General features: G+C 44.4%; 1 protein-coding gene and 1 non-coding gene across 2 annotated transcripts; one reads left to right on the forward strand and one right to left on the reverse strand.

Moving 5' to 3' along the window:
- The first annotated feature begins 1,223 nt into the window (after positions 1–1,223).
- Positions 1,224–1,326, forward strand: LOC142853178 (U6 spliceosomal RNA). Its single transcript, XR_012911107.1, has one exon. It is a non-coding gene; the product is annotated as a U6 spliceosomal RNA (small nuclear RNA).
- Positions 1,327–38,227: 36,901 nt separating this feature from the next.
- Positions 38,228–94,323, reverse strand: LOC142851897 (chondroitin sulfate proteoglycan 4-like). The gene is made up of 10 exons (XM_075976048.1): positions 94,202–94,323; positions 84,500–84,663; positions 80,233–83,796; positions 78,100–78,570; positions 73,568–73,744; positions 64,888–65,086; positions 60,794–60,925; positions 54,323–54,492; positions 42,692–42,875; positions 38,228–41,137 (listed from the first exon to the last, which is right to left on the reverse strand). Exons 1-10 carry the CDS (start codon positions 94,278–94,280, stop codon positions 39,096–39,098), a joined length of 7,182 nt encoding a protein of 2,393 aa, XP_075832163.1. The 5' UTR covers positions 94,281–94,323; the 3' UTR covers positions 38,228–39,095.
- Positions 94,324–144,179: the final 49,856 nt, after the last annotated feature.

The raw sequence follows: 144,179 nt of genomic DNA on the forward strand, positions 1-144,179 counted from the left end.
TGGTCCCCTGTGGAAGTAACAACAGCCTGAACAGCAAACACCATTCTTCATTAAAGCACCAACCCTGAGTGATGAAAATCAAGAGAAAGCCATGCGGGCAAGGTAGAAGCTCCTGAGACAGAGAAGCCAACACCTGAGGAGAAGTAAGGCAAAGGCATTGTGAACGGGTGGGGAGATGGCTCAGTTGGTAAAGGGTCTACTGTGAACCTATTTGTTCCCCAAAATCTATGTAAAAATGCAGAGTTTGTGAATTCATAATTCCATGTTTGCAGTCCCAAGGAAACAGTGATGGGGAATCCCTGGGACTCGATGACCAACTAGCCTCGTCTACTAGGCGAGCTCCATGCCAATGATAGACCATATCTTCCAAAAACAAGGTGGAGGACTGGAGAGATGGATCATTGGGGTAAAGGTGCTTGCTCCACAAGCATGATGTCCCGAGCACAATCTCCAGCATCCATGAAAAATGTTGGAGCTGGGGGAAATGAAGATGGGAACTTAAATGGTCAGTCAACCTAGATTAACAGACAGTGAGCCCTGGCCAGGGTCAGGGCAAGTCTCTGTCACAAGGGAATACCAGGTGGGGAGTAAGGGAACTGAGCATCCAGTGTCTTTTTCTGGCTTCCACGTGTGCACATACATGCTTGGGTCCACACACACCTAATTGATACATCTAAAAACACCACCCTAATAGATACATTTAAAAACACCACCCTAGTAGATACATTTAAAAACACCACCCTAGTAGATACATTTAAAAACACTACCCTAATAGATACATTTAAAAACACCATCCTAATAGATACATTTAAAAGCAAAACAAGGGAGATATCACCTCGTGACAAGCAAAATTGGCGTTTAGCCTCTGCAGTCATGTGCTCCCACACAAGGATGGACCCACAGGAAGACACACACACAATGTCATGTAGTAGGTGAAAGATGAGCCCTGGAAATACGTGATGCAGTCGTCTCCGGTGGATTCTAGAATGCACTGGGGAAAAAAAAACAAACACGGTGTGATGGCTATTCTTGGTTGTCAGCGTGGCTGTATCTATAATCCAGAAGTCAAAGGATGAGATGATTTGAAGGAGGCTAAGGATCAAGCCAGGGGAGTGGAGAGAGAAAAAGGGTGAACATATAAGGGGTTAAGCTTGAAAGGGACTTAGTAGGCTAAGATTTCAGAGGTGGGACAGCTCTGAGGAACGTTAAGGGTGTGGACGGGTGCTCGCTTCGGCAGACATATACTAAAATTGGAACGATACAGAGAGATTAGCATGGCCCCTGCGCAAGGATGACACGCAAATTCGTGAAGCGTTCCATATTTTTACGACTAAAAAAAAATGACCGGAGTTAACAACCACTGGTCATTAATATCACTTAATGTCAATGGACTCAACTCACCTATAAAAAGGCACAGGCTAAGAGATTGGATAAGAAAACAGGATCCAACATTCTGCTGTTTACAAGAAACACACCTCAACCACAAAGACAGGCACATACTCAGAGTAAAGGGTTTGGAAAAGGCCTATCAAGCAAATGGACCTAAGAAACAAGCAGGTGTGGCCATACTAATCTCTAACAAAGTTGACTTCAAACTTAAATCAATCAGAAGAGATGGAGAGGGGCATTTTATATTCATAACAGGAACAGTTCATCAGGAGGAAGTCTCAATCCTGAACATCTATGCCCCTAATATAAAAGCACCCACGTACATAAGAGAAACATTGCTAAAATTCAAGGCAGCCATCAAACCGCACACACTAATAGTAGGAGACTTCAACACTCCTCTCTCACCAATGGACAGGTCAATCAGACAGAAACCTAACAGAGAAATAAGAGAATTAATGGAGGTAATGAATCAAATGGACTTAACAGACATCTATAGAACATTCCACCCAAATAGGAAAGAGTATACCTTCTTCTCTACAGCTCATGGAACCTTCTCGAAAATCGACCACATAGTCGGTAACAAAGCAAACATCCACAGTTACAAAAAAATATTTGTAACCACCTGTGTCTTATCAGATCACCATGGATTAAAGTTAGAATTCAACAACAATGCTACCCCCGGAAAGCCTACAAAGTCATGGAAACTGAACAGCCAACTACTGAACCATACCTGGATTAAGGAAGAAATAAAGAAAGAAATTAAAGTCTTCCTGGAATTCAATGAAAATAAAGAAACCACATACTCAAACTTATGGGACACTATGAAAGCAGTCCTAAGAGGAAAGTTCATAGCACTAAGTGCCCACTTAAAGAAAACAGAGAAAGCTCACATTGGAGACTTAACAGCCCACCTGAAAGCTCTAGAAAAAAAAGAAGCAGACTCACCTAGGAGGAGTAGGAGACTGGAAATAATCAAACTGAGGGCTGAAATCAATAAAATAGAAACACAGAGAACAATCCAAAGAATCAATGAAACAAAAAGCTGGTTCCTGGAGAAAATCAACAAGATTGACAAACCCCTATCCAAACTAATCAAACGGCAGAGAGAGAATTTGCAAATTAATAAGATCAGAAATGAAAAGGGGGACATAACCACAGACACAGAGGAAATTCAGAGAATCATTAGATCTTACTACAAAAGCCTATATGCCACAAAACTGGAAAATGTAAAGGAAATGGATACTTTCTTAGATAAATATCATTTACCAAAGTTAAATCAGGACCAGGTGAACAATCTAAATAGACCTGTTAGTCGCGAAGAATTAGAAGAGGTTATCAAAAACCTCCCTACCAAAAAAAGCCCAGGACCAGATGGTTTCAATGCGGAATTCTACCAGAACTTCCAAGAAGACTTAATACCTATACTCCTTAATGTATTTCACAATATAGAAACAGAAGAGGCACTGCCAAATTCCTTTTATGAAGCTACAGTTACTCTGATACCAAAACCACACAAAGACTCAACCAAGAAAGAGAATTATAGACCAATCTCACTCATGAACATCGATGCAAAAATCCTCAACAAAATACTGGCAAACCGAATCCAAGAACACATTAGAAAAATTATCCATTATGATCAAGTAGGCTTCATCCCAGGGATACAGGGCTGGTTCAACATACGAAAATCTATCAATGTAATCCATCATATAAATAAACTGAAAGAAAAAGACCATATGATCATCTCATTAGATGCTGAAAAAGCATTTGACAAAATTCAACATCCCTTTATGATAAAAGTATTGGAGAGATTAGGGATACAAGGGTCATACCTAAATATAATAAAAGCTATATACAGCAAGCCGACAGCTAACATCAAATTAAATGGAGAGAAACTCAAAGCCATCCCATTAAACTCAGGAACACGACAAGGCTGTCCACTCTCGCCATACCTCTTCAATATAGTGCTTGAAGTTCTAGCAATAGCAATAAGACAACATAAGGGAATCAAGGGGATTCGAATTGGAAAGGAAGAAGTTAAACTTTCGTTATTTGCAGATGATATGATAGTGTACATAAGCGACCCCAAAAAATCCACCAAAGAACTTTTACAGCTGATAAACAGCTTTAGTAATGTGGCAGGATACAAGATCAACTCCAAAAAAACAGTCGCCCTCTTATACACAAAGGATATGGAAGCAGAGAGGGAAATCAGAGAAGCTTCTCCATTCACGATAGCCACAAACAGCATAAAATATCTTGGGGTAACTCTAACCAAGGAAGTGAAAGATCTATTTGACAAGAACTTTAAGGCATTGAAGAAAGAAATTGAAGAGGATACCAAAAAATGGATGGACCTCCCTTGCTCTTGGATTGGGAGGATCAACATAGTAAAAATGGCAATTCTACCAAAGGCAATTTATAGATTCAATGCAATCCCCATCAAGGTCCCATCAAAATTCTTCACAGATCTTGAGAGGACAATAATCAACTTTATATGGAAAAACAAAAAACCCAGGATAGCCAAAACAATCCTATACAATAAAGGATTGTCTGGAGGCATTACCATCCCTGACTTCAAACTCTATTACAGAGCTAAAGTGATGAAAACAGTGTGGTACTGGCATAAAAATAGAGAAGTCGACCAATGGAATCGTATAGAAGACCCGAATTTTAACCCACAAACCTATGAACACCTCATTTTTGATAAAGGAGGCAAAAGTATACAATGGAAGAAAGAAAACATCTTCAACAAATGGTGCTGGCATAACTGGACGTCAACCTGTAGAAGAATGAAAATAGACCCATATCTGTCACCATGCACAAAACTCAAGTCCAAATGGATTAAAGACCTCACTATCAGTCAGAACACATTGAACCTGATAGAAGAGAAAGTGGGAAGTACCCTACATCAGATGGGCACAGGAGATTGCTTCCTATGTGTAACCCCAACAGCTCAGACATTAAGGGCAACATTGAATAAATGGGACCTACTAAAACTGAGAAGCTTCTATAAAGCAAAGGACACTGTCACCAAGACAAAAAGGCAACCTACTGACTGGGAGAAGATCTTCACCAACCCCACAACAGACAAAGGTCTGATCTCCAAAATACATAGAGAACTCAGGAAACTAGACTTTAAAATGCTAATTAACCCAATTAAAAAATGGGGCACTGATCTGAACAGAGAATTCTCAGCAGAGGAAGTTCAAATGGCCAAAAGACACTTAAGGTCATGCTCAACCTCCTTAGCGATCAGGGAAATGCAAATCAAAACAACTTTGAGATATCATCTTACACCTGTCAGAATGGCTAAAATAAAAACCTCCAATGATAGCCTTTGCTGGAGAGGCTGTGGAGGACGGGGTACCCTCATCCATTGCTGGTGGGAATGCAATCTTGTGCAACCACTTTGGAAATCAGTGTATTGGTTTCTCAGGAAATTTGGGATCAACCTACCCCTGGACCCAGCAATACCACTCCTGGGAATATACCCAAGAGATGCCCTATCATATGACAAGAGCATTTGTTCAACTATGTTCATAGCAGTATTATTTGTAATAGCCAGAACCTGGAAACAACCTAGATGCCCTTCAATGGAAGAATGGATGAAGAAAGTGTGGAATATCTACACATTAGAGTACTATGCTGCGGTAAAAAACAATGACTTCTCGAATTTTGCATGCAAATGGATGGAAATAGAAAACACTATCCTGAGTGAGGTAACCCAGACCCAAAAAGATGAAAATGGGATGTACTCACTCATAATTGGTTTCTAGCCATAAATAAGGGACACAGAGCCTACAATTGGTGATCCTAAAGAAGCTAAGTAAGAAGGTGAACCAAAGGAAAAACATATAGTTATCCTCTTGGCTATGGGAAGTAGACAAAGTTGCCGGGGAGAAAATTGAGATCTTGGGGGTGGGGTGGGATGGGGGTAAGGGGAGATGGTGAGAGAAAAGAAAGAAGGGGAGGAAGGGGGGAACTTGGAGAAAAAGGAGGATTGGGATAAAGGAAGGTTGGATAGGGGAGCACGGAAGCACAATTCTTAGTTAAGGGAGCCACCTTAGGGTTGGCAAGAGATTTGAACCTAGAATGGCTCCCAGGTGCCCAAGCCGAGGTCCCCAGTTAATTCCTTGGGCAGCTGGGGATAGGGAACCTGAAATGACCCTATCCTATAGCAATACTGACGAATATCTTGCATATCATCATAGAACCTTCATCTGGTGATGGATGGAGATAGAGACAGAGACCCACACTGGAGCACTGGACTGAGCTCCCAAGGTCCCAATGAGGAGCAGAAGGAGGGAGAACAAGAGCAAAGAAGTCGGGACCACGAGGGGTGCACCCACCCACTGAGACAGTGGAGCTGATGTATTGGGAGCTCACCAAGGCCAGCTGGACTGTGACTGAAAAAGCATGGGATAAAACTGGACTCTCTGAACATTGCGAACAATGAGAGCTGATGAGACGCCAAGGACAATGGCAAGGGGTTTTGATCCTACGTAATGTGCTGGCTTTGTGGGAGCCTAGCCAGTTTGGATGTTCACCTTCCTAGATATGGACGGAGGGGGGAGGACCTAGGACTTACCACAGGGCAGGGAACCCTGACAGCTCTTTGGACTGGAGAGGGAGGGGGAAAGGAGTGGGGGGAGGGGGAGAAGGGTGGGAAGAGGGGGAGAAGGGTGGGAGGAGAGGGAGGGAAATGGGAGGCTGGGAGGAGGTGGAAACTTGTTTTTTTTTTCTCATTTTCTCAATAAAAAAAGATTTAAAAAAAAAAAAACAAGGGTGTGGACGGGGTCAAGGGTTAAGTAGAAGGCCCACTATATTAGAGAAAGTTCGGGAACTTGAAGGTGGCTTGATGGATGGGTTCCCCATGTGATAAAAGCACCCTTTGGTGCTGAAAGGGCAATGGTCTGCGTGCTGGAGATGGAGACAGATGAAGAAGACATTCCTGGGGCTTTAATAGGTGACAGCAACTCAAGGGACATTTCGGAAAACAACGAGGTCTTACAAAGGAGAGTTAGTTATTCCAGTTTGAGAATGTCCCATGGAACATTCGAGGGAGAAAAGGCAATCTCCTTTCATTTAAATCACTGCAGAAAGCAGACAGTCCAGCTCTGGGGGAAGTTTAAGGAGCATGTAATAAATGAATTAGTGCCCCAGGTGTGAGGTGAGCGTAGGGAATCCACAAGCAATAGTGAAGTCCTGAGTCAGCTACAGGAGCTCGTTTCTGCCCCAGATACAGGAACCCTTGTGCCTACTGCACTTGGCCCCCAGCTCCATCCACACCCTGACTCTTATCTCCCCTCAGAACTGCTACGCTTTTGAAATCTTAGCAGTTGTTATAAGATGTTTAGAACTAGTCTTTTTCTTTTCTTTTCTTTACTCTTATTTTATCAAGTTTGTAATCTGCAAACCTAGCTCCAATCACAGCAGCAGAGTTGAAGCACTTTAGCAGTGTCCAGGCCTCCTCCACCAGTTTTCACTTCCTGGAGTAAAACAATGGAATGTGAAATGCTCACACAACCCCGCCTTTCAGCACGTGAAACTGGTTTGATCTACTGAGATCTAAGACCTCTTGGTAGAAATAAGAAGAATTCCTGCATGTTGGGAATATTAAACCCAGTCCAGGTACTGCAAGATTTTATTTTATGTAGTGGCCAAGGGCAAGTCAACACATGTCTGGATTGACAGATAGTGAGTAGACTAATTCTCGGGGCTCTGTGATGGGCTTCCACACAGAATTTCTTGGAAATTATCTTACTACAGTCTGAACTCTCATTTTTAACAAAAGATTGACTTTCTCTGGACCAATTTCACTGATGTTTCACTTGTTCCAAGAATGTAATTTTTATGACTACCAGGTATAACCAAAATATCAGGCAAGGTGGCACAGGTCTATTGTCCCAGCATTTAGAAGGCTGAGGCAGGAGGATTATAAAATTAGCCTAAGCTATATAGGGGGATGCGTATCAAAGAAAACAGAACAAAACAAAACTAGCCCAAGGAAGACTAAACCCAAACATTGGGATTGTGTAAAGATGTAGCATAAGGAGGTTGAACTATCCGATGGCAGAAGTCACTTCCAAATCTAGTTATTGATAAATAAAGAGCCCATTGAGAAGACTGGCTGCATGGGTTCTTTTGTGTGATGCATGTTTCCTGGGGACATTGCCTTGCTCTATCATAAAGATGCAAATAATGGGAAAATAAGAGTAATTCATTGGAGGATGTTCTTTTTTTTAAATGTTTATTTATTTATTTATTATGTATACAATATTCTGTCTGTGTGTATGCCACCAGACCCCATTACAGATGGTTGTGAGCCACCATGTGGTTGCTGGGAATTGAACTCAGTACCTCTGGAAGAGCAGGCAATGCTCTTAACCTCTGAGCCATCTCTCCAGCCCATGGAGGATGTTCTTATCTGCTCCTGGGAGTCTCTTGGGGCTTTGGATCTTGCTCCCTGCTTGGACCACTCTCCATCCTCTCCTCCATGTGTTCACTAAACAATTCTACTTCAGAAGCCTCCTTCCAAGTAAAGCAAAGGGCACATGCAACTGACCTGCAGCGATTCGAACGGTCACACTGCTCGCTCTTTGTGAGCAGGGTGGTTTATCCCACTAGAACATCACACTCGGTGTCACATCCGTTTCCATTACAGCATTAACGTATTTCTTAAAGGATGCAGTTTTCCAGCAGGACAGCCCACACTGGCTGCAGAATGAGACCGTGCCACGTGCAGTTCCTTCTGCTTTCAATTATGTTTTCCAGGAGACAAATAGACAGGCTTCTGACTCCAGAAATACGTCTCTGTATTAGCCAAAAATACATTCGCTCTTGGATTCATAAAATGCAAGCCATGTGAAATATGCGGGAACAGGAACGCTCATGAAAAATATTGACCAGAAAGAAGAAAAGAAAAGAACTCTTTAAAAACCTTTGATTGGGAAGCAGCGAGGATGGTTCAGCTTTCAGTGTAGCAGGAAAACAGAATGGGAGATGGGAAAGCTTTGCCCTTGAGGGAAACATGTATCTGGGACCACCCTCCTAGCAACCCAGAAAGGCCCTGAGCAGCCACAGGGCAGCTCTCCCCTCCCCCTGACTGGGGTGATTCATGAAGCAGAGGTAAGAGCTATCACAACTCAAAGCCTTATCTTTGAGATGTCTATGCTGAGCAGCCAATTTTGGTTTTTCTTTCTCCAGTTTACAATAGGTCAATGCTCTTACAAAACTACAATAAGAATGGACTACTAAAAAAGGAATGCAAATATAATAATAATAATAATCTCTATTTTTTAAAGTGCATTTGATTTAACACACACAAAGTTACCTTTACAAATCGTAGTCAGAGGCCATTTTGACAGGGTGCCCATCATGACAGGAGCCAAAGGAGCGGCACAGGTGCCTTTGTTTCCCCCTCCAACACAGGCTGACTTCCCTAAGCTGCCTATACTACATGGTCTGGGTCTCACCATGTTCCAGAAACAAGAAGAAGAGACTCCTGTAGAAGAAACAGGTAGGAGACCTCAGTTTACTAGCCTGGAAAAACAATGGTTTTCCTGGGAGTTGCTGAGAAAGTAATATGGGCTGATGAGGGGCTCTGCGTTCATTTCTCTGCTTAGACTGAGATTCCCACAACCCCGCTGAGCCTAGAGAGGTACCTAGAAGTAGAAAAGACTACATTGAGTAAATACTGCTAACTTTCACTTTTGTGAGACTCTGGGGAAGCAAATGTTCCAGAGCTTGGTTAGGCAGAACCTTGGGCTCATATGGCAGGTTTAGCACCCCAATACTACAGATGATATGGCAGTGCCCCAATACTACAGATGATATGGCAGTGCCCCAATACTACAGATGATATGGCAGTGCCCCAATACTAAGCTGCCATGGCTGAGAAAGGCAGAGTTTTTGAGTTGCATATTTATAAGCCAATGGTCATTTATTAGGTCTGTATTGCTTTCAGTACAACTGATTTGATCTACAGTTAAAAGAAAAAAGACATAAATAAAAATTAAAAACATTGTCCTTCACCTAAAATACGTTAACAACGAGGTTGGTTTGGTTCTCTATCGCTGAGTCTTACAGTGCAGTCCGGCCGACCCAGAACTATGGAGAGTCATGACTCAGCATCTCAAGTGCTGGGATAAAGGGCACGTGCCACCACATCCTGACAGCAACTTAATTTGGCTGACACTGGGATACAAGCAAATGCTCAGACTGTTTGGGATTCTGAGAAGTTTGATAGATAACAAGGAACATAATGATCTGTTTCACCCGTAAAATATCCAAGGCAGAGTATGATGGAATATGACGTGCTCGTGAAAATGGTCATCCCGTCACCCAATAATAATATTTTAGACATTACTACTTACAGAGAAGTGACAACCTGGTTTCCATGTGACAAAGCAGTGGCCCCTGACTGGAGACGTGTTTGCTGGCCATGACTAGGCAGGTAGGGGAAGTGACAGTGGCATTTAGTGGGCAAAGTCTGATTAATGTCACACAGTGCCTCGCAGCAAAGAATTTTACAACCTGTAATATCAACAGTGCACAGGCTGATGAATCTACATAAAAGTGATAATCAGTGTATTAAGCCCTATATTAAGGGTCATGCATGAGGGAGCAGGAAGAGAGAGGCGTAAGGGGCCAAACAAAGGGTCAGGGCTAGTTCTTAGGGAAGTTCTAGAAACCTGAGGTTCCCATATCAAACAGTCTTGGTGGTAGATGAAGGAGCAGGACTATTTTTATCCTTGTGCAGTCTTTGATGACGCTGTCCTTGTTTCAGTCCTCTGCCTACAGACAAAGCAGGTTCTGGCACCGGCTTGATCTGCCTTCTGCTCCAGACTCACGCTACTAGAGAAGAAAAGGCCAAGGAGATGGAGGGGCTAATGGGAGCTCCGACAGTCAAGGGACAGTGGTGTCATCCCCAGCGGGACAGCCACTACCAGACAAATCATTTCTGTTAGCCCATCTCTCTTAGCATAATTGAATACCACAGAGCAGATAATTTATGAAAAACAAAGTTCATTTAGCTCATGGCTCTAGAAGTTGGGAGGTTCAAGGTTAAGTGGTTGCAAATATGAGGGCTGCTTGTTCTATCATAACAAGGGTTGGACATGAAAAGACAGAACAAGGAAGCCAGAGAGGCTGCTTCAATAAGGGAGCCACTTGGCTCTCGCCTGTGAATACATTGATCTACTAATCCATGGGTGGTCTAATTCATTAACAAGGGCCTGGCCCACATGTTGTCATCACCCCCCCCCCGACACACACACACAAAGGCTCTGCTTTCGAGTTCCGTAACATAACTGGGGATTAAGCTCCCAATACATGAAATTTGAAGGACGCATCAAAACCATACCATTCTGCCTCTGGCCCTCTTCAAATTATGTCTTTTTAGTATTCAAAATACATTCATTTCTTCCGAAAACCTTAAGTTTTAACTCATTCCAGTATCAATTCAGAAGTCTAGAGTCTCATTGGAACCAGATATGAGTAATACGCTCATATATACTCAAATACATTCCAATTTACCATAGCCTATGGAATCTACTTCTAAAACATACAGGACAGACATTCCCATTCCAGGAGAGAAATGGAAGAAAAAAAAAAGAGGCCCTAAGTAAGTCTAAAACCCAACATGAAAGCCCACAGTTAAGTGTCAGGATGTCACAGAATCTTGCACTCCATATCCCAGCCCCGGGACACACTGGTGTAGTGTTTGGGTTCCCAGTATCTGGACAGCAGCAGTCATACGGCTTACCTGGGCTCGGTATGTATTTCAATTCTGCCAGGTTTGAGTGTTCTTTCCTCAGCTCTCCCACACACTGATAGCTACAGTTCTTGGGGTTGGCCATCAGTCTTCCTGTGGCTCCACTAGGCATTACCCTGGTGGGGGCTCGGGCCTAAGACAAGTCTCTTCTTGGAACTTGTCCAAGACATTCTTTGAATTCTCCATGGCTCTTCCATCTATGTGCTTACAGAATTAAAACCACATGGGATGGTGGTTTGAGTCACACTTGAGTCCCTGAAGTCACATCTGGGAGACGACGCCCAACACTGAAATGAGGGAATACAATCCTTTGGTAGCTTTATCAGGAAGCCCTTGGAGGGTACCCAAAGCCTGTCCTCACAACAAAATCTGATCTTTGAAACCTTATAATGGGAAGGGCAACCTCAGAGAAGACATTGAGGTCCTGTCCGTTGGTTTAACCTTAGCAAACAGGCCTTTGCATGCCTTTCCTAAAAGTGTGCATTCAGATGGCCGGATTGAGACTTCTTCCAAATGTTTCCACTCTGTTCATCTTTTAATCATAAACTCGACCCTTTTTAGTCATTGCTTTGCTCCCTCATCTTTCTGGAAGCAATCAAAAGTAGCCGTGCAACAGCTTGGATGCTTTGCTTCTAAATTCCTTCTGTACGATGTAAGTCCTACATTCCAGGAAGTCCTACACCATGGACACTGTGCTGCCAAGTTCACTGCAGCAGATTCGTAACAAGAGCGGCCTTTTCCTTAGTTTCAAGCCCTTGCTTCTCATTTCTACATTAGACCCTTTCAGAATGACCTGCACTGACCCTGTTTCTATTGTCATTCTGGTGACAACTGTCAGAATCCGGACCAGACTTCTTTAGAACAAATCCACCTGGAATAGTCTCCTTTTTCCATAAAGAAATAACAAAGCCTAGGGAATCTCTCAACTCAGGTACCCGAATCCCAAGAGAACAGTCAGCAACATTCTCAGTTTTCTAAAAAAGTTCCTTGTAGCACAGATAATAAAAACCCAGAGATAGAAATCAGGGTTCAACTCCCCCAAAAATCAGAAAAGCAAGGCAGCCAAGCCACTAGACAAGTCTTACCTCAACCAAGGTTGGGCAACTGCAAACTAAGCAGGCTAAACCTCTCCCCCATCTCATATGATATTCCCTCTAGTGCTGGAATTAAGGGCATGATCCCCCAGTCCTGGGATTAAAGGTATAGGCCACCACCACCTGGATTTGTTTCTGCATTGGTCTTGTGCACTCATAGAAATCCATCTGCCTCTGTCTCCTAAATTCTGGGATTAAAGGTGTGTGTCACTATTACCTGATATCTAGTGGCTTTAGCTTTTTCTCTGGCCTTCAGGCGAGATTTATTTATTAAAATACAAATAATATACCACTATAGTTCCTAGCTCTCAGGTTGCCAGACTCCTTGGACACCAGAAGGCTACCAGCGCAGCTCATCCTTCAGGTAGGACATTCCTACCTGAGAATTCGTTCTTTTCTCCCTGCCTCTTGGGAGTGGGGCCAATCTGACTCATGAAACTGCTCACCTTTTTCTCTAAGATAACTGAGAAGGGACCTGCAATCTGCCCTGGTAGCCTGAGCTCTCATTAGAGCCCCTATCACGTTCTTGATCTGGGGCATTAGGCCTGAAGAGCCCTCACCGTGTTGATGTCTGTATTTATGCATGCCCATGGTATGAATAACTCTCCTAATAAACTTCTTACCCAAAGGGACAATTCTGTCAATGACACCCTTAAGCCCCAGACTCAAGACGTGTCAACAGTCACATAAGAAATGTCTATGGAATTTCAGACATCCCTCCATCTTCCTGTCTTCTAGCCTTAAAGCGCCCCTCACAGCAAGTAGGCTTTCTCTAGATCTTTAGATTCTTTTTATTTATTTTAGTTTCCTTTAGATTCTTCCATCCTCTGACCATTACTCAGTTCCCAAACCATTCCACATTTCCAGGTATTTTCTGTCTAGGGTACTTTTCAGTGGCTGTAACTGGACACCACAGACTGGTAAATTTATAGACAATAACGTTTTATTCAGCATGTGGGTCTGGGACCTTGATGACGCAAGGTCAAAGAGCCTTTATCCTAATGAGAGTTTTCTGCAGAGTCTCAAGGCAGCACAGAGAATAACACGGTGTAGTAGAGTAAACAAAGCCACTTTCATAATAATCCGCTGATTCATCAGTTCTTTAACACCCCATTCGTCAGAGCATAAGACCTGAAGACCTTCTCACTTCCCAAAGTACGCCCTTTCAGCATGACTTCCTCCTCATGACTCCAACACTGCGTTCCCCCTGCACATCTTTGCCCCAAGTTCTTGTTCTTGTAAGGACCCATACTGGATTAAAGCCCGCCTAACACTCTTACTTTAACCTACTCATTCTGCAAAGGTTCTCTCACCAAACGCAGTCACGTTTGCCATATGAAGACTTAGCCATGAATATCGGCAAAACAATTTAGTTGATAACGTGGACAATTCTCCAAATTCTTTGCATCATTAAATGTCAGTGTCCAGTAGTTCTGTCTCGGATGCTTAATCATCCTTCAGCAGCCATTTTTGAAATATGTTGTGTGTGAAGATTAAGCAACGTGAGCACCAGCCATGAGAATTTACCACCTATAGTTGAACCCAAGAACACTTCAAAGAGTCCCATCCTTTACTTACAGTCAGGAGTAAAGAGAGAGGCCTGTGGGTGATACACATAGACACACGGAGGGGCCAATGGTTCCTCGTGAACACTAATCACGTCGCACAGAAGAGCCTTCTTCCAGCCAGTCTCCTAGGCCTTCTGCACACCACTTGGGGGATGATCAGGAGAGAGATGAAGTCTCATTTGCAGATGTGGGAAACACAGGGGAGGACGATCATCTGAGGACACTGGTACTCAGCTTTCCCTGGCTCAGTAGCCAGCCCTGGGCCTTTGCCCTCGGGACTATTTGACCTGGTCGGTTCCAGTTCTTCAGGGATCAGCATCAAAAAAGCAAAATACTTGGCGAAGAAGTGGGAAGAGATGATGTAATATTTTGACTCAGTAAGTTGTCCCTTGTTGAAAAGGTTGTTCGCAGCTGATTTGGTTGAAGAAACTCTAATTTAAGTTGAAAAGAGTCAGATGTTTACAGTGGCCTTCTTCTGTACCGAGAACCCTTCTAAGGAGTTTGCATAGAATTACCCTCGCAAAAGTCAGTGGGGTAAAAACCACTATTACTCCTGGTTTATGAGTGAGGGATCAGCAGTCAAAGGGGGGCTGGCTTACCAGAAGAGAATTTGTTCCTGAGGGTACTTCTGAGAATCTTAACTAATGATAGTTGTAATGATAAGGTTTGGGGGTTTTGTTTGTTTGTTTTGGTGGATAAGTGCATACAATGTCCTTTTAAAACCCCAGAAGGGAAGTTCCATGGCTTAAGAGTGGCCCTTCTCACTGAATAAGAGTTCACTAAGATACAGTTTAGGACTGGGGAAGTGGTTTTGTTGTTTTTTTGTTTTTTTAAAAAACAACAAACCTCTGGCTAGCACGGAATTTGTTATATAAACCAAGCTGGCCTGGAACTCATAAGATCCACCTGCCTCTGCTTCTAGAGTGCTGGGGTCAAAGACTGGGATTCAAGCTGACAACAGCATGATTTCTTGCCGTTCTATTTACCCTGAAATATCAAATTGTCATCTAGTAAAAATACTTGTGGCATGATTAACTGAATTTTAAGTGTAAGCTATTCCTTGGTAGATCTGAATACATACTGACAGAAATGATAGCACAGCAATTGCCATAATGCCTAAATAGTAACAAATAGAACAGTTTCGAATGCAGGATAAGTCGTCAATAAGTGATATTTAAGGCTTAATAACTGGTTTTATTAGGTAACTGTAATAAACTTAAAAAGAATATATTATCTTTTGTTCTTCATTCTTTTTTAAAGTTTCTCTTCTTATGGTAAATTTAAAGTTAAAATTTATGTATTTCCAAATATCTGAAATTCTTTATTTTATAAAGTTCATTTACATTTTAAAATTTTTATCTGTATTGATTTTTTTACCTGGGGAAGGGGGTGGGAAGAGAGAGAGAGAGAGAATGTATATAGTACCCGAGGAGACCAGAAGAGGCATTAGCTCTTTTGAAACTGGAGTAATATGAGCCACCATGTGGCTGGGATTCTCTACAGCTCCAGAAGGTCTTAATTTACCAGTCAGCAAGAGTGTGTTGAATAACCTCATCAGTAGTGTTGCACACTTTAATCCCAGCACTCAGGAGACAAAGGCCATCTATCTCTGTGAATCTGAGGCCAGCCTGGTCTACAAAACAAGTTTCAGGACAGCCAGAAACTCTGTCTCAAAAAACTGAAAAAAAAAAATGACTTGTGTTTAAAAAAAAGAAAATCCAGTGAGTCCAATTGGAGACAAAGAGCGTGTTGAGTAAGGCACCATATAGGAGGTGGGTAGAGACAGAACAGCCTTTGTCTTCACGTTTGTATGGAAGACTTAAAAGGTCTGTTAGTCAAAAGCAAGCAAGTTGTTTCAAAACTATGGTGAAATGACAATGTAGCCGAGAATGAGCACTTTTCGCTCAGTCAGAACAGATTCACTTGGTAGAACACTGTGTCATCCTTAAGAGAGGGGGTACCCAAGTCTCCCTGTGGCAGGAGCCATTTCCGCCTGTGGTGATGGTCCCAAGAGATAAACACTAATACTTCTGAATATTAATTCTAATACTAATACTAATATGAGTACTAATACTTCTGAAGTACACTGTCCCCTGTCCTGTGGCATATGCTAACTGAAACAAGCCAGGCCAGTACTGTATGACCCTACCTATATGGGCCGCCTACAAGAACCAAATCCATAGAAACAACAAGTAGGTAGCTGTTGCCAACAGTCAGGGAGAGGGGCCAGGGAGTTACTGTTTAATGGTGTAGGACCTGAAGCGCAATTAATAAAAACTCAGAGAGAGAAATTGGGGTTCCAGTCTGAAGGTCCAAAAAGCAAAGCAGCTAACCACTGGCTCTTACCTCTACCTCAGTCCAAAATGGTGCTGTGTCTGAGAGCTTTGTCCTCCCATGTTATAATCCTCTCTAGGGCTGGGATTAAAGGCATGCACTGCCCGGCTTCCATGTGTGGCTACTGGGATTAAAGGTGTGTGTTACCACTGCCTGGTCTGTAAGGCTGACCAGTGGGGCTGTTTTACTCTCTCATCTTCAGGCAAGCTTTATTTATTAAAATACAAATGAAATGCCACTACGAGGACCTGTGTTTTACAGAGTTCTGGAGATGGACAGCGACGACTGGGGCACAACAGTGCTATGTACTCAATGCCGCTGCATCGTAAAGTGGGCCGCGGTCCTGCTGAATGAGCCATTGCTTGATTCCAAACGGGCTTAGATGAGCAGTTTAACTAAAAGAGGTGAAGACCCAACGCGTTTGCCTTCCCTGGTGAGCTCACTAATTGATACAGGCAGGGAGTGTTCCGGTTCTGTTGCCTTCACACACCCAGAGCTGGGGAGAGGGTAGGGAACTTCACCTCTTCCTCTTCCTCTTTGTCCAGTGTTTCTCAGGTTCAACATTCCAGCGTTCGTGTTCTAGATACTTGCCCACAGATGAGCCTTGATGCACGTATTGAACTCAGACCCCCAGGCTTAGCGGCAAGCACTTTTACCCACTGGTCCTGTGGATAATGAGTAATTATCTACCTGTATCATCTGGAATGGGGTCAGGGAGAAGTGCACCAGGAAACAAGCCTTAGAAGCATTCTTTCACCCAACCTCCACAGCTAAGCTTTTCTTGAAGACCATCACCTCTTATCCAAAAAGGGTTCTGAAGACCATAGCCTCCTACTAACAGATCTGAAACTCAGCCCCTGCAGAAGACTTTCTTCTTAATACTTTCAAAATTTGGTTTTCTAATTCTTACTAGATTGTGATCCGTTCCTAACATAGGTCTAGAGAGGCATGGTGGCACTCAACTTAAATGCCAGCACTCAGGAGGCAGAAACAGGGAAACCTCTATGAGTTTGGGTTTGCATAGTGTCTTAGTTAGGGTTTCTATGCTGTGATGAGACACCATGGCCAAAAGGCACGTTGTGGAGGAAAGGATTTATTTGGCTTACATTTCAGCCTTGCTGTTCATCACTGAAGGAAATCAGGACAGGAACTCAAACAGGGCAGGATCCCAGAGGCAGGAGCTGATGCAGGGGCCATGAAGGGTGTTGTGGGAAGGTCATTGGTTAATTAATAAAGAAACTGCTTGGCCTCATAGGTTAGAACATAGGTGGGTGGAGTAAAAAGAACAGAATGCTGGGAGGAAGAGGAAGTGAGCTCAGAAATCATGCAGCTCCTCTCAGAGCCAGATGCGATGAAGCAAGCTGCCAGGTCAGACATGCTGAATCTTTCCCGGTAAACGCACCTAGTGGTGCTACACCGATTATTAGAAATGGGATAAATTAATATGTGAGAATTAGCCTAGAAGAGGCTAGATATAATGGGCCAGGCAGTGTTTAAAAGAATATAGTTTGTGTGTTGTTATTTTGGGGCATAAGTTAGCTGGCGGCCAGGAGCCAGGCAGCAGGAACGCAGTCCGCAGCTCCCTCAACAGAAGGGGAGCTGTTTACTGGTTTGCTATCCCTGACTTGTTCAGCCTGCTTTCTTATAGAACCTAGGACCACCATCTCAGGGATGGTACCTCCCACCATGGACTGGGCCCTCCCCCAATGGTCACTAATTGAGAAAATGCCTTATAGCCTGGTCTTATCCAGGCATTTCCTCAACAGAGTCTCTTTCCTCTGATGGACTCTAATTTATGTCAAGTTGACATACAAAACCAGCCATTACACATAGTAAGAGCCAGGCTATCCAGGGCTACATAGTGAGGCCCTGTCTCAAACAAACAAGCAAGCAAACAACAAAGGCAACAAATAAACAAGTACCTATGTAAATAAATTTGAGAAATGGGTATATATTACCTCAACAATAATGAACTGTGTGATGTAGCAAGAGGAACTAATACTAAATTCAGGATTTTTTCAATTTACTGCCAATAATGATTCTGGTTTCAATTACACACATGGACACAAATGCATTAATTTGAAAATATATTCAAATTTATATCTCATGCATGTGCATACACATAGAATCTCTCTTCTAATAAACCCATCCTAGGACAGTTCCAGTAGACTGGAGAATCTGTTACCTTGTCCACCTCTTTCCTCTGAGGAACGTATTTGCTCCCCCTGTCCCGTGGGGTTATTATTTATCTATTACTGCATATCAAATTATCAAGAACTTTGCACTTTAAAAACATACATCATCTATTATTGCTGTCCATAGGAGTTTGAGTCAGTGATGCAGGGAAGACATAGCACGATTGGTGTCTTTGTCACACGATGCCTGGAACCCCGACGGGAGATGCTCGAGGCTGGGCTTCATTCACTCCGGCATCTCCTGGCTTCAGGTCATCGGCACATTGCCTTTTTGTGTGAACTGGGTTTCCTCGTGATGCACAGGCGAGGGTGTAAAGATCACCATCACAAAAGGAGAGCATGGACGTCGCTGTCACTGCTGACTCTTGAAGTCCCAGCCTCAAAAGCTACATGCCACCATTTGACAGCTGTGGTCACATAGTTCCAGGCTCAACGGAAACAATGTCCCTCTCAGAGCTGTGTCACTAATCCTGTAGAAAGAACACATGGAATGGAATAAACAGGCTAACGTGGGAGCCTTCGGAAGACAGAACTGGACTGATGGCCGAAGCAGAGCCAATGTGCATTTCCTATAGCGTGATGGACGGTGGAAAAGAGACCTCGCGTTTGCTTAGGGCCTTGGAAGTGACGGCAAAGCGAGCCGAGTCAGAGAGCTCTGGCTGTGCCGTGGCTGTCCCTCCAGCTTCTGGCACGGTGGCTAGAACAGAGCGAGTGCTAACGTAGAGTCAAGCGCGAATGAAGATCTTCACAGCTACAACTTCCAAATAAGGGGAAACCTCAGCAAGTGAGAACAGGGCACTGTATTTGCTACAGCCTTGTGTTGCTCCCTTGGGCACGCCCTCTGCTTGTTTCCAGGAAGCCTTACCCTTTGGGTTGACCATCTCCCGCCTGCCCTGTTTCTATGCGGAATCTTGACTTTTGCTCCTTAGCAAGAGTCCTCTCTGGTGCGAGCACTTTGACCAGTTTTACTCATTACTGCTAAGGTTAATTTTCCTGGAAACTATAGAAAAATAGTCTTTTTCGATTTTTTCTACACATCTGCAACTCTTCCTGGTTTTATATCTTTTCTTTAAATATCATTACCTTTGTGATATGGATTTACACTTAAAGGAATTTTCTCAGTGATTTTTTTGCATCATTGAGTGTGGTTCAGAAGTATTATCTCAGCTGAGAAAGCTAGCAGACGTGAACCACCAGTATAAGAAGTGCTCCAAGATGCTGAAAAGGGCATAATCCCAGGAACCCCTGGGATTTCCAGGGTGTTTGGGGTTAGAAGTAACCCTAGGAGCCCTCTGCCTCTCAAATCCCTGTTCCATTCTTGATGAAAAGCCCTGGGAGTGCAGTTTAGAGAGGCTTAGAAGACATCTTTTATCCTCTTCCCATCGGTGTCTGTAAATGAAAAGTCTGGACCCGCCACTCATCCCCAGCATGGAGCATGACTTCCTTTCTCCTACTATATGTGCGGGGATCTCCTGGAGATGGTGTCTTGAGAAGTCTGCCTATTGCCTGACCAGTAGGGACAATCAGGGTAAATCTGATCAATGGTCTCCATTCCCTTCCCCATTCAGGGAAACCTACAGATTAGATTTCAAGTGTGACACGCTCCACTGAGGAGCCAGAAGTGGATGCATATGTGGCAGAAGCAGCCCAAGAGGCAGTTTTCCAGGGTTGGTCCTCTAGGAGAGAGGAAGAGAGGCTTTCATGGCCAGCTCACAGCCCCCAGGCCGAGGCAGAAGGAACACAGAAACTCCTGGGCAGAAATGCCAAGAACACTTTGTTTGTACTTCAGGCCACCTTTCAGTTTCGTGGGACTGAAAAAGAGCCAGCAGGGGAATAGTCTCATATTTCCCTCTGAATACAGCAGTGAAGCTGTGGACCTAGAGAAACTCTAGGGGGCAGTGGGCAAGTTGCTGTCCTGCCTCCACAGTTTGCACAGCTGCAAATGGGAGTTTTCTGTGCAGGCTCCAGCTCGAGAGGAGGCAGGCAAGGCCTGACGTCAGTGCCACTTCTCAGTTTCAAGAGATGTCCCACACCCTCTCCCAGGACTCACAAATCCCCTACCGCCCCACCCTGGCTTTCCAGAGCTTTCTGGAAAGTGCCAGCATTCTGCCTATGAAAGAGAAACCATTGCCCTGAAGGATGGAGCCTGGCGTTTTGGTCCAGGATGATAGATACCTACCTCGCTGGGCTGATGTGGAGGGAGTTGAACAGATTTTGCGCTAGCTGGAGTTTTGGCATAAGACCCTTGTTTCCATCTTTGCTTTGAGCTGATTTAGGAAGTTTCTTTCTTTTTAAAGTAGAAATATATTTTAGATGTGAAAAGTCTGGGTATCAGATTCTCTTTGCCTGGTGGCTTCCAACAAACTTTGGGAAACTAATTTGTTCTAAGTTGCCAATTTAGAGGCCATCCAAAATGTCCAATTTCCAAATATATATATATGCACAAACTGAGAAGAAAAGATCAGGTCCCAAACATATTTGGTGTATTTTTCCATAGCAAGTGGCTGCGCGTTCACTGGGATGATATGGTTCTAGCCCAGCAGTGTGCACCGCGGTAGAGAGGACGGTTCCCACAAAACCCTAACAGTGATGTGAGCACGTGTTTGTCATCCTGGGCTCTTAGCTTTTCTGTTATGGTTCTGCCTCTAATAGGAGTTACTGTGTCTAATCTTAGCAACTGATTTAATCTTCTGTGCGCTCCATTTCCTCCTTGGAAAATGAAAAGATAACTCCCATTCCATCAGCGAGCTGTGTTGACAGCGGGAAAGTTAATCATGCTAGACAAATGTTTGTAAATGCTCAGGATAGATGGATGGAGATGCCAGGGAAATCCCAGGGGATGTGAAGACTTTAGAAACACTACCTGCTGAGCGTGGGCTGAGTCCGGGTGTTTTCAAACTCCCCCATCCTGTGGAGGAACAGGGACCTGCCTAGCACTTAGACACGCTGAATGGGGCAAAGGAAAGATGCTAAGGGGTATCACATTTTTATAACTTGTATTTTTTTGAGGGGTGAGTTCAAGACAGGGTTTTTCTGTGTAACAGTCCTAGCTGTCCTAGAACTCACTTTGTAGAACAGGCTGGCTTTGAATTCACTGAGATGCACCTGCCTCTGCCTCCTGAGTGCTGGGATTAAAGGTGTGCACCACCACCACCACCTGGCTATGACTTGCATCTTAGGGGGCTCACAGACTGGAAGAACAGAACACCTCCGTCTCTTGCATCTTAGGGGGCTCGTGGACTGAAGAAGAGAACACCTCCTTGTCTCTGGTTCTTCCTCACTGCAGTTCACTCTGTTCCCTGCCTCAGAACAGAAACAAATCTTGACTTTAGAAGTCAGGGATCTAAAAGTGGAAGAAACTCGGGAAGCTGTCTGTAGATAGTAACTGATTTGGGGGTACACGGCTATCTGCCACACTCCAGCCCCAGCAACTACACCGCATCACTACCACTTGTCACACAGTCTGGACCCAGTTTTCTGACCGTTTCCCATACCTGGTCCTGTGCTCTAGGCAGACAGGAGCCTGGTCCATCACTTGGAGATTACAGACGTTCCCAGCATCAGCACAAGTTAGAAGAGGCCCTGCAAATATGTATGAGAGGTCAGGGTGTGGACTGAAGGATCCGGATTCTCACACTGACGTAACAAAATGCCACAACCTCAGGGTCTTAAATAAGAAAAAGTTCTTTTCCTCAGTTCTGAGGCTGAGCAATCAGGGTGCCAGTGTGGTTGAGCCCTAGGCAGGGCACATTTCCTGGGCTTGCAGACATCCTCTTCCTTACTGTGTCCTCATTTGACAGAAAGAAGGAGACAGAACCTCAGGGCTCTCTGCTCTGGGCACCAATCTCAGAACACGGGCCCCAACCTCAGGCCTATTTAGCCCTAATTACTTCACAAAAGCCCCAGCTTTAAACACCATCACACTGGAGTTGAGGGCATGATTTCCTTGGAGCTGAGTCACTGCAGGTGGACTTGAAGGTTTCAAAAGCCCACCCTTCCCACTTAGCTCTCTCTGTCTCCTGCTTGTGGCTCAGATCTACACTGTCCACGCCTGCTCCAGGGCTATATTTCCTGTCTGCTGCCGTGCTCCCTGCCATGATGGTCATGGATTTCAGCCCTTTGGAACTGTGAGCCCCAAATGAAATGCTTTCCTTTATAAGTTTTCTTGGTCATGGTGTTTTGTCACAGATATTGAAAGGTATCTAGGACAGTCTGTTGGGTGGGGGGAATCTGGGAAATTATCTAGAAACCAATACAATCTTCACCCTAAAACCTGACAAAAATAGCCCTTTGGAAACGAAAAGTTCCACTTAAGAATACCTAGGGAAATGGTGTATCATGTTTAAAGTTATAATTGGGGGTTTCCTCAAGGAATACTAGAAAGTAAACAGTTTTCTCATTTATTAAACATGTTTTTATTCAATTAAAGATGTTTATTATTACTAAAAAATGAAGGGGTGGAGTTGGGATGATAGGGAGGTAGGGAGAATCTGGGAGGAGATGAGGGAATGGAAACTGTGATCAGAATACATTGCTTGAAAATGAAAATAATTTTATTTTCAACAAAAATAAATATTTAAAATGCATAACAAAATTTATCATCTAAAAAGAAAAGAAATAAACAAAAACATTAGCAGTGAATGAAGCCTTGCTCTCTCAAGTCTGCAATAGCTAAAACATTCTAGATTTTACATAAGTATAGGAAAAGAGATCCATGAAGTTGAATATAGAAAATAGATTCATATATACATTGGGGGAGGGGGAGGGAAATGGGAGGCGGTGGCGGGGAAGAGACAGAAATCATATATACGTAATATAAATAATATACACATAATATTTATATACTAGAATATTTCCACACATAATAATATTGAATTTTTAAGGTGTAGCCTTCAAGTAACTAATTGCTTATTAAATTGTAAAAAATACTCTTGGAGAAAACTTATATTTATGGAAGATATAAGACATTTTTGGGCTTATTGTTTTCAGTTTTAGAAAATCTAGAGTAGTATCTCTATTGAGATAGAGAAGGCTTGCAAGCCTACTTTCAAACCACAGGAAAGAAAATTACTAACCTTGACACATTTGCCTTTGCAGAAGCATATGGCATCTAAAATCAAATCTTCCATTATGAGGAGCAGCTAACAAAAAGTGTTATAGAATATCACCAGTGTATATAAAATGGTTAACATTTATAACATATAAACTTGTGTATATGTTTATATTAGTATTTACCAGTTGGAAAGCATACACAAAAGAAAAGTGGAAGAAAGTCAAATAATCAACTAGAAAATAAACTACAAATAAGTGCCTGTTATTACTTGAAGAAATGCCACTCAGAAGCCTTCAAAAAGCAAAGCAAATTCTCAAAAGCAAGATTTATTGTAACCTGTTAAAATATTAGGAGTGGTGCCCATAGGCTGTGACAAGACAGACCCTCAGGCTAGCACTGAAGTGTAAGCGTTGCAGCATGGACCGAGAGGGATCCTGGCAGTCGGGAGCCAAGGAATACCAAAAAGTCACTGTAAGCATAGGGACTACAATTCTGCTCCAGGGAAAGGTTTCCCCAATGCAAGTGTAGCAACTCTGCTCTAACAGGGGAGGGTTTCCCCAATGAAGTTGTTAGAGCTCTGCTCCACTCTGCTCAGGCCCCCTGAAATGTAACAACTCTGCTCCACTTGGCTAAAGTTTCCAGCCAAAGTGTTACAGTTCTTCTCTGCTCTGGCTCAGGCGTAAGTTGTTACAGCTGGGCTCCTCTCTGTGAAAGTCTCACACCGTACAGCAAACCTCACTGAAGAGATTTATTGGGAAGGAAAAATCTAGGAGGTTGGCGGTCTCTAGGGTGAGAAGCAGCAGCAAACTGAACAGGGTGTGGAGTATATATGGAATTTCTTGGGGTGGGGGAGGTGGAACTTTCCAGGGTGACTTGGGATTGGTGGGTTTTTGTATCCCGATTCTGGGGCGAGCTCAGGGATTAGTGAGATTTCATATCAGGAATCTCTGGGATCGGTGGGATTCTGCGGCCCGACTCTGTGGCAAGCTCAGGGATTGGTAGGATTTCAAACCCTGGTGCCAGGGTCAAGTCAGGGTCAGGGTATTTTTCATTGGTCCTTTTCATCCTACAGAAAGGCTCTGTGTTAAACTGTTATCTGTCAGAAAGTTTATATTTTTTAAAGCTGTAACTTTTCTATTTTGTTGCTGTAATTTAGTAACTAAATATATCAGAAACCACACACACACACACACACACACACACACACACACATTTCCAAAGTGAAATATAAGGTAAATAAAGTCTGCCACAGGGCACCTTCATTTTGTCTGTAGGATGATGGACCTTTACCTCACCACGCACTGGTGACACAGTCAAAAACCCCGGGGTCAACTGTCTTGCTGCTCGTGGAAACAGAAGAGGTCATTCACTTACGGGAATTTCTCATGCTACCTAGATCATCAATAGCCACCGAACCACTTTCTAACTGCCTCACATCCTGTCTTCTGAAGAGTCCCTGTGCAATGAGACCACTAATGACAACCTTAAAGATGGTTGTGTCTGGCCCGGTGGTGGTGTCGCAAGCCTTTAATCCCAGCACTCAGAAGGCAGAGTTTGAGGCCAGCCTGGTCTACAAGAGCTAGTTCCAGGATAGGCATCAAAGCTACAGAGAAATCTTGCCTTGGAAAAGAAAGAGAGAGAGAGAGAGAGAGAGAGAGAAAGAGAGAGAGAGAGAGAGAGAAAGAGAGAGAGAGAGAGAGAGAGAGACAGAGAGAGAGAGACAGAGAGAGAGAGAGAGAGAGAGAGAGAGAGAGAGAGAGAGAGAGAGAGGGAGGGAGAGAGAGAGAGAGAGAGAGAGAGAGAGAGAGAGAGAGAGAGAGAGTGTCTTATCTGAAGCTCTGTGAGGTATACCTGTGACACCGGCCTTGTGTCAGGTCTGTGACTGTGGAGTCTGTCTGCAATCAGACAGCACCAGCAGCAGGAGAAAGGCTCAGCCACCCAGCCTCTCTCTGTGGACTGCACTGCTAGGGATAAAACAGGCTTAGTGCCAGAAAATCCAAGGGCATCAGAGCCAATCAGCAAGAATTCAACATAGGGTTAGCAATCTACACAGTACTTCAAGGTGACAGAATCAAAAATCACTCAGTGATGGCCCCCCACCCCCAACCAAATACAAAAGTCCATCCAAAGATGCCCTGTCTTCTTTCTATTTTATTTCAGAGTCTCGTCTGGAGTCACAGTTGTACCCAGCAGGGGAAAGTGTGTGTTTTCAGATCAGAGCCAGGTCCTGCCTGAGAGGCCCACTGCAGGTGGGGATGTGAAGAAGGGTCTCGAGCAAAGGTTTCATGGAGAAGTAGCCGTGGGTCGGTTCCTCCTATCAGTTCCTGGTGTGCTCACTTGTGGGTGGGGATGCAGCTGTGCTTGGGCTAAGAAAGCCATGTGGCCAAGGCCCGCCCATTCTTGGGAGCAAAAGGAGAACCAAACTAGAGCCCAGAGTGCTGCCTGCCTTAGGCTTTTTCTGGATCTCCGGGGACTTCACCTCTGGAAACAGAGTGGAAGGGACAGTCCACCAACAGCTGCCATTATGCCTTCCAACATGGAGAATCACACCTCTCTTTATATTCAGCAGGAAACAGTGGCTTCCAACTCCAGCAACCACATGACTGGAGCTGAGGACATTGCGCTAGAACTGTCAAGACATGTGTTCCCAGGAAGCAGACTCCAGTTCCCGGAGTTCCCGGAGTGTTCCTGGGATCAGCTACTATGGAAATTCAAGGAAGAAAACCATGGGGTAAGGCAGCATGAGAAACTAGGCTGTTGTCAGTCCCAGTGAAGTCAATCATGAAAGGATGGGGAAGCTGAACTGGACCTTCTGGACTTTATTTTGATGGAACAAGAAGGCTGAGCCTTTGTCTCTGTGTGGATCAATCGTGGAGTGTGGGATGTCCCGGGAAATAAGCCCGGCCCTCTTCAGCCGGGATGTTTCAGAGAGGGCTTGTATCTGTGGTCTGTCTTCTAGCTACACACGCTGTAGCTGGAGCCATGTGTGCTTCCTCTTAGAAAGGGGATCCATGCTGCTCATTAAAATATTTCTCTAAGTTTACTATTTATAGGACCTCGAAATGTTACTTAATATTCTTATCTAAACTTTACAAAGTAGAAGGCAAGAGTATCATATAGCAAGGTCTGTACTGAGTGTTCGTGGCCATCAAATGAACACATGTACTGTGTCTTCAAAGTGGAAAGGCCCCACAGGTTCCTGTTTGAACTCAGGTCCTAGGATGGTCCTAGGAACTGTTGGAGGGGGTTCCGGAATCTTTGGGACTCGGCCTTAGCAGAAGTGGGACACTGGGAGAGGGCCTCTGAAGGTAACATCCATTTCTGGTTCCAACCCAGGCTGTGTCTGCTGCTCTGGAGAACATGAACAAGCCAGGTTCCAAGCGCCTACCACCCTAGACCAAGCAGTTTCACTATGCCTTCCCACCATGATAGATGGCGTTTTCAAAAACCATAAACCAAAGGCTTCCTGACAATGCATTGTTTACATTGAGTGTCCTGCCACAATGGTGTGAAAATAGCTTAAAACAACGTGTAAGCCATTTAGTGAGTGCTTACTTAGTGCCTGGCACTGCTCACACTGGTAGCTTTTATGTTGCTCCCATGAGCTTCATGTGAGCGGCAGTGTTACCATTCGGGAATTAGATGGAATTACACTGTGGAGACCAGAAAGGCCTGGCCTGTGGCTTGCTTCCCAAGAGGCCCAGATTTCCAGCAAAAATGCCTAACCTAAAGGGCTCTCCACTGCCACATATTTCTTCTAAAAATCACAACCAGAAAAGACTCTATGAGGCACTTTCTGCTACAAACTTGCCTAAGAGGTCCTTTTTATTTTATTGTTTTTTATTGAGCACTACATTTTCATCTACTCCACTTCCTGACTCTCCCCTCCCCTTCAACCCTCTCCCAAAGTCCCCATGCTCCCAATTTACTCAGGAGATCTTGGCTTTTCCTACTTCCCATGTAGATTAGACCCATGTATGTCTCTCTTAGGGTCCTCATTGTTGTCTAGGTTCTCTGGGATTGTGATTTGTGGGCTGGTTTTCTTTGCTTTATGTTTAAAAACCACTTATGAGTGAGTACATGTGATAACTGTCTTTCTAGGTCTGGGTTACCTCACTCAAAATGATGTTTTCTAGCTCCATCCATTTTGCTTGCAAAATTCAAAAGGTCCTTTTTAATGCAATTATATCACACTGGTATAATGGGGGAAATAGTTGATCTCATATAAGGAATGGTATTTAAATACCCTGTCTTCTGAAATTTTTTCTTAAATTCTCTGTGTTCTCCAGGACTCTGGGGGAACATATTGCTACATCTCCTGGGAGAATCTGTATCCTTTTCTCTTGAAGGACCAGAAGTCACACTACTCATGGTAGGACAAGGGTCACGTGTGGCCTCACTAGCAGAGAAGCCCCAAGGATGAGTTGTTCACTAGGAACCAAATTACGGTTCATGAATGAAACTTAGGGTAGAGATTATGGGATTCATAAGAATAATAAGGTAAAGGAAATAAAGTAAAGGTTACGTTGAGACGACAGTGTGTGTGTGTGTGTGTGTGTGTGTGTGTGTGTGTGTGTGTATTTGCATGTGTGCAGGTATACATGCATTATGGGGGAGTATATGCATATGTTATATGCCAGAGGCCAGCCTTGGGTGATGTCCCTCAGTGCCGTCCATCCTGGTTTCTGTGAGTGTCTCTCGTTGGCCTAGAACTCATCAATTAAGCTATGCTGGCCAGCCAGAAAGCTCCAGACATCCACCTGTCTCCGGGGTGCTGGAATTACAAGTGAGACACCACATAGTTTTTTGTGTCGGATCAGGGGATTGAACTCAGGTCCTCATGCTCACACAAGTACTTAACCAACGAGCTATTCCTCCAGCCCCAGGAGAGACTCTAATCTCCATAGCTGGAGCTGCTCTGATGACTAAATGGTTAATAAAACACTCCACCTGAAAGCCCAGGGTTTGTCGCCCATGTCTTCCTCATCATGCGGAAAAACATCTCAAAACAAAGATGACAGTGACTGTCTCCAGCCGTCTTGATCTTGGAGATTGGGGCTCAGCGCTGCTCCAAACAAGCCTGTTACTACCTGGATCTCACACTATGTGGTCGATCACTCAAGTCACCCGGCTTTTCTAGACCTCTGCTTATTTGACCATCAGAGCAGGTCAGGTGGATGATGGGGGAGTGTCATATATCAATCTGTTGATTTCCTTGGTTAAGCAATAAAGAAACTGCTAGGCCCATTGGATAGACCCACCCTTAGATGGGTGGAGTAAACAGAACAGAACGCTGGGAGGAAGAGGAAGTGAGGTCAGACTCCACAGCTCTGCTCTCCGGAGCAGACGCAGGAGAGACGCCATGCTACCTGCTCCAGGGAAGACACACGCTATGAAGCTCCGACCCAGGATGGACTTAGGCTAGAATCTTCCCGGTAAGCGCACCTAGGGGCGCTACACAGATGATTAGAAATGGGCCAGAGCAGTGTTTAAAAGAATACAGTGTCTGTGTAATTATTTCGGGGCATAAGCTAGCCGAGCCGGGCAGGCGGCTGGGGTGTTTGGGGACGCAACCCTGCCGCCGCTCCCTATTACTACAAATGACGCCCAGACGTGTGGCTAACTGAGTCCACAGAAAGCCTGAGAAAGCTTGGAAAAGAATAGAGTAAAGCATGTTTCTTATGGCAATTTCTCGGGTCTACTCTGCTTGCTAGAGGCAAGCAAGCGCCTCATCTAAGAGAGGCTTCCTGACTCAGCTTCAGCTGCAAAGCCTGCAGCTCATTAAGAGGTCCTGCCACGAAACACTTAAACGGTGGTGACGAAAAGCTGAAAGCATGCTTTTCAGTTTTCAGACGTAGCAGGAAAAAAGCTGCGCCTTTTAAAAATGCCAGCTTTCTGGGCCATCCTGCCAGGGAAAACTCTGACTGTTTGAGGCAGGAGGGCCGGCTACCGAGAGAGGATTTGAGTGTTGTCTGTTGTAGCTCGCTGGCTGGCAGGGACCTTGAAATGCCAGGTGTGGCTATAAACATGGCTGCAGCCTGTACACCAGCCATGAGGCTGGAAAGCTAAGGAATGGGCTGGATCCAGCCGGCAAAGCCACGCCTTTAGTCCTACTGATATTGCTCAGTAATTTAAAGGCTCATGTGGTCAAAAAACAGAGAGATATACAGTAAAGAGAGATTCAAAGACAGAGAAAATTTCTGAATGGTTTAAAGTGTGTTAAAAATATATGCAAGCTGAAAGTTGAAGTTCTTAAAAAAAAAAAAGGAAGAGAGTTGTTGTGTGTCCTAGTACACACCTTTAATCCCAACACTTGGGAGGCAGAGGGAGATAGACCTCTGTGACTTCAAGGTGTGGTAGCACACGCCTTTAATCCCAGTGCCTAGAAGGCAGAGACAAACAGATCTCTGTGAGTTCAAGGTGTAGTAGCAAACACCTTTAATCCCAATGCCTGGGAGGCAGAGACAGGCGGATCTCTGAGAGTTCAAAGACAGCCTGGTCTACAGGGTTATTCCAGCTCAAAAAGCAAAAAGTTAACTTAGGAATGTCTCAGCTTAGATTCTTAAGCGCCTAATGATTTAAAGGCGCAAATCAAAAGTGCTCCTGGATAGTAAAAAATTGCAGATTCACAATAGGACAGATTCAGACCACCAAATGAGTCACACTGTTGGATGAATGTACGTAGGCTTGGGAGAGAGAAGAAAAAGAATATAGAGAATAAAGTTAATGGTTTAAAAAGAAAAAAGTAAAAGTAAAGTCTTTAAAGAGACAGAGTACAGATAGTTATAGATATAAATAAAAATAAGCCGCGTAAAGATGAAAAATTCACAGAGAGTCTGGATTATGTACATTGTGTTTTCTTTAAAATTTTTGACTGTGAAGGAGCTAAGTACAGAGAGACATTTCATTACATGGGCTGCCAAACTAAACCAGAATGGATATAAGGGTATTACGATTTCAGAATTTGGGCCTAAGGATATGATGCTTTGGAGAGAGTCTTCTTTTGTTTTCACAGAGGATGAGACTCTATGGATTTCTTCTATTCCGATTTGGTATGATGGACCACGTCCTCCTGAAGGGTTGCTGTGAACATCTTCAGAAAATTGCTTCACTCAACTGCCAACTGAGATGACCCTGGCACACAGGTTATACCATGAAAGGCCTAATTAACGACGCCCCCATTCAGCAGGAAGCAGTTTGGAGAGAAAAAACTGCGCCCATGTTCCCAAATATGGTTTATAAATCTTCTTTTACATTTAAAGGGGGATATGATATAGGTATGAATAATTTGCATTAGTATAGATTTTGCTTTATTTATAGAGATTTACGGTCAATTTTGTTATATGTACAAATGTTTCTGATGTAACTTTTACTTAATAACTGTTTTGTTATATGTAATTTTGCTATGTTAAGGTTAAAGCCTTCCTTTTTTTGTTTAAACAGAAAAAGGGGAAGTGATGGGGGAGTGTCATATATCAATCTGTTGATTTCCTTGGTTAAGCAATAAAGAAACTGCTAGGCCCATTGGATAGACCCACCCTTAGATGGGTGGAGTAAACAGAACAGAACGCTGGGAGGAAGAGGAAGTGAGGTCAGACTCCACAGCTCTGCTCTCCGGAGCAGACGCAGGAGAGACGCCATGCTACCTGCTCCAGGGAAGACACACGCTATGAAGCTCCGACCCAGGATGGACTTAGGCTAGAATCTTCCCGGTAAGCGCACCTAGGGGCGCTACACAGATGATTAGAAATGGGCCAGAGCAGTGTTTAAAAGAATACAGTGTCTGTGTAATTATTTCGGGGCATAAGCTAGCCGAGCCGGGCAGGCGGCTGGGGTGTTTGGGGACGCAACCCTGCCGCCGCTCCCTATTACTACAGGTGGAGATGTATTTTACATGGAAATCTTGGAGGATCTCTTTTTTTCTAACCTACAAACTTGCTGTTCTCGTTCCAACCCAACTCTTGTCTTCCCTCCGCTTGCCCAAACCAGTCCTTTCTCATCCCTCCCTGATTAGCTGAAGTACTGTTCTAGCTCCCTGTATGTTTTGCTTGAAGCTGAGCTGTGGTTTCCAACTCCATTTCAAAGCTCAGAAGACATTTCTGAGAGCAGCTTCCTCTTTTTCAATTGGCCATGGCAATAGCAGCCTCAGAGAAGAAATCACTTTCGTCAAAAAATGAACATCACCCAGAAAGCGAAGTGGGACCTTTTTCCCCATTGCATATGCACACAAAAACTGAGGGGACTTCTGTGTCCATCAGGAGCTGCCCCCAGTGCCCACTGTGGAAAAGCAGGACCCTAGGAATCCGATGGAGAGACTGTGAGATGGACTCTGGGCTTCTAGACCTGGAGGAAAACCCAAGAAAGGCAGAGAAAGGGCTCAAATCTTTCTCCCAAACAGTGTGAAATGCAGGCCGAAATGGGCCCCTCTTGGTTTACAAAGTTATAAACTGTTCCTTCTGCTGTGTAGCACTAAAGGACGAGGAAGCTGCTCCGGGTAAGAGAATATGAGAAGGCTGCAGGGTGAAGCAGCAAAAAGCAGGAAGGAGGGCTGGACCCGTCAGCTACAAAGTTGCTGTTGGTCGTGTGCTAGACACCTCCTGATGCCCAGCCATACTGCCTGCTCACCACCTGGCACTTTCCCCAGGTGGCTGCTCCAAGTGGACAGGATCAGAAGCAAGCAGCCCTGTGACTTCTGGATTGAGTCAATTAGTGAAAGCCCTAGGCAGGGAGGGTTGGGGGGGACCAGAAGGGAGGGCAAAATGAAGAGTATCAGTTCCCTAAGGCCCCTCACTCCAGCTCTCTGAAGTTGGCTGCCTCTGTCTCTGCAGACCACAGTTCCCAGCAGGTGATCATCTAGCTTGGCTGGGGGAGCTAGCCTTCTTTGGTTCTCTCTGACAGAGGGGGTGCAACAGCTTGTCCACGTGACACCAGGCCATACCTCCCCCAGCTCTGCTCACATCCCTACCAAATCTGTTTATTCAGTGTGCCTCAACTACCCGATTTGGGTGCATCTTGTTCCCTGCCACCATATTCATCTTTATAAAGGTCTGAGTCAGGGGCTCTGAATTTCCCAGAGATCCTCAATGTAGTCCTGGAGAGGAAGCTAACATAGGTACCAAAGCAATGACTTCACTCTTCAGCTTGGAAGCGGAAGCTTAGAGAAGTAAACCATTTACCTGATCCACATTCCTACAGCCATATCCAGAGGAAGATCTTAGCAGCCTCTGGGGCACAGGGAGGCGGGGAAAGGATGGCATAAGTCATGATGGGATTGTGGGTGGAGCAGCTCTATCTTCCCTGTATTATACATTATAGAAAGCAACGTCAACAAAACAAACACACACACACACACACACACACACACACACACAGAGAGAGAGAGAGAGAGAGAGAGAGAGCGAGAGAGAAGAAAGCAACATCAAGATCCTAAAATGAAGAGGGGCCTTGGGACATGCTGAGCAGAGGAATCCACGTGTAGCCTTTGACACAACTGCATTCTCCGCTGCTATTTTAGGAACAAAATGTTATCTTGGGGACAAGGAAGAGAAAGCACAGGAGGAGCACGCTGTGGTGTCATCCTGCGGTCCTCCCTCTTCCAGAGTTGACTCCTCCTTAGAGTCCCGATAAGGAGGGAAGGAGTAACTCTACCCCACTCCTGGCCACGCTGACAGACACACGGGAACACAGTCCAGGAAGAATGAAGCAAAAGTCTGGGCTGAGAAAATGAGTGTCCGCCTCTTCAGAATGAAGGCCTGGTGACCTTCAGTTGTGTTTGCCCTGACTTATCCAGAGGCATACATAGCACAGGATGACACCCAGCCACCAGAGGCAACGGCCATTCAGGCTATGTGGAAAGCAAAATGAAGAACCCTGGGGAGGAAACCCGTCCTCTGGCAAGGGAGTCCAGCCCGCCACAGTTAGTCTTGTTTCTCACACAAAGGCTCATGCCTTGGTTTCTACTATCTCTTCGGACTCTGCTATGCTGGTTACGTTTCCTGCTAGTCCATGTTTTAAGAAACTCACCTGTGATTTTTTTTTCTTGGTCAACAAATATCCTTTTCTTATGCTATATTGAGGACTGCATTATAAAGAGAGGGGACTATGATCCCCACAACTCCTGTGCAGAACTGAAGCCCACTTTAATCACAGCAGTTCCAAAAGACCAGGGAGGAGGGTCACCCTTTTCCACTCCCAAACTTGGGGTTACAACCTGATACATGACATCACCTTCCACCACCTCCAAATGTGCACATTTCAGCTCCAGAAACCTGAAGAACCAGGGACAAGGGCACCTTCCAACCCCGCCTAATGCCATACTGTAAGGACAGGCATCTGGGTGTTTGAAGGGGACGCCTAATGGTTAGAATCTATCATGGCCTTGTTAGAAAAAGATATTTGTGGGAGGTTGAGCTGGGATGGAGGTGGGGTATGGAGGGAGAAGCAAGATTAAAAAAGAAGGAAAAGATAGAAAAAAATAGGAAAAGCCTTCCAGTCCCCTCCCATTCCAGAATCTCCTGTCAAGCAGAAATCAGCCATTCTTCTGCTATTGCCTCAGTGCATACTTACTGCCCACAGGCTTTTAAAGAAGTATTAGACTCGTCATGATGGAGCTGAAATTATTCAGTTATAACCTTCCTGTGGGGGGAGCCATTTCCACCGATTTTCCATTCCCAGAACTTCAATTTTTAATGCTGAACAAGACCTTGCCAAAAAAAACGCTTTATTTTATGCTTTCTTTGAGCCAGCACCAAATGGTAGACATTGTTTCTTTTTAATTGACTCCATCTGCAAACCAGACGGCTCCAGAGCCCCTGGAAGGGAAGGAAAAAAACTTTCCAAAGCCTGTATTAATTACTTGGTTAATCAATGAACTTTGACATCTGCATCTCACACCAGCCTTGCTCTAGCAGGCATGCCTGTGAACAAGAATGTGAGCTATTGCACTAAGCATCTCTGTGTCTCTTTCCAAGGGGAACACAAACTGTGGTTGGAATTGCAGGATTAGCAGGCAGGGTTGAGGAGCAGAGTCTGCTTTGGCCAGGCTGGCAAGCCTAGCTGCAAAGAGCTTATGGCCCAGGCGAGGCAGCAGCCAACAGGCTGGGTGAGCCGAGGACATCTGGCTCGTCCAACAAAGAGAAAGCATTGAGTGGTCAAGGGGGAGAGAAGCCCACCTAATGCATGCAGATGTTCCTGGGCCTCGGCCTTGTGTGTGCTGCATGTGGCCTCATGGCTCGAAGTGCTTGGGTTAGATGGGGGCTAAGAACAATTCTGAATTAGGTCTAAATCAACCCTGGATAAAGGTTCTTCATCTTCCTTCTTCCTAAGACAAAAATGCTAGGGCAGTTTATGAGTGAGGAATATGGGAACATGGGAGGAAAGAACTTTCGGAAAGAGAGTGAAGAAGTGTTCTCTAGTATTAATGTAACAGCCCTGGCAGGGATAGCTATTGTAAGGAGACATTCATGCCCGCCTACCCTTTAAACAACATATCCCCAGCAATTGGACATTTGCCCAGGAAACTCGTGCTAGGAAAAGGAAAAGGCCAAATCCTGGCATAAGTCAAAGAGAGAAGCATCCCTCCCAGAGGGGAGCATCCCTCCCAGAGGGGAGTATTCCTCTCAAAGGGGAGCATCCTCCCAGAGGAGAGCATCCTCTTCTCAGAGGGGAGCATCCCTCTCAGAGATTTCTTAGTTCTCACAACCTATCAGACCAGTTGCAGGAGAGAGTGGTTCCATAAACAATGGGGGTGGGGAGTAGTGGTGTCGATGTTGGATGGTGGCTCATGGCTTCTGTTTAGGCCTGTATCCCATGTCAGGACCTAGAAGATGGACTGGTTGTGTCACTGGACCTCCTTGTTTCCCTTCCCAATATGGCCACACTGGATACAACTTTTTCTGCCTTTTTTCCCTATTACTCTGAGTCTTTAATTGGCCTACTGAGAGCAGGTGGCTCAGTCCCACTCAGCACTGCCAGGGCCCAGGCTCTGAGCCTAACAACAGCTAGAGAAACATTCGTTTTCATGGCCAGTGATAAAAGGCAAGGATGGAACCAAGACATAAGTGGTTGTCTCTGTGCCCAAATGTGCCATGCTGTGGCTTGGTCTGTAGACTGGGAAATTGTTTCCAAAGGAGCACTGAAAATTGGGCTGGGAGGGAAGATGAGACCAAAGCATTTTCCATATGAAGTCTAACGGAGGCTCACAGGGTCTAGGCACACTTTGACCTCACCTTTACCCTGTGGTTTTTGTCCTCTGGATGTGTTCAATTGTTAGTAAAAGGTATGATGTTTTCCTTAAACAAATAAAGAATAGAAATAATTTGGCTGTAGGGTTTTGGTTTTGATGTATCTTTTTAAAAAGACTGTCCGTGCATGCCATTAGTCAGGGTTGTAAACACGCCATGGAGTTTTCACCCCTCCATTCTGTTTTCAGAACATACTTTTTCCTTAGACTTAGTAATGAGTCCACGAATCCTCCCTTGGGTGGACAAGATGCTGCTTCATGACGGCTCCCCTGGCATTCCTCAGTCTCAGCAAACTGATACCTGGGACTGGACTCAGAGGATTCTCTGCTTAGGGTAGGCAATGGGTGGATGTTTGGCAGTGACAGCATCCTTGGCCTCTACTGACTGAACACAAAAAGCACCCCCCTCAGCAACCATTGTCCAATACCCCGGGAACACCTCTCCCCTCACACAGCCCCATCTTTCTGTAACAGGGACTCAGAAATCACTTTTCTAAAAAATGCTGGCCCCTCATTCAGGCTCACAGGTAGTAAAGATGCCACCATGTCCCCACTTCCTTCACTTTGCATCTATCCCTTATCTTAAAACCATGGGTGGGTCAGATTCCTGCTTAACTCTGCCCATAGGCATGTTGACCACTCAGATGCTGTCCAAATGCCAAATGCTTTCCCTATCTCTCTCGCCTTCAAGGCTGAAGACACAGAAAGAGAGTCTAGGATCTATTTTCGAGACAGGGTCTTAGTATGTAATCCTATCTAGCAACTGAACTCAGAGATGAAAGCCTGGGGGACCATACGATCAGCTTTTTACAATGTCCATTTCCAGACCCTTCAGAAGATGCCTCAAAGTCTCCAGTGGCTGCCTCAAACCTGCAGTCCCCTTGCATTCCGGGAACAGCAGGCCTCTGCTGACACAACATTCCAGGACGGCAGCAGCAGCAGCAGCAGCAGCAGCAGCAGCAGCAGCAGCAGCAGCAGCAGCAGCAAACATCGCGTGGGAACCAGATAGTCCCTCAAGCGCTAAGGCTGTCCTGGAATCTGCTTGTGGAAGCAGAAGAGAGAGCAACCAGACCACACTTCAAGCAACACTACAGACTTCTTGTCACCTGCCTCAATTCTTCTGTTTAAACCACGAAGACAGACTTGGAGATGGGTATCACCCAACCCCTTTGTCAGTTGATGCATTTATCTAATTATTCTTTATCAATAAAAAATCGGGAGTCAGATATCAGAGAAAGAACCTGAAAGATCAGAGAAGCCGTGGAGAAGCAACCAGTGACCTCCTGTCTCTTCTGTTACTCCATCCAAAAGGACTGAGATCCTCTCTAAGCCCTGCCTTACTACTTCCTGTCTTTCTATCTGTCCTTAGTCCTCCAAAACCTCTATGGTTAATTTTGGTCAGCAGGTGGCTAACTCTACCCTCTGATGCAAAGCAAGCTTTATTGTCAGAATGCCGTCAAAATCTCACACAACAACCCACTCTTCCAGTGTGACCATGATGACTAGATCTTTCTCTGCCTCATCTGTGTGCTATCTGGTTTTGTTTCTGTTTGCTTGTTTGGTTGTTGTTTGGTTGTTATTATTACACAAGCTGGCCTGGAATTTGCCAGTAGCCTACGTTGGCCTCAAAACTTCAGTGATCCTCCTGCCTCGACCTCCCAAATGCTGGGACTGCAGGCACGTGCCATCCCCCCACCTCCCCAGCTTTGTTTCCCTCTTTAGCTGATGTACTGGAACAAGTGGCTCAGCTCTGTCTGTTGGGACTCCCGGACCCAGGACTTTTGTCCTAAAACTGGTGATAGTCTTATCACTGAAACATGAGCTCCAGCTTTAAGAAAAAAATTAAACGTAAAAACGTGGCAGGTGCCTATTTAAAAAACCAGTACCTTGGTTTCTTAAGGATTACAATACCTGAAGAATATTTTAATAGTTCCTATTGCTGTCTCCCTAATAGTGATTTCTTTATCTTTCTCTAAATCCACAGTGGGCAGATCAGTGACTTCAGGAGACGTCATGAGATTCCCATTCCCTCTGCTGGTGGTTGGCGGGAGGCTAGGAAGGATGTTGCCTAGTTTAGACATTGAGACATAAAAGCGAGTAAAATGGGGAGAACACTCCTTATGGTAAGATAAATAATAAATAAAATGAGTCTAACAAGAAGCCGTATGTTGTGTGATTGTGCCTTGAATATGTTCACTCTGCTGGACACTTTGGCTGCCATCTCACAATCACAAGGAGCCTGAGGACGAGACGACAAAGTGTAGAAGACTAAAGAGCTCCTGGCCTTGAAAACAATGGGAGGAATTCCAGAGCCCACTTTGAAATGCTAACCTCGAGAAGGCTCACTAACCGTCATAATTCAATACACCTCTATTGCCTAAACCAAAGACTGGCAAATGACGTAGTCTATGGGGCTAAATTTAAGAGCGAAGGATTTTTTTCTTTACATTTTCTTAAAACAAACTATGTTTTAAGAAAGACAAACAAAAGAAAAACAAATGGCAGAGACCATGTGTGGTCCCCAAACCTAAAATCTTTACCACATTACTCTTTGCAGAAAACGTTTGCCTGCTTCAACCTAAATCACTTGTGGGTGCACTATATTCTACAGCTCATGACATTCTAAAATAAGTACTAAAAGCTTCATTTTATAGTTACAGAAATTAATGTTGGCCATGGGGCAAGTAGACAACTCAAATACATATTTGTAATTATTTCAATTTATTGTAGAAGGATACCACAGTAAGACATCACTTTTTTAAAAAGTTTTTAACATTCTTCTCTACCCCTCAGGGCTTCAAATAACATTTCTTGACTTTCCAGATCAGAATGACAAAGCTTCTTGCTGAAACACAGTGTATTCAATGACTGTCCTCAAAGGAGGTCAGACTGCCCCGCGACCTGAACAAGGCATTTCTTGCATGCGGAAGCCAACCCTAGACGACTCCACAGAGGAAAAGGTGACACATAAACATTACACAAACACACTCACTGATGTAACAAATGACATCGTCTGTGGAGACAGGACGGGCACTTCCTGCTGACTCACCAAGAGAGTGACGCTTCCATGAAGAGCAACCAACCCTCCCTCTTTAACTCCAAGCCCCAAGTTAACGCTTTGGCTTCCCATTGGGTCCAAATGCTCAATAGCACCCTAGTGAAGAGCTTAATCCTTAACAGAAACGTATGTCTTGAGAATGCCAGGTCCAGAAAAAGGGCCACTGTGGAACACCAGGAGTGACTGAGCCTTGTTTAGTTAGGACAGCCTTCCTTGATTCAATAAGCATTCGTTCACCATTATAGTCCAGTCCGACTCTTCGTACCTGTACACCGCAAGCAGTCGGTAACAGAGATGGGGGAGACAGGAAGAGAGATGGGGGAGAGGAAGACACAGGATGAGAGGAAGGGAGTGGGAGAGAGCGGTGGGAGAGGGGGTGGGTTCCCATTTATACCCAGTACTGGTTGTGTTTCAGCGCTGGGTTGGTTTGTCGACAGAGTTTGGCCATGTCAGGATCCAGGTTCAGCCATGCCTCCCAGGGAGTACATTTCTCTACAGGCTCAGTCCCCAAGGAGGCCTTCTGAGCACACTCAGGGGGCAGGAACAGACTGGTAGCTAGGCTGCTGGAACTTCTTATCAGGGGAGTGACCTTGACGGTGGGAACGGCTCTACTCCCCTCCACTCTGCAGCTGGGGGATGGGGATTCGAGGTTGGTCTTGGGCTGGATAAGAGGGTTAGCCTTTTCCTCCTTTTGGCTCAGCAGCCAGACACACAGGGCCACCACAGACACCATCAGGAGAAGGAACACAGCAGCCAGGGGTATGATGACCACCGGAGGGTAACTGCTATCTTGGGGTCCTATGACTCCTTCAGAAACAACCTTGGTGGCAGCCTGTGGCCAGATGACCTTGGTGGGGGAGACCTTGCCATCCACATTTGGTTCTTTGCCATTGGGCTGTCCCCAGGTATCCTTCCCCTGCCATTTGCTCTGGGTCAGATTCCCTGGGGTTTCTGTCTGTGTTAAAATGGAAGTCATAAGTTTTTTCTGAGAGAAAACTGAGGCCACGAAGCTCTCTGCAGTGATGAATAAAGGCATATCCGGTGTAAACGTCTGTAATGGTAAGGGGTCTGGCGGCACTATAGTAAAGGCCAGATAACCTGTTGCTGGCTGCACACCGTCTGCACTGAGCAAGAAGGTGAAGGAGTCGTTCAGCGTACCAGTGCCTGTCAGATTAGCACGTGGCTCAAGCACCAGCTGACCTCGGTTGACGTCTCTCTGGGTGAACCGAGCGATCTCTTCCACCACAGGGCTGTCAGCTGCTCTTCGGACAAGTCGTCCATGACTAGGAGGTTGTATCACTGCAAATGTGGGGTCACTATTGGTCCTGTTAGCTAGCTCGGTTGCATCTAGATCCCCTCTCTGCAGCCGATGAGGCGTTCTGTTGGCCACTCTCAGGTTCCGCGTCACCTGCAATAAAGGCCGCACTCTGATGCCCAGTGTCTGTTCTGTCAAGTTGCTCTCCGCTGTAAAGACTGAGAACTGCAGCCGATCTCCCGAGGCTGTGAGATTGGTCATGCGGTAGGAGAGCCTTTCTGAATCCAAATCCTCCTGGCCAAAGCTGGTGACCACCTTGTCGTCGATCAGCAAGTGGCCATTTTGGAGGGGTTGTGTCATCCTGTAGATGATCTGAAGGCTCCTTCCATTGGTCACTGCAGAGAGGTGAGCATTGGTGATGGAGACAGTGGTCTGGCCTTGTGGGAGAAGCAGGTCTGTGAGGTTCACAAGAGTGATGGCGATGGGGATGACATCCAGGTGGAAGAGCTTGTAGAGAGGGCGGTGTTCACCATCAGTCACACTAAAGTAAAATGCTCCGGAGGACGGGCTTCCATCTTGTATGAACCACACCTGAGCGTTATTGATGTCAGCCTGTGTAAAATGGTGAGCTGTGGTATCTAGATCATGAGCCATTGCTAAAAAGCCGTTGTTGGGATGACGGACGATCATGTATTGGATTTCACTCGGAGGACTGTCTAGATCATCTGCTTTTAGGATCTCAGGTCCCACAACCAACCTGCTGCCCTGGAGAACTCTCAACCGAAGCCCTTTGGTCTTCAGTTCTGGAGGCTGATCATTCACAGGGCTGATGGTAATGTTGAACATCTCTTCCAGAAAGTCAGCCTCCGGCTTGCTGGTGGCCACGCTCTTTGGGTTTGGCCAAACTGCGAAGGTAAAATTATCAGCCAATGATTCAGAGTCATCGTGAAGATATGTGACTCCCAGTGCATTAACTGTACGCTGGGAGAAGTAGGGGTTTCCCATGGTAATGTTTCTTTCTCCAACCATAATGGTCCCATGGCAAGGAAGAGCTGTAACCTGGAACCAGATTTCATGGGACGAACGCTGAGGCTGGGGCAGCCGAAGTAAGAGGTTAGATGCATCTAACTTAGATGGGTCAATGAGGACTTCACCTCCCTCCTTGACAGAGGCGCCTATTGAAACAGTTAAAGAACAAAGAGACGTTTAATCCGACATTGCAGATGAAGGCCACAAAGCTTTCTCTCCCAAGGACACCTCTCAGTGGATTATTCTAAACACACAGGTTGTACGAGCACCTGAAGTGGCATATGAAAAATAAAACTTAAACACATCTCTATGGAAGCCAAACAGAGGTCCCTCAAAGAAACTATGATATACCCCAGGGATGCACTCTTGGGTGTATAATCCTAGCACTCTTGGTCAGCCTTGCACAGAGATGCCTGCACATCTGTGTTTATTGCTGCATTATTCAGACAGGACATAAGATCAGCCTAGATGTCCATTAACACGTCAACGATAAAGAAGATATGGTACATATGTCCAGTGGAATCCTACACTGTCTTAAGGAAGAAAGGAATCATGACATTTTGGGGAAAATGAATGTAATTGGAGATGATTTTGTTAGGTTAAATAAGTGAAACTCAGAAAGACAAACGTAGCATGCTTTCTCTTACTCGAAGAATCAAGATTTATGCATGTGTGCATGTATGCATGAGTGTGTTCATGTGCATTTGAAGGTCGTGACAGTACAAAAGGGATCATCTGAAGGGAGATGGGAGGTGGAGAGGATAGCATACATGTGGCAGGAAGGCAGAGGTGGGAACAAAACCGAGGAAAGAAAGGAAATGGCTGAGCAGAGGAAGGGCACCGGGAGGAAGCTGGGGAGGGGAAGGACGGGAAATGAATGCTAACATCCATTAAGTCAACCCGGCAGGCAAGCAAGTGTTAAAACCTGCACACTCGCTTATCAGATATTAATTTCCTAAGCTAACCAATGGCTGAATTTCTCTTGCTATGGAGAAAGGCACAGCTTTTTAATAATTCTTTTCCATTCATCATTTTCATTTTTACCAACAACTTTCAGTCACGGGCATGATAAAGCTCCCATTCTTTACAGCCAAACTCACTCCTCACCGTTTTGGCTCATGACAGGAAACATGTGAGGGCCTGCAGAGTAACTGCCATTGGCTGTCTGGGTCTGTCTTGCTGAAGAGAATGATATCATGGTATGATCCAAAGATTATTTTCTCTCTACTACAACACACAAAGCACTGGCTGGCCATAGCTTGGTGGTGTGAGAGCCAAAGTTACATTTTAAGTTTTAGTTACTGTGCCATAGAGATCCGTGAAGCAAATATGCCTCTGATCTGCAAGCCCCTTGCCCAAGGACAGAGAGTTCCTGGAATGCTGGAGGCTGTTGTTTATGGGAGGTAACAACAAGTTTGTTTGACTCGTGTGCACTGGATGTGCTTGATCACATGTGGGTGGGATGTAAGTAGGAAATACTTCAGGACGTATGCTTGCCCCTGATTGGACCTGATGAGAAACACAATAAATTACGAGTTTTCCTTCTTAAGCCCTTGCAAAACCTGACTCAGGGCCTTTTCCCAGGAAGCTGGGGACGAACCTAGCCAAAGCCCCTCCACCTGGCCAATATTTAATTAAATCTCGCTTTAAATTGTGGCCATGGTCTTCTTCTCAGCCAGCTGGATTAAAAGCGGTAGTACCTGCATTTGCAAGCAGCCGGCTCTGTCTGCCTGGCTCATTTGTTTCATATGAAATGGTAATTCGGAACTCCTCTGGACCCAGGGCCGCAGGAGGGGAGGAGGCCGTGAACGTGAAGGCGTCTTCTGAAGCCCACCCTTTCTTCTCCAGGTCCACATGCTGGTACAGTATCAGCCCTTCACTGACCTGGGGAGAAGGAAGAACAGTTAGCACCCAGCTTCAGGGATACAAGGATCGGTTCACATTCTAACAGGGGAGACATGCTCTTTTTAGGGCTTACTGTATTCGTGCTCAAATTATTCCATGTATTAGTGTAAAGGAAAATAATGAAAAGCATGGTCACGTCTTTTTCCCAGGTAGGAGATCCTACTTCAGCCTGATCTAGTCATCAAAGAGAAAGAAGCACTGTGACTTGAGATGGTCATACCCTGGAATGCCTTTCTTAGGGAAACAGTATTCTGAACCCTCCTTACTTGACAGACAGTGCGAGCCATTATTGGCTCATATAACAAGTATTATTTTGTGGATGGCTTTGCTCACTTGCTATCTAACAAGCTATTTGTGATCAAATCCTAGACATTGTACAATCTCATCTATAAATACTCCCTCACATAGAAATGCATGTAGGCAAAACACTTTTGTACATAAAACTTAAAAAACCCTAATTCACATGAGCAAATATGCAGTCAGTGTCCAAATTTCTCTAACAGTCTGTTTTTTTTAAAAAAAAAAAAGCAAAAACAAAGACAACAAAACAAACAACAAACAGAAACCCACACACATACACAGTTTTATTGTCTGAGTCAAGATCCTTACACATCCGTACCCGACATTTTATATTTCTCACAGATGTGTTTTCATCTGTAAATCCCCGTGTGTGTGTGTGTGTGTGTGTGTGTGTGTGTGTGTGTGTGTGTGTGTATTGGGAGAAGGCCCAGAAAGAGAGACTGAAACCAGGATTCCGTGTGAGGTGAACCTGTGGGAACAAGATGCTTACAGAGGCTAGAAATTTTGTCACCAAAACCAAAGTGGCCTTGAGAACAACTGTGGATAACTGTGATTTACCACTGCATGGCATATTTATGTGGATAAACCACTGATGACCTGGACCGTAGGGTTGAGGAGGGAAGGAGGGTTTTATTTCCTATCCACTGAGATTTGACAGGCTATTTCCATCTTACAGAGGGGGTCATCAGAAAGCCAGTGGCGTGGAATCTCAGTCAATAAGCCAAGCAGGAAAAGAGAAGCGAGAAAACTATCACTTGGTAACTAACAGCCATAACAAATGGTTGCTAAGACTGTTGACCAAAGAGTGATGACAAACAGGATACATACATAGTTATGGGACACTTACTAGTCACAAGAGAGGATCATTCCCTGACAGTGGAGAAACTGGAAACCCAGGGAAAGATGATGCCTGGCATGATGAATATAAGCAGCACCCCCAACCTCAGGACAAGGTGAACATCAGGCAGGAAGCTCTGAGATGAACCAACTCCTCCCTTGGTATTTCTGCCCAGAATCCACAACTGAATCCTTGTCCAAGATGCATAACCTGAATCCGTACCCAGGATACACAACCTGAATCCTTACCCAGGATACACAACCTGAATCCTTACCCAGGATACACAACCTGAATCCTTACCCAGGATACACAACCTGAATCCTTACCCAGGATACACAACCTGAATCCTTACCCAGGATACACAACCTGAATCCTTGTCCAGGATACACAACCTGAATCCGTACACAGGATACACAACCTGAATCCTTGTCCAGGATACACAACCTGAATCCTTGTCCAGGATACACAACCTGAATCCTTGTCCAGGATACACAACCTGAATCCGTACCCAGGATACACAACCTGAATCCGTACCCAGGATACACAACCTGAATCCGTACCCAGGATACACAGCCTGAATCCTTACCCAGGATACACAGCCTGAATCCGTACCCAGGATACACAGCCTGAATCCTTACCCAGGATACACAGCCTGAATCCTTACCCAGGATACACAACCTGAATCCGTACCCAGGATACACAACCTGAATCCTTACCCAGGATACACAACCTGAATCCTTACCCAGGATACACAACCTGAATCCTTACCCAGGATGCACACTCTAAATGTGATCAGAAGGAAAAATCAGGTAAAACATCAGACTATAATCAAACTGAGGAACATTCTGCAGAGAGCTGTCCTGTACTCTTAAAACATGGCAAAGTTGGGCTAGCAAAATGGCCCATATGATTAGGGTACTTTGCCACCAAACCTGATGACCTGAGTTCCATCCCCAGAGCCACAGGTGGAAGGAGAGAACTAAGTCCTACAAGTTGTCCTCTGACATGCAAACACACATCTTGTCACACACACACACACACTAAATAAAAGTCATAAATAATTTTGATGACAAGGTCATAAAAGACACTATATTGATAACTAAGGGATGGCTCCAAATTAAAGGATACTAAAAACACATGACAACTAAATGCTGTGTTTTATATTGTGGATAATTTCCCCTTTCCTGTTTAGGACATTTATTGGAACAATTTGGGAAAGCTTAAAATGCCATGTAAATTGCATATTGACATTGTAACAAATGTCAGTTTTATAAATCTGAAAATTATGCTGTGACTATATAAGAAACTTGCCTTAATTTTAGAAATGTGTGCTCAGAAGACGAATGTGTGAAAAGAGCATAAGTCTTCTTAAACGCTAAAGTTTTGGGAATATGGAGGAATAGAATATGTGAACTCTTTATGCTTTTTGCAATCATTTCATAACTTTTGTCTGATTAGGAAGGAAGCAACATTCCCCTTCATGATGACCAACACAGGCAGGATGAAGGAACCAAACCACAAAGACACTGCAGTGTACAACTGTACAACTGTACACTGAAGACAGAAAGTGCTTGCCATCTCCTGTGCTGATGTGCTGGTCTGTCCCCACCCTCCCAATTCTCATCTCCATCTCTCGATGATCCCCAGCTTTGTTCTTTCTGAGACTTTTAATGAGGCTATAATCCAGTGTCACCTGTGGATAGGTGTATATACTTCCAAATCTTTCAAAAATATTTCTATTCATTTTCTGACAATTTTATACACACACAATAATATATATATATATATATATACAATATATATAGTCCCATATTGTCCTCTCTTCTACTCCCAGGGAACTCGTTCATTTCTCAACAAATCTCCCTCCCTCCTACTTTGAGAGATGGCGTGTGTGTGTGTGTGTGTGTGTGTGTGTGTGTGTGTGTCAGAGAGAGAGGGAGACCCACTGGGTTTAAGGCTGTTTGCACGAGCATGGATTGGAGGTTGCTTACGGGAACATGGGCAACTTACTACTGGCTACACCACTGAAGAAAATGACTCCTTCCTCCAACATTGGTTCCAAATCTTAGGACTCTTCACAGGTGGCTTTTATTTGAAGGAAGATAGTAAAGCATACTTTGATTTCTGTGATCAAATTTTTATCTTATATCCTTGATTTCTATATAACCTCCAAGAATAATCAAATGCTAGGGAGGGAGATTTGTTCTCAGAAGGCCAGAGGCCTCACTGGGCTTTCTGTGATGGGCTAGAGTTTACAGATGAAAATGTTAGAAAGACGAACATCTGGAGGACTCTGCCTTCCCCTCTTCCCCAATTTACAGTGTGATAGTTAACCTCAATTGCAATTTGATAGCCTTTAGAATCACCACAGTGATAAATCTCTGGAGTGTCTGACAGGGATTTTCTAGATTGGGGTAACTGAGGTGGGAGGCCCACCGTAATGTTGGTGGCACCATTTCCTGAGCTGGGGTACAGAAAAAGGAAGCAGCACTCTGGGCACCAGCGTTGATTTCTCTCTGCTTCCTGACCGTACATCGTGACTTCCTCATCATGATGGATTGTTTCCCCAGGAACCCTAAGTCCAAATAAATCCCCCTTTTCTTAAGATGCTTTTTGGTCAGGCATTTTGTCAGCACAGCAACAAGACAAGTAACGACTATCTAAGGCTAGCTGATAGCAGAGCTGGGACCAAAGCCCGGTCTGCCTGATTTGTACATGTGAGCTCTCTCAGGCCTTTCCTGGGGTTTCTTTGCCCCCAACTGCCTGAATTTCAGCTCTTTTTCTGCCATGGGAAAAAAAAAAGAAATAACAATATAAAAATGGATGCCACTTAATGGATTTAGGAACTTGGATTGGTCAGACCTAAATCCAATGTATGCAGTACCAGTTTTCAGTTCTCTGTATTTGTATATTGAAATGTAGAATACCTTACTTGTAGATATGTATTTCATCTTATCAGTGAGTTACTATTTCAGTGGTCGAAATGCCAGATCCTGGGTATTTCTAGGACCTTCCAGAGAACAGTCTAGTTCTCACTAATCAAATTCTTTATTGGGATCTGTTTTGAGTGAAAGGCTACACTTATTTCTCATACTGGATTACAGTAAAATATCAAACAGTTGGAAAGTCCCATCTCATGTCTCACAAGGTAAAGATTTCCTAGAGCACATTTGGAAGCTCATTTCCAGTTGCTCTTTTAGAACTATTTGTTCAAAACGTGTTTAATGAACACATAATCTACTTTTGAAACTGCTTTGTAACATTTAATTGTGAAGTATATGTGCTTACAACTTTGTATAGATAGAAATAAGGCAACTCAGAATAGTCCTTATGCATACGTGGATTTAGCAACACAGAACATACCTAACTTTTATTAGAGTTCTACAGATTGCAGGCACTCCACAAGGCTCTTTGTGTAAGTTCATTTAGTTTTGTTTAGCTCCAAGAGGCTTTTTATGTCCATTTGACAGCCTGGGATCTGAAAGTGTAAACAGTAGTGAGTGAGGAAGCCTCGTTTTGTGCCTACTTCTAGGCAACTCGAGTCCATGCTGCTTCCACGATCTAAGGGTTGCATTCACGGTGTGGAACACTGAGAATATCGGCTACAAAGAAATTCATAAAATATGTTCTGAAACTCCAAAAGCCCAGTGATGAGGAGAGTCAGTTGAAAAATATGACCAGAACAACCGAATGCCACTTCATAGTCTGGCCTGGTTAAGGCTATAACTACTGACCAGAACTTGTCTTGATGGGCAGTGATTCTGAGAAATAGCTTATCCTACAGCTTGCGTGTATCATGAATTATAAAGAAAGGAAGTACTGGGGCTGGGGTGACGGTTCAGTGGCTAAAAAGTGCTTGTTCAGCATGTGGATCTGAGCTCAGACCCCCACAGCATCCACACAAAAAGCTGGGAATGGTGAGGAGTGTTTGTAACCCCAGTGTTGTGGGGGCAGAGGCATGCAGATCTCAGATGCTGACCAGTTAGTTTAGACAACTGGTGAGCCCAGGTTCAGTGAGAAACCCTGCCTCAAAGGATAAGATGGTGTGCTGCAGAGGAAGACAGCTAACTTCTACTTAACTTCTGACTGGCTTGCTTCCCAAGGTTTCTCAGCTTGCATACAACCCTAGACCACCTGCCCAAGAGTGACACCACCCACAGTGGCTCGGTCATCCATCCTGTATCAATTACCAATCAAGAAAATGTCTATAGCCTGTCTACAGCCCGATGTTATGGAGGCATTTTCTCCACAGAGCTTCCCTCTTTTTAGGTGTTAGTTTTTCGTGTCAAGTTGACAAAAACTGACCAGCAAAGCCACCCTGTGGGGGCATGGGAACTGAGTACAAGCAGACAGAATGAGCCACCCTCACTAAAATGGGAGTGAGTGCTGTCTGCCTTTTTATATAAAGAGGCAGTCATTTTAACAGAGTGATTTTGACAACTCAAAGCCATTGAGCCAAGATCTGTCAGTCAGTTTTGTTTGAACAATGAATTGGTGACTAAGTGACAGTACAATAAACACCACATATGAAAAACACTCTCCACATAATTCAGCGAAGGATAATGCAAAACAAAATTGCTGAAAGAAAAATGCTGATGGAAAATGACAATGACAAGTGAGACTGGATGCCCCTGAAGCAGTGAGCTCAGGAGACACAGGATGGGGAAGGCAGGAGCACGGATGATAGAATGCTGATCGCTCCCTACTACGACAAAAGCCTAATGAGACTTTAAGCTGATTCTACTCTCCAATAAATTATAATAAATTAATTTCCAGCTTTTGGGAAATGCGTCTATAATTCTCCAAAGTATATATTATGAAAGCAAGACGTCCAGATTTCGGAAGAAAGAGCAATTGGACAAAATTAACAACCCAGAATGGCTTTGTGATCGTCTAAATGTCGTCCTGGAACACTGTTGTCTACGCTGCCGAAGCAGCACTGCTCAACACAGATGGCACCCTGCCCACAACGGCACAATAGCTGAGATGCAATTACTGGCTTTGTGGAAAAGAAAAGAGGCCGGCTGTCATAAACCTCAAAGCCAGAACACTTTGCTGTTTTAATGACTCTAAATTATCCCAACAAGCAGTGGAATGAAAATCACTCAATTAGCCAAGAGCTCAACTTGGACGCCATCAGCATGCTTTGTGGAAGTTGGGGCTTACTTTGTTCATGCCTTCTTGGAAAGGGACAGGATCCTCTCGAAATTTGTAAGAGAGCTTTCATGCAATTTCAGTCTGACGGTTTTCTTCTCTGTGGATGCCTATGTTTAATTCTTTAGGACACGTGATTTTCACTAAAAGCTTGTGTGGGTTGGCTTTACCCACGTAGGATTTGACACTGGAAAACAAGGCGGCCACTTGCTTATCTCAGTAGGTTGACATGACATGGATCAAAAAATCATGACCTTATTCCGGGCTAAGAAAATAATGTTGGGTAATGACATCACAAATATTTCCTTGCAGTTATTTTGCCAAACTATATTAAGCATAATGCAGTCAAGATTTTTTATAAGCTGTTTTTTTTCCCCATGAGCACTGATTAAAAATGGTTATTTCTGTTTATCCATCACAAGCAAAGGAACTCCGTGTCTTAGATGCAAATGATGCAGGCCCTTTAACCTCCACCACACACCCCTGGCAGGTAGAGAGCCAAGGACAAATTGATTTTCAGTGAAAGGGGTGAGAGAGCGCTCAGCCATCAACTGCCTACAATGTTCCTATTGAACACTTGGCAGGTCACTTGGCTAGAACTTGAGTAGAAAAGCTGGTCGAGGAAATCTAGTCGTAATTAGCCACTTGGTATGTTACACAGGGCAAAACAGCTCTAACTTTTTATATAATTGAAATCATTGAATACTATTTTTTTTAATCCCACCACATTGAAGAGGCCTGGTGAACTCACATATGTGCAATCAGGGTCTTCATGGAAGACTTTGGAGGACAGCTTCTCACTCCACGGAACACAGAGCCCGAGGCAAGGATTGCTGTACCCACTGAGCAGACCCCAGGCCAAGAGAAATGCTCTCTGTCCTCTCTTCCACCCCCACAGCCTGTCGCCACCATTTATTCTAAAGCTGTGAGGTGATAAACCCGAGTGAGGTAGTATACAATGTCTGGGAACTGACCAGCGTACCATTTGATAGCAGCTGTAACTTCAGGCTGAGCCAAAGCCTAGCCAGTGCATGTGGAAAAGGAAGCAGTTTGAGGGAGGGGCAAAGCAGGAAGGTGAATTTCTTTCATCTCTCAAGTCACAAGACAATGTTCATTTCTGAACATATAAACTAACCAGGATTAGAATGCTTTCAGTTTTGTTTAATGTGTGTGTGTGGTGTGTGGCGTGTGTGCATTCGTGTATGTGTGAGTGTGTGTGTGTGTGTGTGTGTGTGTGTTGCAGACACATGAGTGTGCACATGCTTTAATCCATGTTTGTGCATGCATAGGTCAGAGGAGGATGTCCCATGGCTTCCTCTCTCACTTTCCACCTTATTGCCTTCAGACAGGTCTCTCGCTGAACCAAAGCTTGCCATTTGCCTAGGCTTGCTGACAATGACCTCCCAGAAGTCACTGGCTCTACCCTCTCAATGCTGGGGTTACAAGAACATTCAGTTATACACACAGCTTTTTTTATGTGGGTGCTAGGGATTTGAACTCTGGTCCTAATGCTGGCATCCCAGGGTTAGGGAGATGACATTCAGGTTAGTGACCATTTGCTGGAATAATGGGTGATGCTTCTTTCTGTCTTGATACACATTTAACATTTTATTGTTTTTTGATCTTGCTTTCATAAAAGCATACACTATAGTTTGGATATGAAATGTCCCCCAAAGACCTGTGCGTTAAAGTTTTTGTTCCCTGGCTTTGGTGCTCTTGGGAGTAGGGGTAGAACCTTGAAGAGATAGAGAGACCATTAAGGGTAAGTCAGGTGATGAGATGTGCCCTTAAAAGTGATTTTGCATCCTTTGCCCCCCTATCCTTTCCTCTCTTTCTTTGCTTCCTGACCCCCAGGAAGTGAGCATTTCTCTGCCTTCTGCTCCATACCAGGGTGTTTTGCCACACACAGATGCCTTGAAGCAAGTGGCACCTGATAATGGACAGAAGCCTCAGCAACCAAGAGCCAAAGAAAACCAGTTCTCCTCGAAGGTGAGTCTTCTCATTGTGTCACAGCATCAGAAAGCCTGTGTGTGTGCACGTGTGTGCATGCGTGCATGTGTGTTTCAGAAAACAAGATGCATGCTGTAACGTCAAAATAACCTAGGACCCTGAAAGAACCAGAGATCATATTTTGGTTTTTATCCTTCCACAGTTTTCTCTGTATTCTCTTCTCCTTTAGAAACCACTTTATTGACTCTCCTTATGATGGCTAAGGAGGAAAGGGGGACCAGGCCTTTGAAGTGACAAGCACAGGTAGCCCTGCTAGCCCCTAAACTTGTCTGCAACAGTTCTCCACTGCCCTCTCCCCCCACCACATTCTCCTGCTCTAAATGTCATGGGAGAGGCCTTGGGGGTCCTCATCCTCTTGCTTCTTTGTTCCTCCAGCCTGTGCTCTGGCCAAGGGTGGAAAGCTTGGTCCCTGCATGAAACCTCTTCTATTTTCTTAGTTCTCTCCTCTCACCATCCCCGAGGGAAATGTAGTAGAGAACACCAGGAACCTAAAGGAAATAATAAGTGGGTCAGAGGTGAAGCAAATGTCACTCTCCTCTGATGACCTCATTTCCATTCATCAAATGACTCCAGCACATTAGGGCAAACACCAGCCAGTTCCAGTGTAGCAGAAAATCGCCTCCCCCTGGGAAGCTCGCCTTTTAAACATGAGGAGCAGAAAGGGACTTTTCACATATCCAAGAACAGAAAGCTAAGCATCCGCCTTAGCCACCATCTAATTAGCTTTTGCAACTCTTAGGATGTCCGGTCACCTCCCCATCCACTTGAATACCAGCCGAACTTTCTCAGTCATCATGACGCCAGTTTGCAGCTCTCCTCATTCAAATTCTCCAGTGTGGTCCATCCAGTAACTGCTCTGGGGTGATCACCTCCCTATGGGGTGGTTAATGTAGCCTGTGGACTGACCTCACTGATCCTCACACCCCACCTGGCCCATGCAGGTAGGTCACCTGACCACCTCTAAATCCAGTGTGGTATCCTGGAATAACTACCTGTCTGATTTAAAGTCACACACCCAACCGTCCCTTGGAAAAGGTTCTTGGACAACACTGGATCCAACAGAGGCATTGGCCCTTGAGTTCTCTTTCTCTGTGTACTTCTGACTTTGTATATATATGGCCTCTGGGTGTGCCAGGCATCCCTAGGATGTATAAGTAGTACACTATTTCTAGCGTGTGTCTCTCCTGATGGTTTAAGAATGCTGTCCACCTCCATGAACCTACATGAAGTGTGGGGAGCATGCTATGCACTCTACATCTATTGCTGTCTTATTCACACTTATTCCACCCGGGGAAAGCCATGGCTAGTGTGCTGGAGCCCGACCTAGAATCCAGAGCCCTGGCTCTGCTATCAATAGGCCTTCTTTGACTAATGAAAGGTGAACACAGTCACATTCTAGAGCACAAGCTGCAAAGTTATTCCAGGTTCCAACATCACGCTGCCCTTTGCTGCCATCAACGTCATGTTTAGAGCAAGTGGGGGCTGTTCCATTAGCTAGATCCTGAAACAAAGAAGACAAGGAAAGCAGACGGCAGCCGATCCACAGCCTCCATGCGATGCAAGTGAGAAGAAAGGTCTTGTTATCATAAAACCACTGGGACTTGAGGGTTTCTTGTCATTGCAGCAAAAGCTACTTAATTCAGCTATAAATCCACTGACACCTAGATCATATCAGTCTTAATCTAAAATCCCAAGTATTTGCAATCAAAAGCTGTTGGAAATAATACTTAAAATGACCACAGTCATTTTCTAAAAGAACTGGGGCTGGAGCCAATATACTCTTATAGGAATAATATCATTCTTGTTAGTATTCAGAAGGCCAACTGGCCCTGGGCATGTTTTGGTGCTTCTGGGCTCATCTTAATTCCCCCACACAATGGGGTTTTCATTCTAAGTTTTTGTTCTGTGCCCGGAGAAATCTGCAAAGCACAGACACTAGACTTCTTTTCAGTCACACTGGAAGCTCACGCTAGCCTCATGATTCACTCCCCCCAATACACACAGACAAAGACAACTGAAAAGCCTACGCCAAGTCTGATCTCGTCACACCATCCAGAAAGCGCTCAAAGGTTATGGGCTCCACTTGATTTGAGATTAAAAAAAAATTATTAGTAGCACAAATCTGCAGCCAAATAAATCGTCAGAGCTAGTATTTCAGGACTGAAAGAGGGTGACGGATGACAAACCTAAGGAACGCCTAAAGAATTACATTTGGGTATGTCACTTTTGGACAATGAAATAACACACGAACAAACATGTCTCGTCCACTCAATTCCTGGCTGGGAGGCAAGAAAATTTTTTAGTGCTTATTCATTTCAATAAGAAGATATGTAAGCCACAGGTCTGGTAACAGAGTACCAGTGATGCTCGAAACATCCTGGATACAAATTATATACACACACGATTATAAAATATTAGATAAAATATAGTGTCATATTAAATATAAATACATGTATACTTTGGATTTCATCTTAAAGGACCCCCCTCAAAAAAAGATTTAGTTAGTTAGTTAGTTAGTTTATTTTTGAGATAGGGTTTCATTGTGTGGCCATAGCTATTCTGGAACTTGCTTTGTAGATCAAGCTGACCTCAAACTCACAGAGATCCACCTGACTCTGCCTCCTGAGCACTGGGATTAAAAGTGTGTACCACGACGGCCTAGCTATTTGATTGTTTATTTCTAATTGTGTGTGTGTGCACGTGTGTGTGTGTGAGTGTGTGTGTGTATACAGTGCATGTGAGTACACATACATGCAGAGCCCAAAAGAGAGGAAGTTGGATCTCTTGGAGCTGGAGTAACAAAATGTTGTGAACCACCTGACAGTGAGACTTGAACATGGGTCTTCCTCAAGAGCAGTACTTGCTTTTAACTGCTGAGCCATCTCCCCAGCCCCAAGTAGTTTTTTTTTCATTGTTACTTTCAGAGTGTAAATTAGCACAGTATTTTCTGACCACTGTGTCTCATGCTACACTTCCTACAAAGAATCCTATTTTAAATAAAACGAAGGGTTGCCTGGGCCATGGCCACATCTAGTTGGTTTAGCAGGATGAGAACAAGTGATCGGTGCTCCCTGTTCAGCCCCGCAGCCCATCTCAGAGTCACCATGTGGCTGTCAGTACTCACGAGACGTTGGGTAAAGATGGAAACGTCCTCTGTGCGGTTGTCAGAGTTCATCTTCAGCAGCCTCCCAAACCTAGGGGAGCTGACAACTGTAAACGTTATGGTTCTGTTTCTCGCCTTGTCATCGTTGGTCACAGCTCTCAGGGCCTGAGACGAAAGTGGCTTCGTAGAACCTAAGGTTCAAATCTTCACATAAGTACAAAGCACACAAAGGCGGTCAGCTCCTCACATGATCTCTTTAGACTTCTGAGAACTGCCGGGAGAGTGCACCGCTATGAATGGCCCAAACTGGCCAATGGGAGGGCTAGTGATCCCTGGGACATCTTCTCAGGGGCATGAATTGCCTTTAAACCCCAGGAAAAACCAGCTCCTCAGAGCTTCTCCTCCTATCATGGTCTGGCATCTATTTGATTCCCTCGAGCAAAGAGTCCCTGCCAAGACTTCGGTGGCTCAGCCCTGGGTATGTAAAGAAGGATCTGATTGTGTGCTGCTGGGAACCCAAGAGACTGTGGTTCCTAAGAGGGTGGGGGCTGCCTTGTAAGCAAGCACGAAGAACATCCCAGGCTTGTACCAAAGGCCGCATGAATGGCAGGGTTCTGGATGTGGAAGGACCATTATTGTGGTATGGAAGGGCTGAAGGTTTCAAAGCTATCTTCTGGGACAGAATCCTCCCTCATCCCTCCTAACCTCTCCAAAAGAGCTTTAGCATGCATCCTCTGCCAAGCAGCCCTCAGAGTAGGTCCTTTGTAAACTGCTTTTGAATTTATCGATAATATTAGTAAATAATAACTATTTATTATAATACATAACCATATAAAAATAAAATACTTATCCACTAATAACTAAGCCTCCTACACGGCATCCATTTTGTTTTCCTTCCTTAGCCTTTGTAGTCTTGAACAGGAAGGGCCACCATATTTGATATTTAACCACATTAGACATTTGATAGTTCCATGGAAAAGGCAGCTCTGGGTCTGGATAACTTCCAAAATCTCAAGGACCATTCTGAGTTCTCATTCAAAACACCTGAGCCTCTGAATGAACACGAGGCTCTTGGGGTGAAGGGGGTGATCCCGTGGAACCCAGCCTCAGAAACAGGGTTCTGCCTCAAGCTCAGGACCTCTCACACAAGTTCAGCTGCTGCACGACGTCCCGTGTGCTGCTCAGTTCTCAGACGTCCTTCTCATGCCTGCTCAGCCGCTTTCTGGCTTCCAGAGTGTCAATCAGGGTTAGTGGTCACACCGGCACGCTGAGTGCATTGTTTCTGTGCCCGTGATCAAAGTCATAACTGGGGCTCTCCTCCGATACCTGTCAAGTTTCCTCTTACGTGTATTATGTATAGCCCCTGACCACCTCAATATCCAACTTCCCCTGTCCCCAGCTTTGGAACACCCCCTCCCCACCTTAATTAGTCTTCTTATAAGTGACCCTGTTTGATAACCCAGTTCTTCCTTTACTTCCCAGGTGATCTTTAGGGGACAGGAAGTAAAAAAGGGACTCTTTAAAATATGCCGGATTTTTTTTTCCCAGCCAAAGGATATGAAATTGTCGAGCCTCCCTCTACAGCAGGTGGCTACTTACCATAGTCAAATAAGGATGTCCACCTGAGTGCATATATCAGATAACAGATACAAAAAACCTGGGGGCAAAGAGATGTCTCGGGGAGAAGAGTGCTTGCTGCCAAGCAAGAGGACCAAAATTTAATCCCTAGAACCCACATAGTGTAAGGAGAGAGTGAGCTTTGATATCCACCACACGCACTCTATTGTGTGTGGCACACACACACACACACACACACAAATGTAATTTAAGATGTTTTTAGAAAGAAAATGTGACATCTACACAGTAGAATGGTAAACCCTTCAGCATACACTACGAATCCCTTCTTCTTTCTTTCAGTTCCTCCTACGAGGGACAGATGGGTTACTGATGTCATTTCCTCTCTTTCATGACAAGAGGCTGAGGCACAGGATTCAGGAAAATGATCCTTTGTTGGTGAACAGCTTGACTCTGAACCTACAGAAGCATGCCTCTACAGCATGACCGCAAAACTTTCCGGGTTAATCCCTCCAACACCAGAGACCAACATTCCTTGAAAAGGAGCCAAGTAAACGAAAAAAATCTACAGCCTAAGGCCACAGTATATTCCAACATGCCACTACTAAAGTTAAACAAACAAAATCTGTGGTAGAATTCAATGCGAAAAACTCTTACAAAACCTTTTCTTGGAGAATAAATCACAGAGAAGGCAACAGAACACATGTCAATTAAATCTACATGAATACCTCCCATATATACATATGTGTTTGTATATATATACATGTATATATGTATATATATTCATGTTATACACACATACCTATTTTACTAAGTTCACAAAAAATATTTTATTTAGAGTAACTGTTAAAAACTGATTTTTCTGGGTGATGGTAGTAAATGCCTTTAATCCTAGCACTCAGGAGGCAGAAGCAGGTAGATCTCTGTGAGTTCAAGACCAGTCTGGTCTACCGAGTGAGTTTCAGACAGCCAAAGTGACATAGAGAAATCCTGTCTCTAAAAATTAAAACCAAAGCAAAAAACAAACAAACAACGAAAACTGACATGCAGATTTGGCAAAGCATAGACGTGATAGTGAGTCTGAAAGCATTCACGTCCTATGTACTCTAATGAATACTTGTTTTGTATAAGTATCAAGCCAGGGCTGAGTGTACACAGGAGCCAGCACAGAAACTTCCAAGTCTGATGAACTACAAAGGAAATTCAAATGGTATGGTGTGGACCAGATGTGAATTAAATTTCTTAAAGGTTTAATTTAATTTCCTTTTGGGGGAGTTGTTACTAATTTAGGTCAGGTTGCAATACTTCACCAACCAAGGAGATTAAAACATCGAACATTGCTACATTGTTGTGGCTATTAACTTGTTGTGTATCCTCTCTCTCTCTCTCTCTCTCTCTCTCTCTCTCTCTCTCTCTCTCTCTCTCTCTCTCTCTCGTGCATGTGTCAATATATCAGTATGCTTGGGAAACAAAATGAACATCTACCCCGATGTCCCTCTCCCAGGGAACTGACATTTCTACAGAAGACACCCTGGGATGCTGCCCCACACATACAGGAGAGGAGCTGCTGAGTACAAGCTCTAGATCTGGGAGCAGAATTGCTGCGCTGCCTGTAGGGCTTGACTTCTGTCAGCTATGTGACTCTGAGACCTCCTGAGCCTCATGTCTTTCACCTGCCAATGGGGATGTTCAAAAGCTGTGTTCCATATATACCATTTCACTTAAATTTTTTATAATAACCCAATGCGGTAATTAAAAATCTAAGTATCAGCAGCAGCTGAACGTCCAGCCTATAATAGGAATAGATTTTTACTCCTGCAACAGCCCTAAAATAAACCATGCTTCTACAAAACAACAGACTTGCCCCTGGGATTTGGGAATATGGAAGTTTTGATCTCAAGGTTCTGTAATAGCTGGCATAGGATATCTTACATCATAGGCGGGGCAAGATGCCGTGTGCCTCTTTGCCCTTCAAGGGACATGGCATAGCAAGCTGAGGATGGGAACTCTCAAGGAAGATACAGAACGTGGAGTCGATCATCACCTTACAGCCTCTCACAGCAGCCGGGACAAAGAGCCCTCAGGGCACTGCTGAAGAAGCCCTGCAGAGCAAGGTTAGGTGGATCCCTAGAAAGGGGACAAGGTGACAAAACCACAGGGATCGTGGTCATCCTAGGTAACTCTAATATACAGCTGGTGGCCCCTGCTACTTGGGAAAGCTATCACAGTACGAAACAGGGGAGCCAGAAGGTCCACCTGAACTCTAGGACTAGGGGTACCACAGCTAGGAGATTCCATCACACATCCCTGCCACTCAAGAGGAATGGATACGAAGATTCTTCCTCCTTCCTCCTAGCCATGAGCTGGAGCAGGAAACAAGGCAGGGTGGAGACGCAGGCGACTAAGAATATCAACTGAGCTAACAGGGCAGGGAGGGCTTGGGAAAGTGAGGCCAACATCTGAGTTCCAGCAGGGAGATCTGAGACACACACGGGCTGGGCTGTGGTTGATGTAAGACTTGCTGGAAAAAGAAACAGTTACCAGGACTGTGGCCAAGAATGCACAGAAGGCTGTAAAACCTGTAAGTTTTATATGATCTTCCGAAGGTCAAAAAGGAACTTGGCCGCTTTAATATATTTTTTCCGGCTACAGTGATTCGGTAAAACATTCACCAGAGACTCAGAAGTGTCGAAGCTAGTGTCTCTGTCTTTCCGCTAATACGGCTGTCATTAATTATTAAACCAGACGATGCTGAGCTAGATGAAAGGTACTTAATCTTTTGCAGCAGCCACAATTACCCTAGCTTTGGAGTTTTAAAAATAGATTACCATGTTTTTCCGATCACTGAGATGTAGCCGATTATTAGTTTTTTAAAACACTCAATGACTCCCTAATTGCCTTGGGGGAGGGGGGACTTGTAGAGTTCCAGACTTACTCGGACAGAAAATTCGCAGAGCATGGAAAAAATGTTGTTTTCTAATAGAAGAATCCTAGGTGACATATCCCTTGCTGCGTTTGCAAAGGTTCTTTCCACAAACTTAAAAGCTGAGGAAGCGTAGAACCTAAAAATGAACACTGAAGGGTCTGGGATGCCGCTCGGTGGCAGAGGGCTGCCTAGTTTAGCCCTCAGCATGGCCACCATCACAATATCAACTAACAAGACATCCAGTAGTTATTGTAAGAATAATAGCGGACAAGTGTCATTTTCCTTGAAGTCAGCTTTGGAAGCAGGAGGGCTCACTCCACCCCTTGCTGGCAATTTGTATTCTTTCCTCTTTAAGTCACAGAGCCCGCCAGCTTCCCAAGAACATATTACCTGGCTCATAAGCACTGAAATACTGGTGCAGCCTCCAGCCCTGTGGATCCCAAGCTAGTTCCACTTTAAGACCAACTAAGATTTTAAAAAAGGAAACAAGAGCCGGGCGGTGGTGGCACACGCCTTTAATCCCAGCACTCGGGAGGCAGAGGCAGGCGGATCTCTGTGAGTTCGAGACCAGCCTGGTCTACAAGAGCTAGTTCCAGGACAGGCTCCAAAACCACAGAGAAACCCTGTCTTGAAAAACCAAAAAAAAAAAAAAAAAAAAAAAAAACGAAAAAAAAATAAAAAAGGAAACAAGATGGCTCAGTAGTTCCCAGCACCCACATGGTGACTCACAATTCTCTGTTACCCCAATTCCATTCCAGAGCATCTGATGTCTTGTTCTGACCTCCGCAGGCACAGGCATACACATGGTGCATAGACAAACATACAAACAAAACACCCATACACATAAAACAAAATACATAAAGCTAAAAACATTTTAGACGATCCAGTCCCAGTCCGGAGACTTGCATGCAATTTGTATAAAAAGTGAGAGGCAGGCACTGCTGCTATATTTAGGATTGCTGGCTAGCTGGACCATAATTAATAAGATCACCAGGGTCCTTTTCCATCTATATTAGATTGCTGATGTCTGTTTTTTTCCATCTGTATTTGATTGCTAATGTCTGTCCTTTAAATAGGTTATAAAGTGCAGGACTGCCCTAGCCTTTCCTTTTTCCCAACATTCAGGCCATCTTGAGATGTTATTGTTTCCGTCTTGTTGTTTTATTGGAAATAACGAACCCCAGCTTTCTCTCTCTCTCTCTCTCTCTCTCTCTCTCTCTCTCTCTCTCTCTCTCTCTCTCTCTCTCTCTCTCTCTCTCCCTTGCCATTGTGCAAATCTTTCCCCTTTCCTAAGAGTGTTTGCCACATAGTGGGTCACAGCTTCTTCTGTATCAGTCTGGCTTAGATTATTGGCAAACAGCCGCTCAAAGCCAGCACTAACCGAAAACACAGGCAGGCCCCAGGTGCTGCAGATGACCTTCCTATTCACAATGCAAATAAGTCTGAGGAAAGTTAGAGACAGGGATGAGGTTCAGCTGGTGAGTGCTTGCTTAGCATACACAAGGCCCTGGTTCTGTTCCCAGGAACGTGTAAACTAGGCATGGTAATGCAAGCCTGTAATTCCAGCTCTCAGGAAACAGATGGGAAGATGAGGAGTGCAAGGTCACATGTTCAAGACCAGCCTGGGCGAAGGGAGATGTAGCTCCAAATGCATAAATAATAGAGATTTGGGGTCTGTAAGGACTCTATAGGAGGGGGAAGTACAAAGATAGTAAAGACAGCCCCTCCCATGAATCCTTCACACTGCCCCGTTCCAGTCCTTCCTCTCCAGGGAAGAGGCGAGGGGAGAGACAGAAAGGTTGCAGAGTGCCAGCCTTGCCTTGCTGCTGTCAAATTTCTGCTGGAATTTTGTGGGGGTGGGGACTTAATAGACGTATCTAAAGTCCTTCCACAGTAAGGGACATCACTTTATGCCATACACGTGGGTTTTCTGAACGAATAGATAGGAAAACACTCCACCACCATCTCCAAACACTCCCTAAGCCTCTTACCTGGGAAGATGCTCAATCCTCTGTTGACTTCCAAGCTAATGATCAGAGCTCGGGCGGTGACTCTAAAGATTTGCCGAGGTGCAAAATTCAAACCATCAGTAACCTGGAAATTAAAGCCTCCTGACATTGCTCCTTCAAAAGAAGAACATACACTCTGGTCAGTTTGATTATCCTGAAAAAGTCACCTACCTTCACCCCATCTTCCTCCATGGTCCCCTGCAAGTAAGCCATAGCAATTTGTAGTGTGTGAATGAGCCGTTGAGCTCACTAAATCAAATCCTGCTGCATACCACATACATTTGGATTTACAACAGACAGCCTGTAGGACTGTGGTCCCATAGACTGCATCACCCCCAGAGATGTCACAGCCTGCTTAGTTTGTGTAAGGATGCTCCACAGTGTCTGCACACTGATGAAATCATTTCTCAGACTGTGTCCCTGACTTTGAGTGATACTTAATTGCATTACTGACAAGAAACAAAGTTAAGACACATCTATAAAGGTTAAAAAGCAGATTCCCTTGACCTCTGACACATTAAAGCAAAGCATAGATGTTACCACAGAGAAATTTTTGAAAATTAAAAAAAATGCTCATCACCTGTATTTTATTATTTTGAAATCAATCCATATCAATAAAGTATCATATGTCTATAACCACACAAATAATTTTTGAAATCTTGAGAAAGCTTTATACTGAAAATGAAAACTTAAGGGAAGGGGATATTTAGCATCTTGCCACTGCTACAAACCACCACACTTTTAATGGAATATGCAAAAGAGAGTGGGAAGATTCCAGCTCAACCCTGCACAAGGAACTGTAGGCAACACAGATGCTGAGAGCTGGAGAAACAGTCTTTCCCAGGGAAGAACACACTCACTGGCTACCCAATACCAAACAGCCAGCCCTGAAAAAATAAACACAAACATACACACATGCACATAACAATGAAAAAAGGAGCCATGAACTTAAAAGGAAGTTGGGAAGAGTATATGGGAGGTTTGGAAGGGAGAAAAGAGTAGGGGAATATTATGTAATTATACTATAATCTTAAAAGATAAGAGAAATTAACAAAGAAATATCCAAGTCAAGCTAACCATATTCTGAGTGCAAAGAGAAGGAAGGGAGAGACCTGGCCTCACTTTTGTTAAGGATCTGCAAGGAGATCACATTCTCTCCTCTGTCAGAGACTAGTAATGCCAGTAAAGTGGAAAATTAACTTATGTACATCGCTGAAGTGGAGATGGACCAGCATCGATCCAATTCCCCACGGTGCTTTACCAGTCTCTACTCAGGGAGACTGGTGGCCACATCCACACCACTTTTTGAAAACGTCCATCTAGCAGTAAATTAAAAGCCTACATGCCCTTACAGAATATACTAGATAGAATGTATCTTTGTTGCCCAGGGGGAAATAAGGCAAGGAAGGCTATACGGTCAGACTGCAGTAATGTACAACTACTTCCTCATTAACACAGATTGACAGGAGGTCGGTTGATACTTGACATCTTTTACCTCTTAGCTAAGCAAAACTCACTAGGAGGCCCCAAATCCTCACTAGAATGTTTACCGGTAGTGTTTTAGCTTTTTTTAGAGAGCATATTCATAGGTCACTATCAAAGAGACAGAGTCCAGGAAAGAATAAGGCACAGGGTGTGCCTAACTCCTAACAGGGTTCACAATCAATTGTTGTGCATTTGCTTGCTTTACCAGAAATAACTTTTCAAAGTTGTATTTAATGAAACACAAAATTAAAGAGAGAGTGCCTTCTACCACTAGGAATTCTTTAAGCGCCTTATGAATCCAGAAACAAAGCAGGGGCGGAATTAGAAGATATTAAAACAAATACAGACTGTCAGACAGCGTCGGACCTAACACTAAATAGGACCAGGAAGGAAGCAGACATATAAGGCGCTCTGTGGATTCTCCGTGGCAGAGCTCTGAGTTTTCCCAAAGGTACTCTCAGGAGGGCCAGGGATGGAGAGTCCCTGGCTGCAGACATCTTTGCTGCATCAAAACCACTTACGTTGCTGTACGGACTGGTGAATTAGATTAGAGCAGGGCACTTTGCAAATGTAAGATGCTAAGCAAGATTAATTAATCCTTCCCCTTTGTTTAGAGCTGGTGATGGACAGACAGACAGCTGGTTCCAGCAACAGAGGCATCTGCAGCTGGGCACCAGTCACTTCGAGAATTAGCCTGTCTCAATGTCCATTTAGGAAATATAATTATAATGAATTAGCCCCCATGTTATCCTAGCCTTTACCCCCTTTTCCTCCTCCTTCTCCTCCTTCTCTTCTTCCTCCTCCTCTTCTTCTTTCCTCTTCTTCCTCCTCTTCTTCCTCTTCTTCTTCTTCTTCTTCTTCTTCTTCTTCTTCTTCTTCTTCTTCTTCTTCTTCTTCTTCTTCCTCTTCCTCTTCTCCTTATCTTTCTCCTTCTCCTTCTTCTTTCTCCTCCTCCTCTTCTTCTTTTTTAAAAGAAGCTATTTTCTCTAGCTACTAAAAGCAAATATTGACCTGGTAGCTGACAAGTCAATTAACCCAGAGAGCTTACTGTCGTTCCTGTTCTTCATTGCAAATGGGAACCCTGTCTCCTAACCCGCCATGCCCTTTGGGGGAGAAAGAGCAGCTTGAGGGGCAGACCACCCTGAGCCTTTCCCAGCTGTAGGTTTTTTCATCTCAAAAATGGGGTCATGACTCTGTATGGCTCAGAGGACTGAGGAGCACTTGGGAAATGACATATTCAGTGTGACCACACCTCCTGTGCTGCCTGACAAATGGAAGAGGTTTAAGAGTGTTGAAATAAATCTAAGCCCCCCAGTCCCCGGCTCCAGTCTGTTACCACTACACAAGAGCATCCGTATGCTCAACTGTGTTCAGATTCTTCCGGCAGCTGTGTGTTAGGTGCACAGATCATCGGGACATCACTGCCGCTGAGTTTAGGTGTCTTATCTTTCTTGTCTTTACTACATTCTCAAAGAAGACAGTTTAAAGGAACCGGGGAAAAGATGCGATTTCAGCTTTCAGGCTATGTGTTCCTATGCTCCTTTCCAATGCCTCCTCAGCTGCTGCCTATCCTGGTTCATTGACAAGGACAGACTTACACAAAACCAGGCCAGCCTGGCCAAGTTCCTGGGCCACCTTTTCAGCAAATGTTGTTGGGATTGATTCATTGATGACTAACAGGGAGCAGAAAGGGCTCCCAACCAACATCAGGACCTCATAAATACAGTGACACACATTCATTCATAAATACAATCCTTGTACAAAAGCTGCTTTGTTCACTAATGGACCCCAGCATCTAGAATGTTATTACCTGGTACAGAGTTGGTGTTCAAAATTATTTCATTTGTTCAAAACAGTTTTATTTATGAAGCATCTCCTATGTTCTAGTCGCTGCTTGAGGGGCTAAGGATAGAAGAGACCCTGCCCTTTCTTAGAATTTTTATACTGTCTTGTGGAAGGGAGGTAAAAAGCTGAGGTCCGATTCAACCTACGCTAGTCTCACAGTCAGGGCAAGAGCAGAGAGTCACAGAGAGATGCTATGTCTGTGAGTGGAGTAGGAGGAATGGCTCTCACGGAAGGGAACTGACCTTACCTGCCCTCCCGAGTAAGCCTCAGGGGAGGCATGTGCAGGCTCCAGTGGTTTTATTAGCTTTCCTAAATATGTTCTTTAAAAATCACAGAGCTTGGGAAGTTTTTGCATCCTGTGGTTTTTTCAGTCAGTAGCTCTTAGGTATGACGGCCGCATCACTCGCTGCTCAGAGCATGTGTTCTTGACTCTGCTCCGCACGGACTTACCTCTTAGGTATGACGGCTGCATCACTCCCTGCTCAGAGCACGTGTGTTCTTGACCCTACTCTGCAAGGACTTAGCTCTTAGATATGACGGCCGCATCACTCACTGCTCAGAGCACGTGTTCTTGAGTCTGCTCTGCACGGACTTAACTTTTAGGTATGACGGCTGCATCACTCACTGCTTGCTCAGAGCACGTGTTCTTGTGCCTGCTCTGCACGAACTTACCTCTTAGGTATGACGGCCGCATCACTCGCTACTCAGAGCACATGCACTTGACCCTGCTCTGCCCTGTGACTTACCAGAGTGCACAAACACGAGGTGACCCTCATCAATTTGCGCCTGAGTGAAGTTCTGAATGCTTCTGCCAGGAACAAACTTGAGAGCCAGGTGCCCGTTGCTGGGAGGAGTGACCCAGTAGACCAAGTCCTGTGGGGGAGAGTCCCCATCTTCAGCACATAGGTCATCTCTGGTTATCTCAGTGACAGAATTCACCCACACCTGAAAGAAAAGAGAACCAATTCCAGTCTCCCCACATAGTCACGATCCTGGGTCCCATGGAAAAAGACGAAAAACAACTAAACCAGTCCACTGGAGTTTTTAAAGAATGGATTTGCTTTTTAAATTTTTAATTTTATGCATATAGGTGTTTTACCTGCATGTATGTCTATGTGCCACGTACATGTCTGGGACCAACAATCTAGAGTAAAATATTCACTATTTACTCAACATTAATTACCCAACAATGCATATGAACTGATGTATATCTAACGATAGAGCCAATGGTTACAAAGCACCCTGTGTGCTGAACATGCCAAATTCACCATACAGAATCTCAGACCATGCAGTGTTGACTTCGTTAGGTTGCTTTGAGGATACCTACGCATTGCTTTCAGTAGCTAACAGAATCTCAGACCATGCAGTGTTGACTTCGTTAGGTTGCTTTGAGGATACCTACGCATTGCTTTCAGTAGCTAACGGAATCTCAGACCATGCAGTGGTGACTTCGTTAGGTTGCTTTGAGGATACCTACGCATTGCTTTCAGTAGCTAATGGTGTCACCAGCTTTTAATGGTTGAGGAGGAAAAATGCACATTGCACATTTGCTACGCCCTTTATTCTGTCTTACATGAAAACAAGGGTCTGGTTTCTTTGTTCTTGTGCTGTTTGCTGTAGTAATAGTTCACAGCTGTAACCCTAGCTGAGAAACATGGCGGCTTCCTCTTATGTTAAAACCTTACACATTGTCTACACATCTCTCTGTGTCTCTTGCTCTCTCCTCATGCCCATCTCTTCCACGGTGTGTGTGTGTTCAGGTGTGTGTGTGTGCGCGCGCACGATGTGCCCATGTGTATGCATATTTGTGTGCATGCAGGTACAGTGTGTTATGCACATGCCTGGGAGGCCAGAGAAAAACCTCAGGTGTCTTTCTTCAGGGTCAGGTACTTTGTTTGCTTTTCAGTGGTCTCTCACTGACACGGGGCTCAGAAATTAGCCTTGGGCTAACTGTCCAGAGAGCTCCAGGGATCTTCCCATCTTCACTTCCCCAGCACTGGGGTTATAAATGCAGGGGCATAGCTGTCTGGTGTTTTAATACGGATTCTGGGGACCAAAGTCAGGTCCTCATACTGGCATGGCAAGCACTTTACTTAAACAACTTAACTCAACCGTTAACCGAACTGATTATTCATCTACAATGAGCCGGTAACTAGTTTAGACACTTGCACTGTGTGCCAGTGGATGAAACAAAGGAGTGGTGTCCTTGTGGAACCCCTACTTTAGCAGAGGGCACAGGAGGACACAGAGAAGAGGCAACAGGCACAGTAAGAAATGGGCAACATGGTGAGTTACAAAGTCACTGCACCATGAAAAAGACAAAACAAAGTAGTAAGGGGATTCTGGGCTGCGGATGTTAAAACAGGAGGCTTGTTGGAGGATGACCGAATGGGGCGAAAGAGAAGCCACGCCATGCACACATGTGCATATTCAGGAGTGGGAAAAGAAGATGGCATGGGAAACACTGGAGTTAGCTCAGGGGTAGGAGTAGTGAAGAGGCCATTAGGGCAGGAAGAAAAGAAGCAAGGTAAAGAAGACAGAGGTTCCAAAACATAAGAGATGGTCAAATGCGCTGTCAAAATGTCAGCTTGCCCTTGAGGGCAGGAAGAGAATTCAAGTAGAGTCCTGACCTGGCATACAAAATTTCCGGCTAAAGCCATGATGGTCTATAGAGGCAGGGACACCTGCCAGTGGGTGGCACAAGGGCCCCAGAAAGAATGGTAGAAGGGAGGCTTGAAGGCACCGCAAGATGGGAAGTGGTTTGGTTCTGGGAGTCTACTGCAGGTGTCCATGAGAGTTACAGGAAAAAGAAAGGTGAGGGACTGAAGGCACATATGGGGCCTTGCCAGTGTGAGGCAGCTTGGCACAGACCTGCCAAGACTAGCTCTATAGACACCCACTGGAAAGTAGGCCCAGGTCTCAGTTTACCCTAAGGCAACACCTGCTTCCAAGAAAGACCTCAAACCCTAAGGACATCAACTTTTTAATGTCTACCGGAAACACAAAATTAATGGAATGTTCAAATCACAAGATTCATTTAACTTGTGGAAAGGTCACAGTTCCTATAAAATATGTAAGTCGGTGTGTTTAACAAAATACCATGCCCAGTCATTCCAGTTTCAGATTTTACATTTTTAAATCATTCCATGTGGCTTATTTTTATTTCTTCAGAAATGAAAATTGATTCGGGAATGTGATACCATTTCTTTTCCTATAACCTGTAAACACTTGTGTTTTTTTTCCAATCAGGAGCACAGAAAAGCTGCCCAAGCCCATTTTCCACTGCAGTCCCTTTACGGCTGAACAGGGCTTCCCCTTTCACCACGGGAACACACCGTCTTCCAAAACAACTGGAAAACCTGTCGCTCAACACAAAACACCCTCCGATCTTCCTTCCTCTTCACATCCAGTTTAGTCCAATTAGCAACCCATTGCTTAAGGTCAGCTTGGTTCAGTGCCCAGCTTTGGATCATAATAACTCCACATAGGTGGGAAGAGCACAGCAATGACCTCATGCTTGAATTCAGATTAGAAAATGATCCAAGGCTCAAAAAATAAGTATCTAAAGACAACAACACTGGAACCTGTGGCAATCCATCCAAACTCACCTTTGCTCATAAACGAAAGTGCAGCTGACCCATGGTCAAACCTACTGGGGTATACTGGGTCTATCTATGACCCAGTGCCATCTAAGTTGTGATAGTAACATTTGAAGACCCCGCCCTTTGTTTCAGATCTCAGGAGAGTTGTGCAAAGCGTTCTGAACTCGCTGCCCTTCTGGGTGGCGCTCCAGGACCGCAACTGACATGGCATCTTCCTTCTCCCGCTGCAGCTGGTTGTAAAGCTCCTTTGAGTGATAAGTACAGTTCAGGGTGATAAGTACTTGCCAGGGTGTAGCTCAGGGGGAGAATTCTTGGCTAGCACATACGGGTCCTTCATTCAATTCCTAGGACCGTCTAAAGCCAGTCCAAGCCAAATAGGAAAATAACTAAATGGTTCAATTTTTAGGGTTAAAAACAAGGCAACACATTATAGTATTCTATTACAGAAACTTGGAAAATGGGGAAATGAAGCCCCCTTGTGGCCAGAATTTTATGTGGCCTGTATTTTTAAAAAAAAAAAAAAATCACTGTTTATGCTTAAATACAAAAGCACGCTTAAGAATGGATTTTAGATCAGAATACAAAGGAGTCACTCGGGATGGCCTAACTCTGAGCCTGGTTTGTAGAAATACAAATGATCCCACCATGCCACCAACGGCCGTGCAACACACCCGAATGGCCGGAGATTTAAGGCTGTGTCTTGTTTCTGTAGGAGAAATGCACGCCCCCAAATGCTGAGCTAGAGAGGTAATGCTTGGACTTTGGCTCTGAACTCCCATCCAGAGTCCAGGATGCCATCGGACTCTTCCCACCACCCCCATGGCCTTCTCCAAAGCAGACTCCAGTGGACATTCTTTTTATCTACAGGCCCTGATAAGAGTAAGAAGAGAAAGACAACATAAGATCACCTGAAGGTTTTAATAAAATGTGGGTTGGAGGTCAGAGATGACATAAAGTCTGGGCCAGGGAGATGGCTCAGCAGGTAAAGGCACCTGATGTCAACCCCGAGGTCCTGAGTGTGATTCCTGGGACCTATACAGTGGAAGAAAAATCTCAGCTTCCTGAGGTTATCCTCCGGCCTCCATACTTGTGTTTGGTGAACATGCATGCCCCCTCCCATGCCCCAAATAAAAATAAATAAATGTGATTTAAAACAAGACAAAATATAAATCTGATGACTTGTGGGAATCACATTTTGCCTCTGTCCCAGATTCTGTCTCTGACTAACTTTATTACTTGGTCAAGTCCTGTCTCTCTACCGCCCCTACCCCACCCTACTGCAACCTAGGCCTATGCACACATTATAGGAGTAGCCTCCTCCTAACCCACTCCTAAACCCATCACTTCCTCTCTTACATTTAATCCCACATTTCTGGGAAGTTGTGTCCTTTTCCTGTTTCCTCCAGGTCCTTGGGTTCCTTCACTGTAACTGTGAAGAAAGAAGAATGCTTGGCCATTGTGATCTCAGGCTCTTAACCGAAGTCTGCTACTTGCGCTCTCTCTCTCTCTCTCTCTGTGTGTCTCTGTCTCTCTCTCTCTGTCTCTCTCTCTCTCTGTCTCTCTGTCTCTCTCTGTCTCTCTGTCTCTCTCTCTCTCTGTCTCTTTGTCTCTCTCTGTCTCTCTGTCTCCCTGTCTCTCTCTCTGTCTCTCTGTCTCTCTCTCTCTGTCTCTCTGTCTCTCTCTGTCTCTCTCTCTCTCTGTCTCTCTCTCTCTGTCTCTGTCTCTCTCTGTCTCTCTCTCTCTCTCTCTGCCAAGAGTCTTGCCCTGTAACAGATTCTTCGTCTTTACTAGCTACCACTGTGACTGGGAAGTGGTCATTATCTTCACCAACAAATTGCTCTGCGTTACAGAGAAGAAATGACACTGTCAGAAATGACCCCCTAAATTTGGGAAGAACTAGTTACATATCTGCTCCTGGAAAATGTGCTCTCGTTGCTGTTATTTTAATTTAGTGCATGTGCTTTCCATATTCACTTCCCAATGTGTTGACAGACCCAACAATTCTTAAATATTATTGGCGATTGAGTCAGGGAACTCCCTGCAATATGACCGAGACCTTTCCATGCTAATCTGCCATCGTTACTAGACAGTCTAGTGGGAAAGACAGAAATATTTTGAAAACAAAAATAATTGGGGGGGCCGAAAATAATAGCAAATCTTAGATTCTATGAACTGCCTAGATAGGGTTTCTAAGTTAATAAATCCAATCCTGGCTGTTTTTTGGCTCCTTTTCTAGTTGAAATTAAATCAAGATTGATAGTAGACATTATTATTATGCTTTAAAACCTCAATGCACAAAACTACATTGTTCTGAAACCTTTAGGCAACTTTATTCACTGTGTATGTGTGTGTGTCTGTGTGTCTGTGTGTACCCAAAACTCTACCCTTATCCTTGGGATATTTAAATACTTGTCATTTGTTAATTTTCTTCCCTTGTGACCATGACTTTGGATGACCATAGCAGTTCATAAAGTGAGCTGGTTTGAAAGAAGATATCTACTGCTCATTATCCAAGCCTACTTTCTAGCCGGGAAGGGCAAGGCCATGTGCAGGGGCAATGAGCAGGTGGGACTGCCTTCGATAACAGGGCTGGAATGATGAAGGAGACTTCAAAGCTGAGGACAGGAGGCAGGCTTCCCTGCTTGGAAGACAGAGGACTCTTAACGTAGTAAAAAATCCTGACAGTATTTGGAAAATAGGGTGTAGGTCGTTATAGGTGGGAACAACTTTGTCATAGCCCTATGGTATCAGTTTCTAGGAGTTGAGAATTTAGCAATTGCAAGAGATGAGCCCCTAGAACTTGACTCAGCCCATAAAAGATAAAGTTTCAGGACTAGACAATGACTCAGTCGGTAAAGTGCATGCCACACAAGCATGAAGAGTTGGACAATCCCCAACACCCATGTAGAAAGTCAGGTCTATCTGCCATGTGTCTATAATCCCAATACTGAGGGTGAAGATGGGAGGATCCCTAGTGCTTATAGGTCAGCCAGCCAGGCTAGTCCAGATGAGCGTCAGTCCAGTGAAAGACGCTATCTCAAATAAACAAACAAACAAACGAGATGGAAAAGACACTCAATGCTGACTTGACATTATTCTCCACAGACATGTGCACATCCACCAAACACACATATACATACATACATGCGCAAAGATCATTTTCCCAAAAACAGAGAAATGGAGGGGCATTGCTCATTTATATAAAAATATCTGTCTTTGCTAGTTTCATAGATTAATGCCTTTCAATTACCCAAAGCATTAGTACATTTTACACATCAACTCTGTGTGTGTGTGTGTGTGTGTGTGTGTGTGTGTGTGTGTGTGTGTGTGTGGTGTATTAGACACCAGGTATTTTGGTTCTGTATATTATATTTTGTTTAACATATTTTTAAAATATTGATTTGGAACCATAGGACCTGCAACCTCCAGATAATTCCTACTATGGATGGCAGGTGTAACGTGTGACTCTGAGCTCAGACTACCCAGGCTCAAACCCACTTTTACTAACTGTATGGTATTTGTCAAGTGACTTACCCTTTCATTGCCTTAAATATTTATTGTAACCCTCCTTTGATTTCAAGAATGATTGAAAGAATTAAATGAGGAATTATCTAATCAGTTAAGTGATACATTTATATATTTATAGTTGAGCCTGTTTCATAAGCAGGGCTTGCAAATACTCGCTACTTCCCAGTATTATCTCTGGAAACCAAAAGAACAAAATTGCATCATGCTGAGGGGTTCTTATGCTCAAAAATCAACCTCAACGTGGAGCTGATATTTGATATCATTCTCTTTCTATACCTCCCCACCCCAGTTATTCCCACACTCCCCTAAGTTTTTCACAGCAAGCTTACTTCAGACTGATCACCTCTGTTATGGAATACTCCTTGACTAATAAGGCTCCTCTCACTAATATGCATACACACGAATCATCTAATAACCCTGTCCAGAAGAGTTCATAGGAGTGAATGGCAGATTCTTCTTCTCAGAGAAGTCCACTTGGGGCCTGGCCCTAGGCTTGTACCTGAGACTGGTAGCTAGTTTTGTACACTGGCTTAAAACGCCCCACAAATGATAGCAGGGGTCCCCTGTCTAAATTGTTTGTGCAGTGTGGTCTGTGGTGGAGCCCTCCTTTCTCCTGGGGGGTCTGGGATTTGGGTTCTTCCCAGGCGGAAGGTGAGTGCCTACCTGCCAGGTCTCAGAAAACATCTTGGCGACTCGGCAACTAACTGAGCTTCGTAGTGGAAGCCACTTCACAGGAGCTGTCACAGTCACTGGGCCAATCGACTGTGTCCTGCGTGACTTCACTGGGAAAGCTCTCGCCAGCTGACCTAGTTTCCTCTGGACTCCACCCCGGGTGCCGCTTCCCTCTGCTGATTTTGCTTTATTTGTTTCCCTGAAAAAAAATCTTAGCCACAGCACGCCAAGTTCTGAACGTCTCCGCCAATCCCACCTAGGGAGGCCTCCGTTCCCCTAACTCACATGCTGCCTTAAAAAGGTCCTGTCCTTGAGAGATCTTCCCTCTCTACAAAGTCAGTGTTCTCTGAGCAGAATCGTCCTGAATGGTGGCCCACGAACCCAACTGGGGAGACTCCAAGGCCGCTCCTCCTTTCTGACTACACTATACTTTAATGTTCCCAGCAGTTCCTTGGGCGGACCATAAAAACAACACCAGTTATAGAAGGGACCAGGACTATGTGAACATTCAATAAATGTAAACATTTATGGAGTGTTTAACCACCACTGACAGCTACAGTTTCTCTCGGTAGCTAACGGGTCACTTCTCAGATGACTCTTCTCGGAAGAGCTCGTGTGGGGGAGAGGGACAGAAGTAACTGAAAATAGGAGGTTTAGATGCTTGGCCAGTACATAGCATTCGAGAACAGGGTGAGACCTGAAAGAAAACCCAAACTAACACATTCCAACGGCACAAGTGCTTTCTCGTGAAAGGCAGAGGCTGAGAACTTGCCACGCTGTAAGACGCCTGAAGCACTAACGGGAGTATTCCTGGGTCCCATTGCCTGGAGCGAACAATAATGAATACTGAAACTCGAGCCCTTTTCTAACAGTGCAAGGCCTGCTACCTAGACTAGCCCCTGTGTTGGCTACACAGTGGACTAACAGATCCTGAAATGCTTCATAAATTGAGGCCAAGGTTTTCTGCTTCTGATTTCACTTGTATCCCTTCCTGCTCCTCTGGCACCTAGCTGGCACCACTGTCAACAAAGGCCCTTTGCTGCTTGCACCAACGGTTACTCATACATGGTGATGTGCTGTGCCATCCTGTGGCATGGTGGGATAGACACTTGCTACTTCGAAAACAAGAGAAAGTACTTGGCTGGCATGAGCAGAGCCCTGGGAACCCCAACACCATTTAGATACCAAACTACAACACCCTATAAGTTAAAAAATAGTTGATGTTTAAAATCCCTCCTCCAAAGAGCACACTGAAGAAAGCAAGTGGAGATTGTCAGAGTAGAAGTCAGAACTCATAGCCAACCCCAACAGAACCTCATTTCCCAAGTTTTAGTTACCTAACTGAAAGAGGGAGATAATTTGATACTATTTTTTAAATGAGAAAAATGTATTAAAATGTACATAGTAATATATATCCAAAGGAAACATAAATTATTATCTTCCAACAGTATCCAACAAGATATTGACAAGTAATAGCTAATAATTCTTTGAAACAGTGGAGACATGTTAGCATACAAGGATGGTCATATATATGCCTTATTATTTTACAATAGCAATGATATAAATCCAAACCTATTTGGTTGCCCTGAGGTTCTTATGTAAATCAAAAGCACACAGCACTTACCTGGAGGATTTTATTGGCTGTTATTACCGGAGCCTTGTCATTTACAGGCTCAACAGTCACAAAAAGAGTCTGAGGCAGACTCTGTTTCCCAAGCTCCGAGCTGCTGGCCAAGATGGTGAGACTGTCCGTTAGCTCCTGACTGCCGTTATGAACATAGTGAATCAACCCCTGCTCCACCTGAAACCAAACCAACAGAAGCACTCAGTCCCAAACCATGACAGAAGTGCTCAAAAAGAAATCCAAGTGCAAAACTCTCCCTAAGGCACAGAAGCATGTCTTCATCCCATGACGGAGTGGGAATTGTGAGGATGGCATCCCACTTCATCCTAAAAGTAAGCGAAATGCCACTTTGTCCTAAGGATAGGTTTAAAGAAAGGTAGAGAAATGCAAGGTGATGCAGGAACGAGAATGCTGAATTAGTAGCAGAAGATGAGTTTAAATGCCACTTCTGACAGTAATGTGTGCTGCTGGGTGCACATAACCCAGTCTCTTCTACCAATGGGACACCACGGTGAAGTTCAAGTTCAACTTGCTTATTTCAGGTGCCTACATTTGGAAGGTTTTGGTTGTTTTATTTGACAATCCAAACCATCAGAGTTAGGCTCCCCCGGGGTTTCGTTTCTCTTCCTTGGAAATACATGGATCAGGGAAACTATAAAGTTCTTCACGCATATTTTCTGAGCTAAGGAGGCGCTGGTTCCTTAACCGTTTTCTGTGTCTGAGGTTATGTGTGATGGTGAGTTTTAATTGTCAACTTGAGACAATCCAGACTCTCCAAAAAGAACAGCCCAAATAAGGACTGTCTCCATTGGGGGGAGTGACTCAATTAAGGCATTGATGTAGGAAGACCCAGCCTGCTGTGGGTGGCGCCATTCCCTAAGCAAGGGGTCCTGACCTATTTAAGAGTCAAGAAATAGAGCTAAACAAAGGCAAGCGAGCAAGCAGTATGTATGTATTTGTTTCTCTGCTCTTGATTACAGATGGGATGCAAGTTCCTGCCACTGTGACTCCCCTGGAACTGTAGGCAGAAATCAGCCTCTTCTCCCTAAATCACTTTTTTGGGGTATTTGGGGGGGTATTTTATCATAGCAACAGAAATGTAACTAGAACAATCTGCTACCTTCTAATCTTGAGCCCTCACTTTCATAATAAATCATGTATCTCTTATCTCGTGTTAATATACATCTCCTGTAGGCAGACTATGGCAGAATACATTACAATCAAATCATTCTACCACAGAAGATCTCTTTCACAGTAATAAAGCAAATGTAATATTTACTTTTATTACCTGTTAGACTCTATCTTTTTAATTTCAGTTCTGAAGTTGTCACTGGATAGTTAGGTTATTCCTCTTTGATTTGTAGAAACCAAAAATCTTACCAGAGTCCTTTCCCCTCTCTCAGACTTGACTGCTGGAAGCACGGAAGATTACAGTCTGCACCAGATTGCATTCAAGCTAGAGGGGAATTTAGCTTCACTGAGTCTGCTACCAAAACACAACGGTAAGAACTTCCAATGACCCAAAGGAGTTGTTGGAATTCCGAACAAGTCTCTGGGGCTGTGTTTGTTTTGACAAAATTTAGCCAAAAATTTGAGTGGTTCAACTGAGCCCATTCCTGTAGCGCACTTCCTTTGAGCAAAGCCTTTTGATCTTACAGTGGTGTTCCTGACAGGGGTGGAAAGTTCAGTCCCCTCAAGGGAAAATCATGGCCACAGGTGCTATGAGAGATTCTGGAGTTCTGTGGGTAGAAGATTCCAGACAACAGGGCCTAACCTTGGATCCCTAGAATACACTGTTAGGCTGCTCAGGCACAACCAGTGAGCAGGACTCATCACAAGATGAGAGATCTCAAAAATGAAAGCACTCTAGTGATAGTGCTCACGGCCAGGACACTTTTCCCGAAGAAATATATCACTTCCCCCAAATCATACACCCTTTAATGAGCAATTTGTCCCAAAATTGCATAACACTTCATAATATTTAGCTGGAAGCTGAGAAAGGTCCCAAAATTGCATACCATTTAATAATATTTGACTGAACGCTGCCTCTTCCTATCCTTTGAAAGCCAAAAAAAAAAAAAAATCTGCCAATCAGATGAAGGACCCAGCCTTTTCTAGCTCTCTTTTCTGGTTTATTTATTTTTTTCTATATTACTAATAATATTCATTCAACATGCTGCCTTTCACAATTTTCCTGCCTCTCTGTCTCCCTGTTCCCCCACCCGGGGAGAAACTCCACAAGGACAGGGTTACTGCCTGGTTAATTTGTCAGGTTGACCTCATCACCTAGCTCCAGAAGCCCTGATCTAAGACATTCACAAACTTCTTACTGAGCAAATGAAGCCAGGGTCTCTCCACTAAGACACTGAAGACCACAGACACATAGGATCAGGGTTACTTTAAGTGAAAATGACAATATCTCAAAACCTAGAGACCACAGGGGTTACATATAAAGAGACAGTATAAGGAATTACCTGACAAATAGGGACATGTGACTTTGTCATATGTCTATGTCTATGAACATATGTCATATGTCTATGAACAGGCTGCATGGAAACACAAATGCCCCAGGAGACAAGTATGTCTCCACACAGATTTCAACAGGCAACTCAGAATACATGAGGTAAAAGTATTTGATTCAGCTTACAGCAAAGCAGTCACCATTGATAGGTTTCCTGGATGCCATGATTGAGAGATGAGAATAGTCCTCTTCCCTGGGTCAGAAGGAGAAAGTGCTCTCCTAGCCTCTGCATTCTGTCTCTTCATGGCTTCCTAATGATACCTAGGTACTCTAGCCTCCTTGACAGTGGATGCAGACCACGCCTCCTATAGGCAGAGGCTGGAACCCTCCAAATGTAGCCCCAAATACCCTTTGCCCCTTCTCAGCCTGTGGGTACACCTCCCCAGATGGTCCCTCATCTCTCAGGCCCCCACACTCTTGGCTATGCTGCTCCTTTAATTTACACTGCCTTTTTTGGGGTTCCTAATCTCTTACTTCTGTGCTCTTTATCTAACTCCTCAAAGTCTAGATTGACCATGGTCCCTTCACAAAGAGTTACAGTCTTTCCTCTGCTCTTCAGTTAGAATTGAATATGCCAGCTCTATACTCCTACAACACGACCGTGGAAACAGAATATGAGAGATAAGAGAGCATCCCAATTAAAGATGAAGCATCTGGCTCCTCCATGGCACTTCCTGAGGCAAGGACTACATTTCGGTTACCACAGCAACACATAGCAACTAAAACAGAGCACGCCTTTAGTAAGTGGATTTAAATCCATTAGGAATCCCATAACTTAGATTTTCACATTTTTATTTACTTTTGTTTGGTGTTTTGCGTGTGTGTATGTCTGGGCATAACTTGCATGCCTTTTAGCCATGCCAGATCCCTTACAACCACGTTTACAGAAGTTGTGAGCCACCATGTGGCTGCTGGGAACTCAACCTGGGTCCTCTGCCAGAGCAATCACTGCTTTTAACTGCTAAGCCAACTCTTCAGTCTCCAACTTGGCATTCTTAGAAGCAAAATGAAGCAACATACATGTGTTTTTAGCTGGAGAGGCAAAGCCAGGCAAATGTGGTGGTAGGTAGGGGGTTGTTTGTGGTTTCCAATCTAAAGAGTTTGTATTGCTCGGGGTTTCTAAGGAAGAGCTGCAGGGCAATTTTCAAAATTGAAAAAATAATAAACATTGGTAGAAGTCATTAATTTACTCCTGTAAGAAAACACAATCTAATAATAATAATAATAACCAAAGAAAAGAAACCAGATAGCAACCTCCAGTTGACTTTGGTTATTTCATCTGCCTTCAAAATCTGGATGCCAGACGAGCTGTTGTATCCAGCTTGCTGACTGCCAGCACTGAGCCACCCTAGACACCTGTGGCCCCATGTTTGGCATGTAGTATGTTCTTTGTAAAACATCTGGTGAATGGGTGAAGGGATACATGAATGAAAAACGTTCACCAAAGATGAAGTAGCTGAGTGTTCCTGATATCAATAGAGGAACAGAGTACTCTTGTAGAAGTGGACATTAGTAAGGACGGCAGAGTCAGTTCCTGGTGTACAGTCAAAAGTCAGAAGATTGGGAGAAAGTAAAAAAATAAAATCGAGGACCTCTGACCATCTTTCTCTCAAATGTTTAGAGTGTGTGAGGGGCGCGATGATGTTTAGAGTGTGTGAGGGGCACAGTGATGTCTCCTTGTGGGAATAAGTCCTCTCACCCCACATTTTCAGCAGAAACAGGATCTAAGAGACGCTTCCAAATTCGTGGCAGTGAAAAGAAATGTTGAATGTTTTTAAACTACAAGACCCATCTCAGGAAGTAGTAAATACGCCATCACTGAAGATGTTCAGGCAGTGTTAACCCCGTCCCTATGGGGAAGCTACAGACAGGCTTCTAGCATCCTGTGGGAAGCTGGACCCCAAGGTCCCATCACCCTGAAGTCTGTGAGTCTAAATGATAAAGAGTCAATTCCAACCCCTCCCCCCGTGCCGGAACAACATACTCAAATATATTAACTGTGATTTGTTACCTGTTTCCTGGAAAATTTCATTAGCTTTACTCTTGGAAAACTGGAACTTTGAACATAACCGTGCTTTGGTGGCTCGAGGAGAACGAATTCGCAGTCAAGATTCTCAAAATACTTGCTTGGAATTCTGAGGTGGTCTGGTAGAAGTGCTTTGGAACCCCCTTCCTGAACTGTGAGATTCTGTACCTCCAGGGGGATCCACTTAGGGATGATATCCAAACGCATCTCTACACTCCTTACAAAGTGGGAGTCCCGGCTCACATCTAGGGTGAACTGATCCTTTTGTTGGCCGGGAGCTGTCTGTACATAAAGGACGTTGCCGTCATCCATATCCTGCCTGGTGAAGCTCAGACTGGACTTTCCGTTTGTACCCACGCTGCCATCTTCTGCGGTAGATTTTTGGAGGTGTCCATGCATTGGTGGAGTCCTGACTACGAATTGTGTCTCCGGAGGGATCTCATCTTCAGTTTCAGCCTTGTTCACAAACACAACACAAGAATAAGTGCCAAAGCTGTCAATGGTTTCACTTTGACAAGTGGCCTAAGTTACAATCAGTGTTATTACACAGCTTAAGAACAGGTCTGACCTGGGGCCATGCTGATCATGCCAATATTTGGAATCTCAGCCCTGGTCACAAACAAATGAATAAATGGTCAACAGCACGTGTGTAGCTATAAAGCATTTGAACACAGCAGAAAAACACCCTGAATATTCTAAAAGTTAAGGCAAAAGAATTAAATGTTTTAATTAAATTAAATAAGGGGAGGGCTGGAGGCTTGCCTAGCATCCAGCATGTGTAAAGCCATGGATTTGATCCCCAGCACCGTGGTGGGGGAATTATGAGGAGAAGAAAGCAAGGATGGTTTCAGGAAGAAGAGTTGCATCACTAAAATTGCACGACTGTAGAGGGGAAAAAAGCCTTTTCCCTGTTTAGTTCTACTTTCTCTAGCTCAGCATTTCCTGTGCATTTTCATTTTATTGATTCAGCAAAGTCCATTTAGAAACTGTCTTTGCAGCAAATTAAGTCACAAGAGGAAGCATGCCCCCTCGTGGTGAGACGTATTAACTCTCTAAGTTTGAAAAAAAAAAATGTGAACCGCTAGTTAGTGCCTTCTCTTCCCTTAGTCAAGTTTCATTATTTACCAACCTGATTCTAGCTCCCGCTCATCTCTGATATTACGGGTTACTCTTAGGAAGCTGGCCTGCATCCTGAAGGCAGAGTCGGAACAGCCTGCATGTCTGGCCAACTGTTACAAACACAGCTTTCCCAGCCTACACCCTATAGGAGATGACCCCAAAAACATCATCCAGGCCAAACTGATCCATAGGTAGGGCTGTGCCCACTAGGAACTTCGTGGCTCTGCTCTCACCCTGGTACAGCTCCACTGGTCTAGATCAGTTTTATCCACCAGTTTAGGGAAACTACACAGGGCCACATCCAGAAATAAAGAAAGAGACTGTGCAATGGTGCCCTAAGCTGATTGGGGAATCCCTTTTATGTCTGTTAAATTACTTCTTCCTCCCATCACACACTAGCCCATATCAAATGAAACGATGCTAGTACAGCTGTTAACAACAAACAAAAATGAAAAGCTCCTCCTGTGTCATAAGACATACTTCCCTCCCTTAGTCCTAGGTTCACACTGCAGTAAGCATGGGCACATACATGAGCGTGTATATAAACACGGCTTTAAAATAAGACTGAACATTGTGCAGATTTTATTTTCAAGCGAGGGAAAATTGGTAGAATCAAATTCCAAACCTCCTAACTTTTCATCTCAGTGGCACACAGTATGTATATTAAGTGTGCATACACCCACCCGGTGGTGGTGGCACACGCCTTTAATCCCAGCACTCGGGAGGCAGAGGCAGGCGGATCTCTGGGAGTTTGAGGCCAGCCTGGTCTACAAGAGCTAGTTCCAGGACAGGCTCCAAAGCTACAGAGAAACCCTGTCTCGGAAAAAAAAATGTGTATACACATATATTAGAGCTACTCCCAATACCGTAAAACACACACATGCACACATACACACACACACACAGAGGGAGGGGGTATTTTCAGAAGCAAACAAATAGATTATTAGTCCCCTCGAGTCTAAGCCAATAAAAACACCCAGTGTTTTGGGTGGCACCTACCTGGAGCTTTCCACTGCTCAGTTTTACTGCTTTTCCTTCTTCAACCGTAAAGCTGCTGCCGTGCAGAAACTGAGTGTAATGTTGGTGACTCTCCAAGGACACTTGGACACAAATGCTCACATCTAAGTAGGCATCTTTAACTTTCGCTGTCAAGTTAAACATATCGAAGTTCCCATCGCCATTGTGCCTATAAATCACATGTCCCTGCTTCAGGTTATGTTGGGAAAATGAGTGCAACTCAGAATCATTGACCAGGATTCTGCCATGTTTGGGGGGTTGCGAAATGTGGAATTCAAACTCACGGTCTGTTCTGACATCTTGGTTCGTGGTGACGCTCAGGTTGGCTGTTGTGATGCAGCTGTCTCTCCCTCTGGACACAAGCAGCCCTGTGTTGTTGACTATGTGGACATAGGCCTCTGACACACTGACCTCGAAAAGGGATGACGTGTAGTGGACACCATCTGTCACGAACAACAGGAATCGGGCAGAGTCTGGACCGTGGTGCCTGAAGAGCACACGCCCTTCCTGGAGGTCCTCTTGCCTGAACTGGTACAGCTTTTGAGACGGGTCATCGGCTTTCACCAAATCTCCATTTGGTATGCCACGCCGAGTGTAGAGTAACTGCCCATCATCAAAATCTACGTCAGGGTCACGGAAGCAGAGGTCTGCTAATGTCAGCAGGCGCTGGCTATCCCGCACAACGTGAAAGACCTTATCCACCACACGCACCGGCTTCTCATCATTCTTTAACTCAACAGAAACGCTGACTTTGATTTCTGTAGACATGTGTTCCGAGTCAAGATTTCTGACTCCTCCCTGTGGGCCCAGATCTGTGGCAGAGGCCAGCACAACGAATTCATCACACTGGGTCTCAGAGTCATCATGAACATACATCAGCCTTCCACCCACTATGTCTTCCTCTGTGAACCCACTGATGCCACTGTCACTTCCCAGAGAAGCAGAAGAGCTGGCCAATTTCAGTTCCCCATGCTGAGGACTCTTGGTGACTTCATATTGGAAGACATGATTGTCCAATGTTTGAACCAAGAGTTCTGATTTTGATATTAATGTCCATTCTCCTTCTTTTACAAATAGTCCAGTGTTTGTTAAAATAATATGTGTCTTATCTGCTTTAAGGTTTATCCTGAAAGTATAATTTTTTGTTTCTATGTGTTTTACAATAACTGAGAAAGTAAACATGTCTTGTGAGTCTTCCCTGGACCTCCCCTGAGGTTCATAGCTTACCTTAGAGTCTGTAATATTTTTCTGACTGAAAATTGAACTTCTTTGAAGAACTTCATTGCCAAGTAGCAAGCTTCCTTTCTTGGGTGGGATCAGTAACTTGAAATAGAGTTCCCTCTCAGCTACTTCCATACTCTCTGTTCCAGCCTGCAGATGGTCAGAGTCCAATACTTTCTTGCTTGCATTGCTAATTTCTAGAGGAACATTTTTCAGAAGTGTCAATTTCAGCCACTGAACAGTCACAGGAAACAGGAGCTCCTCGCTTACTCTTCCTTCTACGTTAGCTTTAAATTTAAAGTGATCCGGCACGCTTTCTCGCTGCAGTTCTTTGAATGAACTATAGTATCGGATCCGACTCTGGTCAATGGAACGTTGAGAAAAGGTACTGACTTGTTTCCATTCCCCATTGGATTCCTGATGCTGAATTTGGCCAAACTGAGGTGGACGAGTGACATCATAGCGGGTGTCCATCTCATGTGGTTCGCCATTCACCTTCACTGACAAGTCACTCTGCGTGATCAGAACCATACCACCCTGTGGTACCACCACACCAGTCCTAACTACCACCTCAAAATCCCAAGGAACAGCCATGACCCGTAACACCACAGTATTGCTAACCAGCTCACCGTCAGTCGCTCTCAGGACAATCCGAGAGTTTCGATGACCCTTGTGCACGTAGAAAATGTTGCCAGCTTGTAAATCCATCTGTGTAAAACTATTGATGGCTCTGCCAGGGTCGCTGGCATGCTCTAAAAACCCAGCATCCACGTTGAAGTCGCTAAGTACGGAAAGCCTGAGATGCCGCAAATCGGTGTCAGGGTCTGATACCTGTACCACATTGGGGGTCAGCTGTTTCCTAGAGTTCTCGAAGAGGAGCAAGTGTCCTTCTGGGAGCTTAAGGAGTGGGGGATCGTTCACTGGAATGACTACAATATTAAGAACATGCGAAATGGGATCCTGCAGCTGGAACGGCATCGCCTTCTCGCTACTAGAAAAAACAGAAAATGTAAAGAAATCTGCAGGCTCGTCCGAGCCATCGTGGACATACCACACTTTCCCATGAGTCAGATCTAACGTAGTAAAAGTCCTCTCCATTTCTGGTGCATGCCGAACATCTATTTTAAGGAAACCATGAGCTGGCATTTCCTGTATTTTAAATAGTATCTGAGAATGGTTGATACCCAGATCCAGAAAGTCCACATTCACTTTTATATGCTTTTGTCCCAGTACGGCCTGTCCACCTTCTTGGACTTCCAACTTATTCAAAACCAAAAAACCGCCACTTCCGTTTTCCCGAAGAGAGCTGGCACTGGGAAGCGCAGTGGAAGGGGCTGGCTCCAGCTGAGGCAGGTCTTGCTCTGCTGTCCCAGGAGGATCTGGATCGTGGACGCCCTCACTTGTGCACCCAGCAGAAACGTCTTTGGAAACCACTGCGTCCCTTAAAGCTCTCACTTCCAAGTTTGCTTCCAAGGCTCTCAGGCATCCTTTCAGGGCGATGCCCCGAACAGATTTCCCAGGCACAGACACAAGTTCTAACCCCCGCACTGCTTCCCACATCCGGTGATTCAGGCCTCCCACGAACAGGGGCCCTTCAGATACAAATGCTTGGTTTTGCAGAGGCAGCATGGCCCTTACCCCTTGCTCGTCTACCGTGAGGTCCAGACGCCTCCTCGTGACTCTGAGTTGAACAACGTGCCACTTGTTGTCACTAACGAAGCGGGGTAATGAAACCTGAGTTTTTGTTTCTCCCTTTCCCACACGAGCCTTCAGGAGGCCCTCGTGTATTGCCAAGGCAACAAAATCTCTTCCTCTACCTGACTGAAATAAAAGCAAGGCTTGTTGGGTTCCAGTTCGCACAGCAAATCTCAGTGTCCCTTCCCCCTGTACCCTCCATTCTGGAAAGGCGACATAGGACCTAGAACTGAAAAAGCTAATAGCTTCATTCTTCTCAGCAAAAAACTCATCGTTACATCCCAGCGACACCTCATGAACCTTCTTGAAGCCAGGGAAAGACCTAAGGGAAGTAAGGACCTCCCTCCGGTTAAACACCACGCCCTCTATGCATCCTCGGAAGTTGGGGGTCTCTCTGTCCAGGTAAGGGACGCTGAGTCCCCCACGGCCTCCTACATAGACTCCATGGTGAAATGTGAAGTTCTGCATCCCTCCATCCCGCTGGCCAGTCGTCTCGTACTGCTTGTCAATAACCAAGAGAACCTTATCCTTGCCATAGTACAGTTCCACCGAATGCCACGCCAAATTGTCCACACGAACTCTTTGCTCAGAAAGGAGAAGCTGTTCACCCGTACCCAAGTTTATTTTCACCTAAGAGAGACAAGAGCCATAATTAATGAACCTCACCACGCTGTTCCTCTCACAGAGTTATATTGGAGGCATGGGGCTGCTATGGATCCACCCCACTAAAACTCGTGGTGAGACCTAAATCCCCAGCTCAGCAGTGCTGAGAGCTGCTGAGGCCTCAAAGAAGTGATTAGTTTGTAAAGAGGGGTTAATGCACTGTGAGGTCTCTCAGGGAAATGGACTGGTGGCCCAAGAGGGGGTAGAGGTGTTACAAAGCAGGCTTGCCTCTCGCTTCTTCCCTTCCACCATGACGCCTTCACCAGAAACCAAGCAGACTCTACCACCATCCTCCTACATGCCCCAAAACCAATCTACTGTCTATTTCTTTTATGAGTTACCTAAACTACCCAGCCTCTGGTATTTTATTTTTGCAAGAGAAAGAAGCGAGGGAAAGGGGGTGAGGGAAGAAGGGAGAGGGGGGGGGAGGAAGGGGAAGAGAGTGAGAGTGAATAGACATGAAAACCTCCTATAGTTATGGATTATATACTGAAGTGGACAAGTTCAAAGTCAGAATATTTAAGATACACTGGAAACATCTGAGACAATCCCACTCTAACTAAATGGTATATCACTTTATTCTAATGAGAAATGGTTTGTTCTATTTCTATGTGGCTTTGTGTTCTCCAGTAACTGAATTCTTATTTATTTTAAAGATTAAAATAAATACCTGTAATATTCCCGACAGAAGCTCTATTAGGCAATAGTCGATTTTCCCAGCTGCAAGAAAAAGCAAGCCTTGTGGCTTGCTGGTTTGAAATCTCAGCTGAAGCGACAGCCCAGAGGAGACTTCAGTGATGCTGAGCCCCACGTAGCTTTCGCCATAGAAGGATGCTTCAGGGAAGAGAAACCCAGGTCAGTAAATTTGCTACACAATGGCTATGCTTCATATTGTCTTCCTCATCATGGGCTGACCCTGCTGAAGAAAGCTGCCTTGCCAAAGGCCACCCTTGCTGTCTAGGGTAGCCCACAGACCGGCATGAGGTATCAAGACACAGCATTCTCTTCCCTCACTCAGGGCAGACTTAAGGGGTCCCTCTTCACTAGAACCAGCCAAAGGGGCAGCCAAGGCTTTCGCTAACACCGAAGAGCAACTCAAATTCTTTATCTAAGTCTGTTCCCTTGCCTCTGACAAGGTTGATTCCCCCTAATAAAATTCTTGCATGTCAAGTTCCATCTGAGATTTAGCTTCCCATGAAAACTAACGGGCACTAAAGTGGCCTTAAGGGGGGTTGGAGAGATGGCTCAGAGGTTAAGAGCACTGACTGCTCTTCCGGAGGTCCTGAGTTCAATTCCCAGCAACCACATGGTGGTTCACAACCATTTGTAATGAGATCTGGTACCCTCTTCTGGCCTGCAGGCATATATGGAGGCTGAACACTGTGTACATATAAATAAATAAATATTTAAAAAAAATAAAGTGGCCTTAAAAAGTAGACTCTGGAAGGGACTCGATGCCGAACCACCCTCGACTGAAAGGACAATTAGGACGAGTGTCACTATCGATAGATTTCAAAGAGAAATTCAAAAAAGTATAAATAAAAATAATCTACCAAAACATATCGGACACAGCAAAAGCAGAGGAAGTGTGTTTCAAAATAAATGAAAAATTTTCAACATGCGACCTAATGATACATCTCAAGCACCTAGGAGCAAATCAAACCCCAAGTAAGCCAAAGGAAAGAAATATCAAATATCTGAGAAGAAATAAACAAGACAAGACAGGGCCTAAAAATGGATTAAAGACCAGTGAAGCAAAAGGGTTTTTTTTTTTAAGATACACAAAAATAAAACACCTAGAAATAAATTTATCCAAGGAAATAAAAGGAAAATTAGAAAGAAATCAAAGACACACACAGAAAAGAAAGGCATCTCATGTCCATGAACTGGAATAAATCGTATTATTAAAAAATTTATATTCTATCCTAATTGATTTACAGATTCAAGGCAGTCTCTACCAAAATGTCAATGATACTCTTTACAGAGTACCCTAATTTTATATTAAGCACCAAAGACCCTAAATGGTTTAAAAAAAAAAAAAGGTCTGAAGCATCACAATACTTGATTTCAAGGCATACTGCAGTGCCATGGTAACCAAACATCAGGCACAGGTATACAAACAGACATAAAGACCAGGGGGAATAGCAGGCGTTCCAGAAACAAGTCGATTCTTAATAACGGCATCAAAAACATACACTGGAGAGACAGCACTGGAAAAACTGGATGATGGAACTTGACCCCTTGTGCAAAAATCAACTCAGAATTATCCAAGACCTGAAAAGTCTCAAATTACTAGAAGAAAATAAAGAAGGAAATACCTCAAATATCTCACTGATATTGAAAGATAGCAAGGACTCTAACGTCGCACAACAAACAGCAAAGACTGTGTTTCCTCAGAATAAAAACCTCCTGCACAGCAAATGAAACGACTGACACAGAAGGGACAGCTTGAAGGATGAGAGATGATGTTTGCCAACTACTCACCTGACAGGGGACTGGTATCCAAATACACAGGAGCGCAGAGTCTCAAGAGCAAAAGAAACAAGTTCCTACTAGTGATCTGAACAAACACTTCTCAAAGAAGAAAGACAAATGGCCAAGAGATGCATGAAAAATGTTTGATGTGATTAGTGACTCCGAAAATTCAGTTCAGAGCGAGGATATCATCTTACCCCAATTAGAATGACGAATACTGAAGCAATAACAAATTCTGCTAAGTATATGCAGAAGTAAAGGAATGTTTGTGCACTGTCAAGAAATGTAAATTAGGCCGGGCGGTGGTGGCGCACGCCTTTAATCCCAGCACTCGGGAGGCAGAGGCAGAGGCAGGCGGATCTCTGTGAGTTCGGGACCAGCCTGGTCTACAAGAGCTAGTTCCAGGACAGGCTCCAAAAACCACAGAGAAACCCTGTCTCGAAAAACCAAAAAAAAAAAAAAGAAATGTAAATTAGGACAATCAATATGGAGATTCCCCAAAATAGTTGACAGAGCCACCATAGAACCCAGCCTTCCCATTCAGAGAAAATATCTGAGGGATGGAAGGAAAGCAAGGGATGAATTACATACACGTCCATGTTTCCTGCAGAGCCAGTCACAGCAGCTAGGAAAACTCAGCAGCAGACAAATGGATAAATGAAATTAGATAAACTGTGGATGACTGAATCATGGTACATTGATGTTGGACAGACAGAGATAATATTTAGATATATAATGCATTATTAGTCAGCCATAAAATTAATTACAGCAAAATGGGTAGAAGCAGGGAACATTAGGTTAGGGAAATGTGCAAACATGTTCTCTCTCGTATGTGGAAATCTTCTTTTTCTTTTCTTTTTCCTTTTTTTGTTTTCATCCTTAATGTAGGAAAGAGATAACTAGGAGCTGGGAAGAAGGAGGATAAAGGGGGCTGGAATTGATCACTATATACTGTACTTAAAACAAACATAACTGATAAAAATGCATTCAAAAAGTCAATCAATATATTAATAAGTAAACTCAATACTAGGATATAGAGCTAAAGTCATTAAGGTGAAGCGAGCAATCACTATCCTCCCAGGCAGCTGAGTTTATTCTCCTGAATCTTCCCCCCTCCCCCCCACAACTTCCCAATTTCTGACAGGCCTGGAGACTGTATTATTAAGTGTTCAAAGCCAGGAAATGTTTTTGAAATCATAAGATCTACTGATCTACTGCTGAGATGACTAAATAACATTCGTAAACAATATCCTTATATTTTCCCACGTTTCACCTCTCTGGCACTAGTCAATTCCAGTTCCAGCTGGCAGCCAAAAAATTCCATCGCCTCCACAGAAAAAAACAAGGAAGTGGATTTAAAATTTCTGGCTGGACAGTCTGAAGCCACTGATGCCCTCAGTTACCTCCACATTGACCCCATCCTCTCAGGCCCCAATACACATCTCAGAATAACAATTTGAATAAACAGGAAAGCAAGTGCAGTCAGTTCCTGGAGGGAAAGGGGATCTGAGCTCTGGTGAAGGTGAGGACGCGATTGTAGTATCTAATTAGGTTGACCAGAAAGCCAAAGACACTGTGTGCTGTCCTGTGTGCTGAAATAAGGGGTAAAATGCACAATGCCAACCGTGTTTGGTAACAAGGTAACTAAACCACAGTACTCCTGGGAGGCAAATATTTATATTGGCCTGGGATTTCTCCCTGGAACAGTTTTCAGTCATCGTATTTGCCTCACTCTAACTTGTTTTTCCAAAGTCTTCCTAGTTTTGTTGTTGTTGTTGTTGGATTTTGTTTTTTGTGTTTGTTTTGGGTTGGGTTTGGATTAGCCTTACTATTTACTGAGTGCTTAGCATGTGCCAAGAATCGTCAAGAGCAGATGGTAAAGACTTCACCTAACAGCTGGTTGCCTATCAGAGTAAAAAGGTTCCCAGAAAGAAGAGGGCCCTGAAGCAGTGGAGTTGGTAGGATGGGAGCTGCTTTGGGTGAGCTAGGAACTAAGGGAGGGAGCAATCAAAGCTGTGTGTCTTTCCCAGGTCCACAAAGGAGCCCAAGGATTTCTGTGGTACTGAAGACTCAAAGGTACACACAAGAGACTGTCGCTGTCTTGCTTTCCTGTGGCTGTGATGAAAATACCCTGAGGAAAGCAACCTAAAGGAGAAGGGGGGATAATTTTTCTTACGGTTCTAGATAGATACATTCCATCCTGGCCAGGAAAACATGGCAGCAAGCAAGGACACCATGGAGGCAGGAGCAGGAAGCTAGCTGGTCACACTACATCCACACTCAGAATGCACAGAGTGAAAAGTGAGGCCAGACCAGTAAGTCTCAAGGCCATTCCCATGTGGCACACTCCCCCCTATAGTGTCCACGACTTTCCCAAACAGCATCACCAGTGGGGGACCAAGTGTTGGAACACATGAGCCTGTGGGGGGGAGGTGGGGCATATCACATTCAAACCACTACAGCTAATCAAGCAATCACAGTTTTTATTAATTAGACCACTCAGTCTGGATAAAGGACATGGGGTGGGAGGTTTCCGGTTCCGGGCAAGATAGAACAGGAGGAGGAACAGAGGGAGAAAACAAAGAAGAGAATGGACAGACAGCACAAAGGATTGAAGGTCCTGTCTGGCTCAGTACATGCTGAAAGGGACAGGTACAGTTGAGCCTGCAGCAACTTGCAGCTGCCTCCTCCATATGGAGGGCCTTCTCTCACCATTTAAACCTTTACAACAAGAGTGACTGGCTGTTCCTTTAATGGCCTTTACAAATCTCTACTTAAAAAAAAAAATCTGTGTTAGCGGTTGTTATCTGGCCCCAAGAACATGTCACCCCAAATGGGATGTTAAGATCTGGACATCAAAATCTAGTCAGTCAGATCAGCACCTAACTCTCAGTGCACAGAACTATGTCCAGCGCACGTTAGAAATGACTGCCTGGAAATCAGGACTCTGTCGAAAGAGCATCAGAAAGGAATCGATAGGGAAATACACCATCAGACCATAACTCAGCAGGTGACAGTACTGAAACAGGGCTCAAAGGGGTGCCCAGAAAGGGATGAGGCATGAGTGAGCTCCAGAGAGGGTTAAAGAATAGGATCATTGCAGGAGGGAGAGGGAGATGCCTGAAGGCAATCCTAATCAACTCCAGATTTGGGGTTTGGTTGCAGCTTCCTGGGGTGGCAATCTGGGATGAGAAGACTCTGTGCTTTGAACTGTTGATGCGCATACAAGCTCAGGGAGCAAAGAGATGACTTACCACCTTGGTAAGCAGAAGGTTCCTCGCTGGTGGGCCTGGTAAGAAGGTTCTGGGAACAACGGAAAGCCTTAGGTAGCTTTCAGTTACAGAGACATGAGTTCTGCCTTTTGGAGAAAAGGATCTGGTGGCTCTAGGATATAAATTAATTAAAGAAGTATTTAGAAAAATACTCCAGGTCTATTAGATATGGAAATTAGAATTACTTTTCTATAATTTTAGTATCTTTAAATCTCCAATTGAAATTGGGGGAAAAAAAAAACCACGTTCCCTGGCATCATACAAAATCCTAAGACAAAGTTCTAAGAAGAGCCCTGCACTGGAATAAAACATCACACTCATGAAGAAAAAAAAGAAAAGAAAACTTACAAGCAAGCAATAACTTAGCAGAAACATGCTAGGTTCCCTAGGCAACCTCCAGGCAGACTAACACAAACTCTGCTCCATTCAATTTAAATCCGAGCAGGAAATCAATGAACTAAAATCTGCTCTGTAGCTGCACGGCAGGAGGTTTACTATTTGTCCAGTGAGCTGTGAAGGGCAGCTCTGGCACCAGGCCCCTGTGATAACTGTGCAGCTGATGCTGTTGGACAAAGACAGAGCAGAGGGCAGGAGGGTCAGGCACACTAAAACATCTTCAGTGCCCAGGGTGATCTAGGTCAAGCCATTTGCAGTCCCCTGGCTCTTTGCAAACCATAATCCACCAGGCTCTCTACTCTCTGATCCACCCAAATACTAGCCTTCGTGCAATTGCTCTGGCTTAGGTCCTCAGGCTACCAAGTCAAACCAGCAGTTACTCCACCCTTACTGCCTCTCAATGAAGGATTCCCGTGTCTGGCACCACTCTGGGAGCTGCAGTTCCTGCAGTCTCTGATGCAAACAGTCTCTGCTGAATAAGTGAGTGATGTAGTCCTGATGCTGCCTGCCCTAGTTGAGCCACCAGCTTCCTCTCCTCTGCTGTACCACAGAGCCTGTGCCCAGCCATCCACGCTCTGCATACGGTTATCTGCTGCCCGGCTTCCACCCCAGACATGCATCGTCAGTGCTGGACCCAGGCATCCTCCCTAGAGTGACAGTGCCTAAGAGCTGAGGTTGACAGCTCGTCCAGCCTTTCCCAGGCTCTCTCTTGCTCCTCTCCCAAGGCACCTGCCTTCTAAAGCCCTTGCAGGAATTCTATGACCCTTATCTGTTTCTTGTGCACCCGTGGTCAGGCGGTAGGCGTTTCAACTGTGAGGAGCCAGCACCTTGTGCCATGTGCCACCTGCTGCTAAAAGAATCTGAATCTGTGCACCAGTTCTGAGACATCAATTGGAAAAGGACTGCCAGGATATTTACTGCAGAGTTGAAAGAATATATGAAGACATCTGAGGTAGCTGCCATCTAAAAACCAAAGCAATAAGAACAGCAAAAAAGAACTTTGTTTGTTTCAACGTGGTTGAAATTCTGTCTCTATTGACATGTGAAATGGCCGTCTGCCTCTTGGTGCACAAGCCTTCCAAAGGCAAACACGGAACTCTACAGTATGGGAAGTGGGCTGGTGCTCCTCTCCTCTCCTGGGATTCACTTCCACCTGTGCAGGCTTGCCTGATTAGCTAGGTTCAGCCATTATCTCACTGTAAGTAAACACATCCTCAAGACAACAAATAAGGCCAATGTGTCTTGGTTTAGACGTGGTCTGCATCTCAACTGTAAGAGTTGGGCGCTTTGTCTCTACTATGCCAAAAGAGGTAATGGAACCTCTTTAAAAGGTGGCAACTAGTGGAAGATCATCAGGTCATGTAAGGCATCATTCACAGGAGAGACTGGGGCAGTTTTCGAGAACCCTTGCCAGCTCTCTGGAGAGAAGTGTTCTAAAATGCCAGACAAGCCCCGCCCTGGACATTCTCTGGCTTCCCCTCGCCATAAACTCCACTGCCATGGTTCCCTTACCAGAGCCAGCACCAAAGCCAGATGCTAAAGAAATTTCTTTTCTTTACAACAAATCCAGCCTTGGGTGTTTTCACACAGCAGAATAATTAATACAAGATGTTTTAAAAATCCTTCCAACAACTCACAGGTAAAGATACATTAAAAACAATGAAAAGAGCAGCGACGAGGAGCAGCAGGTCAGTCTGGCACTTTCCTTCTGGAACAAGTGCCCACTCAGCCTTGTTGGGATGCAAAAGCAACATCTGACAAGAAAGTGGTCAAAATTCGACATACCGAAAACAAAGCAAAAATAAACCACTGATAATATGCACCTAGTTGCAATGCACAATCGCTTCTTATCTTCCAATGTGGTCAATGGGCAATAGTATGGTTCACAAATAGAACACCTAAGGCACCTGCACTAAAAGTACTTTTACTGGACAATTTCCACTGGCAGACAACGGTGGCTTCTGCCGTGGTGAGTTGCCAGGCTGGCCTATCCATCACCCTGTACCCTTCAAGACTAAGAACATAGCTCTCTTCTGTGATTCAATTGTTCAAGAAAGCACCCTCAATTATTCAAGGAGACAAGCGGGGGAATGAATTCAAATTACACATGTGGTAACTCAGGAAAATATTCTCAGGACTGGAGGAATGGCTCGGCAGTTACAAGTAAGAACTGATCTTCCAGAAGACCTGGGTTCAATTCCCAGAATGCACACAGTGCCAAAGAATCATCTGGAACTCCAGTTCCAGGGTATCCAATCCCCTCTTCTGGTCTCTTCCAACATCAGGCACATGTGTAGGGACACAGACATATATGAAGGTAAAACACCCACCCATAGCCACATCCATGCCCGTCTGTAAGGGAAGGGAAGGAATAAACACAGACGGAACGACACACAGAAAGAACGCTGGGGTCAGATCGTCTGACCTAGAAGCTCAATGTATTTATTATATAGGATTGAATATATAGAGAGAGTTATTATTACTACATACAGATAAACAAGAAGGCTGGGCTTGTGGTACCCGTCTGGATTAAGGAGACAAGTTCAGCTTATCTCAGGAGCAGTCTCTGTAGGCCAAAACTGGGGTTTGAGGTGGGGCTGCAGTGAACATTTTCTACACATAACGTACTATCAACATCCATACATGGACCAGAGGAAGGCTATGCCTGTCCTGTGTGAATCTGAGGCTCTGGGGTCCTGGACATGGAGTTCAGGGCCTCCTATTCCCCCTACAACCCATATACCAAAAATAAAAGAATAATAATAAAACACTCTTCCAAGCATCACAAAGTAGATTTTGGCAAGGCTTAGGTCTACAATACTTGCCATGCTGTGGGGGCCATAGATGAAGAACACACATGTTAAAGTCCCTGCTGTGGAATTCTTTAGTCCCACACCTAACCTAAAGGACTATCAACCTATTGTCTCCTAGCCACGTTAATTGCATAGAAGAGGAAGAAGGGGGAATAATGAATATGGAAAGCTGAAAATGAGTGTTTATTGAGCATTCTCAGTCCGCTAAGCCATTGTTTGGTTAAGCCTCTCTGAGGACGTTATTACTACAGTGAATGTACAGAGGCAAAGCCAAGACTCAGAGAAGCAACCGTTCAGAGTAACTGAGAAGGGAAGAAAGCCCTTGGGTTTGAAGCCCACACCCAGCAGACTGCCAAGCCAGGAGCTTCTCGTTGCCCCCACACTGTTACTGGTTCCCTGTCTGATACCATCTGGGTCGTCAAAGGCCATTCGCTGCCCTTTGGAGACTCCCTCCTCTACTTCTTACACCTGTCCCTTCAGTTACTGCGGTTCCAGACCTCCGGCCCTTTGCCACACCCACAGAAAGGAACCAGAAGGGACAGGAAAGCCTGCAGAAATAAGAAGGAAGGCGATGAAGGTGCAAAGCTTTTCTAAGCAGCCTCCTCACCACCTGAATAAGCAGGAGGGTGAGGCGCCTTCCAGAACCTAGATGGCCCCTGGAGCGTCACTCTAAAATGACGTTATCACGCAACGATCACCTGAGGCAATGCTGTTTGGCCATGGCCACCCTGAAAATGAATTTAAGACTTCAGAATCTTATAGAAAATACGACAGACATGCAATGCTTGTGATTTAGAATTTCTGGAAGACGTTTGTTGGATTGAAGGTGGGAAGGCCCAGGAACTAGGGCGCAATCATGCAAGTTTAAAGAACCACGTGGTTAGTAATCTGGAAGGTAGGCAAAACGCCACGGAAAAAGAAAACACTAAGTATTTGGGCTCAGAAAAGCTAAGGCCCTCTAAGGTGGGACTAAAGGGACAAGGAGCCAGGGGGTCAAAGAATATCCTAAATGAACTGAAGAGTCCCCAACGCCTCTCAGGTCACGTGAGACCAAACAGCTCCCGGGCCGAACTAAAAAGGACTATCCAGGGCCGCCCGCAGGAGTCGGCCATTCTGCTGGTCAGATGGCCGACCTTAAAACTCCTGGAGTTCGCGGGGAGGAGGTGGGGCGCAGGCCCAGGCTGGGAGTTGCAAGTGGTCGACCGCCGCGAAGCCTGTGCGCAGGGCCACTCTGCGTCTTCCCTCTACGGCCAGCTCGGGGACACCGGGCCTGAGTGCTCCTGGGGTCCGGGGCCGCTCGTCCCGCTCTCCCAGCCGCCTCCCCGGCCCGCGCCCCAACCCGGCCGCCCACCCACTCCGCGCAGCGCAGCTTGGCCTGGCCCGCCCCGGGTGGGGAAGGGAAGTTGGGGCGCGTACCTCCAAGCGCCCCGCGCGGCCCGCAGAGCTCCAGGCAAGCGGCGAGCAGCACGAGGCGGCAGACCCCGGGCCGCCCCATCCCGCCGCGCCGTCTCGGGGCCGCGCCGAGCTCTACCTGCGCGGGCCACTGCCCGCCGCGCGCCCCAGAGCCTGGAGAGGGGCGGTGTCCCCAGTCGCGGAGCCCGATGGGGCGGGGCACTTCTGCTACCTGCAGCTGTTGCCCGGGGTCAGCGCCGGTGGGCGGCCCCGGTGAAATCAGAGGGGGCTAGAGTGTGGGCTCCAAGGCCATGCAGGCGGCAGAGGGGACAGGGAGGCGGTGGCCCCCTTCCCTGCTTGCAGATCTGGAGCTCTGTGTGCCTGAATGGAAGAGAGGGAGCTCTGGGCAACAGGCTGGGGGAGAAATAGCAGGGCAGGACCTAAGCTGGCCTTGAAAGAACCGGTTCCTCTGACCACAGCACATCTCAGAAGGACAAGTGGCTCGTTTTTCTCGGCCTTAATAAAGCCAGCCATCTGTGTAGACGTTTGTGACTATCTGTTGGATGAGCGGGAATGGCAGGAGAGAAGGTAGCCTAGACATTTCTTTGCAAATGGGAGCCTTAATTTTTGTTTCTTTTAAAGCTTGGTCCCTATGTTTAATCTTTAAATTTTCGCAGCAACTGCCTGTCAGAATAATTAAGGTGTAAGAGTTGATATGTGGCCCCCGTCACTTCCTACCTTGGGAGCCATGATTATAAGCCACAGTGAGGAGAAGCTCCATACAAGTAGTGCCCCCTTGGATCAGAACATTTCAGGGCTCGGCGGAACCAGCTTCCCTGGGCTACAGTTTGCCCCGCTGGGGGTTGTCAAAACGCCAGTTCTCCAACTGCCAGGACAGTCAATGTTAGTCTTGCTTTGTTCCTAATAAAACCAACGATGACTTCATTTCCCTTTCGTTCCCCTTTTTAATTCTGTCATAAAGTGCTTTTTCAGCATCGAATCACATTTTGACCTTTTCTGCAACAGAAAGTCTGTCAGGCCACTGTTCCCCTTCTAAGAAAATCTGCTTTGTGCACAGCGGCCTTCCGTGATCCTGGGAGCCCCGCCTTCCTTTAGGACAGCTGCACTCTATTGTCTGCCCCATTATGTGTGGGAAAAGGAGTTGGCACCCGCTTCTAAGACCATGCCTCTGTCACGTGACGGGTCGGGGTGGGTGCTCATGACCCGAGTAGGACAGTCATTGGTCATCTGAAGAGTTCTACTGGAAGCACAGACGAAGAGGGCCTGCGACTCACCCGAGGGGAGGTAGAAAAGCTATGGATAGCTTTGATCTCGAACTTTTCAAATAAGCTAGTGCACAAAAAGGAGACAAGACATAGAAAAGGTCTGTTGCTCTTTGCCTGGCATTGGGATCTGCCATCTCCAATCATCCCGGCAACCAGTGCACCATAATCCTTTCTGGGTTGTTTTGCATAAACCGTTCAAGCCCCCTTTTAGCTGAATCTGCCTGGTGTTAGGCTCCAAACTTGTAACCAAAAGCAGCCTGTCAACTGGAGCCTAACTTAAAGGAGGGAAGGCTGATTTGGCTCTCGACTTCAGAGGTTTCAGTCCTTGGTAGATGGGTTCTGCTGATTTTCGGCCTGAGGTAAAGCAGAAACAATGGCAGAAGGGCAAGGCGGGAGAAAGCTGTTCGGTTCAGGGCAGGCAGGAAACAGAAAGCACAGAGAACTGCCTGGGGATAAAATACACCTTCCAAAAATCAGTGGCCTTCCTATACACTAAGGATAAGGAAACAGAGAGGGAAATTAGAGAAGCATCACCTTTCACGATAGCCACAAATAGCATAAAATATCTTGGGGTAACCCTGACCAAGGAAGTGAAAGATCTATTTGACAAGAACTATAAGTCTTTGAAGAAAGAAATTGAAGAAGACACCAGAAAATGGAAGGACCTCCCTTGCTCTTGGATTGGGAGGATCAACATAGTAAAAATGGCAATTCTACCAAAAGCTATCTATAGATTCAATGCAATCCCCATCAAAATCCCATCAAAATTCTTCACAGATCTGGAGAAGACAATAATCAACTTTATATGGAAGAACAAAAGACCCAGGATAGCCAGAACAATCTTATACAATAAAGGATTGTCTAGAGGCATTACCATCCCTGACTTCAAACTCTATTACAGAGCTACAGTATTGAAAACAGCTTGGTATTGGCATAAAAACAGAGAAGTCGACCAATGGAATCGAATAGAAGACCCTGACTTTAACTCACAAACCTATGAACACCTGATTTTCGATAAAGGAGCTAAAAGTATACAATGGAAAAAAGAGAGCATCTTCAACAAATTGTGCTGGCAAAACTGGATGTCAATCTGTAGAAGAAAATACACCTTCAAAGACACTCCCACTAACCTACTTCCTTCAACTAGGCCCACTTTCTAAGAACCCATTCAGCCATGAATGGATCCGTGGAGTAATCCCTTAAGATCCAATGTAAATAGCACAACCAGCTTTAAACTAAATCCTCAACACATGAGTTGGGGAGCTGTAGTAGGATGTAGCAGGAAATCCTTGAGATCCAAGCCATGTCAGCAAGACGTTTGTAAACCCTGAGACGAACACCAGACATCTAACAGACTTCCTGGGCAGGGGGCCTCTCTGTATTCATCCATATCCAGGTCCTTTGTGTCCTCTCTCCTAAACAAATATGCACTTTATCAGTGTTATGAAATGGTAACCAACAAAATAAGCAACTAAACCAGGATCCAGCCAAAAAGAATTAGAATTTCTCGGTCCTGTGCAAACCTGCTACCTTTACCACGCTGGCTTCCCACCGTTTACAGCAGACTGTAAGACACACACAAACACAAACTAGACCTTTGTTCCTTCCTTCCTACGATCACACCAAATCTCTGGTCCTCCCCACTCTAGCTCTCTGTAGTGATTTGAATAAAAATGCCCCTCCGTAGAGAGGGGCACTACTAGGAGGTGTGACCTTGTTGGAGGAAGTATGTCACTGTGGGAGTGGGCTTTGAGGTTTCAGAAGTCCAACCAAGGCCCGGTGGTTCACTCTTCTTTACTGCTGCCTGAGGATCCAGGTGTAGAACTCCCACCCCTCTCCAGCACCGTTCCTGCCTGCACCCTGCCATGCTTCTTGTCATGACGGTAATGGACTCAATCTCTGAACTGTCCACAATTAAATGTTTGCTTTTATAAGAGTTGTCACAGTCATGGCGTCTCCTCACAGCAATAGAATCCTAACTAAGACACTTTTTAGATGTTGCCTTCAGAATGTGAGTCGATATTAGCCCAGGCTGACTCTTTCTGGCCAAAGCACTGGAGGTAGAATTTACGATTAGGTCTAGCCAGGCCGCAAGATCAGTTCAGCTCAGGCTCTCTCTGTAGGTACACAGAATATCTTGGTAAACTTGTGATATCTAAGTCAGTCTAAAAGCACAAGCAGCCTACTGAAAAGGCCTCAACAGTCACCATGTCTTCCAGAAGGGCTTCTATTCGTTTGTCATCTCTAAGAACAAAGTTTGCTATCTGGAAAGGCCAGTAGGCTAGCTGGGGTACTAGTGACTGGCATTGGTGTAGGACCTTGGAAAAGTCACTTACAAGTCCTATTTGTCTCTTTGTGTAAACGGAAGATGCTATAAGGCTTAGAATATGGCTCTGTAGACTTGTGGCAAAGTGTTGAACGTCTTGTGTGGTTCATGGTAAGATTTCGCCAGACACTCCTATCCCTGGGAGCCCAACCAGGGCCGTAGGTCTCCTCTGTCAGCCTCCACGGCATCCTTGGCCTTATCTTTAGGACAGGGGGATATTTTATTTTCCTTCTATAGGCTTAGCATATACCCAACTGAAGTCTAATCCTGTTACCTTGCTAGGGGTCTGCAGTATACACCAACCACCCTCAAGTACTGACTTTCTTGATGCTGAATATCTGGGAACCAAGTGGAGATGGGGAGCCATAGCTCTGGTCCCAGAAGGGTGACAAATCACCACACCAGCTTGATTCCTCCCCTAAAAGATGAAAGGAATTGATTAGATAAACTCCCTTCAGGCTCAACATGATATGATACTAATTAGGTATCCCTGGCACTGGGACCGCTGCACACTGTAAGGGAAGCCCTGTTAATGAGCACATGGGGAAACATGAAATGCTTGGGTTTCTTTACACAAGCCAAGAAAGGGATTGCTAATAAACCCAGAGCTCTTAATTTAGAGAAAATGGTTAAAGTGTCAGAGAGTGAGTATAGGATTTATCTCTCTGTAGAACGCCCCTTGTTCCTCTTTTTAAAATGCTTTTTAATCCATCATGTGCATCGTTCCCAGATGAAATGTGGTCTCCAGCCAATTTGGATAGCTCTAAAATGAGAAAAATTAAAATGTTCGCAGCTTTTTTTTTATGAGAAATCCATTGCTTATGGTGGCTTTAGGTCTGTTTCTTTACAGTGTCTCCTCAAGAAGTCAACCCACGTAAAAGTCACATTCCTTTATGGAGTCATTCCAACCAGTGGCAGCTACAAGCTAGGTGAGAGCTCTGACCAGCTCTACAGAGACTATCTTCAGACAACTGCTTTGAGTAGAAAAAGAAATAAATCTTTTCCATATAAGAAGATGCTAATATTCCCCGTTTTCCAGGACCTATGGGAAGATAAACACTTTGTAGGAGATTCTATCCTAACAGAGACCCACAGCTAATAATACTGAGGGATATTTAATGGGAGAGAAGGGAGCTTGGGAAATGAGAGGTGGCCAAAGAGGTCATTCTCTTGTGCAGAAGCCTAAGTTCATGCATCTCCCTTCTCCTCTAAGCCCAAAGGGTCTTGGAAGCTTTCTCTAAGTGATAGCTTCCAGAAGGATTGCCACTGGTGGAAAACTCTGACTGCATTGTGATCTGTATCCTGGAAAGCCTATTTTTATTCACCCAGACACAGTAACCAATGAGAGATTGCATACAAGACCAGTTTAGTGAGCCATTGAATTTGTCAAGATTACTCAAGGAGAATGGTTGATGCAGCAACTGCACCAACCAAAAGCCTTTACCCTGCAAGGGTGCTGACTCATAAAAGCTACATCACTAGGGTCCCACTGAATGTTTCCCTGCTCACAATGGATTTTTACATTTTTATAGGACCTCGAGGAGGGCATTGTGAGTCTTGTGAGTTTCTTGAAATACCCCCTCCACAAATACATGTCCCAGGAGAAAGCAGCTATAGAACTGTTGGGGGTGGCTGCCTGTTTGTTTCTCGGCCACCCAGACTCCCGAAATAATCACACAGAAATCTGTATTAATAGCAATACTGTTTGGCCAATAGCTTAAGTGTATTTCTGGCTAACTCTTATACCTTAAATTAGCCCATTTCTATTAACCTGTGTATCGCCACGTGGCTGTGGCTTACCGGCAAGGTTTTGACAGGCTCAAGCGGAGGCGTCTGTCTCCTGCAGGCAGCTACATGGCTTCTTTCTGACTCCACCTACTCTCTCTCTCTCTCTCTCTCTCTATATATATATATATATATATATATATATATATATATATATATATATATATATATATCTTTCAGCCCGGCTATAGTCTATTAAGTCATTGGTCAAAAACAGCTTCTTTATTAACCAATGGTATACAGAGGGGAATTCAACATCATAAAACAAAACAGCAGTGTCATTATTTAGGGAAGTGGCTTTTGTGTGTATGTTCTTTACACTCTGATGATACAGGTGATGAAAGATTTAAACCCAAGCTCCATGATTCATCAAAGCAACTTGCTTAACCTTCAAGAATCAGTTTTTCCATCTGAAACATGGTGACCTCGTAAGGTTAAACTGGAATGTTGGACACATCATGTGGTAGTTAGGACATCATATTGCTATGGTGAAATACCACGACCAAAGCAACTTGGGGAGGAAAGGGTTTATTTTTCTCACTGTTTCCTCTAACAATCCATCATCGGAAGCTGTGAGGACAAGAACTCACGCAGAACAAGAACCAGGAGGCAGGAACTGATGCAGAGCCCATGAAGGGGTGCTGTTTACTGACTCACTTCCCTTGGCTTGCTCAGCCTGGTATCTTATAGAATCCAGGAACACCAGCCCAGGGGTGGTACCACCATAATGGACTGGGCCCTTTCCCATTGATCATTTATTAAGAAAACGCCTTACACCCATATCATACAGAAGCATGTTCTCAGTCAAGGCTCCCTTCTCTCTGATGACTCTACCTTGTGTCAAACTGACATAAAACTGAGCAGTACCCATAGTAACAAACAATATTTTGACAGTTAATTGTTATGGTGATTTGAAAGAAAATGGCCCCTTAGAGCGTGGCACTATTAGGAGGAGTGACCTTGTTGGGGTAGGTGTGGCCTTGGAGGAAGTTGTCACTGTGGGATTGGGTTTTTGAGATCTCATTTCTGCTTAAGCTATGTCCAGTGTGAGACAATTCACTTCCTGTTGCCTTTGGATCAAAACATAAAACTTTCAGCTACCTCTCTAGCACTATGTATGCCTGTGTGCTGCCTTGCTTCCCGCAATGACATAAAAACCTCTGATAATAATAACTGTCAGCCAGCCCAAAATAAATGCTTTCCTTTATTAGGGTTGCCATGACCATGGTGTCTCTTCACAGCAATAGAAACCCTAACTAAGACTATTTATTGTTCTTAGTTCCTTTAAGCAAAGTAAGGACTACTCTTCTGTAAAGAATATTATTCAGAGGCTAGAAAGAGAGCTCAGTCTGTGTTGGAGCTTCCTGTCTGTTGCTGTCATGAAATACTCTGACCAAAAGCAACTGAAGGGAGCAAAGGGTTTATTTCATCTTACAGGTTACAGTCTATCACTTAAGAAGTAAAGGCGGGAACTCAAGGCAAGAACTCAAGGCAGGAACCTGAAGGCAAGCCTGCTTGCTATTCTGTGCAACGTTACCTCCATCACAGTCAAAGAAGTACCACAAAAACATGGAAGACACTGCTTGCTGACTCAGTCTCGGGGTCATGCTTAGCTCGCCTTCTTATACGGTGCAGGACCACCCGGGGTACAGCATCACCCACGATGGTCTAGGACTTTCTACATCAGTTAGTAAGGCAATCACTCCACAGACACGCCCACAGGATCTAGGCAATCCTCCGTGGAGGCTTTCCTCTCAGATGGCTCTAGATTGTGTCAAGTTGATATTTAAAGATAAATGGGACAGCCATGAAGGGACTGCCTGATAAGCCTCAGGATCTGAGTTCAATCCCCAGAATTCATGTAGACATTCTAGGCATGATGGTATATGCTTATAATGCCACACATGAGAATGCAGAGACAGGAGGAGCCCTTGCTGGTCAACCAGTCTGACCCAATTGGTGGGCTCCAGGCCAATGAGAGACCCCATCTCAAAGATGTGGATGACATTCCTAAAGATGGCACTCAAGGCTGTCCCCTGGCTTCCACATATATATTCACACATGTGTACGTACATGCCCCACATATATGCACCCTTACACATGAGCACATGTACACACATATATGCATGAATAAGAAGTAGAGGTTATACTGTTTAAAGACATTCAAAAGGGAATACCCAAGTATGGGAAGTAAATAGGAACTTACTTGTCTGATACTATTATTCCGACACCGAGTTTGCGTGTGTGGAGCAGAGCTGCATTGACAGTGAAGCTGGAGCCAGGTGCCGGCCCCCAGTTTTTAGTATCCGTGTGGAAACTGTTTCTCCCAGCCCCTAGGACACTCATAAGCTCTTGACTTTGCTTCATCACCTCATTCAGATGATTCCCCAGGAAGAGCTGAGTCCCCTTTAGACACCAGCAGGAGAAACAGTGTACTTCCCTGGCACACAGCGGGAGCAGATTCTTTCTGATGAGAACCGAGGCATTCGCAGATTGGGGCTCAGCCCTCAGGCAGGTCTTCCATTCTTGGCCAGGCCCATTCGTCTAGCAATAAGGCCTTTGTCACCTTCCTCGGGGTCAGCCTTTCTGATGCTCTCCAGCGCCTTTGCTGGTGATGATGACGAAGATGTGCTCTTTCCTGTCATTCCTCTAGGAATGTCTACATCTTTTCTCCACTTCACCTTAATCTCTTTTGATCTGAAGAGCAATCTGTTTGGCCCCTTGGCTTTCTGTTCCGGCTTTATTCATTGACTCACAAAGGAAAGAACATAGATGGAACCCCTGTAGCTCTTGTAACCTAAAAAGTATAAACTTTGGCGGGAATGAGATTCATAGATACAAAGACAACTACCTGTTTGAATGGCTTACGAAAGGTAGCTCATAAAGAGAAAAATTTTAAAAACTTCAAATTATTATTTCAGCCCCCTCTGGCTCTAGGACAATCTTTTTATTTTTAAAAGATTTATCTTATTTTTATTTGTATGTGTGTGTGCCTATGTCATATGTGTGTAAGTAGCCTCAAAGATCAGAAGAGGGTATCAGATGCCCTGGAGCTGCAGGTAGAGGGGGTTATGATCCATCCAACCTAAGTGTTGGGACCAAGCTTGAGTCCTCTACAAGGGCAGCAAGTGTTCTTCACTGTTCTTAACCACCTACAGCACAATCCTTTAGTTAAGAAGAACTAGTCTTTTTCCATTACTTTTAAAATCCAGAGTTCATAGCATTGATTTATCGTATAGAAACACAGCTTATCCAAAAGACAGGATCATGGCTTGAAATCGCCCCAGAAAACTAGCATTGTAGAGACAAAGGAAGAGAAGGAGGGCAGAAATCAGCTGGCAGTGGGATAGTGGGGAGGCAGAGAGAGAGAGAGAGAGAGAGAGAGAGAGAGAGAGAGAGAGAGAGAATGAACACTGGAATCTGATGGTATGTTACACACTTGAGGAATTTGACTTCATCACTTGTGTTGCTGACAGCAATGAACAGCTTCCCACTGAAGGAATGTGAAAACTGATGCTCTCATCTGGCTTTATCGCACTGCAGAGGTCAAAGCACCACTGGCATCCCCAAGGCTTTACTCCACAAAAGAAGATGGTCCCCACGGTCCCTGCCGACATTCCCGGATACCTCCAATCACTAAGCCACTGCTCCTGAACTTTTTCAGAGTTCCTGCAGTATCACAGGGCACATAAAGACGATGCTTGTCACAGCCAAGATGGGAATTCTCATAATCGTCCATTTCCTGGTAAATGCTTAGCTTCAGACATCCCTTCCTCCTGCCTACATTGTCTCAGAATTGAGTCTCTCTCAGGCCACCGGCTGGAATGTGAAACCACATACTGTGTGGCGAGACCCAGGTAGCCACTCTGAATAGTTGTTTCCCACAAACCCACTGGGGGGATTTGTGTGGAGACCCCACACAGAAGTCCTGTGCTGAGTCCCAAAGCTCCAGTGTAGTTTATGGTCATTAAAAATGAGAACTTCACAGTAAGGAAAACCAGACATTGTCTCCACCGCCCTCCCCAGTTTAACAGCATGGGATTCAGACACAATGCCAACAGGCACCAGGCCTCGTTAGGGAAAGAAGCATTTCTGCTGAGTGTGCATCTTAACACAAAGCTGTCTTCTGCTTAAAGAAATGTAAGAAGCTGTACGAGACTATTTTGGGTTCTCTTAGAAATTCAAAATAGATTTGAAATTGGTGAGCTCTACTTTCCCAAGAGCCATTTTTCCCTGCTTTGCTTTCCCCTTCTACAAAGCACACATATGACTAAGCCCCACTTTCTCCCTGCAACTGAATGGGACAAGATGAGTGCCGCAGAGAGGACTTCTCAGCCATGCCCACCCCGCCCCTGCTAGGCCAACTCCAGCCCCAGCTCCCAGAGCTTGCCGGCTGTCAGCGTCCTGCAGGCTTTTCCACGTGTCTCTGGTGCCACCTGCAGGAAGTAGAACATCCATGCAGTGTCCCTTTCCCTGGTGCACCCAAGAGAGGCTGGGGGAACAAGGGGAGTTGGGTTCCTGAAGAAGGCCAGTGTCTATTAGGAATGCTTAGCAATGCAAAAAGACTTCATGGGAGATGGAGCAGAGGAATGCCGTGGAGCAATCCTTTTCTACAGTTTAAAGCCTTGCATGGTCAGGAACAGACAGCGATATGCAGTAAAGACAGATTCAGACAAAATAAAAGCATCCTCTGAATGTTTTGCAGTGTGTTTAAAATATAATAGGCTTGGGAGAGAATAAGAAAGTATATACAGTCTTAGATTTAAAATAATAAAATAAAGTCCATGGAAAGGGGAGTAAATAATGTAAAGGAAATCAACCACATAAATATGGAAAATACACAGAGTCTGGATACCGTATGTTATTGTGCTGTCTTTAAATTTCTTGACTGCTAATGAACAAGCGATAACTGCCGAAAGACATTTGATTATGCTAAACTAAACCAACCTTCATATTTTAAAAACATCTTGACTTCAAAATTTAAGTCAAAAGATATGTTACTTTGGGGGAGAGGTTATGCTTTTGTTTCCACAGGAAATGAGAGGCTGTTGTTCTGGGCTAAGGAAAATTAGGTTTGATAGAGGAAGACCCCTGAAAGTTTTTCTGGTGGGAGCAGATGACCCAGATGATCCAACATCTCAGAGCACATCTGCTACAGTTTCCTCTGGGTTCCGCATCCAAAATAGCCTCAAAGCGACTGGATTAGATGATCCAGCCACACAAAACACTCTTGTCAGGACTTGACCATAATCCTATATTTTCTCAGGGTCCCCAAATATTACCAGTGCCCCCAGTCAACAGGAAGTACCCTAGAAAATGACACCCATGTTAAAAAAAATGGATTCTGGATGTTTGTCTTTGTTTAGGGAGTTTGGCTTCAATTTGTTATTGACCATAGTAAAAAAAAAAAAAAACTAAACAAAAGAGTTAAATCAAAGATCTCTTTCCAAAGGAGAAAGGGGGATAGAATATAGAAATGATGAAATAAAATGATAGATAATTAAATCTACTTCAATAAAAAAAGCTATTAATTTCAGGATAATTTATGTTGTTATGGATTTCAGTTTATTGACATAAATTTAAAGTTATTTCTGTTATATTGTATGTATATTTCTATTCTTGTTTAGAGTATTATTTTATGTTTCTCATTTAAAAGTGTAATATATTATTAAGAAATACAGATTAATTGTCATCTATAATAGCAAACTTATAGTCTTGTTAGTTAGGTTTTCAAGGTCATTCAGAGATGTATTTTATAGATAGACAATCTTCAAACACTTCAAAGACCTACAGAATATGATATTTAAAATGTTTTAAGAACTTAGACTTTTCTTGACTGTGAGACATGTCTATTTCTGGCAGCACCAATTACTTCAAAGAGGATAATAGGTATTGAAGAAATTTTGTATGGAGTTTGTTTTCTTTATAGCAAAAGGTAGCCATATGAGCCAAGAAATTGTCCTTGCCTCAATTGCTGACAGTTACTGTCCAAACTGGACCAGGAGGACACAAGAAAGGCGACTGCCAAACTTTGCCAAGACAAGTTATGAAAGTCCTTCAAAATTCCCTTTTCCCAGGAAAGTCTGTCAGGTATGTTAGACCTGTAAGTCAGAGTTGGATGCCCCAACTTTACAGAGGAACATTAGTTGACTGTCCAGGCAGCCTGATGTCCCTGCCATTAGGTAACATTTCACCCTTCTAGGGTCTTTGATGGAGTTGAAGACTAAATAAGTTATAATTACAGTTTTCCTTTGTTGTACTGTTACTGTAATCCATACTTAATAACTGTTTTTGTTGTATGTAGTTTTACTAAAATGCTGTGGAAGAATCCTTTTCTGCACTCTGAATATATATATTACTATTATTGGTTAATAAAAAGCTGGGCAGGAAGTTAGACAGGAAGGCCAAACAAAGAATTATGGGAAGAAGTGTGGGAGCCCATTTGTGACTCAGTTTCCATCTGGAGTTGATATGTCTCCAACCCTAAATTTAAAGTCTTGTGGTTCTAAAGCCCATCACATTTATTGATCCCAATTATCTCCCACCCTTTTAAAAAAGGAAGACATTGGAAAGGGTCATCTCCATCACTGCCTCTACCTTCAAGACCCTTTTGTACCAACTCCATCCTGGTTGCCTCCTCCCTTGCCTCTGTTTGTGTCATGATCACCATTGCCACTCCAATGGCACGTGTCTGTTCCTATCTACTCCCTCTGATGTACTCACACTGACTGTTCTTTCCTTGAAGCCCTTTTCTATCTTAGGGTGGTCATGGTCAGCCTCCCACACCACCATCTGTAATTGCTTAGTCCCTTCTATTGAGTCCATGACCTCTAAGCCATCTCTGCTTGTCACCTTGGAGCTCAGACCTGCCACCATCTTTCTTCTCCTTCTTGGTTGAAGTTGAAGTCACATCTGGGCTGGTTGGCTTCAGTTGTCAACTTGACATGCCTTAGAATCACCTGAGAAGGAGGTCTCGATGTGGGAGTCACTGAGATTAGTCCATCAGCACAGTTCAGAAGAAGGCCCTTGTCATCCTCAGTTATAAGAACAGTTACTAACCATGTATGGGGTGACAACATCAGGGCGTCCCTGAGCTTTGTGTTGTGTAGCCTTGTGAAGTCGATATCTCTCCCTCCTCCATAGGAAGCAGGTGGGACCCTCTGTCCCCTGCAGAACAGAGAGGATGGGGTTCGACTCAAGGACCTGTGAGATGAGGAGTAACTCTCCATTCTGTTCTTTTTCCCTTTCCTGCAGGAAAAGGGCTGGGAAGACAAACCAATTCAAAGCCCTTTGCTACTCATACCTGTAGAAAGCACATGGTGTGTATCATATTCAGCTGTTTAGAAAATGTCCCCTGGTGGAAGCAATAGCCAAGAGAACCTAGTGACATGTCCATAGCCTCCCCAAGTCCATGGAAGCAATAGCTGTGGCTCCTTGTCTGGTTGTTCTTAGGAATCAGGAGATCTTCTGATGATGACAGTACATATTGTAACGTTGAGTTAGACTCCAATCCCAGCCTGCCAACTGCTTGGACTCCAACTCCCAGCCTGCCAAGCACTGACCCTCCCTGGGCAGGATCAGGACCACTCCCACAGTCTGCCATCTTTGGTAAGGGTAACCACATATGCTAGTATTCCTTGACTTATTAAAATATCCCTTTTAATTTTCTTACATCTACTAGCATTTATAAACTATAACTAATTGGATAAAATAAATGCCTAAATCTATCTTATATGCCCAGTTTAAATAACAGGTAATGGTACCTAGTTCTCAAGTGCCCTTACAGATCTGAGATTATGGCATTTTAACCAGAAGCTTCTAACACCCACGTGCAGCTCCGGCAGCACCCTATAGCTCCTCCAAGAAGATTCATGGTTACAGAAGGACCTTCTGCCTCCAGACTTGTCCTTGGCCATGGCAAAGCCACCCACACAGCAAAAAGCAGCCTTTCGCCTCTTCAGCTTCCTAGATGCTTCTTCACTCGGGGAATAGAGCTCTTCATCCTGCCAAGACAGGTAGACCAAATCTTCCCCCACAGGAAAAATCTTTGGGCCTCTTCTACTCAGCAGCTAACAGCAAACACTGCTTCTAAGACTGGTGTTCTCCAAGAAATAAGGAGAGGATTTGCGATGGCCTGAGTAGCTAAAAAAGCTGTCTCATTTTTGCTCATTTATCCCTTTCAGATCTATCTAATGGCATTTGACAACTTAAGGTACTGTTAACTTACTACTTCTTCCATGACATTTAATAAAGTTTCCTGCTAAAATACAGACAGGTGTGCCTCTTTGACAGTCTTCACAGTCCAGGACTGACAGGTTTCAGGTGTGTCAGAGGGTCAGAGTTCCCAATTCCTTTACTTTTTAACCTAAAGTCATAGCCTTTTGCTATGACACCAAGATGTAAGTCTGTTCCTGCTGTATCAAAATCAGGTCTGGTAAAAAAAACAAAACAAAAAACAAAACAAAACAGTCTCCAGAGTCTTTTGTTAACCCCAGCCAGTTTCAATCATATTTTACAGGTCACTCCTGCTGGCTGGGCCAAGACCAACCTTCAAAGCGCCCCCCAGACAACATCAAAAGACCTGCACCAGCTCCTGGGGCTTCACCATTGGTACCAGCTCTCCTGGATTAAGGACACGTGTCAACTAAAATCTGGTTTTAAAAAGTCAGGGATATCTGCTATTGTGTCCCATCCCATGACTAGCCCCATTTCACAGGACCAATAATTACATTTTTTTTTCTCCTAGCCACCTGCCTTCTCACACTCCAGGATGACAGCAAACTGGATACTGCTCCAGCCACACCTCTCGCTGAGTGTGAGCACACCAACCCCAGCTCTCCCCTCTCCCACGTCACCCCATGCCCACAGGAAGTAGCCAGACTTGAACCAATGCCCCTATATCCAAGGACTCTGGAATGTTTGGTCAGAAGTGAGACCCCAGCCCTCTAACACTCCTATATCCAAGGAATCTGGAATGTAATATTGAGTTGAACTCTAATTCCCAGCCTGCCAAGTGCTGACCCCTCCCTGGGGAGGGTCAGGACCACTCCCACAGGGTATTTAGGCTTGCACCAGAAAAAGGAGTGGTTTCAAGTTTGCATGGACTCCTCTCCCCACCATGCTGTCTGGGTCCACCCAAGAGGGCCACATTTATTAAACACGGGCATTTTAATTCAGTCTAATCTGGTTTTATTGGAGTTCTTTGCATTAGCGGACCACTTTTCTTAAAATTAAACCAAACACATATCTCTTACAAGGACAGTTAGGGGTGTTAGTTACTTTTCTATGCTGTGACTACAAAATTTGGCAATATCTGCCAGAAACAACTTTAATAGGGTAAGACTTCCTGTGGCTGTGCAGTCCTTTGTGTGGTGAAAAGAATAGTGGAGCAGGGGACATCATGGCGTCTGTGTAGAGTATGTTCACAATGCAGTAGATCACAAAGCAAAGAGGTGCGATGGGAAGTGGGCTATGCATAGCCTGCAAAGGCCCACCTCCAGTGATCTGATTTCTACATGTACTTTCCACCTTCAGAAGGCCCCAAAGCCCACCCCCTCAATACTGTCTCCAGCTGGAGGACAAGCATTCAAAACATGGGGCTCTGTGGGACATTTCAGACTCCAGCTGTGACACAGGAGGAGCCCAGTGTCCATCCTCAGGAAGCCTGTATTCCCAGGAGACCTAAACAAATCTCATCACCACCAGCAGGGTTCTTACACGGCTGCGACCTGCTCTGCATTCATCTGGTCGTTCAGCAAACACTAGGATCCTGCTCCCAAAAGAAGTCCCGCTCTGCAATGGAAATACTGTGGCCCCTAACGTGAAAGGCAGACATGTTGCTAGGAATGATCAGCTTTGCAGTCAAGTCAGACAACGAAATCATCCGTGGAGCCAGTGACAACAGGGACCAGGAGATTTTAGACCTAGGAATCAGTTGTTAACTGCGCAGGCTCGCTAGATTCCTAGCGCTCATTCGCCTATGATTTTCTGTAAGGCCAGAGTCCCATGCCAGCCTTTCTGTGGGGGATGCTGTGCAGGCAGGTTGCTGGATTTCAGGTGCGTTCTCCCCTGCTGTTCCTCGACCATCACCCTCCATTGCTTCATTCCTCCCCTCTCCAAAAGAAAGCTGGCAACATTGCGGACACACAGGAAGCCTAGTCTACACCTCAGCTGTCTGGGTTTTTAAACAAATGAAGTGGGAGAGATGGAGTCTTAGCTGAGATACAGTGATGAGAACCGACCAGAGTTAGGAGACAGGTTTGCCTATAGCAGGGCTTCCTGTGCTGACACCACAGGAGGCTGTGTTAGGCTGAGGCAGCATACTCCTTTCTCAGAGGCCAAGCGATCGCATGCTGCTAACAGCAGGCGTTCAAACCTAAGTTCTGCATTGTTTTCCTGGGTGATTTGGACACCAGTGCTAGGAAGTATTTTTTATATTTCTGAGTGGAACCTTGAATTTTTCTTCTTATAGTGATTAGATGTAGCATTTGATTGGAATATAGTAGCAGTTGGAGGACTGTTTGAAAATCAATATTGAAGTCGGGATTTATTTCTATTAGGAAGAGAAAAACATTTGAGGCAAGGGTGCGTGCTTCCTCGTGGCTACTAAGTAAACATGAGCAGACAGGTCCCCCTCCCTTTTGTTCCAGAGGCTCCTGTTCAAGGCAATTGCTTTTTTAAAAATTTGGGTCATTAATTTTGTTTTCCTTTTGCTTTGTATATCTAGGTTTTTGGTTTGTTTGTTTGTTTGTTTGTAAGTTAGCATCTGCAAATGAACTGAAGTTCTTCCTCTCTGCTGGGACACATAGAAATTGCTCATGATAGTATGGCCGTTGCTTTTTAAATTTAAGATCTTGGTCTGGTGTTTTAAAATGACACATATGAAGGTGTTTTCAGAGACGCTCACAAGGTTGATACCTGACAGAAATCAGGGCATGTCCTGGCATCTCCAAAGGACTAACATTTTCTCATTTCAATAATGGAACGTCTGCTGTAGCCCTAAGAACTCTCGCTAAATGCTATGCCAGCTTCAAAATAAATACTTTAAAAAAAGAAGTCTATATATTGACACCTTTATCAGTCATCTACTGTGCATTCAAAATTAGAGTTCTTGGTTTTAAAAACAGCGCAAAGATCCTCCAAATAACTATTAAGACTAATTTAGCTCTGTGGGTGGTGTTTTCATGCAGATAAGCCAGGGTGGAGGCTCTGTTATGTAGAAGTTTGGGTTCTGTTTTTACACTCTCTGTACTGTGTGAGTAAACAGTATTTTAAGTCCTTAGAGACTTTGAAGTTAATACTTTTTGTGCAACTGTGTTTTAAATAAAGCCACCACGGTGTCAAGCACAAGGGCAGGCAGTACTGGCTACATGTTTCTATTTTGATTTTGTTTTTTTGTTTTGTTTTGTTTTCCTGACTACTGTAGCTTAAATTTTTGAAACTGAGTTGCTTTGAATAAATCAAGGGGTTCTTAGCAATGATTTAAAAACTAAGTTTTGAGGAATTAGCTGTTGAGATTTAGATTGCTATTCAGCTCTTTTTTAAGGTTTGGGGGCCTGTGAGTCTCACACTGCAGATTCACTGGCTGGACGTACACAGCATACTCTCAGGTCTTTTCCTCATTTTAAGTGTGCGCATCTCTCGACACAGTGACCGACTGATACAGAAGTCCAAATGACCAAAACCCTCAGTGTAAGCCAGTTTACAAAATGTCTTGTTTCCTGTATCCTGAACTCTTGGAGGAAGATTCTGAAAGACACAGAGAGCAGGTAGTGAGAGCCAACAGGATGTGAGTCCATATCATATCTGACAATCCTGTTCAAAGTCCCCTGCTGTATCTGGGACTGAACTGGGAAGCAACTGGAGACTTGTGTCTTTTTAAAGCTGTTGTCCATTGACTCTGGGCTAAGCAAGAGTGTTGAGGAAAGAGTATTTGAACCTTATAACAATGGAATAACTGAGACTCAAGTGGTCAAGTGTTATTTCTCTTCCCGAGGGGATAATTAGCAATTGGAGATATTTATTGTCATGGTTGAGGGTCGGTGATTTCTGGTTTCTAGTGGCCAGGTACATTGCTAAATACTCTACAACATGCAAGACAGAACCTTCGTGATACCAGAAGGTAATCCTTCAGAAGGATTTCAGACAAAGCTGCAGCTGGGATTCTGGGCAGGGAATACTGGGCAGGCCCGACCTCTCGTGGCCAGTGTGAGTAATGCAACTGAATGGATCTATGCTAGTCGTCTTAATCCTCACTCACTTGCCCTGCCAGAGTTAAGTGTATGTCCTATCCTTTCTAGGTTCCGCACACACCTTCCCCGTTCTCATTTACAAAATGAAGCCTGGCTCTTCACTCTTCATGGTGGAGCTTCTACCCTTCAGTTCCTCGCTGTCTGCCATATCAGTGTGGCTACCTGAGCAGCTACAGCCAGCTGTTTCTTGCATGCCTCCTTAGGGTAGTAATGAGATTAACAGCTGCAACAAATCTTCCCAGGATTCACTAGGTCAGCACACTTTCTTTCTTGTTCCTAATTCTCCATGTCATCCTAGCGAGGCAAATCCCTCCTTATGGATGCAATGAAAGAGGTGTTCAGCCGGGAGGTTTAATCCCAGCACTCGGGAGGCAGAGGCAGGCGGATCTCTGTGAGTTTGAGGCCAGCCTGGTCTACAAGAGCTAGTTCCAGGACAGGCTCCAAAGCTACAGAGAAACCCTGTCTCGAAAAACAAAACAAAAACAAACAAAAAAGAAAAAGAAAGAAAGAAAGAAAGAAAGAGGTGTTCACAGGCAATTTTTTCTTATTTTAAAGAGTTTTAAAGTTCATAAACAATATCACGGGCCCTTCTGTGTGGTCTGTATAACATGGAAAAAGAAAAATTAGAACGTGCCAACATGAGGCTTCCTTCACTGTGGGAAGTGATTTGTCTTCCCAGCCCCCAGACTAGGTCTGCATGTGCCAGATTTAATTAGGTCCACTCAGCAGGGGGAAGGGTGGTACAGTGCTTCCTGGCTTCCTGGGGAGCTAATTCTTTGGACCAAGGACAAAAAAAAAAAACATGCAAAAGACCCTGACTATGCAGCTGCACCCCTGAGCCACTGTGGAAGTTTGAGTGTACATGGTTCCTGTAAAGTCATTGGAAGTGGCATGGGTAGGAGGTGTGGCTTTGTTGGAGTAGGTGTGTCACTGTGGGAGCTGGCTTTGAGGTTCTATATGCTCAAGATACCACCCAGTGTCACCGTTCATCTGTTGCTGACTGATCAAGATGTAGCCAGCCCCATGTCCACCTGCACACGGCCATGCTCCCCGCCATGATGATAATGGACTGAACCTCTAAACTGTAAGCTGCCACCTCAATGAAATGTTTTCCTCTATAAGAGATGCCTTGGTCATGGTGTCTCTTCACAGCAGTAGAAACCCTAACAAAGACAGTTGCCTAGCCTCTCTCATTGCTCACTTCAGAGTGTGAGGAGGGCTGGTGGATGCTTCTCCACCAAATCGAGATGCAGCAAGGAGTTTATGTTCAGTCAGCCTTGAGAAATCACGGCCAATATGGCGCTTTCATCCCACCAGTAACTCCATCATCGACACTTCGGAGCATGTCAAGGCACTCAGTACCATTTACTACGTATGAACAGAGGTTATTGCCCCTCCTTAAAACTATATGTGTTAGCCGGGCAATGGTGGTACACGCCTAATCTCAGCACGTAGGAGGCAGAGGCAGGCAGATCTCTGTGAGTTCAAGGCCAGCCTGGTCTACAAGAGTTCCAAGACAGGCTCCAAAGCTACAGAAAAACTCTGTCTCGAAAAACAAACAAACAAAACAGAAACAAAAACAAGCAAACCTACAAGTGTTGCAGAGAGAAGATAAGAGCATGGCCATGCTGATTCTAGTTCAGATCTCTTACCAGTTTTCTCAAGTTTCCTCTCGTTAATGTGGAAACATTTATTCTAAGTTAACCTGCCCTTCCCATGAGAATGCTCAGGAAACCATCCTCTAAGCACGCTCTTACACAGGTTTGTCCAAGCTGCAGCCTCTGGGCTGCATGCATACTGGGAGAGCTACGAACATGGTTCAGCACATCTGACAGACAATGACAACATGACATTGTGATGTCAGAAGGTTGGACACCCCTGCTAACATCAGTGCTTGCATCTAAGTTTCTTTCTCATGGCAGCAAGTCGCGAGAAACATCTCAAGTACTCCAGAAGCTACAAGCTAATATTGAAGAATTCGCAGAACCATCTTAAAAAACAACGTGCCTCAGGGACTGGAGGTATAGCTTCATGGTAAAGTACAGGCTTAGCATTTACAAGGCTATGGGTTTAGTCTCCAGCAACCAAAAATGATGATGATGATGATGATGATGACGACGACGACAACGACAGTGGTTAGTGTTGGGTAATGGTGGTGATGGTGATGGTGGTGGTGGTGGTGATGGTGGTGGTGATGGTGGTGGTGGTGGTGATGGTGGTGGTGGTGGTGGTGGTGATGGTGGTGGTGATGGTGGTGGTGGTGGTGATGGTGGTGGTGGTGGTGATGGTGGTGGTGGTGGTGGTGGTGATGGTGGTGGTGATGGTGGTGGTGGTGGTGGTGGTGATGATGATGGTGGTGGTGATGGTGGTGGTGATGGTGGTGGTGGTGGTGATGATGGTGGTGATGATGGTGGTGGTGGTGGTGGTGGTGGTGATGATGGTGGTGGTGGTGGTGGTGGTGATGGTGGTGGTGATGGTGGTGGTGGTGGTGATGATGGTGGTGGTGATGGTGGTGGTGATGGTGGTGGTGGTGGTGATGATGGTGGTGATGATGGTGGTGGTGGTGATGGTGGTGGTGGTGGTGGTGGTGGTGGTGGTGGTGATGGTGGTGGTGGTGGTGGTGGTGGTGGTGGTGATGGTGGTGGTGGTGGTGGTGGTGGTGATGGTGGTGGTGATGATGGTGGTGATGATGGTGGTGGTGGTGATGGTGGTGGTGGTGGTGGTGGTGGTGGTGGTGGTGGTGATGATGGTGGTGATGGTGGTGGTGGTGGTGGTGGTGGTGATGGTGGTGATGGTGGTGGTGGTGATGGTGGTGATGGTGGTGGTGATGGTGGTGGTGGTGGTGGTGGTGGTGGTGGTGATGATGGTGGTGGTGGTGGTGGTGGTGGTGATGGTGGTGGTGGTGGTGATGGTGGTGGTGATAGAGCTAATTGATAATGTTGATTATCCTAAAATCATTTCTCCAGTTTCTAAAAAACAAGACTTCTGGGGTTGGAGATACAACTCAGCACTTTAGAGCATGAACTGTTCTGGTAGGGGAACCGAGCAGGGTTCCCAGCATTCCTGTCAGGCAGATCACAAACTTCTGCTAATTCTAGCTTCAGGAGGACCCGATGATTCTGACCCATGCTGGCACCCAAACAAACGTGCATAAACCCACACACAGACACATACGTATACACATAATTAAAAGTAATCATTTTAAAAGAGAAAGAATGGTGTCTCAAAGAACTGTCATAGGATGCTGTATGTTGAAACAAGCTATGCCACTTGGGGGCACCGTTAGGTTTTATGAAAATCGTCTACTTTAAAGTGTTATCTTTGACCCAGTCCCATGTCCCGCGAGTGCTATGAAATAAAACTGAATTTAGAGCTCACTTCTAAGAAAAGAAACAGAAATGGTAGTTTAGTCTCTTTATATTCAAGTGGGATTAGGCAAAACTCAGTTGATACTCTCTCAATTCCCATGTACAAAGCCGGCTTTATCCAGCCAGACGAAATGAAAGGACGCTGAGTTAAAAGAGGCTCTGTATATTTTGATAGAGGAGACAGTTGCTAAAGATCAACATTCCAGTGTAAAAGAGAGTCATAATGAGAAAAATTGCACAACAGGAATCTTCTGACTGAAAACTGGAAACCTAAACTGTTTGGATTCCATGGTTTTTTTCTTTTTTCTTTCTTTCTTTTTCTTTTCTTTTTTTTTTTTTTTTTTTTTTTTGGCGTTTGAGGCTCCCGGGGGGCGGGGGGAGAAAGAAAGAAAAGAAAAGAAAAACTGATATGTGAACTTAACCTCTTGATCAAGCGTTGTTTGTCCAACACAGACCCTACTTTCAGTCAGAGATAGCAGAGAAAGACAGGGAGACTTGAAATCCCCAAATATTTCAGAGGGACCTGCAGAAGGAGGCTAGACGGGATTCCCAATTCCCTAGTGTTTCATGGAGTTAAAGCTTCTTCACTGGAGAATGAGACTGTCAATGGGGAAATACATCTAAGAGGTAGAGAGAACAAAAGCCAGCATCATTGGTCCAAACAACATTTCCTTTACTACTTCAGCCTATCCAATCTTTGGTACTGAGCAGATGCTCCGTGTTTCCCTTCAGACCATTTTATTTTGTCGTAATAGTTATAGCTATATTGTTCTAATTATAAGACCTACAAACCCAATATCTCCTGTTCAACTCTAAGGCTCCTGCAAAAGACAAATGTTCTAGTTTTGTTATTTCCTGTCCTCCAATCCGGAAAAATACCACAACGTGATAAGCGCTTTCAAATGTAGACTTACCCAAAGAGAACCAAGAAAACAAAGAAAGAAAGGAAAATTCTGACATCTCTGGGATCATGGCTATGAACCTCTTACGCTGCTGGGGGACAAATCAGTATGCCATACCCTGCCACCTCCCCGGAAGCTCAGCATATGCAGGTGACAAGAGCGCTTGCTTCCTCCCTAGTGTGACCAGGGACTGGGGTCCAAGCCTGCCACTGGCTTCGTAGGGTCTCATTTCACAAGGTGCGGTGACTATCCTGTTTCACGCCACTGTCCCTGAAGATGGTCTGGTTATCTGGAAATTTGGCTGTATTTGTAAGATGGCCATGTGTCTTGAATCATAAAACGTAGTCCACTGTCCTCTGTCCAAACCCACAAGATTATTTCCCAGTACATCAGCCCACCATTGAGTGCCTGGAAAGCTTAGTCATTGAAAGAGAGATGTGTTGTAAATGGGGGCCTCCAAGCACGGCTGTCAGACTCACGGTTCAGCCTGCAAATAGCTGCCGAGCGGTTCTGCAGTCAGGAAGTAAACCGGAAACTCGGAGCAGTGGGAAATGAAGTCCCAATGTCAATGCGTCTGCCCGCGAGAAGATCTCCAAAGAGCTTCTCAAGACGGATGACTGAGCTTGAGACCTCAGCAGCACTCTCAGGCGGTGGCCTCGTGTGAGAAGATGCAGACCGAAGAGTTGGAGAAGTGTTGAGACCTTGGAAGGGAACGAGAAGGAGGGTAGAAAGAGGGGATGAGGAACGACTGACTGCACAGGGCCACCACCCTGTGGAAGACTGTGCAACAACCTAGTACTTTAGCTCTGGAGCGCTGAACCTGTGCCCTTCGTCCCAGTGAAGATCCCTGGATCCTCTCTGCACTGTCACCGCCTGGCTCCCCACCCCCACCGACCCCGGCCACACACACACACACATACACACACTTCACTTTCTCCTCATGGATTCTGTTCCTCATCGGGTCTCAACCTCACTTACCTCATTCTGATAAATTCCTAGTTCTTGCTCCCTATACTCCTCCTTTATGATACTATTTGTATTATTTCTTCTCTGCCTTCGTCACTAAGGTCAAAGGTCCGTCAGCACATGGCCTTGTCTAAACCTACAATTTGACCTGTTAGGAGAGGTCCAGAATCAAAGACAGACTTTAATGGGTACCTTTTAAAAAAAACTGCATGAGATAACATATTTGAGAGTTTCTCAAATGGGCTAAATGAATGCCATCACCAGAAGTGCTGTTTCAGAAGCAGGATTGGGAGGGGCATGAGGGAGGCAGGTGGTAGGGGTGCGTGAATCTCTAGTTCTTAGGGTTGTTTGTTTGTTTTGATTTGATTACCTTTGCTCTCATTCGGAGGTTTAATGTCAAGAGTAGCCAGGGTGAGTTCTTTTTGGAGGCTACCTCATGTTGAAGAAAGTGTTCTCCACAGAATACCAAATCAAAACTCACCGGATAAACAGTAATGACGGATTCTTTCTCGCGGTTCAGTGGATTGGTTATCAAAATAAGTCTTGACTGGGAAATTCTCAAGGCATTACCGGAGGTCCTTGGCTCATCTTCCTTCAACCGATGGATAGGCTGGATTAGGAGGTCTGGGATAACGTCACTCACGTACCATCCCAACACCCTCCCTGTGTTCTCTTCTCACACTCTCATTCTTTATAACGGTCTAGCCTATGCTTCTTTGCAGTGTGAGGTGTGACTGTAAAGAGGAAGAAGGGAAATTAAGCATCCAATCTTTTTTTTTTTTTTGGTTCCTTTGGAACTAGCTCTTGTAGACCAGGCTGGCCTCGAACTCACAGAGATCCGCCTGACTCTGCCTCCCGAGTGCTGGGATTAAAGGCGTGTGCCACGACCGCCTGACTTAAGCATCTAATCTTAAAGCTGGATCTAGAATTGACTATTGTTTTTTGTTTTTGTTTTTCCTGATTCTGCTTTTCAAACCATGTTATAAGGGCATCCCTCTCTTGATGGAGGGAGCGCCATGTGCACACAGGGAGAGAAGGAAGTGATGGCTACCTTATTTGGAAATTCCACTACATCCCAAACACAGTGTGAACACCCTACCGTCCACATTGTCTGTGGCTGTAAGGCAGGGGTTCACAACCTTCCTAATGCTGTGACCTTTTAATAGCTCCTCATGTTGTGGTGAGCCCCCACAACCATAAACTTATTTTTATTGCTACCTCATACCTGTAATTTTGCTACTGTTAGGAATTGTAACCTGATATGCAGGATATCTAATATATGAACCCTTGTGAACAGGTCATTCAATTCCCCAAGGGGTCACGACCCATAGGTTGAGAACTGCCGCACCAAGACATCATCTACAAGTCAACATGCTCCTTAAGTCAACAGCCAAGTCCTCCAACTTCTTGTTTTTCCAGTTTTTAAACAAGTTCTTGCTACAGTTTCGATCGTATACATTTCCCTAAGAATCACATTTTAATGATTTCATTCTTAAACGATGATATTATTGGGAGGTGGCAAACCTCTCAGGGGTAGGTCACTGGGGACAGGTCCCTGCAGAGGGCTGTGGGACCTTGTTCTTTCTCATCTTTATCATGGATGACATACCCATCACACTATCCCCACTGTGAGCAGCTTACCTCCAAACAGCTCCATGACCCACGTTTCCCATCTCCTCAACACAGAAGAGGATGGATAGTTTTCTGCCGTGGTTGAATAAAATACAAAGGAGGTAAAGGCAGACCATTAAAAAGTGGAATTCAGAGTTCTCTATTATCTTACACTGCTAGCAAAAAGACTGTCTAAAGATGTCCGGCCTCTCATCAAGGGTGATGGAGCTACAGAAGGGTGTTTTATTTCTTTCTACCTCATCTCCAGTGTTCTTCCTGCTCCCCAATTGAACACATAATGCCTAATTGTGAACAGGTGACAAGCCTAAAGCTGGTAAGTAGCAGGATAGATAGGAAATTAAAATCACAGATAGATAATCCTGATTCTTTAGAAACGAAAGTAATCGACTAGCTGTATGAGTCATTTTCTATACTTTAAGATATTCTGGTTGTGGGGTTAGGCCTGCAACCAACCCCAGCACTTGGAAAAATAAGGTAGGAGCATCAGAAATGCAAGGCAAGCCTCAAATTGAAAAAGAGAATGACTTTGGCATTATATATACAACTAAATCCTATAAACATACAGCAGAAACCTAAGTTAACCCCATGAGGTGCGGAAGAGGCAAAGGAAATTAACAAAAGCCACCCGGGGACCTTGTCACCGCCAATCAGCCTTTCCTGGGTTCTGGAAGGAAACCCATGGGTAAGAAAGCTCTGGGCTCACCTCCCCTGTGTCTCAGCATCCCACACCGAGTTCTGTCCCTGCTTCTAATCTGGGCAGCAGAGCTGAGCTCACACAATACAAAGAATTTCATACCACCACAAACATCAAAGTGTTTCCTGGGGAAAAACACCAGCACTGTCTTGTGGGCTTTCCCAGCTGCCAAATGCTTCAAGAATCGTTTCTTTCATTTTTTCCCCTCTGGTTCATATCCTTGAAATTGACCACTGGCAATATTTTTTTTTTTGCCTGTGATTCAATGATGATTCATTTCTTTGCCATTTCACACTATTTTCCTTGCCATTTATTCTCTTCATCTGAAGCTTATCTATCCTCTCCTACAATTTCCTCAGGTTTAGGTTTTTCTCTACCAGGGGATGTATTGGCTACAAAACGGCACAATTATCTCATAATGCTTGAGATATCGCTTGTGCAAATGACTCTTCAGGCTCTGTGAAAATATGAGTCACTCTGACAACTCACTGAGTCCTGAACCAGGCCCCAGCGTCTTCCTGCCTTCATTCCTTTGGCCTTAGGCACTGGAAACAGGATCACTAGGATACTGTCGGGTGATGGTGTGGCCAGGCATCTGCATGGGATACTTTTGAGAATGAATGGAAACGCTACGTATAATAGGACTCCCCAATTGAGCTATACCAGATGCAGACTGAAATCTCCCTGGGCAAAGCAATATTCAAAGCTGTCCGATTATTCATACATTCTGAGGCACTGTGTCATACGTCAAGGTCAGAACCTTGGTAGAAGTTAGTCAGGCAGTGGGACTCTGAGAAATAGTTTCATATTTTTGTGCATTAGGGTTTTTAAAGCAGTGACAATGGAAATCTAGACTAAAAATCCTGGAAGTTAAAAAATATAGGACTTGAAGCCATCTGCTTCAACTCATATGATGTTCGAATCTCTCTTCCCAGGAGCCAAGCGTTTACGTGAGAGTTGGAACTGTCCCCTTTTCCTTCCTGACAGAATGCATTCGTGTTCCAATGATTGCCAGTGACCACAGAGTGCAGAATTTTCTCTCCGTCTCAGAACCAACTCTCCTACTCCCATATAAACTGGTGACTTATAACTCTGAGGCTCCTCTTTAGATTCATAGTACTTCACAAGCAACACACACATGCAGTACACACACACGCACGCACACACGCACGCATGCACACGCCTAGCTTCCAGCTACCTGACTCTGTAGCACTGATCTACTGAGCCCTTCAAACCCCTCCTGTTTTTGTCAATGTACTTCTGGACTTGAGAATATGCATTTCACTCTTGTCCCATTTCTGTTTCATTATTGATATTCTCTACCTAGTGAGAGGTTCTTCTCACACGTTTACAGCTGCTTTACTTCTTTGGAAACATTATTATTTATGGTTTATATAAACCACTTATTTAAAGTATTAGCATAATGAGGCAAAAGTCCAGGCTTCCTTGGGGACAGCTTTCTGCAGGTTGTTTTTTGTTGACTTTTGGGAATTTTGAACAGCATTCTGTGATCCAACAGATGTTTGGAAATCAGATTCTCTCTGCCTTCTGTTTATTCAGTGATTTGTCTGAGATGCTTCTGTTAAGTCTATATCCTTTGCCATTGAAGTCTCTACTCAACTAAATTTAGGGCCAGCAAATGACTGGGTAGATATTTTGTTAAATCAGACACCATCCGGTGTCCAAGTAGCCATGTCCACCTAACTGACACCCCGAGGTTCTCAGGACAGTCTGAAAGTGGCAGCCATCACTCCTGTCAACCTGATTGTGATGGCCCTTGATCTAATGTTGCTAAACCTCTCAGAGTTTCAGAAGAAGCTGAAAAATGTGAATTCTCTATGTGAAATTTTTCAGGGTTTCCAAGTGAGCACCTGATAGCAGAAAAACGAGAGTCCACTAACTGAAGAGAATCTGCCGTGGGAACTGCATAGGCCATAGGCTGGGTGACTTAAAAGTGGGACAATGTGGGGAGCATTTTATAGGGCTGAACTAGGGGTATGTGGGGGAAAGCCCTTTTGAGTCAGAGAACGGGGTGGTAAACTTCCTAGGAAAGGCTGTGGTGACAGATAGAGGTCAGGGGATTTGGGGACTAGAGCTATCTTTTATATAAGAGACAAAGAAAATCTGATTTGGGTTAGGGTTTAATTTAACATTTTTCGCTTCGTTTTTATTTTTTTCGTGTTTTTCCAGCGTGTTTAACAGTGCACCATGTACGTGCAATGCCCATTGAGGCCAGAAGAGGGCATCAGCTCTCCTGGGCCTGGAGTTAGAGACTTGAATCACCTTGTGGGTGCTAGGATCTCTGTGGTGGGTGGGTGGGACCATGTGGGTGAGGCCTCTGAAAGTGCTGTCAGTGCTCTTAACCGGGAGTCATCACTCCAGTCCCTGGGGTAGAATTTTAAAACAAGCTTTCAATGAAATACAGATGCATTGACTGGAAAAAAAAAAATACTCCAGTTGGAAAAAAAAGCATCCAAAGGGTCCCAAGTTGTCCTGAAAGTTTAAAATAAAAGCTGTGTGAGGAAAAATGAGGAGGGCATGAAAAAGTACTGGCTAGCTTTGCTGCCGTATCTGGATCCAGGCGCTTGTGTGGAAACTCGCGCTCCACCCACATAGACGCGCCACAAAAACAAGGCAGCAAGGGAGCTAACGATGACTGACGAATCATGGGGCTGATACAAGAGAGACCTTAGTCATAAAGAGCACTAGGGCAGCCTCCTTTCAGGCTATGTGCAGCCCCAGTATCTTAATTGGGCTTCTTAAAGTCCAGCAGGACCAAGCAGGTCAGAGCAGGCTAGAGATCACACCTTGGAACATGCCCGCCACACTTTCCTTCATTCTCCCGGGGTCCTCATATCCACAGCTTCCAACACCTAGCCTTTGCCTCAGACCATCCAAAGAACGTGATTCCAGTCATTCTTCACGTCCCCTTCACGGCCCCATCTCCTCTTCCCGAATCAAATTGTGCCTGAGCTCTTTCGTGTTCTTGGACTTTCTGGCTCTAGTCCATGGGATGAGCCCTGGATGCCGATACCGCTGATGCCCCGAGCCACGCTCTTTCTCCCCACCCCAAGTTCACCTGAACTGCAGGAAACAGTCCTGCATCATGTCTATGTAGATCTCAATTGCCTTATCTTCCTGTCCTCTGCCTGTGACCCTCTCCTATGACATTGAAACTCTGTGTTCTGTGGGATCTACAGATTAAGTGTCCCATAGGAGAAACCTTTAACCATTTAATGAGGGATGTCTGCCAGGGGACAAGTACCCAGCTTCAAAGTGGTTCTTGTAACCATGCTTCACCTCTCCTTGAGGGTCAGGACCACAGGCCTTAGCACAACTGACTCCATCATGGCAGTATCATTCAGACTGTAAAACTCAGCACACAGACAGCACCACCTGCCTCAACTAAAACAAAGGCCTGACTCATCAAAGTCCACAGTTATGGGAAAGTCTCTACACGGGCTAACCTTGCTTTTTGGCTTCTGTATTTTTGTTACTGGCTAACCGTTCATGTTAACTGAAGTATGTCCACCTAAAGCATGTTTGTTTTGTTTTTTGTGTGTGTGTGCTTAAAAGTTCACCCCCAAAAGGGCTTGGTGCTACACTGGGATCCCAAACACCCGTTGTAGTCACCGTTGGGATAATGCAGACTTTCTGTTGGCTTAAACTCATGTCTGAGCAGTCTTCTCCGGTGAATACCCACAACACTTGGTAGCTCTCTAGTGGGAGGACAGCCCACATGCCAAGAGCTGTCATTCTCTCTGTAACACAACTTTTGTTGGCACGACAGTTTGATGTCTCCTCTCCTTCCTTCCCTCCCAGAAATCACACTCCATGTCCTAGGGATGGCTTTTGAGTGGCTCAGAAAAGGCATTGCCCGTTGAACCCACCAGGGGGTAGCTGTGGTCCCAGGTTTTCTTTTCAGATTATCCTCAAACACTAACAGATGCCTTTGTGTTTATATTGGATTGTCTAAAAGTGTTCAAGTGCCATTGGTGATTTGGAACCTAATTCCAGACCAATCGAGGAGATACTTTGAGATACACAACACCTATAAGTAAACCTAAGACACACCATTTAAATCTGCACCCAGGAGGTTTTACATTCTATAAAGATGAGAACATAACATTCCCAAACAAAACGGAACCAATCTAAATAAGAGTTCCACATCGAGACAGGTTGTTTTATTCATTAGGGGAAGAGAAAGACTACCTTTCTCCTCAGTGGGGCTCAATTTGAACTACAGATGATGGATTGATAAAGGTTGAGCTGAGCCAAAGTGGGCTGCACTAGCTATAGCTGTTGATTGATGATCTACCATGCACCAAATTAATCAAGGCTTATTTGGAAAGTGTTCATGAGCTTTTAACTGAATTTTAATGGAAAAAATAAAAAAATAGAGCCCATCTTAGAGTTTTTTTCTGTTCTCATATAAAGAAACGTTGAATTTAATGAGCAGATAAACCACATTCATACTCAATTACATTATACTCAATGACGAAGAAATGGTCAAGGTATTTAAATGTACATCATTTCTCTCTGCATCCTTTTTTCCCCCTATATTTTCCCATAAGCTTCTGGATTTTTTTTATAATTTATCAATCTACTCTGTTAGATTTCTTTGTTAGGCACTTGTAGAAGACACAACGCCAGACCCAGGAGAGACAGAGAGTTGACTCATATAAAGCTCTGGCCCTCCAGGAACTTACGGTCTAACAGGATCAACGAAAAGGATTATATTTTTAAATCAAATCCACCCAATGTCGAGTTTTATTAATGATACAAAAATACAAGCATTCAGGAAGAACAGGAAAAGCTAGGGGAAGTCTAAAACAGCCATTAGGCTCCCGGGGTCCTCCTCCGATCACAGACATGTATGTTATTTCAGCGTGCATCCGGTAGTGCAGAAGGTATGCCATGTCTCTGATTCACACGGAAAAGAAAGTTGATCTTACTAGATACTCTCCAAGTGACCATGTTTGAAAAGACCACAAGTCTGCTATGCTTCTAAAGCAAACTAAAAAACTCTTATTAAATAAGCAATCCCCAGAGAGACCCTCTGCCTGGAGAATGTCATTATTTATTTCCTAGATGTTCAGTTACTATAATGACAATGAATTCAATCAGGTCAACTGTCTTCTTTCCCTTGTGGGCATCCTCATAATGGAGAGAGAGCGTGAGTCATAGGACAACTGCTTCAGTTCCTTCCTCCTAGATGGACAAGACACGCACACCAACACCTACGAGACCAGATAGAGACTGACGTTAGGTAGTAGCCAGTCTAGAACTCGGGGGAGAGTAGAATATAGAAAACTCTACTGTTGTAAACACTGTACTCTGTGCTTTTTAAGTTCTTGTGGGTTTTATCTAGGACCAGCATATATAGGGAAGTCCCAGAGTTAAGTCTTGTCCGTTATTTGAAGATCTGAACCAACCAGATGACGTATGACAGACAGCCGAACACATCTGAGGCTGGGTGCCCAGAGTAGGTAGTTACAAGAGTGAGAAACTGTGGGCATAATTCCTTACACCAGCTGTCTGAGGTGGCACTTAGAAACTACAAAGTACTTCGGAGCAAAACTGCAAAACATGCAATTCCCAATATTGTCTTTTATGAAAAGAGGCTGAATTCTATTTATTAGCCTTCTTCTCATTTTCCTTACCTATAACAAGCACATAATGACACTGACATTGACAGATGGCACCAAGAAAAAAATTATTATTATTTTTATTTAATCCACCTTAGTGACTTTATTTAGTAAAAACAGGTCTTCCAAATACAGAGAGATGAATCACTTCACAGGTTTTCTTAATTGCATTTTACCCTTTTTTTTTATGGTGTAATTCTCCTTTTTATTCCCCTGATTTTCTTTTCTTTTTATTTATTTATTTATTAAAGATTTCTGCCTCCTCCCCGCCACCGCCTCCCATTTCCCTCCCCCTCTCCCAATGAAGTCCCCCTCCCTCGTCAGCCCAAAGAACAATCAGGGTTCCCTGCCCTGTGGGAAGTCCAAGGACCACCCACCTCCATCCAGGTCTAGTAAGGTGAGCATCCTAACTGCCTAGGCTCCCACAAAGCCAGTACGTGCAGTAAAATTAAAAACCCATTGCCATTGTTCTTGAGTTCTCAGTAGTCCTCATTGTCCGCTATGTTCAGCGAGTCCGGTTTTATCCCAGGCTTTTTCAGATCCAGGCCAGCTGGCCTTGGTGAGTTCCCAATAGAACATCCCCATTGTCTCAGTGTGTGGGTGCACCCCTCGCGGTCCTGAGTTTCTTGCTAGTGCTCTCTCTCCTTCTGCTCCTGATTTGGACCATGAGATTTCAGTCCGGTGCTCCAATGTGGGTCTCTGTCTCTGTCTCCTTTCATCGCCTGATGAAGGTTAATATTCAGGAGGATGCCTATATGTTTTTCTTTGGGTTCACCTTCTTATTTAGCTTCTCTAGTCTGCAAAATACCAGAAAATATAAGAAGTCCATTCCATCCTTCACTCCATGTTCTTAGAAATCTAGTAGGGAGATGATCATATTTTAACATCAGGTTATTTCTAAATATGGAGATAATGAAAACTCTAAATTGTTTTAGTGGAGAAGGCAGTGAGCTATGAAACTGCGAACAATGTTCTCAGAAAGCGAATGCCAAACCAACCAGAACTTTGATTTGTCTGTTAAACTCGATCCAGGCTGTGCCTAATTGGCAGGATCAGATGTTAGACAAAGAAACAGCGCTTGCCTCTCACCTTTGTTGTTCTGTTCGGTTCTCCAGGGTCAGAGCCCTCACACAGATGTGTTTTGTGTGACTGAACAATGCCCATACTTTTCTGTGTGGTCTGCTGTCCTTCCAGAGAGGTTGTGGCACTCTGGCTACAAAGTTACTTTTCAGAGATGTCTTTTTAGAAGTCAGACTGGCAAACTGAATTATAACCTACTTAAAGAATTCTGCAAACAATAGGCTCAAGAGAGTTTCTATTTTCTTGACCAGATAGATGCTTGTGGCTTGTGAGTGACCTAGGACTTCTCACCCACTCTAGGCAAAATAACAGCAGAGAAGTTTAGCCTTTGTTGTTGCTCTTATGTCCCGTGCTCCAAGAGGCTGGGATGGTACAAGAGGCCTGCATCAGTGCTGGGCTGCTGTGAAGGTGGACCACAAATAGCGTGGCTTAAACTACAGTCAATGCTTTCTCATAGCTCGGGATGCTAGAGGTTCAAGGTCCAGTGTCTACCAAGAGCAATTCTCCTTGATATTCAGATGCCCACTTATTCAGGGGTCCTCACACAGTCTTTTTTTTCTGTAGGCATATCCCTGTTCTCTTGTCATGAGCCCAAACTTTATTTTTTATGAAGATCCCAGACAGAACAGATTAGGGCCCACCCCAAATTTATTTTAGCTTAACCATCTCTTTAAAGTTTGAAGAAAGCCACATTCTGAGTTACTGGGTATTCGAGCTTTGATTTTATTTTAGGGGATTCATAATTTAAGCCCTAACAAGGGTTGGCTTAGAGACTTAGGAACTAGGATCATATCCATCTTCTTAAAATATTAGGTGGCTTATTTGCAGAAGCAAAAGAGGGCTGCCCCCAAAAAAGTCAAGTTCAGAATCCAGGAGCATGTTGCCAGGAGCACTGTCAAGTCAGTCCCAGAACCAGATATTTTTGTGAAGACAAGGCAAACTGACTCTCAGCTAGCCCTCTTCTCTCTCCTGAGCTTTCTGGTTACCTAGGTGCTCCCAGGACAAAGACTTGACCCTACCCAGGTTGGAATGCATGGCTCCTCATTGCGGGTCCCTGCACCTCACCCAGGAGCTGGTGATGGAGTTAGCAGAAGTTGAACTGGGAACCTAGATGTTCTCCTCTCCTGTGATGGTCAGTACAGGCTCCATAGTGATGCTATAAGGTCAGAGCACGGGTCAGCGATGCCTATCAGGATAAGAGACGGCAGTGTGCTGCACCTTCCGACTTACCTTTTTCAGAGGGCACGGGAGGGGCTGGCAAGAGAGTACCAGAGTCAGAAAGAGCAGGCTGGGGTAAGGAGGGGCTCAGAAACCATAGTGTAATCACTAAGAAAGCAACCTCTGTGTGTCTGACTACCACACACGCCTTTTCCCTGAAGGTTTTGTTGCTTTGGTTTTCCATGACCAGGGGAGGAAGAGTCAGTATTGTCTTCAGCCATTTCCAGAAAACATACAGACCCTCTAATGTTGTCTTTTCATTCTGTCATGGGCAGATGAATCTTCCCTCCAAGAGGGCATCTCATCCATGCAGGATGGTACCATGTAAGGCATGGAATTCTAGAAGGTCCTGCTCAACAGATGGCCTTCCAGGAGTCCTTCAAAGATTCAGGTGTTTTCCGTTTTGTGACTCAGTATTCAAGAGTCTCAGAGACATGCCCGTCAGGAAAGATACAGAAAGAAAATGAGGATCTGCAGGGAGCAGTTAAGCTGCACTTTTTCGATCAGAACCGTTATGGACATTTCTAATAGAGCTGGAAGATGGGACAGTAGCCAGAGAGACACCAGGGAGGAAGGGGCATGATTTCCACACAGCTTGTTGGCAATAGAGATCGACCAGGAACTGTTGTTTTTTTAATTGTCTCCCACGAAGAATATGTCCATTTTATCTATGTTAAACAAGTGTTGCAAAGCAACAACATGCTAAGAATCCTCAACACTTGCTGTAAGATTGTTAGGAATAATCTGACATCATTTCAGAACAAAATCTTTAAGGGGATCTTTTTAAATGCTAACAACTTCCTGTCAATGGGAGTTGGGACTTTTCAAGAGACTTGAGCTAGGCTTTGCTTAGCTATACTCCTATGACTGCATTTTTTTTAAAAACTTTTTAAAATATTTTATTTATTATGTACATAGTGTTCTGCTTCCATGTCTGCCTGCAGGTAGAAGAGGGCACCAGATCTCATTATAGGTGGTTTTGATCCACCATGTGGTTGCTGGGATTTGAAATCAGGACCTCTGGAAGAGCAGTCAGCTCTTAACCTCTGAGCCATCTCTCCAGCCTCCCTATGACTGCTTTTAACACCAAAAGGAAACATTTTATTCTTGATTGAATCCAAATGAGTAGTTCCCCCAAAATATATATCCAATTCAATAACTAAAAAGAAACAAAACACAAAACCTCTATTGTATATAATCATATTTGGTAATTGTGAAAAAGTCCAGAGTATCTTTGCTAACTGCTACAGATCCTGTGATTTCATCCCAGCCTCTACAAAGTTGATGTGTCATGTGATTACAATGTACCAGGGTCCTTGGCTCTGGCTGAGTGGCCCGTGTACAAACTTAACAACACCCTAGCTTTGCAGCTCGGGCTGAGGTAGAGTTACCAAATCCTCTAACTCAGCCTATGCTGACAGTTTGCAGAAAAGAGCCTTTCTCCATAATAAATACAAGAACCCAAATTGTATGCTTCTGAGATATCAGCCCACTGCCTTCAGCCCAAAGTCTCTGAATCTAAGCCACTGAGGAGGGAGCCTTGACTTTACTGTTTTTCAAGCACCCTGATACCATTCTTATATGCACCTACTCTTCTTGTATTAGGACTCAAAACAAGACACAGTTTTCACAGAACTAGTACAAACAGCCAACAGGGGAAACAATGGCTTTGTATCAGTTTCTTATTACTGTAACAAATCATCATAAACTTAGTGTCAAGATGATACAAGTTTATTATTGTTTATTTAGTTCTATAAGAGTCAGAAGTTCTGAGGCTGAAATCAAAGCCCTGTGGAATCTCCAGGGAAGAAAGTTCACCAGCTTCTGGAGGCCACCTGAATCCTGTGGTTCATGGTCCCTGTCTTCAAAGCCACTGCCGCAGCATCTCCAAATCTCCGTTTTTATTTCTACTGTCATATTACTGAGGCCCCCAAGAGGACCTTTGTTTTACAGGGTACTCATCCTACAAAATTGAAAACAAACAAACAACTCTAGGTCCTTAATTTAATCACATGTGCAAAGTCCCTTATATCCTGAGGTTATGTAGTCACAGGTTCTAGAAATTGGGATGTGAACATTTGGGGAAGGGTGCATCATCCCACCTTCCATGGGATCATTTAAGAATGGAGGAATATGATAATTGTCTTTCTGGGTCTGGGTTACCTCACTCAAAATGATGTTTTCTAGCTCCATCCATTTGCCTGCAAAATTCAAGCTATCTTTATTTTTTTCTGCTGTGTAGTACTCCATTGTGTAAATGTACCACATTTTCTTTACCCGTTCTTCAGTTGAAGGGCATTTAGGTTGTTTCCAGTTTCTGGCTATGACAAATAATGCTGCTATGAACATAGTTGAGCACATGTCTTTGTGGCACAAATGAGCATCTTTTGGATACATACCCAAAAGTGGTATTACTAGGTCTTGAGGAAGGTTGTTTCCTAATTTTCTGAGAAATTGCCACACTGACTTCCAAAGGAGCTGTACCAGCTTGCATTCCTACCAGCAATGCAGGAGTGTTTGCTTTACCCCACAACCTCTCCAGCATGAGTTGTCATCAGTGTTTTTGATCTTGGCTATAGGTGTAAGATGGAATCTCAGAGTTGTTTTGATTTGCATTTCTCTGATGACTAAGGATGTTGAGCATTTCCTTAAGTGCCTTTCAGCCATTTTAGATTCCTCTGTTGAGAGTTCTCTGACCCAGAAAGATAATTGTTACATGTACTCACTCATAAGTGGTTTTTAAACATAAAGCAAAGAAAACCAGCCCACAAATCACAATCCCAGAGAACTTAGACAACAATGAGGACCCTAAGAGAGACATACTAGATCTAATCTACATGGGAAGTAGAAAAAGACAAAATCTCCTGAGTAAATTGGGAGGATGGGGACCTTGGGGGAGGGTTAAAGGGGAGAAGTAGGGAGGGAAACAGAGAAAAATGTAGAGTTCAATAAAAATAATAAATTAAACCAAAAAAAATGGAGGAGTGACAGTAGATAAATTTTAAAAAAGCAAAACAAACAAGCAAACAAAAACACCCAACTTTCTAGAGATACAGAGAAAGATGCTTGAGAGTGCTGTCCCGCAGCCAGGGAAGAGCGGAGCCTTCACAGGTTGACTGTGCAATGCACTGCTCCCAAGCCCCCACTTCCACTGGAACATTAGGTTTTCCTGTAAGCACACCAACGAGGGCTTTCCAGCTTTTTGCAGTAAGAAAAGGGGGATAGGGCAGGAAGCCAAGGGTTTTCTTGCTTGCAACAGATAAAACGTCAGTTCTAATGAAAAGGCTAACTCTGCTAAGCACAGCCGCTCGTCTCTTTCCTTTGCTGCAACATGCAGATACCCACAGGCATGGCATTTCCCTCCAACCGAAATCCTTTAAAGAACAAAGGAAAATTTGTTACAGGCCTAAAATCTGGAGGCCAGTGCCATCCCACCTGATGTCCAGGAGGAGTTGCTGCCTCTCGGTGTTTTCAAACCACCCATGGGTGAGAGCGTCTCCTCCTCCCCCTCAGGTCCCTCTGTGGAAGCTTGTGATTGCAGAGGACACACTTTGATAGATTGCAGATTGTTTTCAGCAGCTGACCTAGACATAACATCACCGCTTCCTGATTATATTGATATATGCTTCTATTATTTGCTTATTTGCGCCTCCAGAAACAATTCGTTTTTGTTGTTTTACCGTAAACAACACTGCAAGGCCTCTGTATTAAATCATAATTATTTACCCGTGCAGTTCATGCACCTTTGTCCCTGGGGAGCCGAGTGACGTGAATTTACAGGAACATCGGGGTATTTCTCACCAACAGTTTCCTGTTATTGATGCTTTTGTTTGCTTGTGATCTTTTTTTTCACTCATTCGGTTTCTCAAGGGAAAAACAAACAGGCACGTGACAGCGATCCCGGTCATGAGATCTCTTCTGGGGACCTCACAGATGTGCTTCTGTGAAGGGCTGAGCCCTCTGACAAGGCCAGACGCGGTGGGATTGTGTGGACCGACAATTGGTTATCACTCATTTGTTCCCTCGGTTTTCCCACGCGCCTCAGATCTCTATCTTAGTGAACGTGCGTCTTTCTGTAAGAGAAACGCCGCCGGCCTGAAAGAGACTGTCCCGAGATAAAAACGGAACGAAAACAAGAGACTTGTTGGTGAGATGCCATTGATTATTATGAAACTCCGAAACACTGGTATCCAAAGTCTAAATTTTCACCGGGCAAATAATTGGTTAGGTTGCTCACGGACCTGTGAGTTCTTCTCAGCTGAAGTAGAAAATTGAATTTCCAAAACACGCAGGAAATGTGCCCAAACTACTGAGTCTTTTCGTGTCCTTAGCCTATTACACATCCATCATGGTGTTCAAGGTTTGCTTTTAACCTCAAAAACATTCAGGAAATCTTCACAGCTTTTAAGAAACCCCTCTGTTTATCAATATGCTGTTTCATGGGAACTCATGATCTCCCAGAATTCTACTGCCAAAATGGCAGCCATCAGCTAACAATGACTATTTAAATTTAAATTGATTAAAATTAAATAACAGTAATTCCTTTCTTCCCTCCCTCTCTCCCTCCCTACCTTTTCTCTCCTTCCCTCCCCTCCCCTCTCTCCCCCTCCTCTCTCTCTCTCCCTCTCCCCTCTTTCTCCCTCTTCCTCTCCCTCTCTCTCCCTCTTTCTCTCTCTCTTTTTCTCTCTCCTTCTCTCTCTCTCTCTCCCAACTAGCCACATTTCAATTGTTAGCAGCCTCATCAGGGACAGTTCCAAATATGAACCGTCCCAACCCATCGCTGCTCAGAGCCTCACCTGGTGTGAAGCTTTGGGATGCACCTGCTGTGACCCTCTGGGATGCACCTGCTGTGACCCTCTGGGATGCAGCTTTAGCCTGCACTGAACTCAGGGTAGCTAGTTAGTAGCGAAAGTGGCAGCTAAGTGTTCACATTTGCCAGCCTTTCGTTCTCCCGAAGACCCCTCAGACCGTATCGTGCCTCTTCTCATTTTCCCTCAGTTTTCATTCTGAGTCAAGAGTATCCTGCTGCAGCTGCACCCACTGGGACAGGTTGACCATGTTCCCAGTGGTCATTCATTCACCTCCTTTTCTTCAAACTATCAAAGCTGCAAGTTGAGTTAGCCATCATAGCATATCGGTGTAAGAGAGTCAGTTGTTCAAAAATTCTGGTTATTGGACCAGTAAGCTGGAAAGTTAAAGGCACAGGCTACACACACCTGATTAACATTGCATTGGAACACCAGAGCCCCTGGCAAAAGGGGAGAACTAGGGAACGTGTACGCTGTGGCACGGACACACCCACACACAAACACACAAGGACGGAAATTAAACCCAATCGTTTTTTAAGAACTTAAAAGTCTGTTTATGTTCCACCTGCTTTTGGCGTGACACCTTTTCCTTACACCGTCTCAAACACTGTCTTATCTTCCTCCCTGCCCCCATCACCTTCAGCGCGGTGGGGGGGGGCGGGCATCTCAACAGTTGTCCCAGACATCCCAATGCCAATGCTTGACCTCTTAGAGCCACTGAACATAGTACACATATATGTCTCATATTAAAAATAAATAATGGAACCTAATGACTGAATTTTTTTAATCTAAGTATTGTTTTCAAAACTTGGTCCAAGGCATAGTTGCAAAATGTAAACATTACAAGATAAACAGCGGCATTGTAACAAGAATGGAGGGGAAGTGCTTAGCCAAAGTGTAGCTTTAATTTCAGGGCATGTGGTCCTAAGCTTCATGAGAAAATTCTTTGTCAGGCAAAAAGATAGCTTCCTTCTACCCATGTAGTACCTAGGACACTCTAGGTCTGATCGTGGAGAGAGGTTTTCTCCATCGAGAAGGACTTTCGCAAATCTCCTGCCAAGATTTTACCACTGCCTGAAGCAGTTCCTGAGGTAAAATTGCAAATCAGGCTTCCAGCAAACTGCCAGGCTCCCTTCGAGTCTTAGATTTAGGGCTGGGGTGATGGCTGGGCCAAGCCACATTCAAAGAGCCACTCCACAGACACGGCTCTGCAGTTTCTCTCTTCCTTTACGAAACACCCTAGACTGGAGGCCACCAGCCCTGTTGTCCCTCACTTTCCTCATCTACACCCTGCTTCTCTCACAGAAGACCCCGCGAAGACTACACACCTTCCCCACTTACAGGCCCAGGAACCCCTAGGTAGATGTATAGTAATAAGTGTGTTTATTCATCCTCCTTGTATTTGCATAGGCAACCCAATGAGCAGGCACTTACTACATATGTAAGACCCAGCCAGCACAGTCTTCCCTCACTAATAACTGCCATTGGAGGCAGAGAGGTGGCAAGCAGACACCCGAGAGAGCGCAGGAAGGACCGTGCTTCAGTTCTACACAGTTTCAGGGAGGAGCAGCTCCTACTTTTTTTTTTTTTGCAAAGAGTCCTAAGATGCTGGAACAGAAATGGGGCAAAGACATTCACTGGATGGATGGATCCAAAGTCAAAAAGTGTAGGAGGTGTGTATGGGGGCGGGGGCACTCCCTTGTAGCATAGCCCTGGGAGTGCTAAAGGGCATTGAGAGATCAGTCTGGCTTCAAAGGCCAGTGCAGGCCTGCACAGCCTGTGGTCCACCGGCTCCAAGTAGCGAAGGAGAGCTATGAACGTCGCCCAACGCAAACCATAAATTCACCTATGTCATTATGAGATTCAGAGAGGGGCGTGCTTGGTTCTTGAGTGTGGACTTTGTGGATGACAACAGCAATATGATGTTAATTAGACTCGGTGACCTTGTAGAAAGTCTCTCTTATCCCCTAACTGTGTTCATACAGCACAGCGTGGGGATGGATGAGGCTGCCTTTGACAGTAGCCAGCTAGAGCTGCTGTGAAGGTTAAGGGATCACCACCTCCGAATGCCTGCAACTTACTGTGATGTAATTGGTGCCACAGCGCATGGGGGCAGGGATAGGATCACTGCTCTAAGCAATGGGGACAGGAGAGGCTTTGAGAACAGGCTGTCGTCACCAGGCTTCTGAGTCTCTTGTCAACAATCCAAACCATAAGTACATGTCAGCTGACGTCCAGCACGTGGTGGGTGTCTATAGGGGAAAGATCTCCTCAAACACTGGGCTTTGGTTTGGTCCTCTATTTACAAAGCTAATTGTTTGAATAAGGGTGGCTGGCTTAACAATATATTTGAATACATGTAAGTACCATTTATTTACATCTAGTTTTCTGGTGGGAATTGTGATACTTATGAAATCAAAGCATGTCCATGCCTGAATGACCAGTCAAGCTATCTCTGCTGTCCCATTTATTTATATCTGGTTTCTTGGTGGGAATTGTGATACTTATGAAATCAAAGCTCACCCATGCCCGAGTGACCAATCAAGCTATCTCTCCTCTAGAACAAGAGAGTTACAAAAGGAAACGTAATAATCATTTGTCTGAACTGCAATCCTGGGCTTAAGTTCCAGTCTTTGCTCATAACATGTGCTTTCAGTTTTTCTGAACTCCTTGGGAAACTCAAAACATATATTCAACGCTGAAAATGATAAAGGTTGTCACTCAGCCTGGAGGAAGCCCCCAAGGTATGTTTTTGTCTAACCTTTTAGGTGTCCAGATGCTCTGGGCCCAGCAAGACTGCCAGAGATTTCCCAGAATTCCTGTGAATAAGTCATTTCACTTTATTTTTTTTATGATTGTGTGTGTGTGTGTGTGTGTGTGTGTGTGTGTGTATCTGTGTACAAGGATGTGCATGTAGGTATTTTTGGAGAAGAAAGTGCGGGATCCCCTGGAGCTGAAGGTACAGGCAATCGTGAGTCCCAGGAGTCAAACTCAGGTTTTCTGCAAGAGCAGCACTTGCTCTTCACGCCTGAGCCATCTCTCTAGCCTCTGGGCTCGGCTTTTCTCTATATTTTAAGAAGACTCTTAACTAGGATAAAAACAAACATGACTTGTTGTAAGGAGAGGGCCCGCTTCTTCGTCCTTACAACAATGACTGGTCTTAAAAAACTTTTTAAGCACCAATAAAATGATTGCTAATGACAAAAAGACACTTGATGCTAATATATTTTAACATAGAACCTACATAATAATGTCTCACCTACTTTGAAGGTTGGAAGCCATGAGAGGCCAGAGTCTTACTCAGACAATGCTCTTTGATTGTTTTAGCTCAGAGATTCAAGATGTTTTTTAATGGGCTTCAAACGTTGGAGAAGAATTAGGTATGCATTGCCAAATTCTTTCAGCAAAAATGTTAGAAATGCTTGATAAATATATAAGACATAGATATGTGTGCACGTATAAGAATATGCTTGATAGAGCAAGGTGGAGGAAGCTTCCATTGGCTCATGAGAGCCAAAGACAGGTCTCTCCCCCAATCCAAATTCAACAAAATTAGATTTTAAATTAGATTTAAAATTAGATTTGAAACTGTTCATAGTGAGCTATTTATACCACAGAAATCTGAGCGAGCTAATGTTTGTGTATTTATACACCCGTGGATATGCTTGTAAATGCATATACTCATATACTGATGTGCATGCATATATTTAGAGACTTAGTAAGGTAAGAACAGATAAAGATATAAGGAAAGAGCTTTGACAGGCAGTGGCGGTGCACACCTTCAATCCCAGCACTTGAGAGGCAGAGGCAGGAGGATCTTTGAGTTTGAGTCCAGCCTGGTCTATACAGCAAGTTCCAGGACAGCCAGGGCTACACAGAGAAACTCTGTCTCAAAACACAAAAATACAAACAAAAAAGAAAAACAAATGAAGAAGAAAAGAGCCTTCAGAGTTAAGAAAACATCACAAAGGGACTGGGGATGAAGTCAGAGTAGAATTCTTGCCTAGGGGGAAAAAAAAAAGATACTGACTTTTAACTAGGCATGGTGTTATTGGAGAGTGGCAGGGTCATCATGAGTTCAAAGCCAACTAAGCTACATAGAGAGAACCAAACTGGAAAGAAAGGGAAGAACTCTCTTAGAACTGGTGAGTCACCTGGAGACTTCTGGCAGTGGAAATACGTGTTTTTTAAAAAATGAGAATAAATGGAGAGACTAGGGCTGGCGAAGTAGGCTGTTGTCACTGAGTGAGATCAAGCCACACTCTCTTTCCTCCTAAAGAAAGGAACCCTTTACTCCTCTGTGCAGAGGGAGCTCCCTCTTCTAAAGCCTCAGCACCACTACCTTTAAGGTACAGGCTGCCACCCTTTAGGAGTGCCCTCCTTTTGGGGTGCTGTTCTTGGGGTGTCACCCAATTGTGGTGTCATCCTTTTGAGGTGCCATCCTTTTGAGGAGTAACCCTTTTTGGATGCTGTGCTTTGGGGTGCTGTCCATTTGGGGTGCTGTCCTTTTGGGGGCCATTCCTTTGAGGTGCTACCCTTTTGGGGTGCATCCTTTGGAGTACTATCTTTTTTGTGCTGATTGAGTCTTCCCTAAGGGAAGTGCTGGAGTTTAATGTTACAATGGCAATATTTTGTTTTACACAGTTAATCCTGTTTATAGTATCTATTGCCCTCCCCCCACGTCCTGGCTACATCTGAGCTAGTGGGAGAAATTCTTCAGTACAGGCAGCAGTGTGCCCGATGTGGGGCAGACGACAAATGTCTCAGAGGCCTGTCATTGTGTTGTCTCCTTGAGAGAAAGAGGCATCTAATGACATTTATCTGTGCACTTGCTGTACAAGTTGTCATGGCTACTGAATAAAAGCTAATGTTGCTACAGCTGATTTGTCCAAAGGTCAGTACTGAATAACAGAAAACAAGCAGATTGGGTGGGAGATAAACTCATCTCACAGGGAGTTAGATATATACTGGCTGTATGTCCAACCTACTGTATATATAACCCACTCCACCCAGTCTCTCGCCTAGTAAATACCTACATGTAAGCCTTCTTGTTGGGAGCTACATCAGGGGACACACTATTCAAGGCAAACCATCATGCCAACTGATAATTTGTTTTTAGGATAAGAATTTTGCTTTCACTGGTATCTGGATTTTTAAATGTAAGATACTCTCTCTAATGAACAAGGGTGTGCCGCAGGACTCTGGGACCAGGACTGCTGCTAAGTCTTCCAAATTCTAGTCACTGGTAACAGCTTGTTTTGTTGTTGTTTGTCTTTGAGATGGGGTTTCTCTGTGTAACAGCCCTGGCTGTTCTGGAACTCTCTCTTTAGGCCAGGCTGGCCTGGAACTCACAGAGATTCACCTACCTCCACCGCCTGAGAGCTAGGATTGAAGGTGTGTGCCGCCATCACCCTAAAATGTATTTTCAACCTGAGACCTTGTCTTTTTGCTTTAGCCTTTGATTCTTTCCTGTTCCTCTTCACTCTCAATGCTAACCAAGGAAAGACAGTTTTTAGCACACTCTTCCTCCTCATTGAGGCTTCTCTTTCCTTTGCTCCTTTGTTGCTGATTTTCCAAGAACACTGTGCTCATCCTCAGTTCTGCCTCTGCCTGCAGGCTAGGGTCATCTCCTCTCCTAGAATTTTTATTTTAAAATTATATTTTACATTTTTGGGATTTTTTAAAAGCTGGTTCGCTTTCATAATTCTTTGCTCTGAGCACATTTCTATATGCACACATATATTATTTCTTTATAAAGATTTAAGTTTATTCAAGATCCTTGGTTTCTACCCCCAAAATCTCATTTTTAGCAGGTTTATGCTAAAGTTATTGATTTTATTGCATGATTTTTCTGAGCAGTGTTTTATGATGCTGGTATTCAGCCATATTGTTGAGTGAAGTTTGGAGGGTTTGCGTCTTTTTATTTTGTTTTGACTTCCTCCTCTGAGTAAGATTCTCCATTAATAGTTTTGTAGTTTTCTCTACCAGGTGCCACCTACTCTGCATGGCCCCTGGCAGGACACAAAGCTTACATAGGAATATTTTATGAAGAGACTGTAAATCCAGCCATGTAATCAAAGACCACCTAAGTTCTTTGGACAATGTTGGAAGGTTTCCTCTAATTCCAAATCTTTCCCAAACCATCTTCCCTGGAAGAGTGTGGTGGTGTGAAAGAAAATGGGCCCCCAAAAGGATGGCATTGTTAGGAGGTGTGGCCTTGTTGGAGGAAGTGACTCAATGTAGAGGCGGGCTTTGAGGTCTCATATATGTTCAAGATACCACCCAGTGTTGCAGACCACTTCCTGTTGTCTGCAAGATGTAGGACTCTGAGCTACTTCTTCAGTTCCACATCGGCCTGTATGTAGCCATGTCCCATTATGATAATGGACTGAGCCTCTGAACTGCAAGTAAGCCACTCCAGTCAAATGTTTTTTTTCATAACAGTGGGCATGATCATGATGTCTCTTCACAGCAACAGAAATCCTAACTAAGACAAGGGACTTCAGCCTCCTTTCACATATGCATAAATCTGCCCTCTCCTTCCATTTCAAGTGAGTCTGGTTCTTGTTTTCTGTTTGGCACAAATGCTTTGGTCCTGATTTTCTTTACAGAACCAAACCTCTAGCTCCATCTCCGTACCCAGTGTGCCTCTGACTTCAGTCTTGCTCACCACAGTCTCTCAACACGCCTTGGCTTCAGCCTCACTCAGCACAGTCACCCAGCATGCCCATGGCTTCAGCCTTGCTCACTATAACCACCTGTCTCCCATTTTATGAAGACTGTTCACAAAGATACTTTTTTTGTCTTTTTATTATTTTTCTAAATTTTGTCAGGGTATGTGTTTGCAACAAAAGGCATTAAGATTGATCATACTGAACTTTTTTGGCAGAAGTCTGTTATGACTTCATTATTCAACAATGAACATGTTTGCAATTTTTCCTAAAAAAAAAGTGAAAAAAAAAAGCACAACACATTAAGTCTTAGGTCTACTGAAAACCTGAAATGAGAACTCATTTTAAATTGCAGAGGGTAACTTTGTATTTCAATTTTTGAGTTTTTCTCCTATTAAAATTTTCTTCTATAAAAAAATCTTCGGAGACTTTTTAAAAATATTGGTGACTATGTGGTTTGACAGCAGCAATTTTGGTTCTTGACTATCATGTTATAAATACTTTCCATTTTTTTAAGAAAACAAACAAAAAAATCTGGTCTGACAATATGATCTTTAAGAACTAAATACCAGGCTGAATATTTTAAGTATAAAGTTAATGACAGGTTTAGGGGCCCACAAAAATATTTGTCAAAGATCTTCCATTTAAACAGTAGGATAGAAAGAGGAAATTCAATATATCTATCTAGGGAGCATTTGGTAGAACTTCTTCGTATTCTCTCATTCCTTTGCTGAAACTCCATCAGGTGAAAATTAACAGTTCCCAAAAGTAATTTTTATCTTAATAGTTGATGTCAAACATACTTCAAATTTCTTTCTTCAATTTTACTTACTTTATGATTCTCCAGAGTTTTTTTCTTTTTTTCTTTTCTTTTCTTTCTTTTTTTTTTTTTTTTTAGAAATTCTGGTGTCATTAATCCTAGCACACCTGAGGCGGAGATAGGTGGAATCTCCGTGAGTGCTGGTCATGTGTCTCATCCCCTTTCTTTACAATTGTTTGCAATCATCTGGGGGTTCCGCTTACTTCTCTATGTTTTGCCTTTGTCCTCAGGCTGGAACAAGATGGCTTCTCTGCCTCTCAGACATCCCCGTGTCTGATGGATAAATACAGCTTGTCTTTCTAACCCTTCATCGGGTTCCTTGCCACCATCCTTCTGGTAAATAGCCCTTATGATTCATTTGGTAGACTTGGATGATCAAGTTTCCAGATCAACTTAGGCAAACAGGACTGAATGATCTTGAGTCATAGATCACATTCATCAGGACTGTAGTTGGTACCATCTTCCTTGGGCATCCATAGTCAGGCAAAGTTATATACTCACAAATGATAAGGGGGAAAGAGCTGCTAGGTAGGCAACAAAGAATGTGCATAAAGCTATCAATGTTTTCATTCAAAAAAAAAGGGAAATAAAACTATTCAACATCAGGCATTGATTTTTCTCATCAGTCTCCAATCCAGATTTGTATTGTGCCCAAGTGACAAAGTTATACTTCTAAACATCTCCATCTACATGTTCCACGGGTACTTACTGTGTCTTAGACAGAAAGTATATAATCTCACTTCATAACAAACACCTTCCTGGCATCCAAATTTAAAGTCTAAATCCATCCTCAGTTTTCATCCTTCTCTTGGCCCTTATACAACTGCTCACCAAATTCTTGTTGACTATACCACACAAGCACCTTTAAAATTGTTTCTTATTTTTTGAGAAAATAAAAGTCACAATGACTGTCTTCTATTTTTCATCCTTTATATAGAGCATCGTCACCACCATATCATCTTTAGCCTCTGTTGTCTGCTACAGAAGAAAGGCATCCATCAGCCTTCACGTAACAACACCAAAGACTTTCTTGAGCAGTCCACGAGTTTCTTGTTAAATCTTTCTACTTTCTGGATTCATTAGTCATGTAAAATTACTTAAAGACTCTCCTAGGCCCTGATCGCACAAATCCCCGTGCTTTTGTTCTTGCTCCCATTGCTCTTCTTTGGAACACACTATTCCTGATCAGACCTCTTCAAATCTCAGTTAATCTTTTTTGACTCTCTTCCCTGAGTCCCTGGTAGACTTGTACCCACCACCATTCAGACATGTTCCCTTTATTTTTTCTTCTCTGCATCATTGTCTGTCTTTGGAATTGTGAGTTTACTTTTTTTTTTTTGCCATCTTTGTCTGGTTCCCAAAGGTGTTAGTAGATATAGTGAATCAATCAATCAGTTGGCAGACAGCTTGTGAGAAAGAGTAGGGCTGATCAGTCAAAACAAGGATCATTAATTAATCTGCTCATTTGTAACTATACACATGTCTCTTCTACCATGTGTGGAACAGACCAAATTCATCAGGGGTACCCACAATGACCTCCCTGTCTTTAAGCGTGCATTCTTCTTAGTATGAGAACGAAGAAGTAACTATTCAAGGAAATCCTGAAACCAGTTCCACCGTCTTAAAATTCTCTTTACAAAGAAGGTTTCCATTTTTGCCACTTGGACACTTTGGATATTAAGTCTAGGGTTTCTTGGGCCTTGATGGAATTGTGGTGTCTTTTTGCTGGTTCCTGACTACTATCTACTTAAAGCCCAAGAGTATACTGGTGAGTTATGGCAATAGTTAGGAGAGTTATGACCCTGAAAACCATATTTTGGTTGTGCATAAATAGCAAACAGCATGGATTTATCAACCTCCCCCCTCCCCAATCTAAGGTATTAAACGTGAAAAGCTATTTCTGTTTGACCAATTTTTCTCTTCAGATTGATTAAAAAAACAATAACAAAACAAAAACAAGGACTTATGCTCTCATGATTACTTATGGAATTTCCTTTTAGTTTATTTTCCCCTCAAATTCAAGATGCTCTATTTCACTCCTGCCTTAATATTTTTTCCCAGAAATAGTTTTATATCTTTTACAGTTATTTTAAACTTAAGTAAGACGCCTGCTCCCTGGAGATCTGGAGCTTGGGTTGGCAGAGGACACTTTCTGGAGGCTTAATGACCATAGCAAAAGAACAGCACAACCATGGTGTTCCCATAAAATAAAGTCCCAATAAAAAATAAATAAATAAAGTCCCAATAAAATACCATGGTGGTTCCCCCAGCTGATCAATACCACAAAGACGCCCCCTGTAGGAGGAGGAGTAAGCGGCAAAATAAGGAACTCATTGGAGGCAAAGGATGGGGGGGGGGTGGGCAGCACTTGCAGTTCCACTGGGAAGTGTGTTCGCTGCAAAAAATCCTGAACCCCAATTAGCCCCCCAGGTTGGGTAATTGTCACAACCTTCATACCCTGAGATATAAACTACTACAGTTATTCAAGTTTGGATCTTGAATAACCCACAGAAAAAGTCCATCTTTGGTTTTGTCCCAAACCAAAGATTTGGTTCCCAGATTGTTGTGAAATCGTTAAGAGGTTGGGCTTAGTGGAAGGAACTAGGAGTATGCCCATGACGGGGACTCTAAGACCTCAGCTTCTTTCCTCTTGAGAAACACAGGCTTCCTTCATTGTGTGCTCTTGGTATGGTGTACAAGACCATCGCAGACCTAAAACAAGGACCAGGAGACTTGGGACTGAAATCATTGAGAAAACATACACAACAGACAAACAAAACACACCTTGAAGTTGATTATCTTTACGTTGCTCTTCCGCTCTTTAGGTTGTCTCCGATATTTTACTTCAGCACTGGAAAGCTGCCTAAGACACCCACTTTGAAATGGAAATTGGCATGCAGGTGATTTACTACTAGGCAGCTTTGGAATGAAATGGAGAAGCTGACCCATGACTCTCTTCCCACAATGCCTCAGGGGAACTGCTGGAAGTTCTAAAGCTAGGAGAATTATCCGGAGCTTTCCAAATTGGGACAAGGGAACCGGGTCTTCATACTTTTGCGTTTTCATGCAAGCAGCCCCGCAGAAACGTTGTCTTCAGTGACACGGTCCCAGCAGGCACAGCCGAGGGCGTCTCTTGGCCGTCAGTCTATCCCCCAAAAGTGTGAGCCCTCTTCACCGAATGTGGGAACTTTCAGGGCAGCACTGTGTGGCTGTGTCTATAATTTTCAGCTTCTGATGGCTCTCCAGCATGAATTGTCAATGTTTCCCACAGCAGCGTGCTCCATGTCTCCCATGACTGTGGCTGAGATGTGTCAGCACCCTGTCGAGCACAGAACAGCTTCAGTGCAAACTTGCTCAATGCCGAGCAAACACCAGGGCCCACAACAGAGGCAGCCCTCGGCAAAGCCACAAGAGAGTGTGAAGGAACTTGACTTGCAAACTCAAGATAAATAAATCAGATTGTAAGTCTTGGAAGCCAAAGAGAAATGAAAACCAAATCCCCAGTCCACTGGGCAGGAAGGAGTCTAGAGGAGAGGAGATTTCTCCGTTTTCTGGTCAGAAAGTAGGGAGAGGCTATGCTGGATACTTTTCCTACTGTTGTGATATAAGAAGAACAAAAGTAACTTCGAGAAAGAGGAGTCTATTTCAGCCGGCAGGTTAAAGGTACAGTTCACCACGGTGAGAAAATCATGGCCGCAGGAGCTGGAGGCAGCTGGTCACATGGCATCCACAGTCAGGACCCAAGGGATGAATACTGGCGCTCAGCCCGCTTCCTCCTCTTTATTGAGCCTGGGGTCCCAAGCCATGGAAGGGTGCTGCCCATGTTTGGGGCAGGTCTTCCTGCTTCATTAACTTCATCTCCAAAACCTCTCCGAGACATGTCCAAAGGTGTGATTCCGAATCTAGTCAAGTTGGCACTAAAAGTGAATCCCGGGGCCCAAGCGTAACTAGAGTATTGGGTGGATAGGAAGGGTTCCGTTCGTTTGCTGAGTTTGGAGTAGTGGAGGGTTATATTGGGTCCAAAACCAGTGCCAGCTCCAAGAAGATTAAACAGAAACTCAGGCAAGGGAAGCAGGGAAGGCATGAATGCTAGGCGTGGACAGAGCGTCCCTACTGAAGGAAAACCAAACCCCTTCCTAGCCGCTGAGAGGCAAACGCTCTGAGTTCAGATCCCACATCGAGGACTATCTCAGAGCCCTGTCCCTGGCCACCTGCCCTTGTCCAGCACCTACTTCTTCTCCAGGTTGCAGGCGTAGCCCTTGTGTTCACCCTCCTGCTTCTGCCGCTGCTCTTCTGGCACCGTGTGCAGAGTTCTTTCTGCAGCAGGAACTCTTCCAGGGCAGCTATCCCCATGCCTACCAGGGGCCACAGTGCTTGTGAATGGCTGCCTCTGAGATCCCTGAGTGGAAACCTCCTAAGTCTCAACCCTCCCACCCATGTGTTTCTGTTCACCCCGCACACACATACAAAATCACATATAATCATATATACATATACCTCTTACAAACACACACATCCATGCCATACATACACGGTCACATATACTC

The sequence above is a fragment of the Microtus pennsylvanicus genome, chromosome 6, assembly GCF_037038515.1.
Source record: "Microtus pennsylvanicus isolate mMicPen1 chromosome 6, mMicPen1.hap1, whole genome shotgun sequence".
Taxonomy (NCBI): domain Eukaryota; kingdom Metazoa; phylum Chordata; class Mammalia; order Rodentia; family Cricetidae; genus Microtus; species Microtus pennsylvanicus.

Coding starts and splice junctions, on each gene's coding strand:
- LOC142851897 (XM_075976048.1), bottom strand. CDS start 94,280: ATGGGGCGGCCCGGGGTCTGCCGCCTCGTGCTGCTCGCCGCTTGCCTG. Junction 83,797..84,499: donor TTCTGTCGGGAATATTACAG/GTATTTATTTTA, acceptor TGTCTCTCTTAG/GTGAAAATAAACTTGGGTAC. Junction 41,138..42,691: donor CCGGCTGCTTGCAAATGCAG/GTACTACCGCTT, acceptor CTGTTTCAATAG/GCGCCTCTGTCAAGGAGGGA.